A 119,729-nucleotide genomic window follows, 5' to 3' on the forward strand; every position below is an offset into this window, starting at 1 on the left:
GTTCTTAACCTGAAACTGTTCTTAACCTGAAGCTCCACTTTAGCTAATGGGGCCTCCCGCTGTTGCTGCGCTGCAATTTCTGTTCTCATCCTGAAGCAAAGTTCTTAACCCGAGGTACTATTTCTGGGTTAGTGGAGTCTGTAACCTGAAGCGTCTGTAACCCGAGGTACCACTGTACAAACGTACTGCATGTAAAATGCTTAAAGGCAAATGCAAAGGCGCAGGGTAATCCCGCGAACATCCATGAATCCCCCTTAACATCCCATTGGTCACCAACTTTGACTTCCACTAGGAAACTTAAATAAACACAGTTGTGCTCTTCTCCCATAGTACGTTAAGGCCTTGCCATAGAAGGGAAGAGTGATTGCTGCACCCATGGAACTTGGATCGTTGCTCGAGTTGCATTTTAACCCCTCCCTCCCTCTCTCTCTCTCTCAAATGCAGGGCCCCTGCCATATGCTGGAAAGTCTATCCAGCCGTTCAGCAAAGACATGTATGGGTCCATTGGCTCCACACCAAGCCAGAGTAAGTCTCCACTAGGAGGCGGCAGCACTGAGGACCAGACACTGCCTCCAGAAGGCCTGGGGAAAGGGAAAGCCGAACAGACGCACCTGCTGTCCCGGGACAAGAAGAAAAAGGTCAAATATTCAGTAGAGAACCACACAGGTTTAAGGAAGGAGCCCATTCAGGATGCCAAGGGCTTCCCTTCTGAGAGCCGCCAGGAGAGCATTCTCCCCGCCATTAACTTCAGTCAAACAAACCGAATGCACACGGATAGGCTGCAACTGAAAGCAGCCAACAGCATCTCTGCCTACTTCCGGCCCCCTGCCTATTCCCATCGCCAGGGTAGATTGCTGGCAGAAGCTCACCCTTTCAAGAACGCAGGGTCAAGCCCCGGGCAACGTTCTGGAAGTTTGGATCGCCTCCATCGGCCTGGCAAGATCAATCCCTATGACAAGCCCAGCCGTTCGCTCGGAAATGGCACCGATCCCTCCTGGCTCACAAACCGACAGGCATCAAGCTTGCCGTATCACCACAGTGTCTCAAAGAACGGTAAGGAAGCAGGGCTTTGCTGCTCACCTTAAGTCCATTTACAGCTTTAGGCGGCAATCCTAAACCCGCCTGCACTAGTGCCACTGATTTTACAGGCGCCTACTTCCAAATAGGGGACGCGGGTGGCGCTGTGGGTTAAACCACAGAGCCTAGGACTTGCCGATCAGAAGGTCGGTAGTTCAAATCCCCATGACGGGGTGAGCTTCCGTTGCTCGGTCCCTGCTCCTGCCAACCTAGCACTTAGAAAGCACGTCAAAGTGTAAGTAGATCAATAGGTACTGCTCTGGCGGGAAGGTAAACGGCTTTTCCGTGTGCTGCCCTGGTTCGCCAGAAGCGGCTTAGTCATGCTGGCCACATGACCTGGAAGCTGTACGCCGGCTCCCTTGGCCAATAAAGCGAGATGAGCGCCGCAACCCCAGAGTCGGCCACGACTGGACCTAATGGTCAGGGGTCCCTTTACCTTTTTTACTTCCAAATAAGCATATGTACGATCAGGTTTTTAAGTTCAGAAGGTTGTGAGCCTTAATCAGACCCCCCATGTAAAACAGCTCATTCATTTTCAGTTTATTCTATTGGATAATAGCGGCTTCGTTTTCCCTAGCATTTAAATACCATGCACAATATATCCCACTGCAAGTAGTACGTATCATGGTAGCATCCGCCACTCCCAGTAGCAAATGCTGTAGTAAACGCTGATCAAATTAATGCTTTAAAATAGCCAGAGTAGTAAGTATACAAGCCGCTCGCTTCCTGCTTTTCATTTCAAAATAGCTGCGTGAACCCAGTACAGATCCGATCGTTCCCCACATACTTATGCATTTGTCAGCTTAAGGCCCATTTATTTTTGCAGGCCTTCGGAGCATAGCAGGAGCTGTCTATTTGTCTAGGACTCAGCTATCCAGCTGCAAATAAAACATTTTAAGTGTGCCTTAAGTGCAATATACAATGTGACACTAGATGGCAATTTCTGTGCACTCTGGTTTCTGTCATGGTGTCCCATTGTGCTAGAAGCAGTTTAGTCATGCTGGCCACATGACTTGGAAAGCTGTCTGGACAAATGCCTTCTCCCTCGGCCTGAAGAGCGAGATGAGTGCCACAACCCCAGAGTCCCCTTTGAGTGGACTTAACCATCCAGGGGTCCTTTACCTTTTACCTTTATACGATTGCACAGGTAAACCATCAGGAAAACAAAACAGTGAATCTATATATGCAGCTGTGCTTGTTTGCTGTTAGCTTTCTGCCAGACAATGCAAGGCTTGAACACAGCCAACTAAGCTAATGGCTTCGAAAGGTCTGAGAAAGAATGAAATTGGCAAGGCTGACAATGGAGCAAATGAATGAAAAAAACCACAACTAGTTGTTAAATACATGATGACACGGGATTTGCTTCTTGACAAAGGTGTCTTGGCAGGCAACAAGCTTTACAATTACAACAGACAATTGAAAATTCATCTTGTTTTCTAAAACATATATTACCAGGAGAAATGAACTCTGGCTTGAATCCTGATGTTTTTTCTGTTAATGGAACAGAGGCCGTGGTACATAATACATTTCTACCCTCTACAGCCCCCTGCACTGTTTGTATACCTGGTCCCAGGGACCGGGCAACTATTGAGATTGGAGCAAGATGTTCCACAAAGTTCTGTAGGTGGTGGAAATCGCTTCCCTCCTGTGCGAATGGAGGAACAACTTACATTTATGTGAAATTCAATGGATAATTAAGAAGTCGAAAACAAACTTCATTGGGGAAGGGAGGGAAACCAACCAGAATCATGCTGCAATTGTTTAGTTCATATGCAAATTAAACATATGGATTTGGCAATTAATATGTGCTCAAGGTTTAGGAACAAAGTCTACGCTTGGTTTCAGCCTTTTGATAAGTGTTCTGTTAGGCATTTGAAAGTATTGTAAGGGTACAGTATTATATATATATATATTTTCCAAATTTTTTATTAGTTTTCACAGTATTATAAAAAACAAATACACAAAACAAACAAACATAAATCATAGCCTTATTGAAAATTACAGTTATTAACTTTGTTAAGTGACTTCCTCGCCAGTGGCGCAGCGTGGGTTGTCAGCACCCGGGGCAAGGCAAGTAATTTGCGCCCCCTAACCCGTGGATTTGCGCCCCCTAACCTGTGGATTTGCCCTAACCCCAGATGTTGCGCCCGGTGCGGCCGGCCCCCCCTGCACCCCCCACGCTACGCCACTGTTCCTCGCTTCCCCTTGGTTGAATTTCATTGCATGTCCTTTTAACGTTTTCCAAATCCCAATTTTTATGAAGTTTAACTTAAACATTAACATCCTTAGATCTTCACCTTATGGAATTAAACATATTAAGTCATCACTTAACATAAATAAAATCCTAAGCCCATTAAGTATCTGCAAGCTGTTTTCAGTTAGTTTAACTTAGCAAATTTAACTAAATAATCATTAAATTTATTCCACTCTTCCTGATACTCCTCGTCCTGGTCGCGGACTCTTCCTGTTAGGTCGGCTAGCTCCGAAAAATCCATCATCTTCATCTGCCATTCTTCTATTGTTGGTAATTCTTGGGTTTTCCACTTTTTAGCTAACAAAATACGAGCAGCAGTTGTGGCATACAAAAATAATTTAACATCTTTCATGGGCAATTCCAAACCTGTTATTCCAAGAAGAAAGGCCTCTGGTTTCTTTATAAATGTATATTTCAACATTTTTTTCAATTCATTATAAATCTTTTCCCGGAGTTTTCACCTTGGGACAGGTCCACCACATATAATAAAAGGTTCCTTCCTTTTCTTTACATTTCCAACATATATTGTCACAATTATGATATATCTTTGCTAATTTTACAGGAGTCAAATACCATCTATACATTATTTGCATTATGTTTTCCTTTAACAAAGTACATGCGGTGAACTTGACCCCTTTCTTCCACAATCTTTCCCAATCCTCAAACATTATATTATATCCTACATCTCTTGCCCAATCTATCATCACAGATTTAACTTGTTCATCTTTTGTATGCCACTCCAACAATAACTTGTACATTTTAGATAAATTTTTACCTTTAGTATCCAACAACTTAAATTTTTCAAAAGCAAAACCATTTTTCTTACCCAATTTATACAATTCATTGAATTTATACAATTCATTCAGTGATAAAGGGTACAGTATTATAAGCACTGAATAGCCACGGCCCCTGCTCTGGAAAAGCTGAAGCTGAACAAATTACTGCAGTGATTTCTTAATATGTTTTTTAAGCCGGAAAAGCAGCTGAAAATCTTAGTACAGGTTCTACTTCTAGGTTAGCGGAGTCTGTAACCTGAAGTGTTTGTAACCTAAAGCGTTTGTAACCCAAGGTACCATTGTATCACTTTGAAAATGCTCACATACCCCTTAATTTTCTGTGTGTAGTTCGTGTGTAGTCTGTGAAATGACTCAACTGTAGCTATTTAAACACATTCAAAGTTCTGAAGGGATTGTGGAATCATAGAATTGTAGAACTGTAAGGGACCCCAGATATCTAGTCCAACGGATTCTCTTCCTCAGCTTCCCACCCCTCCCTCCATCCCTACAGAATTTCTTACTCACACCCACAGGGGATCTTATCTTTTGCTCCACTGGGGAAAGCCACTGCAGCATCTCCAGATTCTCCAACTCCCCTCTCCCTTTTAAATGAGCCTTCTTTGGCTTCATGGGGAAAGGGGAAGGACGAAGCTCGCAGCTGCCACTCACTTTTTCATCTTTCTCTCCGGGTAAAGACCAGACATGCTGGGAGCCTCAATTATGCTCCTCTGCTGGCTTCAGCCTGGGTAGAAACCCTGGCTAGAAACCTTTAAAGTTCGCTTTTCAACTCAAGTTTCTCTGCTGTGTGAGATCTGTTGCGTTTGGGTCTTCTGAATGCATCTGCACACAAGAGAGATTTTTTTTTGTTCCAATATTTATTTTTTTGAGAGAGAAAAAAATCCAATTAGTGCATCAGGTCAGCATTCTGATATCACAACAGGAGGTACTGGAAGCTTGGTGGCTGCTAGAACACCCTAGGAAAACGAGTGTCTTTAGAGCCATTAACAAACTGGTCTGTTCCACTGCTTAGTTGCTCGGGTAAGACAGGCTTCCATTCCTTCCTGCTACGGAGCTGCTCAGCGTTAACTTTCTGTATATCCATGGGACTCTTGTTCTTGCTCTAGATGCTGACAATACAGAGGTGTGCCTGACAGACTGCAGGAGGGAACATGAAGAGGTGGAGGCGTTCTGCAGCAGCGAATTCGGTAAGATCACCCAGCTCCAACTAAATCGGTCACACTTTGGTTACATACAAGTCTTGGGGCAATTTCAGCAACTGTTTTCTAGTACTCCCCAAAAAGTTTTCTTTCCACCCAAGAGAGTTGTTGTCCCTCTTTCCATAGTCAGGGCTAGCACAAGCCTCCAACTTACTTGGCCACGGCAAATGTTAACGTTCTAGTTTTATCATTGCCATTGATAACATTATTGTCAACCCCCAAAGGGCAGAGTAGAAATATAGAAACACATGGAAATACATTTCAAAGTACTCAGTAGTAGTTTTTTTCTCTGTGCATGTTCTTACAAAGTGCTCCTTGACATGCTTTTACTTTTGACCACCTAAGATACCACGGGAACCCGTGGGTTTCCGTGAAATGCCCCCAGGGGGTCAGGGGCCCCATCTCTTTGCCTTCCCCCAACTAATTTTTTTTGGTCATTTTTGCATGGAAATATCACAAATATTATGGTCTGGTTTTTAGCATACCTAAAACCCTTTGCTTGTTAGGGGCTACCCCACAATTTTGCAACGTTAGGGCTGCTTGGATCTTTATCCAGCATGGGTACTGTAAAATGGCTTCATTTCTTCAGCAGATGGGAAGGTCATATCGAGACAGAAATCTGTTGTATTTGTGGTTTGCAGAGGGTGCAATTTATCAGGCTGTATTTTTGAATACCCACATATTCAAAATACTTTCCCCCCCAGGTTGGCCTCATATTTTACTATGAATAATGTATTCAGTTGTTGAATTAAACTCACCAATTGTAAATTTTTACTATTTTTATTAGTTCTAACTTTGACATTTTAATTAGTTTTTGTGCCGTTTTTTATTGTGGTGAGCACTGTGCAGCGAACTTATATTGAAAAATAGTTTATAGAGTGTTACAAGCAGCTTCAAACAATTGAAAAATTAGTACCGGCTAGCTATCAATTACGTGCTCCTCTCTTTTTTTTAAAGTGGTGAATGGGATTGTTCATGATGTCATCATGGTTCATAAAGGAACGAGTTTGGTGACACTCTTGGTGAGCAGCAATGGACTGTACAAGATAAATCGCCTGTACTTCACCCCTGATGGCTTCTTCTTACGAGTTCATATGATGGTTGTGGATACCTTGAACTGCAGTAAACCCTGTCCGGACTTTAAACTTGGTAATGTACCACAGCCTTTTCTCTTCTAACTCAGCCCAAGTTAGCAGGGCCAGGCAAGGAGAGAGAAAAGAATAAAATGCAGACACAATGTGTTAATTTTTGCTAAAGAAACGTCCCTAGTTCTTTTACAACAGTGTTTTCTGAACTTGGATCTCTAGCTGTTTTCAGACTACAATTCCCATCATCCCTGTTAGCTAGGGATGATGGGAGTTGTAGTCCCAAAACAGCTGGAGACCCAAGTTTGGGAAACCTTGCCAGAAAGACAGGAAGCTGCCTTATACTAACTCTCCAGGGTTTCAGACATATTTCTCTCCTTGATCTACCTGGAAATAGATACCTGCAACCTTCTGCATGCAATGCAGATGTTCTTGCACCGAGCTACTTAACATTCCCGCCACAACATTCAAAAGCCACTCAAGTTGTGTATACAGTATTTTAGATTTTAATTACACCAATAGGTTGTTGTTGTTGTTGTTTTAAAAAAGCGTAAGGTTTCTATTTCCCCAAAGCTTCTTGAGTTAATCAAACTGAGCTTGTTGCATATGGGATTAGGTAATGAACGACAAATGTTCCTTGCAGTTATGGTCCCCTGGCCTCAGCTAATGCCATTTTGGCAAGTTAAACACAAGTGCTATTAATATGGGGTCCCTCAGCTCGGGCTTTAAACAGGAAGATGGAATACTGCTGAAGACTTGGTTGGCGATGCCAACCTCTCCGGCATTAATTAGCCTTATAGTCAAGTTAACTGTAAAATGCAGAACCTCAAAATGTGCCCTGCACCACGTTCACTGCCGAACATCCAGAAGGCACCCATGATGCTTGCTGTTTTGCAGGAAGCAGATACATAACGATGGGTCAGATCTACCACAGGAGAAGACAGCTGCCGGCAGTTCTTCAAGAGCATGTCAGAGGGCACCTGAGGCCAGGAGATGGGCTGCTTTGGAGGGGCAACAGCTACATGAAAAGGTTCAACAGAAGGCGGCATCAGAAAGTTCAACAGGCAGCTCACACCAAATGTGGGTGAGGATGGACAGCTCCTCTGGGACTGAAGCAGGTTTGCAGCTGTTATTAGAAGCAGCTAGGGCTTTTCCAGCTTCTCTGGAAAAAGGCTCCAGACCCTGCCTAAATGGTGGGAGGTTTTTTTGTTTCTTTTGCTGTGGCACCCTAATGACTAACCAGGTTATTGAGACATGAGCTTTCATTGGCTTCAGTAATCTACCAGCCAACACAAAATCCACAACAAACCTGTTTGCATCTCAAGACTGAGCTGCGATTCTGGAATTCGCTACTGTTCATGGTCAACGCATGCTTTGAGTTTCTTACTCCCTTTCCTGTTTATAATGTACTTTCACAGCAGTATTTCTACCTGTCTCTAACCATAGTCCTGCAGTGGATTACATATTTCATCAAAACTGATTATTTTCATCTCCTGGGCAAGTTTCTACAGGTGCAAATCAACATGACAAGAACAGTTCTAAGCTGAAAATGATGAAACGTGATAATATAGGCACACTTGCTTCTTACCAGGCATCTTCCAGGTTGTGGTCCTGAATAATTTCATTCTCAATTCTTAAAATTAAATCAAGTTTAGGCATCTAGCTATTCCAATTAGCTCGCCTGCTATGTACTTTGCTTGATCAAAACTACGGTTTGTTATTATCCAAACTCTGCAATAAACAGCATAGGAAATGCAAGCAGTCTACAAAAACCGCTCGAACGGAAAATCAAATGATGGCCGCAGTTGCCAGCAATATGCATGCTTCCATGAGAAACTGACAGTTTTGGGCATTAATATTGGGGAGTTCACATTTTAAAATATGATACATTCTTTGGCACGATCAGAAATGCATGTGATTAAAAATAAACGTGTAGAATTTTAGCTACAAGTAAACCTGCTTATGGAATTGGGCTTTCCCAATTCCACATCCCCACTATAGTACTTTGGAGAGTGGTTTTTTAGTACAAGCCATGCTATTATTTACTTTCCTTTTTGCTTGTTAACAGAAGTAATTTATGGTGGGAGTTTCTGCTGACCTGAGAGTACACAAAGCTTATGCAGTCATATTCATCCTCAAGTTCAAATTTAATAGCCACGAACTAAGCAGAACATTGGGTGAATGTTGTAGCTGTCAGGCCAGAGGGTAAGTGTCTTCTGTTAATAAATATTTTCCCCCTGGCAATTGTACAAAGAAATTAGGCACATATAAATCATAAGCAAAAATGCAAAGAGTTATCTGCTTTTGGGGCAGTTTCACGACTGACCTCACAAAGGCAACTGCCTTATGTAGAAAACAATGCATTCAAACATTTCGAGGAAACATTGAGTGTTGATAACTGAATGTTTGGAGAAAACTAGGCCTATGTTCTCTACAACAGCAATGTCTCCAAGATGTGGTTACTATTAAGAGAAAGCAATATTGTTATCAGAATGGTCCAATTTAGTAACAGGGCATATGTATGCAATGGAAAAAAATGCAGCTCTTCGGCTCAAGTTTCAGAAGGAAAAAAAAGACTTTGCTTGATGAGAGATGGAAAGGGAATGGAAGGCTTCATAAGCACTCTCTGCCATTGTAGGGTTTCGGTGTTTTTTAAAAAAGCTCTGACTGGAATTACCTAGGAGAGCTGCAACCTTATACCAGCAAAACAATTCAGAAATGTCTCCTCGTTAGATCTGTCATGATTTCATAACAGGTTAATGCATTTTATTAATGGAAGGAAAGGAGTTGGTTCAGATTGTGTGTGGAAATGGCACACTTACAATCAAGATGTCAGAATTGAATTTTTTCCAAGATATCTTGAATGAAGGCATTTTATTTTGTCAAAAGGAGACTTCCTGGCAGCAGCCCAGACCAGTGGGAGAACAGGGGCAGCCTGCATACTATTCCCTACATTTATTCCATTAGACTATTTTCTATAATTAACTCAAATCTAAATGCCTACAATGCCAGTCTTCCATTACCAGCGGAAAGGATGAGCTGTTATAGGACCAGTGTAGTTTTAAAACTTGCTTCCTAGAAAAGACGAATACCTATTTTGATTAGCTATTAATGGACCTGTATTAAACTAATGATAAAAATGATGTTCAGAGACCCTCTTAATTGCTTTGCAGAGCTTGCTGCTTTGGAGAGCTTAGTTCTACTTCCATGGCATTTTATTCTTGTGTGTGAGAGAGAGGTCTTTCCTAAAGCCTCATGACTTCATGACAGAGGTGAGATTTGAACTGGGAATTTCCTGTAATGCAAGCGCTTGGTACAATCCTATAGACTCAAACACTTAGTAAATCCTCTAGGACAGACTTCTGAGTAAACGTGTTTAAGATGTGTCTATCTTTTCCTAACATTCAAACACTCCGATAAGGATTAGTGCTACATATACTGAAGTTTGGTGAAAGCAGACTTGGAGGTGAAGAGAGTAACATTAAAATGCATCAATAGCTGGTGAACTCAACCCCTTGCTTTATCTGAAATGTTTGGCTTTTGTGTGTGTTTATTTTCTTCGGAAATGCAACTCAACAGATTCCTTGTTTACAATGTAAACTTGTAAAAGCATCTGAAACACCAAACATACTTCTCACCAGCAGTTTGAAAATGCTGTTTTGCATGATGTGGTAAGAACAGGTAAACTCCCCTCATTTCTGCCTCTCGATTCCTGTTATGAGTTGGAAAACGAAAGGAGTGACATCTCTGTCCATATCTGCCTATGTAAATTTCTTTGGAGAGTACTATCCCCCCTTTAACAGTATTAGCTAATTTCCTACGTAGTCAGACTAATATGTCTAACGGTACACGTCATAAAAAACTGGTGAAATATAGTTGCTTCTCTTCCTTGCTTTCAGTGTATTGTCACAAGATAAATACTTGAAAACACTGGCTGCATTTCAGCTTAGGTTTGTTCTCGTTCTGTGAAAAAGACAACTCTGGTTGTACTTGCACTTACCTTTTTCCTCCCAGCGGTATCTAGATTGGATTCTTGTCCCCACAGTAACTAGTTCACTTTGGGTGTGTTTACACAGTATGTTCTTCCAAGATGTAACCACTTCTACCTGCTTCGGGACTGTGCACTGAGAAAAGGAGCTAGCATACTATCCACGACACAGTAGTTATATTTATTATGAGTAAAACCCCACCAAATGTCATTAATAAAACTCTGGAAAATGTTCCTGCGGATTTACATGCCAATTACTAAGAAGAGAATTACTTCAAAGTAAAATAAAATTTAGAAGTGCTGTTGATGTGAAATCAAAAGTAAGTCGTACTCCACTAAATGTAACAGAACAATGGCTGGCTTTGGATGTAATGCTAAACCGTGATTTAGCACTAAAAGGACAAGCCTAGCCTCCTCCTGGGCTCTCCTGCCATGCAGCTAAGGTTTTAAATTAAACAAGGCTCCATGTGTTGTCCAAACCAAGGATCATGGTTTAACACTAATTATGTTTTTTTTTTTTTTATAATAAATTTTTATTAGTTTTCCATAGATAAAAAAGAGACAAAACAAAAACATAAACATAAACAAACAAAAACACGACTTCCCCATACCACCCCTTTTCTGCATTCTTGTTTCAAGATTTTTCAGCAACCCTCTGGTCATAACTTAAATATATTTCATGTATTTAACTTCAGTTAGTTATTAATACAACTGTAGTTCTTTATCTCTTATAACTCTGAGCCCCTAATTTTCCAAATTACAACAGTTTTTAAGATAAACTTTAAATTTGTTCCAATCTTCATCCACCGCCTCTTTCCCCCGGTCTCGAATTCTGCCAGTCATCTCTGCCAGTCCCATATAGTCGATCACCTTCGTCTGCCATTCTTCCAACGTGGGTAAATCTTGCGTCTTCCAATACTTTGCTAGAAGAATTCTTGCTGCTGTAGTGGCGTACATAAAAAATGTCCTATCCTTCTTTGGCACCATTTGGCCCACCATACCCAAGAGAAAGGCCTCTGGTTTTTTAACAAACGTTCTCTTCAGAACTTTTTTTATTTCATTATAGATCATTTCCCAGAAAGCCTTGATCTTCGGGCAGGTCCACCAAAGGTGATAAAAGGTTCCCTCCGTTTCACTACACTTCCAACACTTGTTGTTGGGCAAATGATAGATCTTTGCTAACTTAGCAGGAGTCATGTACCACCTGTAGATCATTTTCATAATGTTTTCTTTTAAGGCATTGCATGCCGTAAATTTAACACCAGTGGTCCATAACTGCTCCCAGTCAGCAAGTTCAATGTCATGCCCAATATCCTGTGCCCATTTAATCATATTAGATTTCACCATTTCATCTTGAGTATTCCACTTCAACAGCAAGTTGTACATTCTTGACAAATTTTTAGTATTGGGTTCTAACAGTTCTGTTTCTAATTTTGACTTCTCCACTTGGAAGCCTTTCTTTCTGTCCTGTTTGAATACTTCATTTATCTGTCGATAATGTAACCAATCTCTTACCTTAAACTTCAGTTTCTCAAAACTCTGCAATTTTACATTTTCACCATCTTGTTCTATAATTTCACAATATTTAGGCCAATTAGAACCCATATTCAATTTTTTCACCTCTTTTGCTTCCATTGGTGACAACCACCTGGGGGTTCTACTTTCAAACAGGTCTTTATACTTAATCCAAACATTATACAAAGCTTTCCTCACCATATGGTTCTTAAAACCTTTATGCAATTTTACCTTGTCATACCATATATATGCATGCCAACCAAATCTATTGTCAAATCCTTCAAGATCCAGAATGTCTGTATTCTCGAGGAGCAGCCAATCTTTCAACCAGCAAAACGCTGCTGATTCATAGTAAAGTCTTAAGTCCGGCAGGGCAAAACCCCCTCTATCTTTCGCATCTGTTAATGTCTTAAATTTTATTCTTGGCTTTTTGCCCTGCCAAACAAATTTCGATATGTCTTTCTGCCACCTCTTGAAACAGTCCATCTTGTCTATTATTTGTAATGTCTGAAACAGAAATAACATTCTAGGCAATACATTCATTTTGATAACAGCAATTCTGCCTAACAAGGAAAGTTTCAGCCTTGACCATATGTCTAAATCTTTCTTAACTTCTATCCAACATTTATCATAATTGTCTTTAAAACGATTCACATTTTTCGATGTCAAATTCACCCCCAGGTACTTCACTTTTTTTGCTATCTCCAAGCCTGTTTCATTCTGGAATGTCTCTTTTTCTTCATTTGTTAGGTTTTTTTCCAAGACTTTAGTTTTTTGTTTGTTCAACTTAAATCCTGCAACTTGACCAAATGTCTCGATCAGTTCTAAAACTCTTTTTGTGCTAGTGATTGGCTGTTGCAAAGTCAAAACTAGGTCATCTGCAAATGCCCTTAATTTATACTCTCTCACTCCGACCTGAATTCCTTTAACCAACTGGTCCTTTCTAATCATATTTAGCAAAACCTCCAGAACCAGTATAAAAAGTAGGGGGGAAATAGGGCATCCCTGTCGTGTTCCTTTCTCTATAGCTATCTCTTCCGTTACCACATTATTCACAATTAGCTTTGCCTTCTGCTCAGAATAGATTGCACCTATACCATTTTCAAAACCTTGGCCTACCCCCATCCCTTGGAGATTCTTTTTCATAAAACTCCAACAAATATTGTCAAAGGCTTTCTCCGCGTCCACAAAAACCAAAACCGCTTTTCTGTTAATGTTCATTTCCAACAGTTCCACAATGTCTATTATGTTCCTCACATTGTCAGACATGTGTCTTCCCGGGAGAAAGCCAGATTGATCCTTATGAATCTCACCTGTCAATACTTTCTTCAGTCTTTTTGCTAAAATGTCTGCAAAAATTTTGTAATCCACATTTAATAATGATATCGGGCGGTAGTTCTTAACCTGGTTCTTTTCAGTCTCGGTCTTTGGTATAAGTGAGATAAAGGCCTCTTTCCACGTTTCAGGTGCCTTTTTCCCCTCCAATATTTCATTGCAAACTTCTTTCAGTGGTTGCACTAAACCTTCTCTCAAAGCTTTATAATATCTAGCCGTCAGTCCATCTGGTCCTGGAGACTTTCCCAGTTGTGCCTTTTGAATGGCCTCCTCTATTTCCTGTTCTGTTATTTTCTCATTCAAAATCAACTTGCCCTGTTCTGGAATTTTCGGTAGTCCATAATTTTTAAGAAATTCTTCTATTTCTTGTTCGTTTACTGGCCCTTTAACACTAATTATGCTTACCGTCAAAACTAAGAACTGCATACCGTGGGTTACGAAGTGGGCCTGTTTAACCATAAAGGTAAAGGGACCCCTGACCATTAGGTCTAGTCATGGCTCTGGGGTTGCGGCGCTCATCTCGCTTTACTGGCCGAGGGAGCCGGCATACAGCTTCCGGGTCATGTGGCCAGCATGATTAAGCCGCTTTTGGCGAACCAGAGCAGTGCACGGAAACGCTGTTTGCCTTCCCGCCGGAGCGCTACCTATTTATCTACTTGCACTTTGACGTGCTTTTGAACTGCTAGGTTGGCAGGAGCAGGGCCCGCCATAGTTTGTGTTAAATCATGACCCTCAGGTTAACTGTGATCCAGAGTTAACTATAAGCAGAAGCAAAAGCTTCCAAACTTCTGCTCTCAGCCATGTGGAAGGGTATGTGGTAGCCCAGGAGGCTAGGCTTATTCCCAAAGCTCTAAAACATGATTTAGTGTTATGTCTGAATGCAGTCAACCTTTGAGATTGGTAAAATAAAATGGTTGACTATGCAACTTAAAAACATGTATTTTTGTTTAAAAAAATGTTTAAGAGACCAGTTGCATATGGTCATTGCTTACAGTGATCATTCATTAAAATCCACTAAATGTTGTGTTTTGCCACAGTGGTAGAAATGTTCTGCAGCTGTTCAAAGCCAAACCATTCCAACTTGAGACTCCATAAATAGGCCCTAACCCGTCACAAAACAATTCACCTAATGAGAAGCTTTTGAACTCCATTTAGACATGGAACACCAAATCCTTCAATTTGACTGAGGAGCTGCGATTAAAAAGGGACCTCAGCTGGCTCATTTTACATAATACCCATGTTAAAGAGATATGTCTCAGTAAGTGAACATACATTCTGGAGTTTTAATAATGCACTGAGATGTTCGGAAACAAATCAAATATTCTGCACATTGTTTCATTAAAAAAAACTGAGTAAAGTATAATTTTCTTTATTCCTTTTACAGAAGTGGTATTTAAAATGTACACACATTACACTGGCTCATAAATAAAACTTTTTTCAAAAAAACCCCCAAAAAACTAAAAATTACCATAGTAGTTACAGCTAAGAATTGTCTTCATATATTACAAAGCAGTAGGAAAAATGATGAGGCTTGGTAAAAAGTGTATGAAAGTAGCATTTTCCTCATTTCATAATTATTTATATGAAAAATTCCCCCAAGAATTACCGCACAGTATGGCAATGCCAAGTGCTACATATGTTATTTTAAACAACTGATGTTTCATTAGGAATTCCACCAAATCTGATGTCCAACAACATTCCTTTATTTGTCTAAGATGAAATGCCCTATTATGTACAAAAAAGTTATTCTTCAGTTTGTCACAATTTGTTAAAAACAGTGCTCTATTGCCTACGGGTAAGAAAGTTCATTTCTCAACATGTTTTTTTCTTCAGTGTCAGCCATATGTACGAATAATACAGAAATATTGTGAAGAGACAATATCTGTAGGATTAAGGATGAAAATTCTCCTGTTTTTATAAACATAATGCATACAATATGTAGCATATTTTTTTGTAAAAAGTCCTAAGACAACATAGCCTAAAACACAAATACTCTTTTTTTCCTATCTTCTAAGAAGCATAAATGGATGCTCTTTTCACAATGAACAATTAACTTCCTTTTGATTTCACATTGGTTAAAATGACAGCATCTATATACAAAAGCGAAGGCTTTCGTAGAGAAAATTAACCCCAAAGTATTTGTACACCTGAGCCTGTACTTAGTAAGAAAATTGTGGTTGATCGCAATGTCTAAGAAAGTAACAGAAAAGGTTCTTGCATAGCAGGGTGAAGTTAAACCCAAGGAAAGCTTATCCATAATCAGATAAATTCCAGATCACAGAAGGGCAAAATTGTGAATTAGTGCAAAATCTAGTTAACACAGGTGTAGAGCTACCAAAACCAACTGCTGCTGGTTTATAATATACACATTTAAACTGTCATCAACAGCAGGTGTGATTGGTTGGGAAAGCAATTTTAAAATTTTAAAAAAATCTGCAAAGCCCCTCTTTCTGTTGGCTTTCATCTTTTTACACACCTTTCCGAGTAAAGAAGCCACAAAAATGAAACACAGTTTTGAGACCGTTATTTATCCTGACATGATCATTTGCTCCATGTTATCTCACTTAGCAATGGACAATGACAACTCTTACACAACTCCTTCATCATCAAGGCAAAAGTTGTGGCACCACAGTAGAATTTTATTACATTTGATTAAACATAAGGAAAACCACTCTGAGGGGTTAGTCCACCTTCCTACTTTTCCCTTCCATACTATCTCAGGATTGTTACAGTTCAGAACAAACCTCCGAAACCTCACGAACAGGTTAGCGAACATTCAAAAGACACCTACATCTGTGGAGAGAACAATGATCTCCATTTATTTTGTTTCATATACATCCATATTTTGAATTTTTAATACAAAAAGGAGAAGGGGGGAAAAATTAAAATCTGACAAATGTTTACAAACAAGATACCTTCGAATAGATTTTACTCGTATCAGTCCGGTGCAGAGTAAATGACAAATTGTACTGTTATATTCAAGGCAACAAAGTCTGTAGTACATGACCACTTAGCCCAACTTTTATGCAAGCTTAATTGTTTTCTTCTACCATGAACGATAAACTCATTGTTGATTCCCAGTTTGTTTGTGCACATGTGTACATAGCAGCTCCTTTCATAGAAAGAAAAGACATTTAGAGGTCATCTTGTACTTTTAGCTACAGGAACCATGGTAAGATACAGAAAGGGTTACATTTAACCAGAGCTGGGGCGTATAAGAAAGAAAGAAAAAGCTGACAAATGAGGGCAGCAATAAAAAAGCGTCCTTTTGCAACAATAAATAAATACAGTCAAAACTTCTCTGTGTGGACTTTAAACCAGCTTCTTCACTGAAGAACAGATGTGGCATTTCTATGGGGTTAGGACTTGACCCCATTTTACTGTATCTTGTTTTCTCTCGCTTGTTTTCCTCTCTCGTCCTTTAATAAAAACGTTTTCCTGTTTCTGTCACAATTTGATCTTGACAAGAAAACGATGCTGCTGAATTTCATTCTTTTGTCCTTTGGACAAAATCAAGCCAAGAATATAATCTGATGCGACTGATAAAAATGCAGTTTACATCAAGACTTGTCAGGACGCCCTGACTTAAAAACCTCTGGCTTTTCCAATTAAAAAATAAAAATAAAAATAAAATTCAGACAACCAGATTCTTGCTCTTTGTGTTAGGGTAACACGTGGAACCTTAAGAAGTTGTAGACTGCAGTTTGTTGTTATGAGACCTGCAGAATGCAGAAAAGGGGAACAATTAAGCACCCTTCATTTAAAGAGATCTCAGTTGTTTCAAGTGGATGCCAAGGGCCTGTCACTCAGCTGGAAATGCAGCCATGCTGCTGTTCCCGTTCATCTTTCGTAGGCAAACACCATATACACCATCTACATAACCACTTTCAGTTGTGTATAAAAGCACATGATGTTCAATGGAAATATAAAAATAATAATCCAGAAATGTCACATGATACTCAGAGTGAGGTACATATTAATTAGATGTAGCCAATTTACATTGCTTTGGGAGATGTTTAGATAAAAGTGTATTTATTGGCAGAACATGAATTTAAAATATCACATTTTGGTTAGAATTCATCAAAACCTCTTTTGGAAGTTTTTTTTTTTTTTATTAAAACTGATTATTACATAGCTTCCACTGCTATTACTGGACTTCATTTTGACACAGTATTCAAAGAACGGATCATTTTATTTTCTGACATAGCTGCTAGCCAACGGCAGCTTCCACATTAAAGCGCAGTTTAAAAGCGAACAGCAAGTATGGATTTGTTTTTGTTTTAAAAAAGTGATTTAATGACATGGTACAATGAAAAAGTAAGCCAAACATCCAGTTCTGATTCCAGTTAGAAAGGTCAGACTAAAGTTATCACAATCTGCAAAAAAAGAACATGGGTGGTGTAAATGAAGCAGCAATGGGAGTCACAGCCAAACAGTAAGTGCTGGTAATAAAATAAAGGATGAGACAAAACTAATGACAATATGAATGAATGTCAACTCAACTGCTGCTTTCCGCTCATGTTACTATTGCCTTATTTTGGCCTTCCTGGAAAACTACCGCAAATGAGATGCAAGAGCACCTACAGATACAGTAAGCATCAGGGAGCAACGGTGCTGCGGCACAAGTAGACCTTCTCAACCTTTGCACTACTGATCTTTAAAGCAACAGGGGAAGGGCTGGAGCAGACACAGACAACATCACTGAGAATCACTCTCATTCCCTACTAAAAGTGACTCTCATTCTCCTGAAACCAGGAACTCTCCACTAGAGGGAAACCAAGCGTACAATTAAGTCAACGTTGGGCCCTTAGAGCTCCTTGGTTTATAACCGAAGAGTTCATCAGCAGGTACTTTGTTCTGCTGTATTTGTAATATAAAAGGAAAAATCTTTAGCACTTTCGACAGGAAGCAAGTCCCACCGATTCCTGAGCACACCCCCCGAGACTGATAGACCTTTGGGGGCACAATCTGCCTAGGTAGCCAAAAAGGGTTTTTGCCTGCCACTCCCAATATTCAAAGGCGCTATGCAAATTTTACACCCTCCTCATTATACCATACACCAGTTCTGATTTAAACAAAACAGCTCTGCCATTTCACGAGGATTGCACAATTGGTTTGACAAAACCTTAAGCTAGTCGTGCACTCGTTCTACGTTCACTGCTGAAGGTTTACTTTCACGGCAAAATGTGCGGGGAGAACCAGACATTTAAAAAGTTGAGCATATAAACTGTTAGCAATAAACATGTATGCCATGCACACTTAATAGAAAAGCGTGCTAAGGGGGAGATGGCTACTTACCTGCTTGCTTTGAATCCTTTTAGTTTCTGTACAAAGAATGATTCGAGAACCTCTGCACACTGATAAAAAGGGGAATCACTTGGATTGTAGTAACGACAGTTATCAAAAATTTTGGTCATGTCAGCCACAAACTCGGTCACCTTCTTGTAGTAACGTTTCAGTATTCTTTCTTCCATGGTGGAAAGGTCTTCAAAGTAAACAAAGGTGTTTTTTTAATTAAATAAAAAACAACAACAAGATGTCAGTAACCTATAGAATTCATCTCATACACTGAAAACAAGTAAGAAAAGCAACACTTTATAACAGTTAGTAATAGGAAGGTGGAGTAGAGAACAGGATGGAGAAGGGGAGGGGAATGTATTATCATTAGCTACAAATATGCAGATTTTAAAGAAATCCATGAAGTCACTGTGGAGAATTTAATAAGCTCGCTGACATTCCTAATGGAGATCACTTGGTTTTTATACCCTTAATTTTCAGCTTTGGCTTTCCTCATTTTTTTATCACTCAAAGCAATTAGTGCACATAAACATGCTTAATTTGCAGCTCATCTACTCCTGCTGACTGCTCCCTATTTCAATTAATAACCTTGGTTGACTGCTTCAATTAGTTGTCACTGAAATGCACATGCAATCACACAAAGAGCAGACTGTGATGAAGGACCCAGTTCTGTAACTGCCATAGTAACAACCGAGGACGAAATGAAAGCGGCGAAAAGGAGAAAGAGGGTACGTGTACACCTTCTTGTCACAAGAAAATAGTGATAAATAATAGTCAGGAAATAGAAACATTTCTCAAATTCTATGTAAACAGTATTTCCTCAACATACACTTGCTATCACAAACTATGCAAAGCTTTTCTATTATTATTAAAAATTTGATCTAGTGGAAGGCCTTGCACAGGCTTCTGCTAGTGGGTTTTGTTAGTTGAATCCTGCAGTTTGAGTAGGAAATCAGATTAAAATATGCTTATGTAGGACCAAATTTATTCCTAATTCAGAATATAGAATTAGCACATGAACTTTAGGGCACAACCTGCCAGACATTAGAGCTAGGCCAAGCACAGATATAGATTTATCTATGTAACTAAGACTGCTTTACTCTTTAAGTTAACGGTGCTGTCACACAGATGTCCTGCTAGTGGTCTTTCAATAAGCTTCTGGTTGGCCACCGTGAGACCATGTTGCTGGCCTTTGGCCAGACCCAGCACGACTCTTCTTTTGTTCTTAACGTCAGGATCTCTGTTAGAAGACTTTAAGGCACTGGGGACAGGTTATTTGAAAGACCATGTTCTCTCACATTGTCACCTTTGCTCTTCTGCCTTCACAGACACAGACTGGGCCACCTGATTTGGTGGTGGCATCAGGGATGAGGACATCCCTTCCACTCAAAGTTTGGTTGGCTCCGTGTTTTATAGCAAATACTCCAGACATCCTCATTTTGTCAGGATTTTGGGTTATTCTAACTTTGTACCCTACACTTACAAACGGCTTTCATGTTGCACTGTTTTCTAATTCTTAGTTATGCTTTATTACAATGTCGTTGAAATTTTATTTTGTGTGTGTGTGTGTGTGTATATGTATTTGTTTTCAAACCATATGGTGAGCCACCATAGTGACCCTTGTAGTAGAAAAGTGGGATACAACTCTCTTTTTTAAACAATTTTAATTGGTTTTTAAACAAATACAAATACAATAACCATTAAACACTTATCCAGCAGTACATCGAAGGGTGCATGTTTTATCCATTGTCTCTAGACACGCACTTACACATTCAACACTCAAACATAATCACTTAATATAACCGCTCCACTGAGAATATTGAACCGCTGATATAGGAAAGTCTTGATTTTGTTCATTAACATACTGTATTTTTTGCTCTATAGGACGCACCGGACCATAGGAGGGGGAGAAAGGGAAAAAAAATTCTCCCCCTCTCGGCTCAGCGCCCCCTCAGTGAAGCGGCAGGAGAAACGGAGCCCCTTCCATTTCTCCTCCCGCTTCGCTGAAGGGGCGCTGCGCAGAGAGGGGAAACTGTGCAGTGCCTCTCCAGCGAAGCGAAGCCTGCAGAGCAAGAGGGATCAGTGTGCACCAACCCCTCTTGCTCTCCAGGTTTCAGGCGGCTAACGCAAGCCTTTGGAGCGCAGTGGGAGTTCGCGCTGCACTCAGGGGGCTTCAGCGAAAGCAACGCGAAACCTCCGGAGTGCGGGGGAGCTCTCCCTCTGCGCTTCGGAGGCTTCGCGTTGCTATCGCTGAAGCCAAGTAGCCTGCATTCGCTCCATAGGGCGCACACACATTTCCCCTTAATTTTTGGAGGGGGAAAAGTGCATCCTATAGAGCGAAAAATACAGTAGTTAAAGAAAGGGGTCCACATTTCCTGGAAGGTGTCTCTCTTTGTTGTGCCTTTAACTGCTCTCCTGTGCCTGGTGAGACACTCAGAAATTGCTATATCCCAGGTGTTATTTTTACAAATCTCTTTAAGGAATCTAAATCGGGGTCAGCAAACTTTTTCAGCAGAGGGTCGGTCCACTGTCCCTTAGACCTTGTGGGGGGCTGGACTTTATTTTTTTTGGGGGGTATGAACGAATTCCTATGCCCCACAAATAACCCAGAGATGCATTTTAAATAAAAGGACACATTCTACTCATGTAAAAACACGCTGATTCCTGGAGCGTTCGCAAGCCGGATTTAGAAGGTGATTGGGCTGGATCCGGCCCCCAGGCCTACCCATGATCTAAATAAATACATCATTTTGCTCCGTCATAAACTACGGAGCCATATGAAAATTTCTTTGGCTGCCATTTTTTTGCATTGACTAGGCAGTAAGCCCTATTGAATGAAACGGCACATACTTCCAGGTATACATGAACAGGATTGTTTCTTTGGATTTACCCTTCTGTGTAATGAGCATATCCCAGATAACAGATCTGTCAATGAAAGGCAGCGTATGTAATCAAATCACGTGGGAATACACTTACCCATCGGTTCTTTGATAACACCATAATAATCTGGAGCATCATTGGGATCTACCGGTTCTAGGAATGGCCATGCCATCTTGTGAGCCTGTTAGGAAAAGGAGATATTCAGTTCAAAATTCACTTCATTCATTAATATGAACCCCATCTCAGCCCAAGTCTAGTGGGCTGGATTGACTGTTGGCTGTTCCACAAACAAATAGTCTCCTTCCATTCACAGATGCTACTCAGAACCAGCAGAGGCTCCAGATAAAGAAGAAGGGGGAGGAGAGATTATCTTTGCTGATTCCCTTTATCCTACACTATCTCACATGCTGTTTCTGAGCAGCTTCTTGGGAGCAAAGGGAGATGCAAGAATCTGCAGTAATTGTCTTCCCCTTCCTACAGTGGAGCATCACTAAGCAGAAACCAGGATCCAACTCTGTGTGTCTGAACTGCACGGCGTTGGGAAGGGATGTATAAGGAGATATTTATAATTTTGGGCAATTGCTACCTACTAAGTGGCCTGCTCTGACTTCAGAGGGAGTTTTATGTCCCCAAGAGTGCTTTTCAATTCCATGCATTTAATGAAATTCCATTGCCAAAAGATGTATTAGAACCGAATTTAAATATGCTGGGGGACTAAATTAAAATGAACCAAGTCTGGTCCTTACCTGCAATGACCGTAGCACTCTCTTCAGCCCCTCATAATCTTTATCAGTCAAGGGACTGAGTACTGTCATGGCATCTTCAGTTGACTGACACTGCGGACAGACATACTCATCAATGAGGTCTGCCTCACTTTGCAAAATACCAACGCAACGCCCATGATACCAGTTCTGACATCGGTCACAGCCAATGTAAAATCTGCAAGATCCCAAAAAAACCAGTTAACCTTTTCATGAAAATATTCCACTGGTCAGAAATCTAAACCGAGTAAGAACTTTTGCCTCTCGAATTTGAAATGAAACATGCTATAAATGCTAATCAAGCTACATGTTTACTGAAATAATTGTAACAGCATTCAATTGTGAAGAAAAATTACCAAAAACCACCAGAATGCCTATATTACGCAAATCCAATTGAAAAAACACGTAAACGTAATAGGCCGTATAGTAACAATTGCAAAGCTATTTACTCAAAACTACTTTTCAAAAATTAGATACAGCTTCTTATAATACCATTAAAAGAAGCAGTATCTAATTTCTGAAAAGTAGTTTCGAAGAAAAATTACCAGCATCAACAACATTTAATCTCAAGCAATTGAATTATCTACAGACCATAACAACTTGCAAAGCTGAAAGAAACAAAAGTGAAGCCAGAAATCATACATTTTGCATTTGCAAACAGAGGTGTTACCAAAAGTAAGTTTGCCCAACTATTTTTTAATATATCTATATTCATTTAAAAATGGTAATTCAGAATCCTGCAACACATTAAAGGGGTACTCATAACAGACTTAATACCACTCAGATACCCGTACCATATTCAGTTTAAACAAAGCATAACTTTAATTGCAGTAAGTTAGGAACACCTACTAGCTATTGTATTTTGTAGGAAATGTGTTGTAACAAATCAGTAAAATTTGCCTGCTTTAGAATATTAACTTGTTTTATTAGAAATACTGCAAACCCCACTTTTCCTGAAAGTCAAACATTCATCATTTTGAGCAACATTTCATTTTTTTAAAAAAAAAGTCACATCACTAGATACAACATATGTGGAACAATATTTCTTTTTTGTTCAAGAAACACATTACCAAACTCAGAGCAGTTTGCTACCTATATATTAAATAAGAGGTTCTTGTCAGAACTCACTGTGACTCATCATAAGGTGTTCTGCAGATACAGTATAATTCCTCACTGCTGCCCTCTTGTGCCCGTTTACACTCATTACAGATGTACACATCCATTTTCTTAGCCTCCTTTTCTGTGATGCCAACACATTCTCCATGATACCAGTTAGTACAAAGATCACAGCCAATATAGAACCTAAAAGTATTTACAATGAAAATGACAATGTAATTGTCATTTCAAATGGCATGGCACTTGCTAACCTGATTCCCTGAAACGTTCTGATTTCATTTTCCTAACTACATCAACCTACCCTTCCAAAGCTAACCTCTGAAGCTAATGCGGTGGACATAATTCTTTAGGGCCTGGTTCAATAAACAGTTGTATTTCTTAGATAAACAGGTTGGTTGATATGCACTGAATTCTGAAATATGCGAATGTCTCAACTGTGAATGCACAAAGACAAGGCCAAAGAAAAAGATAAACATTTTCAAAACTGTGCAGCCAAGAAGCCACTTAAATAGAGGCAAATTTTGTAATATTTGAAAATGTTTATCTCCATTTTAAAAAACAAAGCACAGACACAACTGGAAGTTAACAGGTACACTAAAAAGAGCATGCATACCAGCCATGTGTAAAATACATATTGGTATAACATGACATGAAGGAAAATGGGACAAGTGGATGTAAGTTTTAAAATTTCTAAGAAACAGCCTGAAATCGGTGGAACTTGACTCTTTAAAACTGAAAGGCTATTCCTTCAATAATGTAAATTCTCAAGACAACACTGTGTGACAGATCAAGTATGGTATGGGTAAGGCATGAAGTAAAAAAAACACCACACAATTCTGCAAGTATCTCTCTCACACTGGCAATTTTGCAAGTCGATATCATTTGACTGCATCTAAACTCAAATGCGACTACCAAAGTTATGGAGGAAAAAGAGCCACGTCTGTGGCATATCGTGTCAAACCACAGTCTGACGCTCCAATTATTTCCCATTCGTCCTGGTTGGGGGCAAACCATATATCCAAAACTAGGTTGGAGGGGTGGAGTGGAGTGGAGAAGTACTGTGTGCCCCGGAACAAGAAGGGAGGAAAATGCAGCCAGTACGGGAAGAAGGAGCATGCTGATTCTTAAGGGCGATTCTAAGCTCGTTCATGTGCCACCAAAGCTGGTTTGGTGTTACATCTTGAATGAGCTTCTATCTCGAAGCTAATTTGAGTACGTCTTCAGGGCGCCCTCTCCTGGTGCACCATGTTAACATTTTTAGTAACGTTATGGGCTGAATTCCTGCAGACTGATCGGCTCCAACACAAAACATTGCTGCACAGCAATGCTTAGTATATATTCTGTTCCCTATCCCCAGCTCATAAAAAGGTTACCCCCCCCCCAAAAAAATAGCTTGGAATTTATTTACTACAGCTTCAATGCTCTCTTCGTAGCATTGTTGAGGAACTTCTCCACTAAAATAATAATAATAATAATAATAATAATAATAATTTATTTATACCCCATCCCCACTCGAAGCCGGGCTCAGAGCGGCTAACAACAGTAAAATAACACAGCATTCTAAAATCAATTCATTATAAAATCAGTTCAAATCAAATTGATGGCAACCATTGGGCTAGAGTTCTGTGAAGAATTACCAAAGGAGGGGGTCAGGCTGTGCCTTGGCCAAAGGCCTGGTGGAACATCTCTGCCTTGCAGACCCTGCGGAAAGATGTCAAGTCCCGCAGGGCCCTAGTCTCTTGTGACAGAGCGTTCCACCAAATCAGAGCCACAGCCAAAAAAACCCTGGCTCTGGTTGAGGCCAACCTAACCTCCCTGTGGCCCGGGACCTCCAAGATGTTTTTGTTTGAAGACCGTAAGGTCCTCCGTGGGACACACCAGGAGAGGCAGTCCTGTAGGTACGAGGGTCCTAGGCTATATAGGGCTTTAAAGGTTAAAACCAGCACCTTAAACCTGATCCTGTACTCCACCGGGAGCCAGTGCAGCTGGTATAGCACTGGATGAATGTGATCCCGCGGCGAAGACCTCATAAGGAGTCTCGCCACGGCATTCTGCACCCGCTGGAGTTTCTGGGTCAGTCTCAAGGGCAGCCCCACGCAGAGCGAGTTACAATAATCCAGTAATTTTTAAAGCACTATCTCAGTTCACCACCTTTACTCCTGGCTTGCCTTCCACTGCTGCCACAACAGAACATCTACTGAGCCTAAAGAAACAGTTTTGCTACAGGATGGCCAGGCATACACATCACAAGGACTGCTAATACCAATACACTATGGCTTGGATCCAGGCAGCATGAGTGGAACTCTGTTCACACAGTGGGGCTTCTCTACCTTCTCCTCCTCTGAGCACCCCCCCACTCAATTCTGGATAAGTCCCCTCCCCATCAGGAGCAGCAGAGGCAGCAGTAGAAGGAACGCCCCATCACGAGAGCAGAATTCTGCTCACCCTGCTCTGTATGCAAGCCTATGGCTCCTGGTAGATTTGCTTCTCTTACGTTCTGTCAACCTCTGAGAAGACTGAGCACGTTAAGGCTATGGGCTTGAACTGCAAGAAGCCTCATTCCTACGCTTAGCATAATTCTAGCATAAAAACATATACAGAATGTGGTATGAATCGTCAGCTCTCTTCCATGCAATCACTGAAACTTAATTTTTTTAAAAAATAATCCAGAGTAACAAAACAGCGTGACTAAAATTTTAATAACCTGCAACTTGTAAATACCAGTGCTGCTGTTCCATTTGTGCAGAAGGATTCTGCTTGAGCAACAAGACGTGCCACTTCTCTTCCCTGGTGTCCCCTGCACACTCCCAAAACCTGTTCCATAAGGTTGGGAGGTGGCCTCTGGAGCAGGTTTTTGGGGCACGAGGGAAGAGAAGAGAAAGGGAAGTCACGTTGCACGAGGAACTCTGTTCACGCAGTGCTGGATCCAACCCTAGCTGATCTACTCACAAACGGAATAAGTTCAGAGTTGGAGTAGAGAACGAAACACCCTTCTAATTGTTTTGAACTGTAAGGGAGAAACTACCTTATTTGTAGAAATGTATTAAAAATGCTGAACCCATAAATTAAAATCCGACATCTACTCCTAAGAAGTCCCATTAAAATTAGTATCAGATACAAAGGATCCATGTTTGGTGGATCATGCTCAGTCTCAACAAAACAAATGCTTTTTCACACACATGGTGGAATTAATTTCAAATATGCCACCTCAGCCACATGGTTTCACTATGCTGCATTTTACAATACCATACTTTTCCGTCTATAAGACGCCCCCATGTATAAGAACCCCCTATTTTGGGGGACTGAATTTTAAGAAAATGAGGGGAGATGGCCCAAAGTTGTTGAGCTTCTCCCCCCACACAGCTGCACACGGGAAACACCCCCTAGATTGTTTCCCGCGCGCAGCGGCATTGGGGGAAGTTGCGCACACACTGCTTCTCTCCCCCATGCCACTATCCGTGTATTGGACAACTCCAGTTTTTTGACACAATTTTTGAGTCAAAAAACCTCATCTAATACATGGAAAAATACAGTAATAAGTTCTAATAAAGAAACATTAGGCTGCATCATGTTGTTGTGCCACTGCCAGCAGTTCTAACTAAACTGGTTTGTGAAGCTGTTAACTCTTAAATCGCAGTAAAAGGCTCATTTGCTCATTCTGCTATAAAGCACCTGTAATCATTTAATTCCTTTTGCTCACTGTAGTTCAGAGGAAGAAAAAAGAAAAAAAAACCATACAGCTGAAATTCCAGCCTATGTTAAAATGCAGTACTGCACAAGGGCTTGTTTTTAATTGTGTCCCTCTGCTCAGAGAAGGCTCTTTGCTCCAGCAGATCTTTCGAAGAACAAAAGCGGGAGAAGTGATTTTTAAATTAATTTTTGCAAATCCCCCCTTTCTTTTGCAGCCCCTGGTACTACTTCCCACATTGTTCTGGAGGGTTCCTCTGCAGTATCTTGGGGACAGGGCAGGGAGGCAGCATTCAGGTAGCAGAGGGAAGGAGAAATCAGCAAGACACTCTGTACCCCAAGTTCAAGGAACCGTCTGCTGGACTGAAGAGCCTTTCTTGTAAGCGGAGGGACACAACTGGATAAAACGGAACAAGACTCTACCTTAATATGATGATCATTCATAAAGCTTTGCTCTAAAGATGGGAACAAGAAATGGCAGACTGGGGACTTGTGACTCCCACAAATTTAGCACAGCTACAGCAGCTTAGTAAAAAGTCTAAAGTTGGCCTGGCAATGAATACCAGAGACTGGAGCAGGACAAGACTCAGAAATGAATGCTTCACTTTGGTACCATAACCAGAGATGAATTGCCGATTTTGATCTATTTAGTAAAAGTGAATTCTGTGAACAGAGCACAGTTTCACTAAACGGACCTTTTAGGTGGTACTGACTTTTACTGGTTCTCAAACTCTAATGAGCTACAAGTCAAGGCTATTTCTGTCCATCCCACCCTAATGTTTTCTCCATTACAGTTGTACCTTGGTTCTCAAAGCTAATCTGTTCCGGAAGTCTGTTTGACTTCTGAAGCGTTCAAAAACCAAGGCGTGGCTTCTGATGGGCTGCAGGAGCTTCCTGCACTCAAACAGAAGCCGCGTCAGATGTTCAGCTTCCAAAAAACTTTGGAAAGCCGGAACAATTACTGCCGGGTTTTCGGCATTTGGGAGCCAAAATGTACGAGTACCAAGGGTTTGAGAACCAAGGTACGACTGTGTAGAACTCTCCCTTTCCTTGTTTAGTATTATTATTAAGTTGAACATATTTTATATAGAACTGCAGTTTCCATTTTGTTAAGTGCCTTCAGCTTCTAAAATACCAAATCTTAAAAGTCTGAAAAAAGGTATTAAATAATCTAAGAAGAAATAAACACTTAAAAAAATGTACTGCAGCACAGTAACTTGGACTCTATGTAAACTACAGAAGAAATGCTTCTCCCCTGTGCAGAAATACAATCCAGAAATCTCTTTGTGGGATGTCCAGAGCCTGTTGAAGAGAAGAAGACTGGCCTATAATCTCTTGCTTCCAAAGCAGAGGCATAAAGACAAAGGAAAGAATAAAAGCAAAATAAAGGATGTGCAATGTGAGACATCATATAATGGAAACATGCAAATAGATAAAATATGAATCACAAAAACTAACAGACTGGTATTTAGAAATACAATCCTGAGTGCTTACATCTTCAGTACCTTCCCAGTGACCGTATAGACAACTGATATATACATATATACAACCCCATTTCTGGTAATCTCCCACAACTACTAACTAAATGCTAAAACTAAACTAAGTATAACACAAACGCCTTTAAGATCCACTACTCACTTAGATTCATCATAAGGCGTCTTGCAGATGCAGTAAAGCTTGGTGTCCTTCTTGGATTCCTTTGAGGTAGTAGATATCATTTTCTTTTTCTTCGATTTAGAAGACGAGGACTCTTTCTCTTCCTCTCGTTTTCTCTTATGGGATGAAACAGGTGTCGTGACCGTGGTTGTCGATGCAACATTGGTACTGTGTGGTGGTGGTGGAGGAGGAGGTGGTGGTGGAGGTGGTGGTGGAGGAGGTGGTGGTGGTGGTGGTGGTGGAGGTGGTACTGCTGCTGCGGCAGCAGCGGCGGCAGCGGCAGCTGCCTGTGCCTTTTCTTTCTCTCTCTTAATTTTTGCCAGGTCTTTCTTTAGCTCTTCCTAAGTGAAATTAAAAGCAAAGGAACAGCAAACATGGACAATTAATTACAAGGTCAATCTAGATATATGCCATTAAACAAACGGAGCTAGTCGCTCCTGCTGTGTATGCAAGTTTTCTGCATAGCTGTCAACTTTCAGATTTGAAAATAAGGGATCAGCAGCCTCACCTGTCCCGGGGACAGTCTACGGGATATCTAACAATCTGGGATAGCAGCAGAAAATGGCACTAGAATAAGGGAATTTCCCGCAAAAAAGGGGAAGGTTGACAGCTATGGTTTTTTGTATGGGTGGTGAAGATTTCGCACGGGGGTTCTGGTCCTGGCCCCTGTGAGCGTCGGTGGAGCACATATAAGCGTACTCCACCCCCTTCTGCCTTCTTCCAGGTCCAAAAAGACCTGCGCATCAATTGGATGTGCCTAAAATAGTCGCCACATATACTATGATACTGTGAGCTGCCCTGCGTAGAATTTATTGGACCACAGCATTTGTGGACTTGTGCATTTCCATAATGTTGTTTAATGGGTATTTATACTTTGTAAACGGCTTAGAAGTCTGTTCTGGCATTAAGAGGTAAATTAATTAATGATTAGGGGGATGCCAAAGCTCTGTCAAGAAATCAGAAATCAGTTTGCTACCAAAGAAGAGAACAAGGCACACAGATCTAGTTTTATGAGATGCAAAACAACAGGAAAACATGTAAATGGAATTATCTTAATGTAGTATCTGTGCCTAATTTATCAATACACCAACATTTCCTTAATAATAAATAGCTCTGCATAGGCATATTCATGTGTATAACTTTATATCAACTTAGCCTTTGTTTTGGAGGCCTAAGGAAGCAAATCTCACCAAAACCCAAAGGAAAGATTTAAGACTATGATGAACTATACCTAGAAATGTGAATGATTAGCCCTTTGCTGATTGCTATCGCTAATCTTCAGTAAACATACAAATTTATTTTTACTATAACTACTAAAAAAGTAAGAAAACACCCATACGAGGTGTTTTTAAGGATCTGACTTGGGCACTAATAAGCAGTTCTATGAGAGACAAAAATTAGAAATGTATGTGAAGCGGCAACTTAATCCAAGATGACCAAAGGAGTCACAAATTACTCTGCAAGTAGGTGGAAACTAAATATTTTACCTAAATATTGTTCTGCTTTGTGGTAAGACGGCATGGAATTCCCACAGTGCTAAATCTGTCTGGAACGGACCAATTAAGATTTCAGCTAACAGGGGTTCTGGATCATCAGTCAAGAGTGAAGGCCAAGGGAATATAATGGGAGAGAAAGTGCTAAAATGTGGCAAACTGCACTGAGACAGAATGCACTTAAGTTAAAATGCATATATTGAGTGGGAATATCCATGAGTACAAAAAGTCTAGCTCTGAACTTTCTCTTACATTGTCAAATAAATAAGCCCAACAATTCGTTAAGGAGAAAAATTCATTTTACCTGCACTTCAATTTGTAAGTCTTTGTCCAGAAGTGCCCTTTTCTTTAGTATTTCCGCTTTAAGTTGTTCCTTATGTTTGAAGAGCAGAGCCGAGAGTTTAGTTGCATTCTGTTTACTGCGCTTTTGTTCCACACTCTCTTCTCGCTTTCGTTTCTTAGCAGCCTGTTTTTCTTCTTTATCTATCTTATCCAGAATATACTTCATTACTTGGTTGCACACTATCATTCTGGAGAAGAAATAGAAAAAATACTATTATGAAGAGACTAATAAGGGGGCGATGGAGAACCACAAAGATTGCATTTAGTAATCAAATAAAAATAAGAATAGTTTTAAGATAATGACTAAAGCTGAAGAGCATTTTTAGGGAGAAGAAAAAAATATCAATCAGAAACCAAATCTTTTTATAGTACCACAGCCTCTATACTAGATGTTAGTACACATTATGTGAAGCTACAAGGTGTATAAACAGGCACCCCAACCCTCTAAATAATATTCTGTATTCACAGCTTTCCTTTCTTTTCCACCGTTCAAATTTTGCGGAATAGTAAAAATACCAGCAGACATGGGACGATGTCAGGTCATATTGTTGGCATGCAGAAAAAACATGGAGCGGTTTAAGTAAAGGGATGCTTACAAAAACATACTGTTATCCAATTTTGTAGCATTGTGCATTTTATGGTTTCTGTGTAGGATCAGAGGTTCGAAGAAGTTACTTAAAAGAGATCGCAATATTGAGTAGTATGGTCGCAGCAGGAGAAAAGAGACCCCCGGGCTTCTTCTCTGCCTCTTATCCCCCCTCCTCCTCTCCAGCCTCCAATTCTGCTCTCCACCAGACTCTTCCTGCTCACTAAACCCTGTTACCTCTTCACCTTCCAACACCTTCTCCCCCTAGTCTGCTCCCTTTTCTCCCTCTGACCACTCACTGTCATCCCACCACCAATCCCCTGGCTCCAGATCTTCTCCCTTGGGGGTTCCCCGGCTGTTGACTCCCACCACTTCTTTGCACCCAGCCAGTTCATGACACAATGGCTCAAACAAACATGAGCAATCATTTCTATGAGTAAGTTGGTAGTAAACGTTTGCATTAGCACATATTCTTCTACACCGGAAAATACTGAAAGGCACCATACGCCTTGCTTAATGTCTGTCCATCTGCCTTACCGCTGATTCTCTTCCCGTTCAGCAGGGGTCAACGTCTTTTTCTGTTTTAGGTGCTCGATCACAGCGTTGTGCTTCATTACCACCTTCAAGAAAAGGGGGTGGGGGGTGGGAAATCAAAACCTTTGATGGCAAAAAGCGACAAAATGAAACACACTTTTAAAGCTGCAGGTAATTTTAAACCTGAGCGTCACAGAGATTAAACCCATTGCCAGTAAAGTAAAAGCGACCTTCATTTGCTCAGCAGTTGCCTGTGCAATTCTGGTGAAGGGAAATAGGAGCCCTTGACTCCTTCTAAAGCTGAGGAAGAAGCAGATCAGGAGGGGTGGGGTGGGATATTAGCTGCAGAGGAAGATTTGATGGAGAAGTACGTGAGCTCAGAGTGAAGCATTCTCCGAGTTTCAATTAAAGAGGACTACAAAATGCTTTTGAAGCTCTCCTTCAATTCTGTACAGAAGCCTTCAAAGTATTTTAGATGTATGGCACTATAGCAGGGATAGCCAACATGTTGCCCTCCAGATGTTGTTGGACGCCAGCTTCCATCAGCACCAGGCAGAATGACCAATGGTGAAGGATGATGGGAGTTGAAGTTTAACAAGTGGGAGGACGGGGACGTCACCTACTCTAACACTGCAGTATGGCAACAGAATTGACTGTGTATGAATTTTCTTCCCCAGATCCATCACTAGTAGCTTACAACACTAGGCTGCTATCATGCCAAGTCTTCTCTTCTACAGAAAAAATGTAGTGCGGAAATAGTGTGGAAGACTGAGCAATCAGATCCAAGTCTCTTCTCCCCTGAACGCCCTGGCAGCAAACTTTGATGTAGTAAATCATGAGCCAGATGCCACCAAGTACTTAAAAAAACCAATATTAGATACAGAACATGTGTTACATTTACAAAAAAGGGATATGCAATGTATTTTAATAAGGAAAGACCCCTAAGATTTAAACCAAATGCACAGGCCAAAGGAATCACATGCATATAGCTTGACGGCCAAGAACAGGAGTGAAGATGTCTTTGGATAAGTGTACCTGTTTCTGGATAATGTCGCTCTGATTAGAAGCCTGGAGGGAGTGCTCACGTTTAATTTCAATATGCTGCTGTTTTTTCTTCTGCTGCTGCTCTCTGAGCTGCTGAACCCTTTGCAGTTGCTCTTGAACGCTGGCCGCTTGAACAGTTACCACGTTCTGGATCTGATGAGCTTGCACCGGGCCGGCTTGCTGAATCTGAATAGGCAACTGAAGTTTAATTTGCTGAGGCAGACCACCTTGCTGGGCCTGTATCTGAGCCACAACATGGGACTGGAGCTGAGAGAACACCTGGACTTGCTGCTGAAGCTGCGGGACTGTGATCACCTTAGTCTGCGGTGGCTGGATTTGCAGCTGAGGACGTGGAGATTGCACGGTGACTTGATTTACGTTTGGCGCGGGGGGCAGAGTTGGAACCGAAGTTGGAACCTGGGGCTGCGGAGTCTGGATTTGGATCGAAGGATGCGGCTGCATGGGGACGTGCTGTGGCGCTGGAGTCTGGACCTGAGCTGGCTGAATCATTTGAACTTTGGGCGGGGTCTGTGGGTGTACCCCTGACTGGGCCTGGCTTTGAACTGGAGCTGAAGGCTGCCCTTGTGGAAGGCTCTGGGGTGGAGTCTGAGCAGTGGCTGGAGTTATGGTTGGTTGCGATACTGGAGGCTGTGCTTCGGAGATGACTGGGCATGGAAGTGAAGCTGGAGGCTGAGCTTCGGCGGCTGCCTGGGCTTCAGCCCGAGGCGGAGATTGAGTAGGCTGCGTCTGAGCTGGAGGCTGAGGCTGAATACTCTGGGGTTGCCCCTGAGACTGGCCTTGGAGCTGACTCTGAGGCGGCTGGGGTTCAGGAGGAGGAGGAGGAGGAGGAGGAAGCTCTGGCGCTGGCTGTGTTTGGGTCTGTGCTTGAGAAGCTTGCTTCTGTTCTCCTGCAGCTGGGAAGATAAAAAGCAGGACTTACCTTCAGAGGCCTACTAACAACAATCTGAGGAGCAGCTTTCCTTCTCTAAGAAGCCACCACAAGGCTTCAGCATTTCTAAGCCCGAAAAGCATTCCCTAAGGAAAAACTACTTTTCTTTCAAAGCTGAAATGCATTTGCTTCCATTTAATATATATATATATATATATTTTAAAAAACAACCCTACCTGGTGTTGAGGTGGAAACTGTAGTTGTCGTAGTACTAGCTGCAGTAGCTGCTGCTGCTGGTGGAAGTGGGGTGAAAAGAAACCGCTGGATGGTACCATTTGGCATAGCTGCTTGCATTAGCTGTTGTCCTGGTCCTGGTATTACTGTGACACCCTGCGGGATCAACTGCAACTGCCCAGTGGTTTGACCTTGCCCTTGAATCACCACAGTCAAACCTTGACTGCCACCCTAAAAGTGGGGGAAATGTAAACGTCAATACCCACAAAAGATCCCAATGGAGTATATCAAGGGCTTGCACCGTGTAATGAACTTTCCAGCTGGAATGGTTGGTGACACCCAATGTTGGTGCGTCCCCTTCTCCTCCCTGCAATCACCCACCCACAATTTGCTCCCGGAGGCCCCCCAACCTTTCAGACAAAATCTTGATCGAATACTCAGGAGCTGCAGGGAGGAGAGAGAATCCCTTCCATCGCTAGTGGGTAAGATTTCACCCACAAGCTCTGGCATTTGGTTATTAAAAAGAGCAGTCTTTTCTGAAAAATCATTTACCACACCTATAAGTTGTTGCAAATAAAGAGGGGGGAAATTGAAAAGTTTTTCAACAACAAAGCTTACTGGGAAATGAATATATATTGAATTGAAAAAGATGTTTAAAATAACATTTGTTTTAAAAAAACAAACCCCACACAGAAGGCTGGGAATTATAGGGGTAGAACTACCAAAACAGTATAGAAATTTATTCATATATGCGACTACAGCGGCAATGATGTTATTTGCTCCAAAATGGAAAGAAGAAGGCCCGATGAAAGAAGAATGGATACAAAAACTTATGGATTATGCAGAGATGGTGAAATTTACTAGAAAAATAAGAAATCAAGATAATAAACTTTTTATAAATGGATGGAAATGGTTTATTGAATATGTACAAATAATTTGTAAACAGATAAAGACACTGGCAGCATTATTGTAATAACCTGCAGTTTCATAAGAATAAATAATTAAAGTAGATGAATAAAAGAATAACTTAAGTTAATTTAGAATATGCAGGAAATGATACAAATAAATTTAAGGAACCGCAGAAAGAGGTGGAAGGAAGCAAAGTTTTGAAATGTTGTGTGTGTGTGTGTGTGAGAGAGAGAGAGAGAGAGAGAGATTTTCATATACATTTCAATAGTTTTACAGTCATTTTAACATTTCAAAATTGGACTTCCTCCTCTTTCTGCGTGTTGAAATGTTAAAATGACTGTAAAACTGGAAATCATTAAAAAAAGGGGAAAAAAGAAAAGAAAAGTTTTTCAACAATAATGCAACAGAAACTAAACATATCATTTGAGAGCAACCCATTTACCTCACGTGGTAGAGGAACCTTAGCTTACAAAAATGTGGTAGATGCAGTTATTAACTCAGAAGATGCCTGCTTTAAATTGACATTGCACGTGCAAGGAAAGGCAAATCATCGCCACACAACAAACACCACGAAAGCTTACCTGTCCTTGTGTGAGCTGCGTGAGCTGCGCCATTGTAAGTTTCACCTGACCCTGTTGAGGACGAGGTGGGTGTGGTGATGCAACTTGCGGCTGCATGTGCTGCAAAGGGGCTCCTGAAGTTGTCACTACCTTTGGATTTGCAGAAACGGTGGTAGCGCTAGACACTGCTGTGGAAACAGGCTGACCTCTGATTATCTGGGTCACTACTTGCTGGGTCTGGCCTGCATGGACATATCATTTGTATTATTAAGAAGCTGTTCCCAACACAAGAAGCCTCTGCGAAAAAGAATTCCAAGGCTGCTTCTCCCTCCCATCTACCAAGTTCCATTGACCAGTAAAATCACTGGGTCCATTGACCAGTCATGTGCCTCTATGTCTCTTCAAAGCCATGAAAAAAATGCAGCCTAGTATTACCTTTTCCTCATTTTGCAGCTTAGTTATAATATATGCCAACGTGGCTAAGCTTTGGTCCTCTGGATGTTGCTGGGCTTCAATTTCCAACCGCATAGCCAATGGCCAGGGATAATAGGAGTTGTAGCCCAACTGTATCTGAAGGGACGAAGCTTAGCCACTCTTGATAGAAGCCAGGATGTACAGGAACACGTAACTAGTTATGGAAGTCCAAGATGGATTTGGACTCGTGTTTCTGAAAAAGAAGCCTTCAGTGCAGTCTGCAGTGGATCTCAGCTTTTCTAACCACAAAAAAGAAGGCAAAGATTCCTATCGTCTAGCAGAAGCACCTTGTCTGAACCTAAGAACAATCTGAATACCAGCCAGAGTATCGTATTTATGATTCAGAAACAAAAATAAGTAGCATAGTGCTTTCTTTTTAGTATTATTCAGCTGACTGGCCCGAAATGTTTAAGTTTTATCAGTAATTTAAAGCAAAAACCCTAACACAGACATGCCTGAATTAGTGTTGATGATACTTATTTTTCTTTTTTAAATGAAGGGGAAAAAAATCATGGATTTCACATACTGGAGGTTTAAAAATCAAAATTAACCTACTAGTTGGAAGAATACCTTGCTGTACCACGACAGGTGTTCGAATGATGGTCTTTCCTAATGCTGATTGCTGAAGTGGTGTCCTTATGACTGTCATCCCAGGCCGGAGAGGTGTCCCAGCCATTACCTACACAAGTTACAAGGAAAACAGTCAACTTTTTCTTCAACTAAACTTATTTCTATACATATTGTGACTCGTATATGGGGAAAAAAAACACTTTTAAGAAACCATTTTTAAAAAATGGTTTTTCAGGTAAGCTAAAAGTTGAAAAAAGGAAAACATCCCCCAAAGTTAAATATAAAATGTAACAATATATAACAATATACTGTTAAATTTTTACTTTGGGTTCCGCCCCCCAAGCTTTTTATTTATCCGAAACACTTTTCAAAAGCCTTTTTAAGGTGCAAACTACATTACTTTTTCTCTGGTTAATCCACCGCTCTTCAAACATCTCCATTCATATTTCTTTTCATGAAGTTTTATTTATGTAATGCAACCTGAACATTTGCAACAACAATAAAACTCCAGTGCTATGAAAAATGAAATCATGTATGTATTAAGGAAAAACTGGAAGAAACGACAGACGGACCGAGAGAAACACACAAGAGGACTCATAAAACAAAAAATCCCTTGGGGCATTCTTCAATCATGGGTAGCAAGGAGACCTGAACCGGCCCAGAAGCCAGCTGATTTAAAGCAAGTCCCCATGGTAAAGAACTACTGAGAGATAAGTGACAAAGGTAGACAATGTTCTAGTTCGTCCATAATGCTCAGCCAGGCCATAACTTAGCAGAAACATGCAGGTTCCTACAGCAACCATGGCTTAGCTCCAGGTAGTGCCGGAGGAGTAGAAAAGTGCAGCCGACGCAAGCTTTGGTCCAGGATGCTGGCTTAGTGTTATGCGCAAACTGGGACAATGAGTGTCTCTTAAGAAAATCAACAATTGTATGAAACTCTAGGTTTAGGTTTCAGATTTTTAGGTCCGAGTTTTGGCACTGTAAATAGTTTCTAGATTAAACGCCATCTCAAATGGAGTCCAAGAGCAACCTTATTACAAAACTACAAGATCATTAATCTTAAACAACAACAACAACAACAACAATCTTACTTGTGAAGCACTCGTTGTACACACCGTCCCTGTGTTATTTGGCCTAATAGTTACAGTTGCTGTCCTCGGCTGGAATGAAGTAAATGTTTGTTGGTTTGATCCAGTAGTTGATGGAATGATACCCAACACTTTCTGCTGCACTTGAACTACACCTATTTGGGGAAAGTATTCATCAATTTAAAAACATTACTAAGTAAAAGATTAACACCCTCTTGTTTTAGGTGATGTGACTCACTCTGCAGAATATTTATACAGGTCTCTAAAGAATGAATCCACGTTCAGGAGGGTTTGTACTGGGGTGCTGCAGGGAGCATTGACACATGTTCACTTAAATAAGAACCACACTATGCCTCAAACTTGTACATCGCTAAAGAAAATAAGCAATCTTAGTCGCTGAGAATAGTTCTGAATTTTGAAAGTTTACAAGGGAGTTAAAGCAGAAGAGCAGGTCTTAGTTTGGGTTTAAAAATGATTTAACAGACACATCTTGTAGAAAACCTGCGAGCAGAATGACAGCTCCTTCTTCAACTGAGAAATCGGGAACGGCACGAAGGATCACACATATCAATTCTAATCTGGCACAGACATCTTTCGATCTTCCCTACAGAGAAATGGTATTTTGGCAACCAGTATTTTGGCTAACCAGATTCCTTGCTAAATGTATTCCTTTATCATGGTTAAGACAGAAGAAGAAATTCACTCGGTGGAGGGGAAAGGCAGTGCATGATCCCATGGTTCTCTCTTAATCGCTTAACTACCATAAACAAAGTCTACACATTACATCTGTATCTCTCCAGATAGCAAAGACAAAACTCAAACGCATAGCTAAGTCTTTAATTGGTGTCTGAAACTGTAGAAGGGGGGGGGGGGACTGAACTCCCTTGGGGAGAGAATGCTACAAAGGGAGCCTCAATGCAAAGAAAATCCTGTATCTCCTATATCATGCGACTAACCCACATATTCCAGCTGACGGGACCACTAGCTGGGCCTCCCCTGCAGATATGAAAGCACAAGGCATTACTTGTACAAAAGGCATTCCTGTAAGTAATTGGGCCTAAAGCCTTTTAGGGCTTTGTACACCACTAGAACCACTTGAATTGAGCCCACTAGCACACAGGTATAGTGCAGTATTTGGTTGGATTGGCCACTGAAGCTACCTGTGCGCCGAGTGTTATCTTAGAACTGAGAAGTACCCATCCCTTCAGGGTGCTATATCACCCAGAACTGCCTTGCCTTCCAAATTCCTGAACTTGGGAACTAACTTCCCATAGCACCTCCATCTTATCAGGATTCAGTTGGTCAGCCCACATTCAGCCAATCATGTCTCCAGGTACTGGTCCAGCACTTTCACAGCTTCTCCCAATTCAGATGGATTTTTTTTTTTGGGGGGGGGGGGAGAGAAAGTGCAAGCAAGTGAGCCTGCTGGGTGTCTACTGCGTATTTGGCACGCGGTGCTCCAAATCCCCAGCTAACACCTCTGTTCAGTTTCATACTGGTATTAACTAGCATGCCGTCAAAGATAGTCCTGAAAGTAGGTGTGGAACTGCTGCAACACAGTGTACTCAACCAGCAAAGCCTTTCCATGGTCAACGGCAATAAAAGTAAAAGCCTGGGAACTCTCTAATATAACCATTTCCCAACATACTGAAAGGCATATGCAGCCCTTCTATTAAGCTCGAGAGTAGTTTTTTTCACTAAAGTCTTCAAAAGCTGATAATGTGGAACATTATGTAGGTCAGCAAAGGGATATCAAAGATAGATCATTTCAAACAGGAACAAATTCCCACTGGAGAAACTTTAAAAAGCTAGAAATGTGACCACTCAATTTTCCTATGAAAATATGCCTTTGGAACCTTCTTGCATTACATACCAGACAGGCACTGTCTCTATTGTCTTTTTGGCCCCTGCTGAAGACCTCCTTTTTCTAAAAAGTATTTTAAGCGGGTATTTATTTATTTATAATTCCAGTTTGCATTTGCATGCATGTTTTGATGTTTTCATTGTTGAAATCGCTTTGTGATGCTTTATGAAAAAGCGATTCATAAATGGAATGAGCAAGAAAGAAAGAGTTCAAACTGCAACGGCGTTCTCCTACCTCCTTGAGTGGCTGGGACGTTAACAGCAACTATCTTGCTATTTGCTGGTAGAGGCAGCTTTGTTATCACCTTGCCTGCCATAGTCACTGGGCTGCTTGCAATCTGGAAAGTCTGACCACTGCTGGAAATAGTTGTTGCCGATGTAGCAGTTGTGCTTGTGGCTAACAAAACAGGAATGGCGGTCAGTTTCTGTTTTCTCGAGACAGGCCACTAGCAGCAAGTATCATCGCAGCACTGTAGAAACCTATGGCATGGTTTCATTTAAAATGCTGTGTGCTCTAAATAATGTCTCTTCGACAAGGAAAGGTCTTAAGAGCTGGCACTTTCTTATAAAGATTATAAAATCTTGAATGGTCGCAACAGTGGATAAAGAAATGCTTCTTTAAAAAAACAAGCCCCATCTTTACAGTACTTCAGTTCGCCCAGTGAAAATTTTCAGGACAGATGAAACAGAAGGGCTGCTTCACGCAACTCAATTCATTACCACAAGGAATGGTGACATCCTTACATGAATTAAATCTATAAACTGCTGCTAGCCATGACAGCTATTTCAAACCTTTATGACAGAGGCAACATACCTTTCTGAGTATCAGAATATAGGGGTAAGCTTTCCCCATCACGACCATGCATTGCTTTGAGCTTCGCTGGGAAACGTGACTGTTCTCTTGAGGAGACATGAGTGCTAGGCTCAATGAATGAGCCTTGGCCTAAACCAGTTTATGCCCTTATAAAGCAGTTGAGGCACACCCCATACCCCATATTGACAAATGTGTTAACCCACAACTACAGCTTTTAACAGAAAAAAGTCTTTCTTCCCAGTTCAAGGATGTAGCTGAAGAGAGCATCAATTAGGTTTTAAATACTTTGTGTGACTGCTTCCCAGCTGCGAGCTTTTCGGCAGTCCCCTATCCCATTGGAGATCATGGCTAAGAGATGCCTGGGCATATGAACCACCTCTAATAGTACAAGTAAAAATTTGTTTATATGTGTTTTGTTTTTAAAGGGTGAAGATTCTCCGTCTTTTTTTCTTTTTTTTTAAACTAACTCATTTACCTGATGAAGACTGGCCTTGTTTAACCCAGGTAGCAAAAGTCTGGTGAAAGTTCTTGTTCTGCTGGAATGTTACTGTAGCTGGAGATCCCACTTTAGTAGCAAGCACCACTTTGGTTCCACTGGGAATAGAGCGTGGCAATGGGCCAACCATAACTTTCTGAGGAGTGGAGACGGTGGTTGCCGTACCGCTGGTAGTTGTAGCTGTAGCGGCGCCACACACGGCAGGCAACTGCTTCTGTTGCTCCAGTCGCTTCTAAAGAAGTTAAGCAGAGGGGTAAAATGAAGAAAAGCTACCACTAGTCCGCTCTACAATATCAGCCCTCTCACCCTATGTTAAAAAAGCACACTAAGGCTGTTGTGATCTTATGAATGCTCATTGGAAAGGAAGTCACGTTAAACACAGCCGGACTTGCAAGTAGGTGTATGTCTGTACCACGTGCTTCGCGTGAAAGTCATTTCAAAAGCAAGAATTTTCAAAAGTGAGATGCCACCGTATGTGCAGACAGAGCTAGCAATAGGAAGGCTTCCAAAGAACAAGTGTTCACAAGTGCCAAGCTATTATCTGCTGAAAGTCTGACTAGACTGGATCTGGTGTACCGTAGCAGCTATGAGACAGAGCTACCAAGCAGGTTGCCTTTGCTTTGAATCTCTCCTCTTGCTACGACCGCTAGGGGGTGTTCCGCTCTTGTCATTTGTAACCTGTAGGTGGTAATAATACTGATCTGCTTTAGGATTTCACGTAAGAAATCCTGCACCCTGAAAATTGGGGTTGGGTTGGGAGAGCACCCCAGAACAGCATGCAGGGGAAGGTTGTTCCGTATGTGAAGCTGATATGCTTGCACAGACACTGTTTGCCTTAGAATGATGCTGAATTCCACCTTATTTTAAAATGTGTTGTACAGGGTTTGTGTTTAAATTTTTTTTTGGCAGGGGGGAAGGCCAGGTTATATTAACAGAAAACCAACCCATATAAAGCAATGCTTTCAAAACTTCACTTCAAGTAAATAGCCTTTTCTGATTACATTATTTAATGTTTAATAATGTATAGAAAGGTGGTTCATAACTAAACATTAACCAAATCAATTTAAGGAAGACTAAATATCTGAAAGAAATATTATCTTCATTCTCATTATTAAGTGGTTTTTAACAGTCTGAATAGCTGTAATCACTACAGTGGTTGGTTGTATTTCTATTTTGTTACATGCCCCTCATATACACAGTGATTTGCTATAAAAATAACACATTTTTAGAGAAAAGGGGAATTGGTTGGGTTTTCCCCCCTTTTTAACTGGAGCGGCATTGTATCAGCTATCTAAAACAGAAAGAATGGCTTTGTCATTAAGAAATTTTAAGCAGTCACTGAAGAAAGTATTATTTTGGTAGACATTTTTCAGTTGCCTTCCCTCCGTGGGTGCTACCCTTTTCATCTGTCTTATTTTTGTATTAATGTGGGTTTAGTTTTTATTATAACGTCTTTTGTTTTGAAAGTCAAATGTACTAAAATATATCAAGCAAGCAAGCAAAATAAATAAACAAACAGGGTTGCATCTTAATTCATCATTAGCTACCCTGAGTGGACATTTTGTTGAGATAGACATAAGTTTTCCAAAAAATAAATAATGAATGACATGTTTAGAAAGAAGAATAAGTATTGAAAGAACTTTGCAGCGGTGACACCATTCTTTACTGGGCAAACAGGAAAAGTTACAGATTTTTATGACTGCATGCATGTGTCAGAATTAGGAGACTGAAGGTGTATCCACTTTTAAAAATACTGATTTATACAAATTAATAATTTAGTTTTCATTCCAACATGGAAGCGTCTCCGATTCTGTACTTGGCAGGATGTCAAACCTTACTTCCACGAGATCTAGGTTATTTAGGTATCTTAGCAACATCGACCCTGACACTTTTGTAAGACTGAAACACAACCCTGAAGGAGAGAATCAAATTCCCACTGTATGTGTAATATTAAGAGCACATCAAATGATTAATTTTAGTATCGCAATGTAGTTTTTCCGATAGGGATATGGAAATATTTACTCAAATGAAAACATTTGAACAATTCTGTGTAAGAAAGAGACACTTCCATGTTTATTTTAGGATGCACAAATGCAAGCAATGCAAACTTCAACAGGCGGGACTACCAAGAGCTACCCCACCTGCTGGGCAGCCAATCGCTGTTGTTTTAGTTGAGCCTCCATTTGGGCCTTGAATTCCTCAGCCTTCTTCTGTTCACTAACCTTAGCCTGTTGCTCAACTGCTTGTGCCTTTTCCTTCTCCACTCTGTCAAAGAGATGAACAGAAAATCACTACTGGGCATTGCAAATTACTACAAAACATGCATTTTATACCAACAGCCCATTTTATGTGATAGGAACCAATTCTCAGTGTTACTGAAATGCTACATCTAATTTCCAGAAATTTTCTAGTGCCGCCCTGTTGCATATAGGCTTGCTTATGTGCGAACTTTCTTAAATCTGGCTGTCACCTTCTGCCAGTTTAATGACAAGCAGCTCCCATGAACATTCTCACAGTTTATGCACTTTTACAAGAGAAACTCTATGGGTTGGATCCAGAGTTGAAGGCAAGTTTGCAGAAGAGACTGAGAATCAGCAAAGGCTTGCAATGAAGGGGAGAAGAGGGCGATTTTCATTTTATTTCCCCCTTTCCCTGCAGCCACCAGACCACCATCCACAATATTTTCTAGAGGGTCTCCTGAATTGGCAAAAATACCTCCCTCCTCTTTCTCCTGTGGGGCATCCCAGGGAGCTTCAGTGAGAACTGACTGAGCTTAAATCTGAAAGGAGACATAGTTAGAACTGTGTGGATAAGCAAAAAAGGCAAAGGGGTGGTGGCATGGTCCAAAAAGAGTGTGTGTGTGCTGGGGGAGGAGGAAGCCCAGATGGAATATACTGAGCATGCACCGGGTGGCTGGCAGGAATAAATGTTAATAAAGAGGCCTGATGTGAAGAAAACTGGAACCCAAGTTGCAACAGAAACCAGGAAAAACATATAAGGTAAGCACACACAGCACTGTTGCCATAATGAGACAAGAAAGGTTGAAGTTTAAAAAGTTGAGTTTAAAGAGAAATCAGAAAGTAGGTGTACTGATTATGTAGAAAGCTAAAAATATTGAAACTGGACAGAGATGTCATGAAGCTGACGAAAGCAGGGGTAAAAGCAAAAGGAGTAGAGAGGCCAGGGAGGGAATGAGTAGGAAACAGTTTCTCTAGCTGTTTTGCATACTGTTTCCTACTCATTCCCTCCCTGGTCTCTCTACTCCTTTTGCTTTTACCCCTGCTTTCGTCAGCTTCGTGACATCTCTGTCCTGTTTCAATACTTTTGGGGCTGGGGAACAAAAAGAGGACTGCACAGTTTAAAGTGTTGGGAGTCGTATCCGATGTTGCACAAACAGAAGGCAAGTTTGCACAGCACATTTCTCCCTTTTCCTCTGCCCGCACTGCATCACCCAAAATGTCAGGTTCTCCCAAACTCCTAGAGAGGCTTTTTGGGTAGAAAGTCGTGGAGGGGGAGTGGTCTTCCGCTTGCTCAACAATAGATACCACCCTTAAGTGTTTCAAATTCACATACTGATTGCAATTAGCCAACCAAATATTTGGCTTCATATCTCTGGTTTCCCAGTTTTCCATTAACTGACAGCAGGGCATGCCAACGGAAGGTATATCTATTTGATGGTGTCAAGTGTACTTTTGTTTCTACTTACTAGAGAGCACACATAGTTCAAAATAATTTTGCAGCTTTAAACTTGCTATTTTAGATATTAAATCCACACCCAACAGGATATTTACATATCTAAATACGTTCAAAAAGCAAGTCAAAGAACTTGATTTTAAGCTATTAGATTACCTTTCAGAAAATGCTTTTATTTCCCATAGTTCTAATTCCTCCTCCGCTACCCAGGTTTCAATTATAACAGGGCCTGTTTGTTTTGGAGTTTCTGGCCTTTTGGGTCGCAATGCACTTGACCGAAGCCCTTTCCTCTGAGGCGTAGGAGTTTCTGCAGGAACAGAAGGCAAATTAATATTCAGTTTAAGTATCTGATAGTGTCCCCCTAAATTCACATACTCCTCTATAAGTAACTTGGGAATTTTATATTCATGCTTACCTTTGGGGGCCTCTGGAACACCAATCGGACAAATAATTTTCCGTACACAGTACTCCGATCGAATTCCATATGGACCAACATCTCTTCGCTTGATTATTTCAGTTGTTGTTATTTCCGTTTCCGATGTGTCTACAAACAATAATTTCAAAAGTTTCAATTGCAAGTCTAGTAAGAAATGTTTCTCCACAAATTCTGGAACAACTTATTCTCAAATAACATGATGGAAATATTGGCATTTTGTTAAAAAACAGTCCAGATTTATTTTCAGTTATAACTTATTATTCTATAATTAGAAAGAGAAAACTTTCCAGTTTGCTAAACTACAGTGTCTCCATGATGCCTGACACAGGTAGCTGGCTTAAGACTCTTTGTAAATCAGGACTGCAAAACACATTTTGATATTTGTTTGTAGAGAATGCTAAAACACAGTTTCCTAGACCTCAAAGTAACTGTGGTTTAATAAAGCAGGAAGTCTCCCCTGTAATCAGGTACAGATAGAAGGAGCATTTGAGCTTGTGTTCAATGTATCCAATGATGTTGTCCTGACAGTGCAAGGACTGCCACCTGCACAATGCAACATTTTTTACCTCTCGTTGCACACCAGCTGTGCCCCCCAAAATCAGTTTTGGGTTTCCTCCAACCCTTCAGAGCAAACGGGGGGGGGGGGGGGCAAAGAGAGAGGAAGTACTGTTGCAAAGGTGGAAGTCCTTGCACTAACAGGATGACTTCACTGGATACAACCCATAGTTTGGTCAACTGGGAATGTGACACCTGAATCTGGGCTCAATGTGCCTTACATTCCTTGTTCCACTTAACGACACCCATACCACGTGGAATCACAGAATCATGGAATTGTAGAGTTGGAAGGGAATATTGCCAGGAAGGAATGGAACCAGTGAAATACAATGACTCCAGTTCTCATCTCAAATGATTCCAAGGGGATAATCAGCATAGCCAGACCTCACCCTCCCCAAATCTCCTGATGAAGATTGCTTAGGAGGAAGGAAATTTCAGTGCCAAACTGGAAACCAGACTGAGACGGGTCTAGTGAATATGACAGAGGTTATCATGGATCCATCCGTGATAAACTTTCTCAGGAAAAAAACCAAAAAACAAAAACAAACCTTTTTGCTTCAAAAGACTCTAGTTTATAATGCGTACTACAAGTTCTGAAATAATATTTAACCAGCAATGTTTTTATAAATTAGCAAAATTAACTATTCCTAAAATATCTACCTGTACGTGTAGTTCCTCCACCAGGTGGGGGTTTAGCAGCCATGTCATCCCATTTCAGACATGCCCAGAGTAACCTCAACATAAGGCTAACCCCGGCCAAAGATTTTACAGTTTGCAGTCGGTATCTAGAAAAATAACAATAAAGGAAGTCATGTAAATCACTTCTAATTTCACAAAGCAGCTGGTCTAAATGCCATCGTTCTCAGAGATAAGGCAAAGCTTCTCACTTTACAGCTGAAAGTGAAGTGTATTTTCATATAAATTACAAAAATCTGTGGTACTCATTATACAGGCCTGTGCTATCATATATTGGATCTTGCTCTATGCAAGTTTTTAGAATGAACCAAACAGGTCCAAAATATTTCTGAAACAGAGGTCCACATAATAGCTGACTTTTTCCTACAAATATGTAGGTATTGGGTGACATCCAACTTCATGCAATCGGACTTTGCTGTAGTCCCTCCCAACACCCCAACTTGGGGGCCCCATGCGAGGGAAGGAAGGGAAAGTCCCATTGAACCAAACAGAAATGCATTTAACTGCTTTGAGGTTTTATTATAGTCAAGCAGTATAGAAATGCTGCAAAATACATAACTAAATAATAATAATATTTGTTGGCAGATGGATACCACTGGATCTTACCCAAATGTTTTCCTACACCCACATCGATATTATAAAGGAAGGTAACATACAAAATGTGTAGAGGACACTAGCTGACAATTTCAAACAAAGTATGATAAACTACTAGATACTAGTGCTCTTAACCAACTGAAAAAAACTGTACATGAAACAAGGGTGTGCAATTAAAAAATCCTTACTCAAGTAAAGCAAGCTGAATAATCTTGGATGCCTTGATATTTTATTTTATTTTGTTTTGTTAGTTAGTGTTTTCTATTTTAAAACTGCCATTCTGGAAATCACCAAGGTATCGTCAAGCTCCAGACTAGGCCAGTGGAATATTGCTATGGTATGAACCATGGTTGTTCTTTTTGAAAATCCCATCACTAAATACTGACAAAATGAGGGTTAAACAAAAGCCTATTTAATAAAGGCAAAGGTAAAGGACCCCTGGATGGTGAAGTCCAGTCAAAGGTGAGACTATGGGGTGCGGTGCTCATCTCACTTTTCAGGCCGAGGGAGCTGGTGTCTGTCTGCAGACAGCTTTGCGGGTCATGCGGCCAGCATGACTAAACCACTTCGGGCGCAATGGGACACCATGATGTTATAAAAGCGAGAACACCTGAAGTGCCGAATTTTCATGCTGGATTATAACACGCCTACCATTTGTACGAAGACATGTTCTCCCACCCAAATGATTTTAAAGAGCTGTTAGTACTGTACCTCCAAGTGATACCAAACGTTGGTCTCGGGGATGGATATGGCCAAATATCCAAAGCAGGCTTCGCAGTATAGTTGAAACAGGGAACCTCTCTAATCCCTCCTCTTCTTGCTAGCTTCTTCAAGTCGTCATTGGGCAAAACAAATATGCTCTTTTTACTGCTTTTGGTAACAAACTTCCGGTAAGATGGCAAGGCTGTTCCAGAACGAGTTTTTTTCGGCCTTGAAAATTTCATGAGCTTCACTTTGTCCCTTGTGGAATATTCCTTGCTGACTGTCATAGAAGTCACCAAGGTTCCCGCTGCAGTAGTCAAGGAATCAGTCACTGTTGCTGTTACCACAGTTTTGCTGTGCTCCTTTACGGAAATGACATCAGTATTGCTATCTGTAGTGGGAGCGGTAAGTTTTCTTACAGTGGTCGTTGTGGTCGTGGTGGTGGTTACAGTGGATACAGAACAGTTTTCCATGGATGATACCCCACTTTCTCTATCTTCCTTGATGGCTGACAATCCAGATACTTTATAAGTAGTTTTGGATTCTGTAGAAACAGTTGACGTGGTGGTCACTTCCGTAACAACGGCTTTTACTACACTTTCTCCGTTGACGCTTTCGATTTTGTTGCTTATCGGTAATCCATTCTGATCAGCAAAGTCATTACTCAAGCTAGATTCCTCACAGGAAATTACAGGTGATGGAGCAGTTTTCGTAACACAAGGTGGTTCAATCTCCATGCATTCGGTTTCATTATATATATTGTTTTCACTGGAGGAATGGAGAGATGTGATGGATGTGTCATCAACAAGACTAGACCTTTCAGGAGAACACTGCTTTCTTCCAGTACTTTGATTAGACTGAGACATATCATTCTCTCTAGAATCACCACCCACAGAACTCTGTACACCCAACTTACTGACCAAATTATCATTTGCATCTTCCACTGCAATATCACCATTCATAAATGGTTTTAGAGATTCGTTAGAAGAAAATGATTTGACCAGAGGGTTGCTTTTGCTAATATTATTGATTTTCGAGTCAACGCCGCTCTCGGTTTGTGCAAGTGTCTCTCTCTTTAAGCACTCTTCATTAGGTAATACTTTAAAATCAGTGTCTTTTCCATTAATCTGAAATGCTGCTGGCTTCCCCTTTTCCGTTTGTGTATTCAATTCCCCGTTTTTATTATTATTTTTGTCAGCAATACTCTTAATCTGATCAAAACACTTGTTTATGGAACTCGGTGGGACACACTTCTCCTGGTCTTGCTTTTCACCATTTGTTTCAGTGATTTTAGTCTTCACCACCTCATCAATAATATTTTCTCCAATCACGTCAGGAATTTGGGCTTCAAATGCCTTTTCTGAAATTAGCTCAGTATGCAGCGATTTTAGGCCCCCGAGAGTCTGCTTTGGATTTAATGCAATTTTGGGTTCAGACGCATCTGCAATGTTTTTCACAAGACTCTCTTTTGCTTGCAGAGATACCATGCTGGGATGATTTTCTAACCTACGAGCTTCTGCAGAATCACAGTCATGTTTTTCAGATGTTAACGCTTCATTTCCTATCTCAGTTGAAGATGAAGTGTCTCCTTCACAGCTGCTTTCAGTTACCATTGGCCGAATAACATTTCCGCACTGAGACTCAGTATTTGCTTGCTTCAAACATTTTGCGTTGTCCTCTAAGATACCACATGTTGTTGTTTCTTTGTTTTCTACTGGTTTAGAGTCTTCTGTTTTCAAACAGTCAGTGCTTTTCTCCTTACTCTGCACTTGAGGGTTATCCGTATCCATGGATTCAGAAACACTTTCATTACTATCTTTTGCTTTCAAACTTTGAGCATCTGGACACTGAACTGAAGTTGCACCTGCTTCTCCCTCTAAAAGCCTATTCAAGCAAGGCAAAGATTGGACTGATTCACTGGTTTTGGTAAAGTGGCGATTGCTAGGTGACAAGCGGTCTTTAACAGGATCTTCCGTTTGATTTGTGTCTGAAGTATCAATTCTGCTTTGGGATGTCAAATCTACTTGCTTCTCATCTCCTGCTTTAGGTAACTGTAGGTCATCCTCACTCTCCTGTTGTCTCAACAATTTACAACCTGAAGAGTTAGAACCAGATTTGAGCTTTATTCTTTCTAGTCGCTGCTTTTCCTCAAGTGTAAACTGTTTTACTCTCCTTTCAAGCAGTCCATCTAGTTTTGATGATTTTACTTTCCTTTTGTAAAATGTCCTTAAGTGGAAACTCTCGCTGACGTTGATTAAATCCACACTGACTGGGGCTTCCTCATATTTTGTGGAGGTATCCACTTTCACTTCATCAACCTCCATAGATTCTTCCTTGATGTCTTTATCACCTTCACCAATTTCTTTCTTCTCTGTGAAGAACAATTTAAATTCAGTAAGACATTTTGGTAATTACTGGGTCTTTCCGACCTGTTTCACCTAACCCACGTGGTTCCATTCATACATATCACAACTGTGTGTGACCACAGCAACGGGAAGTGGCTTCCATATGTGTGCAGGTGAATGTGTCAATGGGTCTTTAGTGTCTGACATTCACAGTTTCAATTTTTTTTTAATGCGCCCCCCCAATTGTTCTCAGATTTACATAAGCACACATACATTCTGCTAAACAGAATTAATCCGTGTAAACCTAAATACTCACCCACCCACCCATATGCCTTAAATGCTTAATACCTTCATTTGCATGAACTGATTTTTCAAAATGTTTGATTTCAGATTTTTCTTCATGCGGTTCATTTTCTTCCTTGGTTTGAGCTCTCTTTGTGGTCTCGGAATTTTCAGTTTCTTTTTGGTCCTTCTTGTGTGGCTCACGGAAGTATTTTATCTTTTCTTTCGAAGAACCATGCTCGACCTTCACTTTTGCTGGAGTTTTCCTTTTATCCAGTTCACGCTGTTTTTCTGGGATGGTAGTAGTTTCACTTTTTGCTGATTAAAAAAGGACACGTATATTTACTTATAAGATTTCTATGCCACCTTTTCAAACTCTCAGGGTGCATGCATTAAAGAGAGCATTAAGTTATGGTGTATAACAAAAGTATTCAAATGTATTGATTCTTGCACCAAAACACAGAATTTTGAACTCAGAAATATAACTGTAATTAAAAAGGCAAAATTCTTACAATAAAATACTCAAAACTTAGAATGAAGCAATACATGAATGCATTTGCGTATCCCAAAACGTTAAAAAATGGAGCTGTTCGAGAACTGAGGTTTGACTATAGTGCTGTGAAGGCCTGTTTATGATGCAGTAACTAACAGTAAAAATTATTTCAAAGCAAAGATATTTTACACTCACCTGGCAGTAATTTCCTGTAATTGACATTAGTATTTCCTGGTAATCTTGGTACAAATCTATGAACGTGAGTTTTACTAATCCAGATCCATCCACCATACCCTGTTACTCTATATTCTTCTCCTTTTTGTTTCCAAACCTGTAAAGCATTACAGACACATTTTAAAATAATAAATTTACTTTAAAAGCTTATATACAGTTACAAAAATAAAAGATGGCTTTTCAACAAATGCTGCAGGAATGGCTACAACACAGATCTGCAACATAAATGCATGAAAAAGGACTGAGCACACTACTAGAAATAGCCTCTGCTCCCAACAGTAATGCACATAGAAAAGCAACAACATTTTAGGGATGCAGATTTGCCATGACCAGTTGGGTTCCTAGAACCCCGATTTCCACACAAAGAATACTAGGGATGCATCTATGCAGCTACTCGGGCCTTTTTTTTTTTAGAAGGGCTTATCAAAGGGTTCCACATAGACTTCTTAGTGATTGTTATGGATAACTCTTACTACTATATTTTGTTTTTAGGCTTTTTTGTCATGGGGCTAGAAGGAAAAGGAAATCATCTTCATTGAATAGATGGAGTACATGGGATCTTGACCTGTCTCAAATTTCTCTTACACTTGGAACTGGGATATGTAAATCACATCCTATGCACATAAAGTATCAAAGATGTTTGGTGAAATCTCTCTTCTATCACCAGAGTAAGATTACAATCCATCATGGATTATTATTCAATTAAACAATGGCCAAGACACGAATCAGTCTCAAGTTCTCTCTTTTCATCGATCCTATTACTCACCATGTTAAAAAAAAAAAACACCCCCACCCCATACAGCCTTTTAAATTTAATAAAGGAAGAGCAGAAATCTGCTAAAAACATTTACTTAAGATTACTATGCAGAAACTGTACCTGATGTTTGATAGGAAATGTGTATTTCACCCATGTTGCTTGCTGCATGGTTTCTTCTTCCTCTTGTTTTCTTTCCTTCTTTTTCACTTTTTCCTTTTCTTCTCTTTCAATAGCTGTCATTCTGCGCAACCTAATCGCAAGATACACATTCTTTTGGGCCAGTTATACTACAGATACACAAACAGCTGCACGCTGCCGTACAAACACCGAATGCAGTTGAATCAAGAGCATTTAAAGTACACTGTTGTTGAACTTTCAAAGTAGTTTTTCCATTGCTGAGATTAAATGACATGAGTCAACTTCCAGGGGGCGAACATATTGCAAAAACTGTGCCCGTGAATTTTCAGTGTGCCTGACAAGAGGTTTTTTTTTATAATGGTGTTAAATTCCCCAGTACAGTACTTGAACATATTTTAATGTAGACTTATGTTTTTCACTCATTCAGACATCTTACCTGGTGTGTCCCAAGGACTCCCTCCAGATTGGCAGCATGACAACTGGCTTGATTGCACATTCCAATATGGCTAAAGCCAATGCAAATTCTCTAGGTTTACTACACATCTGCACAGCCTTGATCCAATTAGACCTACAGGTGACAAAAATATTATCAGCAATACATTCGCTGCATACAGTAGGATAAATGCTACGTCAATAGCATACTTTAAAACAAAACTGCCCAGAGTGGCAGGGGAAACCCAGCCAGATGGGCAAGGTATAAATTATATATTATATATTATAAAACACTACCTCTCTTCATTAAAATCCCTCCTAATAGTGTTTCTATGGAACGTATGGCACAACACACTACAGTGGTACCTCGGGTTAAGTACTTAATTCGTTCTGGAGGTCCGTACTTAACCTGAAACTGTTCTTAACCTGAAGCACCACTTTAGCTAATGGGGCCTCCTGCTGCTGCCGCACCGCCGGAGCCCGATTTCTGTTCTCATCCTGAAGCAAAGTTCTTAACCTGAAGCACTATTTCTGGGTTAGCGGAGTCTGTAACCTGAAGCGTATGTAACCTGAAGCATATGTAACCCGAGGTACCACTGTAATTCAGCCTGCAACAAAGCCTATGTGCATGCAACTGAGACAACTACATCAATTTCCCTTCTTTTTTTCCATTTCCACCCTGTCAACTTTTACTGTAAACTCATCTTCTTCAGCTACCCTGCAAGTTGATGGTGCTTAACTTATACTAACTTACAAGCTGTATACTAACTTATGCTCAGAAAAAGGGAGCAGGGCATTTATTTATTCTGCAAATTCCAGCTTCTCATGTAGCAACCTGTGCCCCTGAAAAGCCTGCAGACAGCATGGAAAGTGTTCCTGAGGGAAACGAGCAATAGGTAAAAACTATTGTGCCACTCCCCCCACTGCTTCCACCAGCAGGGAAGCTCTTCTGCAGGTTCCTGCACAAATGGTTCATACACAAGCAAGTCTGGATCCAACCTATATAATTTTTAAAACCACTGCATAAAAAATGATGAAAATCACAACTATATTCACCTGTGTGAAGCCCAGTTGGGGTGAAGGAATGAGGATGGGATGTTGTTCTCTAGCTGAATTATTGTTAATCTCAGGGTGGATATCGTGAGAACCTTTGACCCGTGGACAGAGCCATTCCATTTGAACTCTCCAGCAGGACTCAGACAAAATTTGTGAGAGAGGTGTCGCCTCTTGTCATGATCTTCCCGGTGTTGATGCTTGTTCAAAGCAAAAGAATTGGTGGCATATTGATTGTGGTACACACGGTACTTCCCTTCTTGGCCTAGTTTGAAATAATTGCTGATGTTTCCTTTCATCACTATTTCTTTCTTCGTGTTCAGTCGGGAGATTTCTCCTTGGGAATTAACCACAAGGACCTTATTGAAATAAAAAACAAAATGCACACAAATTTTTAAAAATTACAATCTTTGGTCTTAGATTTTAGTGTTAGCCCAATCCCTGTTATCTTTAGGAAATGTAATGGCGAGGATTAGAAAATGTAGCTCTTAATCTATAAATATGTGCACAGGATGAAATAGGCTCAGACTGTAAGAACTTAAGCTAAGGATAAACTTGTCTTCAAAGTTGATTTTCCTAAAGAAACAAACTCTACTTATACCCAGGTGTAGGTTCTGTTAAAATCAATAGAGCTGACTTTTGAATAGCCATGAATAAGATTGTGCTGTTAGTTTTCGCCACCCAGTAGAAGCCACCAGGTGACCACCTTCATTTTGCTTTCCGTGAACAGGAGTATGTCTGCAGTAAAAAGTCTGCAAAATTAACACAAACCTCTTTGCCTTCTTTAAATAGCTTATTTGCTTCATGTGCAGCAGCAGCAACTTGCTGACTTTTCAGCTGGCTGAGTTTGCTATCCGGATTTCGTAACCTGGTGACCATCCGTGTTGAACCCGGCGTGCCTCTTCCAGTGTTTGGAGATTCACTTCGTTCACTGTTAGATCTATCCCCTGTCAAAAACCAAAACAAACCACCCACTTAAACAGGAGACAGAAAGGCCAATTAGTACAGATATTGCTGAAAAGTGTCATTTTAGGAGCAGCAATCAGCTACTCCAGGCATAGGCAAACTCAGCCCTCCAGATGTTTTGGGACTACAACTCCATCTAACCCTTAGCTAACAGGACCAGTGGTCAGGGATGATGGGAACTGTAGTCTCAAAACATCTGGAGGGTCGAGTTTGTCTATGCCTGAGCTAATCTAAAAAGACTGCTTTATTTTTACCTAGCTCCTCTGAGCTCTGGGATCCTCCTTCAATATTTTCCATTTCATCAGAAGCCTTCATTGATTCATCCTGCATGGAATTTAGTACATTGCTACAGCTGTTTTCTGGATCAGACAAAAGTGCTTCAGTGGAAGGACCAACGTTCAGGCTGGGAACCATCTTAGCAGTTTCATCTGTGAAAGATAGGAACTATTTATGTATGTAGTATTACCTGAAGGGGACTTTAAAATGCAAAATGAACATCTTGAAATCAAAAGGTGCTGAAACATCAATAGTATGAGAATATAAATGATAATTTATTTCTGAATTTAAGTCAACAGGTGTTGTATATATTTTAATTACGTGCACCTTCTTCTAAAAAGCCACTATATTTCTTATTTTAGCTCAACAGCTAAGCACATTGTTATTCCTGCATTTAGCAAACATGATTAATAACCAAATTACACATTCTGAAAAATCCCATTGGGGAGTGGGAGAAGAAGAAAGGTTGAATTTGTATGCACACCCACATTAAAAAACCACAACCTTTGAACACTGAAACGATTACATGGGAAGAGGGGTTAGACAACAACTTTTCCCAGATACATGTTTTACATAAAGGGAGCTGTATATTTTGGTTAGGTGGGAGAGCTTACAGAGAGGATTACTGAAGACAGTCTCCAATGCACAAAAGGAATACGTAGGAGACATGAGTAAGAGGACAGGGAGGAATAAACAAAAGTATTTTAATTATGAACAGAACTAAAAGAGGGGCAATTATTTTTGAATTGTTGCTATCAATCTTATCATGAGTCACCTGAAATCAAGGATGAAATATCAAGATGGCCAGCACTGAAGATGATACCACATTATTCAAGGCAGTAAATTCTCAGATCACTGGCAACAAAACAACTCCTAACAGGTTCACAACAAGCTGCTGAGGCTGCTAGTTGGGCAAGAAACATCCATGCAAATAAGCCTGTACATATTGCTGTGGTATTCACAACTTCTGCAGTCGTGGAACAGCACCCTAGAGACATAGTTTCCCAACTGGTCTTTATATCTATCATATAAAAATAATATATTGCCGTCATTTCTATACAATGATACTTCCCCCCTATTTACACATTCTCCAAATCTTTCCAAAAGAGGTTCACATGCATGAGATCGATGACACTGATTCTGATCTATTCACATTCATTTCTGTGAGCATACTCTACAATCTCGGCCATTACACCAAGTATTTTTACTGTGGGATGTCCCCAACATGGCATCCATGGGATCATGCTCTGTCGCCCAAGAGGCTCTCACTCCTTTGCATGCCATACTACAATATGAGCCAATGCATTCTGGGAGTTCTAAAAATAAACACAGTGCAAATCCATGTGAAACGTAATTTCAAATTCCCCTATGAAGAAAAAGTTTGCCCATGTGGAGGTAATGTGCCTGAAGACTTACTCTACTACTTACTGGTATGCCCAATCTATGAGGACTCAAGAGCAAAGATTTAAATCTCCCAATTGGGAGATTGAGATGAGTATGTGATAAACTTTTTATTAGGGAACAAGTCCTCTTACACCTCACAAAAAGTGGCATGTTTTGCCTTTAGAGCGTCAATTTTAAGGAGAAAAGTTTGTGGGGATAAGTTAAATTATTCGGGGGAATCAAACTCTTATCGGGCAGGATGCCTGATTTTAATAATTATTTTAACCATGTCATGCATTTTATTCTGCTTTCATTCTGTCTTATGTATTTTATCTTTCGTAACAGCTTTGGCTGGACAAAATAAATAAATAGTAAAGATAAAGGGACCCCTGACCATTAGGTCCAGTCGTGGCCGACTCTGGGGTTGTGGCGCTCATCTCGATTTTTTGGCCGAGGGAGCCGGCGTACAGCTTCTGGGTCATGTGGCCAGCATGACTAAGCCGCTTCTGGCGAACCAGAGCAGTACACGGAAACGCTGTTTACCTTCCCACCGGAGCAGTACCTATTTATCTACTTGCACTGGTGTGCTTTTGAACTGCTAGGTTGGTAGGAACTGGGACCGAGCAACGGGAGCTCACCCCATCGTGGGGATTTGAACCGCCGACCTTCTGATCGGCAAGTCCTAGGCTCTGTGGTTTAACCCACAGCGTCACCCGCATCCCAAATAAATAGTAGTAATCCCAAATATTTGAAGGCTGCAGCAACACAAGTCTATCCGCATTAAATCTGGGATACTATTAATTCAGTCGAAGACAAACAGAGTGTCAGGGATGGCAGTGAAAACAAGCAGCACAAATAGCATACACTGTAAGTGGTTTTAGGCGATTTCCATTTACATAACTGTTATGCTCCTCTAAATTACAGAGGTATTTTCTGTACCTGAAACATTCTTGAGGGCCTCTGATGTCACCAGCTTCTTGTTCGCCTCATTATCATCCAGGATTTCGGACTCATTTCCGACTGCACTTTTTCCTTCAGAAGCAGTAGACTCTCCAGCAGGAGGATCTATGCTGTTGCCTCCAACAGCTGATGTCACGGAGTTGCTTTTATCTATAGCATCTGTTTGCTCTACAGTAACAAATGAGTAACAAAGTGCAACAGGTGTTTTAAAAACTTGGTTATACAAAGATGCCAAGTTTTACCTACACTGAAATGAAAGTTTGTGAAAACTGCTTGGACTATGTCACTGGGGAATGAGAGCTGATTCTGTGATGAGAAGAATGTCTGTCTGAATCTGAAATTGTTGACAGACCAAAAGATACAATAATAAATGCTATTAAAAAGAAATACACGGGAGTAAACACTACTGCAGAAAATATGTTAATTTCGCAAGTATCGTCTTTACCTTCCTTTCTTCCTTTTTCAGAACTTTCATCTGGTGGCGTTTCTTTGTTTACATCCAGCAGTTGGTTCGAAAGTTCCTCTTTGCCATTATCAGTATCTGTACTGTCTTTATTCTCAACACTAGCCTTTTCCTTTTCCGTTTCATCAGCTATTGAGCTTTTATCTTCTGGTATTTCCCCCTTTCTGGCTCTGATTGCTTCCAGAATCTCTTCTAAAGCAAAAAATGGACAATAGACACCTAGTTCAAAGACTAGGGGCTCCAGAAGTATCCATTTTAACCCCTGACAGACCCATCTAACAATTGGATACATGGTCCACAGTGCAATTGACATTTGTGAAGTACTGTTTGCACATGTAATTTTTAAAAAGTCATTTAACAGGTGGATTACAAGTTGATACAGGCGACTCTCAATTTACATCACGGTTATGTTCCAGGGATAATATGGAACACCAAAATCTTGTATAGTCAAAACACACTGGGTGCAATGGCGGACGGGATTGCCAAAGTTTTCCTTCCCTGGACCCTCAGACCCCTTTTATTTTTTTTTGCCAAGTGTGTAAAGTTGAATACGCACAAGTTAAATGCACGTAAATTGCAAGTTACCTGTATACATAGTCTCAAAAATGGCAGGGATTGCAAATTGACAACATAAACATGGAATTTTGTGTACATCACTCAGTCAATATGGATAATCTACAACTCTACAAGCGATGTCAGAGAACATGCATTAATTGCTATTGATTCTGCAGATTAATTGAAGTTTTGATAACATGCATATATAGTAACCTAACAGATCTACAAATCTGTGGATCCTGGACATTAATCTGGCTCCAAACATGCAAAGACTGAAAAATAAGGCTGAGCAGTGGGATTATGGAAACCTCAAGTTAGCGACTCTTCCAACAAGGATGATAATCAATCTGACCTGCTCCTGCCCTCATTTATTTATCCGCTGCAATATTTTCAGTGCTCTAGAACTAGACTCGGATCCTAGTGCCACCAAGAAATCCATTTGGTTTGAAACAAGTGCAGACTTGAGAAGAAAGCTGCGCTCTTCCAAAAGGCAGGTTTCTCCCAAAGCAAAAGGATGCTCACTGCAAAATAGGGTCCTCAGTTTATGTCTCCAGTTGTTGCCCTGTTTTAAGGCACCCAGCCTAGATGTAGCCAGTAATCCAACCGTTTGCAAAGAAACATAAATTTGCTACGGCTTCTACAAAACAGAACACTGCCAAGGGATGGTTGTGAATAAAAAGTATGGAGCAGGTGGTCTTGCCCATACTGACCCACTTAAGACTGAAGTATTATTTCTTCTATAAAGCAGTGGAAGTTTTGTAAATGCCACTAGGTATTATGATCAACTAACGAAACTGATAATGGACAAACACTATACTGGTGACTATTTTTCAAAGGCACACTACAGCTAGCTATATTTAGGAGTGAAAAAGACAAGCTTAAAGTCATCAGGAAGAGCTCTGTAGACTACAGGTGTTAGAGGAAGAATCACATTTTATCTTTTGCTTAAGAGCAAAAATATACCATTTTATCTTTAAATACACCCCCCCCCACACACACACAGAGAGTTCCACAGCCAACACCATTCAATTTGTTTCCTCCTGAAAAAGAGCAGAAAAGTCACCTTCCGCTCACATCCTTCTGTATATAGATCCCCTGCAGTTTCTCAGGTTTTTTGCACTATTAAACTTTCTACATAGGCTAGCGCTTTTTCTGGAGCAGCAACAAGGGTAGCCCTGGACCAATGCTTTGCCATTTCCCTGAAAAAATCTGTAAGGCCTAACAGGTTTAATATGTACCTAAAGGCTATATGTATTCCGGTGGCACTATAAATGCAGTCCATGGAACTTGGCCTTCCCAATTTTAACAGACATGCCCTTTTCCTCATAAACCTTTCTTCACTAGAATACACGTCAATGAGGTAGAAATTCAAAATGCGCTCGATAATCCATTGTGTGCTGTTAGCAATTCAGGATTAGTTTTGTAGATTCTTACCATTTGCTGCAGCAAGAAAAGATTTGTTGCTACCCCGTGCTTTATTGGTAAGGTCCTCTGTTATATCCATATGCCGATGTATTTCTTCATGCATTTCTTCCAGAGTTTTGCAGATATCAGCTTCCCAGTAATCTTTGTCAAGGCATTCAATTAATTCTGCCAGCTGGACTTTTGTGCTATAGTACCAGATTTTCTTATCTTTCTCACACTCTGAATCTTCCTCTCTGTGACAGTATTAGAATAATTGTTTATGAGACAAATGGCAATGAAACATATGTATATACTGGGAAAGAAACAGGAATGAAAAGAATAACTGAGTTCATATCGTAAGTTCACTGTTGAGCATGTATTTTTAGTTTACCACAAACAGCTATTACCAAACTCTAAAAAATGTTATAACATAATTCAGTTCTTCCATAATTCAACTGCATAATATGAGTTGTCACATTTAAAAATTGTATTATCACAAAGCACAAACCTTTTCTTCCCTTTCCAATACACAAATAATATGCTTCTTTACCATACTGTACAATACTATAAAGTATTATGACATTACAAAAGGAATTTTCAATGATAATTTCAAAAATCAGACACCGAATCATTCGAAGAAATGATTATTTCTTCCAGGATGTTCTGTGGCTTCTCACCTAAGAAAAATCTCAACATAAGTTTTATTCACCATGAAGTTCTGTACAACCAGTTAATCTGGTCCGATTATTGATGACTTGGAACTGTATAGCAAAAATATGGTGACTGTCTATTTCACACAAATCAGAATCCTTAAGTGGAGGGCAAGCACTCTGGGTACAGGCACGATTACTTTACATCACATTTAGCCAATCTTGGTAGCCAGAAGAAATCTGCTGTCATGACTGACCCCGCCTATTCTATTATTTTCAATATCATGGTGAGCTTTGGGGGTGCTCCAAAGCAAGAATTAAAAGAATATGGTCTGAAAAAATAATGCTCTGCCACTTTAACAAATCCACACTATGCATTGCGGAAATAATTCACTTTTAAAATTTAAAAGTATTATATGACCTTTGCTTCTTTTTATAAATCCAAGAAGCAAGTAACAAATGTACGTACAATGAAATGAGAGTAAAGATGAAAGAATATTTTTAAAAGCCCTTAAGGTGGGAAAGAGGATGGAGAAGGCCCAGGAAAAAATATACCACATCCAATGTGGCTGCACATAGGCTCTGTTCACACATCATGATAAGCAACAAACCCCACTTTACTATGAATGACCAATATGTTACTGCACATGGCTCAATCACTCCTGATTTGCTCCACCCTGTCTGAAACTTGGAAGAACAAGCTGTGAAATACCATATGCAATGGCCTTAATCCTAATGTTGCATACAAAATAGTGTTTAAGTTCTGGCACACCTCAGCCTACAATATGTCTTACTGCAAACAATGAAGTCATATGAATTAAAGTGTCTACTTCTTTGTCATGTATCTAGATGTCTGCATGACTGCCTGGTGCAATTGGTATGGAGCCCAGGGGTTCAGTGGCAGAGTGCATGCTTCACATGCAGAGGGTCTCAGGCTCAACTGAATGTTAAAAATGATCAGGCAGCAGGTTTAGATGGGAAAGCCATCTGCCTGAGACTCTGGAGACCCACTGCCCCTCAAAACAGACAATGCTGGGGACAAGATGGACTAATGCTCTGATTTGGTGCAAGGTGGCAGCATATGTTCGACACAAAAAAGTAGTTTTTGCTGAATCATTTGTGATAGCAAGTATGGTAAAGGTAAAGACAAAGGACCCCTGGACGGTTAAGTCGACTATGGGGTACTGCACTCATCTCGCTTTTCAGGTCAAGGGAGCCGGTGTTTGTCTACAGACAGCTTCCCGGGTCATGTGGTCAGCATGACTACATCGCTTCTGGCACAACGGAACACCGTGATGGGAAGCCAGAGTGCACAGAAATGCCATTTACCTTCCCACCACAGTGGTACCTATTTATCTACTTGCACTGGTGTGCTTTCAAACTGCAAGGTTGTCAGGAGCTGGGACAGATCACCAGGAGCTCACCCTGTCATGCAGATTCGAATCGGCAAGCCCAAGAGGCTCAGTGGTTTAGACCACAGCGCCACCTGCATCCCTGTAGCAAGTATGGAGTCAATCCAGGGACTGGAGAGCTGAAACCAGCACAAGGGACCAAGGCTCCTGAGAGGTTGCTTCATCTACATCACAGCATGGTAAAGACCAGGCTGACCTCATTCATTGGCCAGAAAAGAAGCGGCTTCAGAAGCTTACTCCCCACACACTACCTGCCAGAGAAACACAGCAACAACTGCCAGTTGCCCAGGGACTGCAGAAGTAAAGGAAAAGAACACTCTGGCCCTGTCTATCAGACAAAGGAAAAAGAAATGCCCGTTAGTACTCAATAAAAAATACCAGCAAAGGAAACTCAGCCTGCGCTACCCCCTCTTACACCCACTTATAGCTCACCACTGTGTTCTGGTATTAGACAACTGACCTCCCTCTCCTACCTTTCCCATTTCCCTTTCCTTGTGTGTTCCTGCAAGCCTGATGGCAATGTCATCCCTTTTAACTGATGTGAGCAGCTGGGGGGGGGGGGCATTTGTCTGAAAAGTGGAATACAGTACATATAGAAAAATATACAGTAGCAAGTAAATAGTTTGATGACATGCATTTTCCATTCATACTTTGATATGGGAGACCCCCCAGTTCATTTCCCTAGCGTGCACTGCAAATTTATTATGTGTAATTATCTCTTTAAAGATTTATACTGCAGTCTTAATCAAAATATCAAAGAATTCTAACAAGAGAAGTATCAGGAGCACCCGAAGAGTCTGGCCTAAATTTGAAGATGAGGCACTTGAGTTTTACCACTGGGTCACTGAACTGTTACTATGTTTCAGTAAAAAACAACAACAATTTTTTCAACAAGCCCCTCTTACATGGCTTAAGGCAGTATCTTTAGATATTGAGGCTTTACATAGAAAGGGGACTCAGCTACATTACTAAAGATGCAGCGAATTGAATGCGCTACAAACATGCAATGCCAGATGGCATCAGATAGCAGGAAATTTTAAAACATAGTTTTCCATAGTGATTTTTTTCTTTTGCTAAAATGATATAATTTCTGACTTATTTATAGCATTTCCCCCCGTGTTTAGATCCACCCTGGGTCTACTTCAGATTCGTATGTTTCTCCACTGGCACAGATGCGAGGAGGCAATCAGAAGCTTTCGTTTCCATTCTTGATTAGCCAGTGTTCAGCATTACACGTGAACTCTAAACTGCACTTCATCTTTAACTATAGTAATTGAAAATAAGCCAGCTTTGTAAATCAGGGATTGAAATTTACTAGCTATCATATTCTTAAGACTAAATGCAGTTTGTGTTTGGACATCAATGATAGCCATATGCTTGTAGGAAACAAAGTAAAGAGTTGTTCTCTAAAATTTTATTATCTATATTCAACACTATACTGCTATAGCAGACTTATAAACAAGCAATAATGAGCCATGTTCAAGACCAGCCCATTCTGCTATGCTGCTTACAATTTTTTTTAATGGTGTGCCTTTTCTCAAGTACCAGTGTAAGATGTTTGAATAAAAAAAGAAAAGTTTTTCAGTTTCATAAAAAATTCTCTGCCCTGTTGCCTAGAGGCAATTTTTGCTCATCATAGGTGAATAGAACACTGGCTGTTTGCAAGCCAACAATGAATCTGGTAGGAATCAATGGGAGTTTTTTATCTTCATGGTAAAGGAAACTCCTTGAGAAGCAGATACGTCCTCTCAAATGATCAAAATACAAGGGCTTTATCCAGAGTGCCATCTTTTCTTTCTACAGATATTTACTGTACTCATTAGTGGTAAGATCACATGCCTACAAATGGATGTGGGTTTACAGAGAAAGACAGCAACTTTGCACTGAAAAAAGGTCCAACGGTTGATTCATACAAGACTCTTCAAAATATGAAGTACACTGGTACCTTGGTTGTTGAACGGCTTGGCTCCTGAACAAATCGGCTCCCGAACGCCGCAAACCCGGAAGTGAGTGTTCCGGTTTGCAAACATTTTTCAGAAGCCAAATGTTCAACACGGCTTCCAATTGAGTGCAGGAAGCTCCTGCAGCCAATCGAAAGTCGTGCCTTGATTTTCAAACCGTTTTGGGAGTCGAATGGACTCCTGGAATGGATTAAGTTCAAAAACCAAGGTACCACTGTAGTAGGAAATCCTCATACAGGCTGAGATTTCATGCCTGATGATCTCATATATGAGTTTTTACTACATGAAGATGCATTGAGAAAGCTGCCATCTAGTACAGAGTGTCATATAGCACTTTCAAAATGAAGAGAATTTACTACTGCATTAAATACAATTTATATAATAAACTGAAATAACTTTTTGTGTTTTGGCAAATTATAAATACCAGTCAGTTAAATTCAGGACTATATGCCACTGAAAAAACACTGAACTTGGTAGTGGGCACAAAATTCACCTTCCTGAGAAGGAAGCTTCTGATTTCTTTCTTTTTTAAAGTGATGTTTCCACATGTATAAGACTTTCTTGAAAGTATAAAATCAATGGTGCTGAAATCGCAGAAGCCAGAAAAGGCAGAGTAAGATTTTTCAAAGATTGCGGGGGGGGGGGGACTTCAGATTCCTTACCCATCCCCAACTGGCAAAATTAGCATAGATTTTATAAAATAGCAAGCCAATGCAGTATAAATTAATTTAACCTAAAAGGAAATCATACAAACTCAGTCCATTTGCATAATATATACATTTTACAGAATCTAGATTTTCTTGGAGAATAATTTGGATGGCCTGCACAGAATTTAGTTTTGTGCAGCCATGGAGTACATAAAACTTACTGCTATATTAGGAAGCAAAAACATTTCCTCATAGCCACACCGGAGGGAGGGAAAGAGGAAGAGGAGCAAGAGAGCCCCAGAGCCTGGGTTCATTCACATTACACTAAACTGTGATTTAGCACAGGGATGGGGACCTCCAGTTCATGGGTCAGTTCATTTGGTAATGAGGGAAAAACCCGCACTCAACAAAGCATTTTTACAATGCCTTGAAGTGCCTACCATCACCTCAGAAAAATATATTAATGACTCTACAGACAGGATGGAATCACCACCCATGGTAGCCTGACACCATTTGCAGAAAGAAGCACAGGTGGCAGGCAGGGTTTCTTACTCATTTTATTTGACTTCTATGTACTTCCAATTGCCGTTTTATGAGATCAGGTGTGAGGTGTGAGAATTGCATTGCTCCAAAAGCTGCTTAGTTGCCTGATAATGGTGTCAGCAGAGTTGCAATTTCTTTTTCCAACTGAGACTCTTAAAATAAACGGTATTTAAAATTTTATTCTTAGAAGAATCAGTGATGTGGCCCTTGGGCTTTTGCTGATATTCAGCAATTTGTAATGCCTTCTGAATCTCAGGGTTCTGCAATCATGCCTCTACAAAAAATGACTTTGCACACTAAGGTCTACTACTTGGGTCATCACAACATAGCAGCTATGTTGCATTTGGATTTAAATGAAGTCACTGCCTAGGCTTGAACTTGTAAGTTATGAGCAAGATAAGAAGGAAAGAATGGATTCACAAAATACTAAAAATTCAGCAGTACTCTCAGGGTTAGTAAAATTGTCACTTTGGAGAAAAAGAAAGTAATACTGCTGTTAAGCTTGTTCATTCAAAAAACATTAAATACAAACACTAACAAAATAATGCAAGTTTTCTGTTGCCAGACCAGATCTTATGTTTATAAACCCTAACTTTTGTTTTGATACCAGGAGCCTGGTATTTTTCAGTGATGGCCACTTCAATTCGCCATTGGCCCCTCACCCCCCGGAGTGTAATTTCTCTAATATTGCATTGAGATATAAAACACATTTTTGGCCCAATATAAAAGAAAATCCCATCTTCTTGAAAATCCACCGTGCACCAATATTGTTACTGTGCTTAGAACATTTACTTACATAACAAGCCTCCTGTTCAGGAACCAGTATTTCCGCCTGTTTCTGTCGTATCCAATAGGTTCATGTCGAATGTATGGTTTATTTTTTTGGATTTCAGCAATACAGTCCGTTACACCAGGCACCTTATGTGCTACACAAACTTCACACTGCCATTCATCCTCAGGTACCTCTTCAAGAGGTGGTTTCACACACTCCAAGTGGTACACAGCTGAGCAAGTTTCACAGCAAAGCAAATCCCCCAGTTTGTGACAAACTCTACAATGGTCATCGTATTGTATCACACCTTCCGACATTAATTCCTCGCGTGCAATGTTTGTTGTAAGAAACTGATCCACTAAAAACTGCAGGACTTCAATTTTATTCTCAACGGGTCCATAGGGGTAGTCATCTGCCTCTTGGAAAGGAAGAACATGATGATATTCCTTGTCACTCTCACAATAAACCCGCAGAACCTCGGGCCACGTCATCCCGTCTATGAAATACAATGTGGAATTAACGCTATCTTTGAGGTCAGCAGGTCCAAAGGTAGTATTTGAAGTGTCTTCTTCACGTAAAACAGCTTTTAAAAGCACTATATGCATCTCTGCCATAAGTGTACACTGCTCCTGGCTTACCAGAGCAGCACAAAAGTCCTCAAAACGAAAAGGGGACAGTCGCAAGACAGTGCCAAAGTTCCGCAGTACCTCATAGATGGCAATAACATTCATTATATGCTCATTAGGCACCATTAAGTCCTCTGAGGATTTAGGCAAGTCAAGAGAAGGGACATCTTTTTCTTCCAGTATTGGAGAACGTGGACGATGTACTCTTTGTCTCCTCCTACCTGTAAGTAGAAAGGAACAATAAAAGATTAACAGGAAACAGAAGTAGATATAAGTTCACTTATCATACAATGAATGTGATGTGAAATAAGAACCATGTTCGAAGTTTCTCGCATACTCGCAATGGTCTTACACAGTTGTATTTTAAAATTCTCCCCTTGAAGTCTTGAACTTGCACTTCAACATAGGCAGTTATTCTTCTACCTTAAATTGAAACTAACATACCATGCGTGTTGCACTTTTACCAATGACTTTCCTTTGATAAAAACATCTGCCATTTACAAGGGTTAGAACAAAACTTGCCCCTCTGCAAAGGGAAGGGCTCTTTCCATTTCTCAAAGGAACCATTTTATATTGTAATCTGCCCTGTGATCCTCAGATGAAGGGCAATATAGATATTTAATTAAGAACCATCACCACCACAAGGTAACCATTTTATCTGATTCTCTCTTCCCCATGTAGTCTCCAACACCACTAATCCTCAACTTTTCAGGGGAAAAGAGGAATCAACCAAAAGTGCCTTTCCACCTCCTTTTCTCTACCTCAAGCAGAACTTAGCTGAGCACAATCCAAGCCAAAATCTTGTTTCCTCTCCTAAATTTCAATTACGTGAGAGACATGTTCATTTTTCTTGTTTAAGATATTGGTAGGAGTGAAAGAGATCTACAGAGCCATTGTGCCGCCTGTTTAAGTTTGCTGAATCTGTGGGCTTTCAATAGCTCAACAAAAACATTACAGAAATATATTGCTTTCCCAGATGTTGTAGGGTTTCAGTCCAGGCGGTATGACATGCATATATGCCATGACTGCATGGCAGCTTGAGCTGTACTTTCTGGTTTTCACTGCACATTCCTCACTGCCTACAAATCAACCTGCTCTTTAAAGTGAAGAGGCAATGTGAACAGCTGCAGTAAAATCTGAAACAAATTTCCCTTTATTTGTCTACAAATTCAAAACACTTCTTTCTTCCTAACTCTGTAATTCAGTTGCAAAAGCTGGAAATGTTCCGTTTTCTCTTCAGTGATGAACAAAAACATATTACTAACTGCAAATGGGAGAAATCACAGCACTCTAGGAACACTTTACTAAATAATAATTGCAGCAGTTTGCATTCTGATACACTCAAATCTAGAAAACAGTTTACCCTGGATTATGGTTTCCTTTAAATTATATCTTTCTTTTGCTGAAGCTACTCATCCATATTTTATACAATGTTTCTCTGATCACAAAAAAAGCAATAAGCTGTCTAATTCAGAGTGGTTCTGAATTCTTCTTTAGACTTCACAGCAGTAGCGTAACAACTAGAGATGCGAAACACTTAAACATATTCAAGGTACTGTAGTGGTAAATAGGTAAAGGTATAAAGGTAATGTAAACAGAGTTTCCGTGTGCTCTGGTACTTGCCATGGTGTTCTGTTGTGCCAGAAGCCATTTAGTCATGCTGGCCACATGACCCGGAAAAGCTGTCTGCAGACAGCTCCCTTGGTCTGAAAGCAAGATGAGTGCCACAACTCATAGACGCCTTTGACTGGACTTAACCGTCCGGGGGTCCTTTACTTTTACCTAGTTGCAAATGCTGTGGGATCCAAAGCCTTTCTAAAGAAAATTAAAAGTGAGTAGAAACCCTATATCTATCTATCTATTTATTTATTTTTGTTTTTAAACTCAAAAGTTTTGGACAATTTGACACAAACCAAGTTTTCTAGGTACAGAAGTTATTTTTTTCCTTTTAAAATCTCTCATGACCAATTCCCACAGACTCTTCCTCTCCTCTAGTTGCAACCTGTTACCACTAGATAGAAGCACTTAAGCATCAGATTTACTCTACAAAATGTCTTTATATAAAGCAAGCACATCGTGACACAATAAACCTGAGAGGCTCCCTTTTTATTTTTGCTATTGGATGCTGGTCGTTGTTTATGTAATTTTGTTATATTTATAGTACCAAAATGTTATTTTTTGTATGTAGTTATATTTGCTACTGTGTCGGTTTGCTGGGCTATTATGAAATTATTTTTGCACTGTTTGGTTTTGAAATGTTTTCCTGTTTCCTTTGTTGTAAACCACTTTGAGAATGAATTTTATGTGGGAAAGCAGCATACAAATAAAATGAATGAATGACTTGCTGAGTGAATCACTTGGCCCAGATTGATTTCCAATCTTTCACTGGACTCCTGTCAATAACAAATGGTTGTCATGTCAAGGTCCCTATGAGGACAAAATGGTAAAAAGAGGCTACTGACTTCTTAAAGAACTCTTGAAATCCATATAATGTATGTGTCTATTAAAAGTGCACAGGAAGGGGGAAATGCCATTGGCGGTGCTGTTATGAAACTACCCATATTATTTATTTAGATGGTTCAAGGTTCACTCAACAATTACTTCTGATTATTCTGGAGCATCAGGCATAGTCCATGCTTCCAATGAGGGGGCAACACAAAAATGGGCGGTTTCAGTGGCGGCTTCCTGACTGTGGAATGCTCTCCCCAAGGAGGCTCCCCTGGTGCCATTTTTATTGATCCTTAGGAGCCAAGCAGTGTTAGAAACTCGGATATATAAGTTAGGTGCCAAATGGCACCTGGGCTCTAGGTTACGGTTGCCACAACGGAGTATCTATTCGCCAGAAGGTTTGACTAGATGGCCCTCAGCATCCCTTCCAACACTACAATTATATGATTCTATGATCTCAACTACATTGCTTGATTGTAGCTTGCTCTTACAACAATCCACTGGTCCCCAGTATGCAAGAAGAAGTAACACACAGGGGAAACGGAAATAGTATTAACTATGAACTAAGGCAGAGGTTTTTTAAACAGTGGTTGCCAACCTGGCACCCAAAAATCTCCATAGTCTCAACTGGACCCGCACCAGTAGCAAAACGTGCCTGGCACCTGGGGAATTTCAAACATTGGAGCCAAGCAAATAATATATATTTTTTAAAAACCCAGGGCTTTTGGTCTTTAATTTGAAGGGCTTCAAGTAATTGTGGCCTATTTTAGTGCAGCAGGATCTGTAAGACCAGTCCTTTATTTGTAGAGATGCGTTGTTTAGGTTTTCATTGGTTGTGCTTTTAAAATTTGGTTTTAGTGTTTATGATGTGTAAGTTGCTTTAGTTCACTTTTGTGAGAAAAGCAAATCATCATCATCCAGTTCAACTGCCTCAAATGATATTTAGTAGTTTTCCATTTTAAATAAAGTCTGGTTAAGATATCAAATGCTGGCCTAAGAGACATAATAAGCCTGGTGGCTTTCACCATTTTCCTAAACCTTAGTATCCATCACAGCCCTTGTTTAGGAGGACACCCCACGTCTATGGCGCCATATACTTTTCCAAAGTTAATATTCTGACCTTCTTAGCTTTTGGTCGGTGGGGGAAGACGATTCCAAATAACTCCAATACAATAATTCTTTAAAAACCATCACTTTCTTGAAGTGATAATGAACTTTTTCATGAGGAGGCAACTACATTCATTTTGCACTTGTAATGTGCCTGTGAGTTATTCAAGGTATTGATTTGTCAATAAATTACTGCAAAATTTGGGACAGACTACAGTGGGGAATCTTGTGTTTCAATTCTATCAATCCCCCACAAAAATAAAGCTCCCTGGGCATGGAAGACAATCATGTGAGAAAGCAATAATAGCTCTTAATTGGTCAGTGATGTCCTATTCACATGTGCACGTTCTGTAGTACTGGAACGTTTGCACAGTTAGAAATCAGGAGGTCAAACTTAGAGCTGGTGCATGTTCAGAACTTAGCAACTGCCAAGTTTACAAGTGTGAGTGGCCCAGCAAAAACAACCCTACAGAGTTTATATTTTGTGTCTCATTGCCTCAGACACAATGATTTTTAATAGACTCAACTCAGTTCATACATTCAGCTGTCAGCCATGAAATATTCAATAATTTAAAAATCATCGACAGCTAAGTGTGTGAACCAGGTCTTTTGAGAGTTCACATACCATGTGCTTTATACTACACATACATACAACAATGTGATTTATACTACACATACATACAACAATTTAAAATTCATAACTAACAATCATTAAAACAAATGTCAGTCACAAGAATAGGGTGGATCCTGAAAACACACATCTTAGACCAGGATAAAGAGGTGCATCTTCGGCATTTGCCAAAAGCTATACAGTGAAGTTGCCAGATGCAATTCTGTGCAGAGGGAATTCTACAGTTAACCTGGAAAACGGATGCATCCTGATTTAAACCTGATAACTGCATATATCTTGTTGGGGGGGAGAACAGATACTTAGCATAACATACACTCAACATAGCTATGACTCTGCACTTTAAATTCTGCTACAGCTGACTATAGAAATTCGGATAGAGCCAACAGCTGCCCTACTGGTTCACGAAACAAAGCTCTGAAAAGAAGCACTCCCAAGTTATTATTTAATTCACGTTATGAGGCTAGTTTGGTTGTGGGTCTTTAGTGTAATGGACTTCAGCACATCACAGGGTTATCAGGGTTCCAAATTTGAGAACTGTTAGCAACAGGGTTGTCTGCCATATAAAGCTTAATAAAAACAATATAATCATGGCCAACTTCATAAGTTTGATGGGAGGCTAAAGACTGTAAAAATCTTTCAATTAACTGGGATACTTGATTTGATGAGGCTTTAGTTACACGAAAGTCCTAAATGAGAATGCACATTCCCTGATATACATAGAGATATACCCAGCCAGTTTAACAAGATGCAGATGTTCAAAGGGAAATGTGTACCCAGGCACACACCTGCATGAGTACTGTATGCAAAATTTCCTTGTAGGACTTGGGCAATTAAACTTCAGATCTAATGCCAAGTTTAGGCAATATAAATGTGAACTTATATAAATATGTATTTGCTTCTTGCACTTTTAAGTTCTGCCTCCTCTTGTATGACCTTCTGTAATCTTTATCATCACAAACAGCCATCAAGTGCAACATATATACAAAGGGGAATGCCTATTGGTTTTCCCATAGCTCTGCACTCCTCTTTCCTGGAGAATCATCAAATCTGCATTTTAGATATCGTTCAGAAATTCTGCAAGAAGTTTAAAACTTCTGCATTTTGACAGCTAAATCTGCAATGAATGAATGAGATTTCATTCTGTGCACTTCAGCTTGTTTTACATGCTTTTATTTACTTTTGGTACATCACCAGTTATCCACTTTCAGTCTTTGGACAGGATTAGCAGCAGGTTTAAACAAAATGTTATCTTAATATACACTGAAGACATGCTATTTCAAAGCCTCATGTGCACATCAGAATACCAAGCCACTCATAGTTTGAGGATCAGTCCTAGAATGATTAGCAGACTAAGATTTCTGGTCACCAACAAAGAATGGTAATCTTAAAATCTCTTTAACGGAACACACACAAGGAATGAAAGCTCACAAATGCTAAAAATATACAGAACATGCATTATTTACAAAGAAACCATGCTAAATGACATGAACAAGCCACAGTGAACCTAAGGTTTACAAACGCACATCTTCCTCCTGGGTTGTCATTAAGAAATTGTGAAGCTTTCAGTGTGGAAAAATGTGGTTTGTCAAGATATCTAGAACAATGAACTGTGAGTAACATTAACTACTGTTAGTTTAAGACACTGATTATGCACCCCTCCCCCCACATGTTCAGAAAAGGTGCTGATTTTCTGATCTGTACCCACTTTTCAGTCGCCTTTCACAAATTACCCAGATTACAAGTATTCTTAAATTGCCAACCTACATTTAAAAATAAACTTTCTAGTGCTCTTGTTGTGAAGCAACTCTTAAGGTATTTACAAACCACAAGCCATGCAAGATTTGCTTGGATCAAGGGTACCTTATGGGCTGCCTTCTCCTGCATTAATGTAACTACCGAATGAGGCCTTGCTTCATCTCCTGCCACCATCTGAGGTGCGGTTTATTTTAATTCATTCATACCAAAATACAAAAATTTATACTCTGTTTTTCCTTTCCAAAAGAAGTTGCTCAAAGCGGCTGACAAAAGTATTTAAAAAGCACAAAAATAAAATAATAATCCACCTTTTAAAAAAACTAACCATTGCACAAACCATTACTAAAAGCAACATTGAAGAACAAAAAGGAGGAAGAGCTGGAGCTTGCAACAAACAAATTACATAAAGCAGCAGCAGACACAAAGGCTTGTTTAAAAAGAAATGTCCTCAATTCCTGGCAAAATACAAAGAGGGAGGAAGATAAGCAGGGAGTTCCACATCTAAGGTACTGTCACAGAGAATGGCCCAATAAGCATATAACTAATGCACAAAGGGATGTGGCCAGACAGCGACTGTAAGAGGAATGGAAAAGCTGATGCACCAGCCAAAGCTGGGTGAAAGCACTTCTGGTGGCACTTTTGGTCCAGGAGTACTTCGAAACTATGAATTTGATTTTGTAAGGGGAGTGCAATCAAGGCCAAAATGGGCTGGAGTCCTATTCTAATAAACTGTTATTTAATCCAAGCCTTTTTTTTGAATGAAAGCTTTAATTACAAGCCTACCGATTTATGTCATGTGACAGTTAAGTTGGGTGTTCTCGTAAACCTAACCAACTCATGGATTGTGAAGAGCGTTTTCACTTCTGCAATGAAAATTCTCGGGGAGGTTCAATGGACCTCAGAAGAGTGCATACAACGTAAACAGAGAAGCACCCCTAACCTTAGCTCAGCACAGAGTGATATATATTGCAATTGACATGCCACGTGTGCAAAAGGTAATCAAATAATGGAAGGCATCCCTGCCCACTTTTGGCAGAAGCCCTACTAATTCTGTGTGATGTGGCCGTAGGACATGCAACCGTTGGTGGAGTTTTTCAGTCAAAGTGAGTGAAGTTTAATCAACAATCGACATAACCAGGCCCGCTGTGATCCGGAATGACAACTGCAACTTATCAGTGTGAATAGAGCACCAGTTGATAAAGTGTAACTTTTAAACAGCTCTCTTCTTCCACCCCCAGCCTTTACACCATTTTCCAAGGAGTGCATTGTTGAGGCCACAACATGGATTTCTAAAGCTTTGTAATGTTGCAAAAAAATATTAATCCTTACCCTAACTGTGGGTAAGAGATTGGAATCACCTACAAGCTTGCACATTAATCCCCTGCTCTGCTTACCAAGATGTGCTATTTCTCCATCGACATTTACACTTACCATGGTTAGCTTGAATAGCACTTTGAAAAGCTGCCTTCTAACAAACTCTAGTTTGAAGGAGTCTTAACACTGCCTGTGAAAAGCAAACGGAGGGAGAACTTGTATGCAAAGCGGGGAAGGAAAGAGCTTGCAAGTCTATAAGGCACCTATTACCACAACACTGGGCCACTGATGTACAGTGCTCACTGGCATAATGTAAATCAGGCATAGGCAAACTCCGGCCCTCCAGATGTTTGGGACTACAACTCCCACCATCCCTAGCTAACAAGACCAGTGGTCAGGGATGGTGGAAATTGTAGTCCCAAACATCTGGAGGGCCGGAGTTTGCCTATGCCTGATGTAAATTTTACAAAATGAAACATCCGCTGCTCTGAATTATTAGTCACTCCACTTTACTCAGAATTATTTTCCAGAAACATCAAATTCTCAGTAAAGGTAAAGGGACCCCTGACTGTTAGGTCCAGTAGTGAACGACTCTGGGGTTGTGGCGTTCATCTCACTTTACTGGCCGAGGGAGCCAGCGTACAGCATGTGGCCAGCATGACTAAGCTACTTCTGATGAACCAGAGCAGCACACGGAAACTCCGTTTACCTTCCCTCCAGAGTGGTACCTATTTATCTACTTGCACTTTGACATGCTTTCGAACTGCTAGGTTGGCAGGAGCAGGGACTGAGCAATGTGAGCTCACCCCGTCGCGGGGATTCAAACCACCAACCTTCTGATCGGCAAGCCCTAGGCTCTGTGGTTTAGACCACAGCGCCACCCGCGTCCCTTCACATTCTCAGTAGTGTTCGAAATTAGCTTTCGACCACTTGTGACCAAGTGAAGATGCCTGGGATGGCGCCTGACATCTCCACCATCTGAGGATTACTGGATCTGGACTGTTTTCACACACTAATACCCCATCCTGTAGAACTCTATCCGTTATATTTTATCTGAACAATTGGAATGCATTTCTGGAACCAAATTCCCTTTTCTGTGCAGCCTGAGCAGGAGCGGTCACCATTAAGACATTAGAATAGGCCAAAATATACATGGACTGTCTCTGACAGTCTTTTCTTCTATAAGCTCTTAACCTAGCTCAAGGTTGTCTTCTTGAACTAGCCATGTGTTTAACTGAGAATTAATCACTCAGTCCATCATTTGAAAAACAAGACTTTAGAGCTGTCTTGCCCCAAAATGGCAACTAGAAATTCCATTTTGGCAACTGCAAACTTGGTTTAAGGAGCCATTTGGCGCCTAGCTTATACACCTAAGTTTCTAACACTGATTCTATAGCACTTTAACAACACACATTCTAGGGTGTGTTTGTGTGTGTGGGTGTGCATGCACCAAGTAGGTCAACAGGTGGACGCAGTATTTGCCATCCAGTACACCATCACAACCAAAAGATTATGGTAGGGCCAAACAAACCATGTCATACCAGAAGCCAGCAGAATGCAGGTGCACACTGTTCAAATTCACCTGCCCTACTCTTCAGTTGTTCCCCATGAGGAGGAAACGAACTATAGCAGTGGATTAGCATTATGTTGCTTCTTGTTATCTCTAGGCCAGTGCTCTGGTTTGGTTCCTCCTTGTTCAGCAAAGAGGGGAGCAGCAGGGCAGGCATGATTTGACACGTGTATACCACCTCGCTGCTGATGAACCAGGACAACAAAAACAAAAGTAGCTACTGAACCTGATTGATGGACCATCATTGGCCATTGTAAAAACAAGGAAAGCCTGACACCAACTGTCAGAAAGAAGCAGCAGCCACAAGAAATACCTGTAAGGTAAATCTGGCTGTTTTGATTTAAGGGTCATTCCGTGTCAAGTGATCAAATTTTTTTAATTTATTTTTTACCTTATGTCATCCAATTTCCTTAATATTTTGTACACGTTGAATTATCAAAACTAAGTTAAAATCTAAAATTTTAATTTTTTATCTCATCCCGTTTTTGAGCTATGAGGGTTGGAAATTAAAAATAATAATACATTGAAAATTTTGGCCTTGCCGGGCAAAAAACTAAGAACTCAGCTCAGAATTGAGATAGATCATGAAATGAAGTACAAACAAGAATTCTTTCAAAGTGTTAATTCGATCAAGCAATAGCAAGCTATCACTCCACTTTTAAAACACATTTTTAAAGGAAAAGCCCGACTAGCTTTTCAGATGCCTGAAAAATAACTGATATTATATTTTGAAGCCTAGTTTATTCTGTTATATCTTACTCCAAGAAGACCCATTTATCCTAAATAGAACCCAGTAAGGAAGACATGTATATACTATATATATATATTGATCTCACTGAGATCCCAAGATGAAATTTTGCAGGTAGCGCTTAGAAATATTAAATAATCAATACATTTTTGGATTTTTTTGAACATATTATTTTTAATCACTTTTTAAAATTTTGCAACTTAACTTTAAAATTTAAAGTAAGGTGATCATGTGACATATCATATTAAAGCCAATGACATTTTGAAGAGATTGGTATCTTTAGTCTTGACATATCTCAGTTCTAGGTTGAGACTGTAAGGTTTTTGTGTAGACCAAAACTGCCAATTTTTTGAAATTTCAAACCATCATAACTCAAAAACAGGATGGGATAAAAAATTTAAAACTGAAATCTGGGACCCTCTCTTATACTACTTTTAGGAAACTGAAAGTGGAAGCAATATAAAATGGTAAAGTAAATGTGATTGGATCACTTGATATGGAATGACCCTTAACACCAACTCTTAACGCTTTTAAAAACAGTTAGAATAATCACTGTGTGTGTGTGTGTGTGTGTGTGTGTGTGTGTGTGTGTGAAAAAGTCATCTCCACTGCAAGACATCAAATATCTATCAATGGCACAATGTTAGCATACAACTCAAATTAGATACAAAACAATACATATTTTAATTTGGGTATGATTCAGTTTCTGAACTGATCTGATTAACATTAACACTTAACATTTTAGAACTGTGTTAAGAATTTATTCAAATCCATTCAGAAACTGAATCATATCCAAATTAAAATATACACTTTAGAAGCACACTAAACAGCACTAACATTTGCTTTTCTACAGGTGAACAATTATGAAGGTCTTCTTGGATCAAAATTCAGTTCCTATGTTGTCGATATAGAAAAATATTATTAGTACTATGAAATAATCCCTTGCCATTGAAAAGCAACAGTGAAGGGAAAAACCACAGCTAGGAACCATTACAACTAAACAAAACTTTAAACTTGTTCATGCAGTGTTCACTCTCATATTGTGAATTAGGAAAGCTTGCCTTTATAAAAGCACCTTAACAAGAAACAAAATTAACCGCCTCTTGGAAAACTCAAAATCCATTTTAATATAGAGAACTGCATCTTTTGATGTTGTGATACAGATGAAAAATGGGTCCGATTTCACCCCATAACTTTCACACAGCCACTGTACTATACAGGCATATTTAGTAAAATGTAAGCTATTTCAATATTCCACACTGGGGTTGTCCTTGTCAAACTGTAAAAGCACAGAACTGTCATATCAATCATATCTACCAATATATAGGTCCCAATCCTGATTGTTTACACACTTGATAAAACACATGCAAGTATATAAAAATAGTTGCCACCAAGTAAGGAAAGTTAAGCGTGTAAGATTTTATGCAATAATATTTTGCTGGATTAAATCTACCTTTTTTAATAAAAACCCCAAAACATTCTTAAAATGCCAGAAGTTCAGCATGATCCATACTACAATCAAACTCTTAAAACTTGTTATAAAAAGTTGAATATAATTTCTTCCAATGGTTGAACTGGCAAGGTCACCGTAAAATTAAAAACCACAAGCTCTCTTTAAAACAAGCTGGAAGCAAACACTGCTGCATAACAAAAATTGGTAAATGAAAAGAAAGAAAGAAAGAAAGAAAGAAAGAAAGAAAGAAAGAGAAAGATATCCATTTGAATGTTTTCAATTACTACAAATACATGTGATGGGCTTGCACGCTATGATTTAAACCATACTGCGCTTCCGCCAATAATTTGATCTCTATTCCCAACGCACCGCTTTCCTTTGTAAACAAAAACACCACCCCCTAGTTTTGCACAAAGTCAAGAGTCTGCAAGATACTCCCCCACCTTCCTCAAGCATCACATGCATGCTCCCTTTCCCCTGCTATTTCCCTCAGCCCCAATTGATTCTTCCAAGACAGTGGTTCCCAATTAGCTGATTACTGAGGACCCCCTATTTTTCAAGAGCCACGGACACCCCAGCCCACCCTCGCTTTGCAACATGTTGATAACTGCATGGTAGATGCCTTTGCAAAGCAATTCCGTGCACAAATTGTGGAGCAGCCCCTAATAAGCAAAGGAGTTTTGGTATGTACTAAAAACAGCAACAAACAACAACAGCAGGCCATAAAATATGTGATATTACCATGCAAAAAATACAAAAAAATAGTTGGGGGGTAGGGCAAGGGATGGGGCTGTGGATCCCGTGGATCCCCATTCTAATGACCCCCTATTTTTCAAGAGCCACGGACCCCCCCCCCCCGCTTTGCAACATGTTGATAACTCCATGGTGGCTGCCTCTGCAAAACAATTCCCTGCACAAAATGTAGGGTAGTCCCTAAGAAGCAAAGGAGTTTTGGTATGCACTAAAAACAGCAACAAACAAAAACAGCAGGCCATAAAATGTGTGATATTACCATGCACAAAAATGACAAAAAAAATTAGAGAGAAGGGAGGCAACGAATGGGGCCCCTAACTGGGAACCCCTGTTCTCAGACCATGTTTGCCATCTCTTCCTGCGAACAAGTAGCCCAGGATTGCTATTTATTTTCTCTCTCTCTCAAGTTCTGCCACTGTGGCTTCCCTCACCTTGCCCTCTTCCTGCAGGAGCCCCTCGCTTCCCTTCTCCCCACATCTGCCCCCCTTGCCGCGCGCATCCCCGTGACGGAGGGGGGGTGTTCAGCACCACCCCATTAACCCCCCCCCCTAAAACAAAAACCCGTCCACCACCCCTTCCCTAAGGCGATGGGCTCCGGGGTGGAACAAGTGGGGAGCGACCCCCCACCCCGGGCCCTAGACCCCCCCCCGCTCGCCGTACCCGGGGTGCTGCTGTAGGTGCTGTGGCTCTTGAAGCTGCTCTCCGTGCAGTAGCTGGCGTCGTCGTCCTCGTCCTCCTCCATCTCTTCGGGGTAATCCGAGTCGTCGTCGTCGTTCTCCTCCTCCTCTTCTTCCGCCACGGCCTCGTCTTCCCCGGAGTCGGGCTTCTCCCCGGACTCGCCTTCCTCGTCGTCGGACACGGCGCTCTCGTCCTCGTCGCTCTCATGGTCGTCGTAAACCACTTGGCTGCTGCGGCCGCTCCTCTTGGGAGCGGAGGAAGAAGCACCACCACCTGAGGCGGCGGCGGGCGCCCTGCTTTGGCTGCCTCCTCCTCCTCCTCCTCCCGCCGCCGCCGCTCCAGCAGTAGCAGACCTGCCCCTGCCCCGGCCGCTATTGCCTCCCCCGCCAGGGGTGCTGCTGCTGCTGCCGCTGCCGCCCTTCCTCCTGCCGCCTCCCCTGACTGAGGGGGAGGCCTGGGCAGCGGCCCCCCTCGGCTTGGGCCCTGCAGCCCCGGCAGCCTGGGCCGAGGCCGCCCACCTGCCCCGGCTGCTGCCCCTCAGGCGGGAGCGGAGTCCCCCGATAGGGCCCGGCGGCGGGGCTGCTGGAGCCGGGGTGCTCGCCCGAGCCGGGGCCGCCGCAGGCTGCTGGTGCTTGGGCGGCCTGCCTCGCCGGCCCCGCATCGCTGGGCGCTGGCCGAGAGCGCTGAGGGGGGAGGTGGTGTGTGCGCGCGCGAGGGCCTTCGGGTGGCTTTTCCGAGCGGGCGGTTGCGCTCTTTCTCCCCCACCCCCCCCCTCCCTCGCCGGGGAAGGAGGGCCTCCGGCGAGCCGCTCGGGCCGAGGGGCTTCAATGCGAAGGGCCGGCGTCCCGCTCGGGATCGCCGCCGGCCGCCATCTTGTTTCTTCGCCTGCTTGCCTCGGATCGCTCCGCTCCGACAGGGGGGAGGGAGGGAGGGAAGCGGCGGCAGGGCCGGAGCGGGTCACGTGGCCGGGCCTTGCCTGCGCTTCGCCGGGAGAGGCGGAAGGGGGCGCGCGAGAGGGGAGCTCGTTCGGGGATGCTGCGGATGCTGCCGCCTGAGCTAGATCTTTGCACCCGGGAAAAGCCGCGTCCAGAAAACACACGGGGCGCGATCGCTTTCGCAGATAAGAGTTAAGCCGCGGCTGCTCATTTGTACACGCGATTTAAATGCAGCACGCATTGCAAACGGTCCCCTTCGCTTGTGTGTCCGAAAAAGGCCGCGTGTGTCTGAAACAGTCAGATGGTTACCGGGGTTGCCAGATTGTTTCACCAGGGCACCCCGAAAGTTATTGTTAAAGGAAATTGCTGAGCTTTTTTTAAAAAAAACCAAGTTCAATACCTTGCTACGCAAGCTTTTTTTAAAAGACAACCCCCCAAGTTAAAAGAATCCCATGTTGTTGTTTTTTAAGGAAGATGCCAAAATTCTTGAGCTATTTTTTTTTAAAGAACATTCTTGAGCAATTTTTTTTAGACAACGCCCCACCCAAGTTGTTCAGCTTTTTGTTTTTATTTTTTTGAGCCCCCAAAAATCCTGCAAGTTTTCAATTGACTTGACTCAGAGCCAGGACAAAGTGCCACCCTTTCGGAAATCCCCACCCCCGGACATCAATTCCACCTTTGAAATCCCGTTGATGTCCGGGAAAATGTCCGGACGCATGGCTGCCCTATAATATTCATCTTGTACATGGGCAGAGCTTTCCTACATCCTTGGACTCAGCCATAGGGCTGCAAATAAAATATTTGAAGTGTGTTTTAAGTGCAATATGCAATGCGACACTTGATGGCGATGGCAAACCTTACGGGAAATTTAATGTACTGTACATGTATTTTTAAAAACAAAACAAAAAAGCATTTTCAGAATGGTTTGTACATGTGTGTAGATTCCACCCTTGTTGAGCCTGATCTGCTCCTCAGTGGGCATCTCTTTCTCAGTTCATCTAAGAAACTATATTGAGCTTTAGAAGTGACTCTCTTAAGTCCAGGTATGGTATGGTGTGTCCCATTTTCTTTCCAACTATTGCCCTTATTGCGGATGGGGAACCTGTAGCCTTCCAGAAGTTCTTCTATTCCACAATGCCTGTCATCCCTGGCCATACTGATTGGGGCAGATGGGAGCTGGAGGGCACCACTTTGGCCCACCAACATCTGGAGAGCCACAGGCTCCTCATTTCCGTCCTATAGCCTCACAGTCCAGGAACGAGGAACCCGTGGCTCTCTAGATGTTGGTGGGCCAAAGTGGTGCCCTCCAGATATTGTGGAATTCGGCGTCTATTGTCCCTGACGGTGTTAGCAAAGGATGTTGGAAACAATGGGAAGGAAAGGGAAAGGATAGGTTTAGATACACTCAGAAATGTGTCTAAATTCCACCCCTGGTCTGGGAGAAGAAGAGGAGGAGTCTGGATTTGATATCCCGCTTTATCACTACCTGAACGAGTCTCAAAGCGGCTAACATTCTCTTTTCCCTTCCTCCCCCACAACAAACAACTCTGTGAGGTGAGTGGGGCTGAGAGACTTCAAAGAAGTGTGACTAGCCCAAGGTCACCCAGCAGCTGCATGTGGAGGAGCGGAGACGCAAACCCGGTTCCCCAGATTACGAATCTACTGCTCTTATCCACTACACCACTGTGGGAGGATGCCAGAGATCAAAGTCTCGGCCTGGCACACTGACATCAGAGCTACGTTTGCTGAACAAGGATGCTAAGGGAGGTGATACCTTTAGAGAGGGAAGCTTGGATCTCCCACTCGGACCTCAGAGTAACATTGAGAGAGTAGATCGAATCTATCTCATGGCTCACTGGACTCCCTCCAATAGACCCTAGAATTACACTCTGAATGTACCCTCATAATATTTAGTTTGTAATATTTGGCACCAATAGAGAATGTCTTTCCAATGCAAATAGGAAATTCAGAGGGGCTGTTTCCCCGTCTCCTCCAGCCAACGCACATCTAGTTGGGACCTTAGCAGAAGAAAAGAGCTAATTTGAGTCAAATGGCTAATGTGTATAGCAACAAGCCACTGGACACACTCACCACATCTCATGGAGAACATAGGGACCAAGGCCCCTTGCCCCCTCCCAGTGAGAGCCAGTGTGGTGTAGTGGTTAAGAGCGGTAGTCTCGTAATCTGGGGAACCGGGTTCGAGTCTCCGCTCCTCCACATGCAGCTGCTGGGTGACCTTGGGCCAGTCACACTTCTTTGAAGTCTCTCAGCCCCACTCACCTCACAGAGTGTTTGTTGTGGGGGAGGAAGGGAAAGGAGATTGTTAGCCGCTTTGAGACTCCTTAAAGGGAGTGAAAGGCGGGATATCAAATCCAAACTCTTCTTCTCCTTCCCATTAAAATATTTGAGGTGGCTGCCCACCACCAAAGTTACTGGGCGTTGCCATTCAAATGCTGTCTGTGCCTTCCCTTCCCTCCCCCCCTTCATTCAAGTTGGTAGTCCTGATGGATAATGTGTGCATCATCAGTCCAGGGAACTGAACACCTTTCCTAGTCACGATACAGTGGTTGCACTGGGTACCATGCTGCAAGCAGGGGGTGCCACAACAATGCTGTAGAACGGAGCACGAGAGGTCAGGGGCACTGAATTTTAGCATTGCACAGGGTGCTGCTGAAATTTGAGAGTCCTCTCCAACAAGCCTTTGAGAATGTGCGTGTCTCTGCGAGATTTTGCACCATCTCTGCCGTTTTGCATCATCTCCAATAAATGCACAAAAGCATGGCTACATATGCGCATTCCCCAAGGCGCGTTAGAGAACTCGCACTACCCCTAACATAAACAAAATGATATGATAAATCAGCAAAATGATCAACAGCTTATTCCGCTTAACATATTGCTTATACAAACTGGCAAACAGATGTGTGATGACGAGCGAGCCTTTTAAATCTATAATTGACTCCAGTTGAGTTAAAGGGCTGATAAACCACCGTGTCTTCGGTATTTCACAGGCGTTTTGCCTTTTTATATATGCAATTTAATGAACGTCGGTTATAAAATCTTCTGGGCAGAGCAGTCCTATGGAGGAGGCGGTGAGGAAGACTCTATGGGGATGACCTGCACTGTTAGGCTTGTTCTGACCAGATCAGACACTGCTCTCCCATTTGTCTGGGAGGAGCAGCTTATTCTCCACCCCCTTCCCCTTTTGTGAGCTTCCTTCCCATTGAGTGTGCCCTCTCCAGGATTGGCAGTTTCGTAGCCGGGTTGGGGGCATGTGCAGGGAACTGGATGGCTTGGGACCCTGCAGACCCAAATCTTCAGGGATGTGCTCTTTTTCATCTAGTGCTGCCACTGAAGGCAGAGAGATGGTACCCTACAGACTCCTTGGGCTCAGCCAGCGACATTTCTAAAGCTCTCTCAGAGGTCTGCTACCTTGATGTATTTAGGTCATTAATGCTTTATATTTCCACCCGTTTCGGTTTTAAAATGATTCTGCTTGTTACTTTTAAAAATGTGCCTTTTATCCCCCTGCTACCCTCTGCTTTTCGCTGTCCACTTTACTACCAACATCTTTTATGTAAGGGAGTTGGTAGCAATTTGTCCCCTAACTTTCTCTCTCGGTGCAGTACTCCTACATTAGGTGGATGTGGGAGAATTTAGGTGATTTCAACCAATGCTCTTAAAAAGTAAATATAGAGACTGGCTCGAATCCATCCCTTCCACAGATTATGTTCATTTTCATTTTTATAGTAACCCATACAGGCTTCTCAGTCAGAATTGCTATCTGAAAACCAAAAGTGGACTAGAAGCTCGTTAGCCGTGCAAAGTCTTTGCGGATAGCCCTTATCCAAAGATCAGCAGGTTAGAATAAAAACAAACACAAAATAAAATGTTGGACCTCCCTTTTTAGTCAATTGCATCTAGATGTGTAGCTTGCACTATACAGTGTTATTTCGGGTTACAGACGCTTCAGGTTACAGACTCTGCTAACCCAGAAATAGTGCTTCAGGTTAAGAACTTTGCTTCAGGATAAGAACAGACATCGCACAGCGTTAGTGGCAGGTCCCATTAGCTAAAGTGGTGCTTCAGGTTAAGAACAGTTTCAGGTTAAGAACGGACCTCCGGAACAAATTAAGTTATTAACCTGAGGTACCACTGTATAGCACAAATAATTTGCCTCTCTCATTCAAGTGTTGGAACAGTAAATACATTTAGTGGTAGTATTCCACTAAGTTTTACTCAGGGTAGACCCACTGACATTAATTGGTGGCATTCAGTGTAGTGTTAAGTGAGGTTAACTGTTAACCCAACAAGACTAGCTCCTAACCCTCCAGAGCAATTTTATGTGGCACAGCAAGGCAGGGAGAAGCTGGGAAAGTCCTTTCACATGAGCAGACCTCAAGCACACAAGAACTTAGCTGAATTTCACCCAATGACCCTAGTCTGGTTATACAGTGGTACCTCGCAAGACGAATGCCTCGCAAGACAAAAAACTCGCTAGACGAAAGGGTTTTTTGTTTTTTGAGCTGCTTCGCAAGACGATTTTCCCTATGGGCTTGCTTCGCAAGACGGAAACGTCTTGCAAGTTTGTTTCCTTTTTCTTAACACCGTTAATACAGTTACGACTTGACTTCGAGGAGCAACTCAGAACGCGGTGCGGTAGCCTTTTTGAGGTTTTTGAAGACTTTGGTGATTTTTGAAGCTTTTCCAAAACTTTCCCGACACCGTGCTTCGCAAGACGGAAAAAATCGCAAGACGACAAAACTTGCGGAACGAACTAATTTCGTCTTGCGAGGCACCACTGTATTAATGAATTTAAATGGGTCTACTCAGAGCAAAACACAGCACATTTTCAAAATACAGTTTTTGAAAACAGGTCAGATTTTGAATGGTTACCCCCTCCGCCTGCCACACCCCATATGGCCTTGGATCCCATCTGCACCCTTCAATTCCAGAACTGCCATAATCAATGACAGGACATTAGATCTGGAAAAGAGACATGTTAAATTGTCTTCAGGGTTAACTGTAGATCTTTTGATCACACAGATCAGATTGTTAATCATTTTTGGAGGCAGGAATATTTTGCCCCCTGAATAGCTTAAAATATGTGAGATTACGTTTCCATTTCACAGAACGTTATCATTAGACTCACCTGTGCAAGTCATCACAGTTTATTCTGCAAGTATCTTCTTGAGGCCTGCTGTCTGCTTGCTCTACACTTGCAGCCTTGTGAAGATCAGGAATCCCTATATTCTGTCGTAGACCACTGTTCTGGTTAACTTGCAGTTCTACCACAACATGGCCACCAGATGGGAAGGGTATTATTAAAGGTGATTCACTTAACAAATTTTCAAGGGAGACAAGATGCACAAACCTTGCATTCTACCTGCTCCTGAGTTGCACTTTCCCCTAGTCTTCCTGCAAAGGTGTACAAAAGTTGAATTCCAATTATTAATATAGCAACTGATTACCTGCAGATGCTGTCCTTTATAGCTTTGTTGGTAAAGGCTACTGCAGAGCTTTCCAAACTTTTCGTGTTGGTGATGCACTCTTTACATGTGTAATTTTGCGACGTGGTAATTCAGTTTTACTAGCAAACCAAAGGTTAAACAAACCCCTTTCCAGCCCCGGGAGGAACTTGGGGAGCATTTGTATGACACACCTACACACTGCAGCCAAGCTCTGGGCTACTGGGTAAACCTCACAATGATACAACCCACTCCAAGGGAGTTTGACATTTAACAATAGCATCAGGGTTCAGCTACAATGAGTTAGAAAGATCCACAGGTACCCTTATGGTTTTAGAAGGGTGTTTTGATCTGACAAGAGACCGCCCACAAACTTAAGGCAGGCAAGTCATTTTCAATATACTCAAATGTCAGAAAATAGTATTTCCCTTTCCCCCTCCCTTCCCTGAAAAATCTGCTTGGGAGGGATGAGGGGCTCCTCAGAATAGTTCAAGAATAGTACAAGTGGCCTGGTGGAAAAATCACTGGCAAAAGTCATCTCGCAGCCTTCTACTTGTAGCAGCATTCACCAGAGTGAAAGCCCGTGCATTTTTAAATGGACTCCCTAAGTGAATGATAGGACATTTTTGGATCCAACCCAATGTGATTACAACAAATTGTTGATGGTTGAGTAAAGCTATACAGCTTTAATGTTTATAGCCACTTTCTTTTGTGTGGACAGTCAAGAATGACAATTTGTCATTCTGTCTGGACGCCAGAGTATTGGTTTGTGTGAAGTATATGAACCAAAACTTTGTTATCCACTCCTTTCAGGAAAAGGCATAGCATTTTAGTATAATATTGAGGCCAATCCTTTTGTTCTACCTATCACCAAATTCATTCTGGTGTTGCTATCTTTTCTAAGTGCTTCAACTTGATGCAATGCCTGGGGAAATGGCTAAGCTAAAGGACTTTCCATGTTCCAGTCTGCTGTTAAGCTCAGATCCTCACTACTAGAAGATAGCCACCACTCAAAGGAAAGTTTAAGCAGCTCTTCAGAGATCTGAGGTGGTGTCTGTATGGAACATAGGTGTTCTAAATGATATATGAATCACCAAGATCTTCACACTCAACCTCCTTTGGTAATTTATGCAACAATCAAAGCTTATCAGGTGGAAAATCAGGGACACTTGAAATGCAGAATAAGGCCTCCAGCAGAATACAATCTGCAAATTTTGCAGCATTAAAAGCAGGCTGTAAGTTTTATGATGATTATCTGACAGCTGTACAAGGCTTTTGCAGCCTATCAGACTTGCTTTTGTAAGACTGACATTTCCCGATAGCTCTGTTAAGGTACAAACAGTGCTTTTTCTAACTACAGCCATATCTTCTATTGCAAGCTGCAAATGACAAAGCTCATCTGATTTCCATTTTAATTATGAAGCGACTAATTCATGAGTAAACAAGAGGCCACAAATCTAATCTGTTTTTCTTTGTAGCACCACATTTTAACTCTGATTTGTCGATAAATGCATTTTTAAAGTCGCTAAGGTTTGCTGCGATGAACCATTGCCTCTAGGCTTTACCACATCATAAACAGAACATTGTTGTTGTTGTTGTTGTTTAGTTGTTTAGTCGTGTCCGACTCTTCGTGACCCCATGGACCAGAGCACGCCAGGCACTTCTGTCTTCCAACATTACAGCTCTCCTAACCCTAGAGAATGGTTACCATAATGCCTGAAGATAACAAAAAGGCACAGAGCACCACAGAACCTTCATCAGCAGCGAGTGGCAGGGAGTTGCAGGCAGGGTACACCTGGCTTCCCAATGTCAATGCCACTGAGAGGGGGAAGGACAAAGGATGGGTGTGTGAAAGATGGCAAGAGCCAATCCAATGCTTCTGCAGCAGGTTTATAAGCAAAAGGACCAGCGGTTGTCTACTGGCATATGGTATTCCCGTTGGGTTGACCCAGTTGATGGAATGCCGAAGACTTAAGTCAAAGCTGTCTTAACACAGCAAACTATTGGAACTTGATAATTTACTAAAATTACAGCGTTTTGACCTAGTGCTGCATGTGGCTTCTGTATCATCTTCTATTCCCTCGTGCAGGCAGAAAAATAACACCATAGCTAGACGCTTAGCTTGTGTGCTTTTTGTTCCCAAGTAATTCACAATACCAGTTCTGGTGTACAGAGCTGAAAATTATGTTTTCAGGAGCATCTTTCCCCTGAGATGCCCAAAGCTCTTTCCTGGTTTGTTAGGCATGCCCTATTGAACAATGTTATCAGCATGGAAGCTTGACCAATTAAGGCATGGACTGAAACTTTTTTTGTAATACTTCTTTCAATTTAGTTTTCCTTGTGGGAGACTCTACCTAAAGTATGAAGTTTCACGGTTTACAAGACTTTCTTTAGCAGGTTTTAGGAGCTAGTTATCCCTAAACTGTATTGTGTGTATTATGTATTATGCATGCAGTACAGTGATACCTCAGGTTACATATGCTTCAGGTTACAGACTCCGCTAACCCAGAAATATTACCTCGGGTTACGAACTTTGCTTCAGGATGAGAACAGAAATCGTGCAGCAGCAGCAGGAGGCCCCATTAGCTAAACTGGTGCTTCAGGTTAAGAACAGTTTCAGGTTAAGAACAGACCTCCGGAACAAATTAAGTTCTTAACCCAAGGTACCACTGTACATTCAAGCTACTGACACCATTGACCTACAACGTTTATACTAGGTCTGAACTTTGCTGTTGTAATTTACTTTTCCCGTGTTAGATAGCTTGCAAACAAGTCTACAAGATTAAGTGTAAACAAGCTAAGACCTCTTTTAAGAAATGCATGTTGCTTTCCTAATGACACCCTCTTGTCTTTAGTGGATCTTAAAGTGGATCTGAGCTATGGTGTGTGTGTGTGTGTGTGTGTGTGTGTGTGTGTGTGTGTACGTACACACACACACACACACACACACACACACACAATATTCAGGTCAGATGTTGTAGTCATAATGTAACTTACAGCAGCCTCTGCCATCCTGGTGCCCTCCAGATGTCAAAGGCTTCAAATCCCATCTGCCTCAGTCGAAAACATCTGGAAGGCACCAAGTTAGAAAAGACGGCCTTGAAGGGGTCTCAGTACAGATCACCAATGAGAAATTTGGTATTAATAAGCTTTTACAAGGTAGAACAGGTGAGCCAGAATGCAAAGAGGGAGAAAAATGTCCACAGTAGATTCGTAACAATAATTTTATGAGAAACATGTGCCTTATTCATACAAGTTTCAGAACTTCAATGGAATATAAGCCCACATCATCTGGGTTCTGTATCCTTTGCAAATGCCTCAGGCTTCCTTCAATCTTGTTGAGTTCTGAGTAAAAACGTACCTAAAAGAGGGGGAAACAAATAAGACTTGTTCGTGTTTCCTGCCAGCCATTTATAAACATTGCTTTTATTCCCACAAGTGACACTACTGTTGCCTTCATGCAAAAGGGCAGAGCGTGATAGCAAACAAAGGATAACATTTGTGGTTTTCAAAAGGAAGCTTGGTTTGGTATCACCACCTACAACGTTCAACCTGTGCTTCTGGTGCTGCAATTTCAAAAGGAAGGGAAACTTACTTGAGCTCTAACAAACTTGTGCAGCTTAGAAAGTAATTCTCTTGCTTCTGGCAACATCACAATAACTGTAAAGTGAGCATCTAGGAGAAGGCATATCCAGTCCATGATCTGAAAATTAAACCAGTGATAGATAGGCGTAAGCTAGTGATACCTCAACCTTCAGCACATGCATGAGAAAGTCAGCACCAATTATTAGACAGCATTCCACTGCCTTATAATTTTATTGAGTGACATGTGCTCATCCGTGAGCAGAACCGATTTCCTTTTGTGCAATGGGGCTTCTGATTTTAATTTAGCCCTCCATTCCTCCCCACTCAAGTTTTCTAAGAAGATTTGGGGGACCCTCTAAAGCTCCTGCACATTTAGGGAGTACGGAAGTTGGTGGGAAGAGAAGCAGGGAAATTCTGTTCATGCAGCCTTCAGATGCAACTCTCTGCACTGAAATGGAAAATAACAATATTCCACAGAAGATAGTCATTTCTGTACAATCATGCATATGATGAAATGGGTTGTAGTCTACAAAAGCTTATGCCATTATAGATTTCTTGAAATTGGATTCAATGATGGTCCTACCCAAAATTAATTTCAATAGGGCTAATGGGTAGGACTTAGCTGAGCACAACCCAATGTTTTAAAGGTACCACAAGACTTGCTTAGTTTTTATGCAAGAGACTAACGCTCAGGAAATAATTTCTTTATAATATAAAAGCTTCCTTGCCACACTTTTGGCAAGAAATGTACATGTAGCACATTTAAATTTAAAACAATCTTGGCTGCCGAGTGGGAGGGAGTTGAAACTGTCATATTTCAACAATGATTCTGTAAATAACAGTGTGTAATGCAGGCATAGCTAAGCAACTGCTTATAGGAGCAGAATCTCCAAGGCAATCATGAAAGTCACAGACCAGCAAGTACTTCCCTGTCTCACTGTATGATTCTATCCCATTGTAAGGGATCCTATCCATGCTATCTTATAAACTTTCAGATCTGTTTCCCAAACCAAGTTAGCTAGGGCAATAACATCATTCAAAATTGGGAAACAGATCAATACCACATCATGTGTGTTAACAATCCTTCGGTCACTGCACCATGAGCAACTGGAGGAGGCAAGCATATTTTTCTTTAACCATGAAAAAAGGAACCAAGGATCCTATAAAACAATTTCTGCCATAAAAGCCCAATGCTCACTTTTAGAATAAACATTAATTGAAGACAGTTATGTCTACCATTGGGCTGAAACGGACTCTGAATACACAGAGGAGTGCACATGCAGATCAAGTCCTTTCAATGAAGCAGACATCTTGAGTTGACACAGATGCTGATAACTCACAAGAACAATGATGAATTTAATTCCCACCTGTCCCTTACCTGGTTTATGGACAGACAAAATATTACAGGAAGGTCTGTAGCAGCCTCTTCATTGCACTTCATGTACAGATACTGCAGATACCGGAGAAATAACTAGGAAGAAAAATATATCATTTAAAAGTAGTAGTTCAAATTTAAGTATATACAGTACAGAATTTTTTATATACTTGCAAACGAGTATTCATTAAAAAAAAAAAAACTTTTCTCAATTTTCTTTCTACAACTCAATTCAGGGATCTCACTATATTACCAATCTATGCTGACTTTTTCCATGCAGAAACAAATATAAAACACAAAGCAAGCCTGCCTTCCTATATTGATTTCAGATTCAGACATAACAAATCTACACCAGGCCTGTAGCAACTTGCATAGAAGTGAAACTTCTGAAGGTCCTCAGTCTAATCTGACCATGCAGTAATTCTACCCTCCCTTTCTAATTTATATAATATATAATAATCTGCATAAGTGCAACAAATTTAATCATAAACACATCCTGAAGCTTACACTAACATTATACCTGAAGTTTAAAACGATCACTACCAGAGGCCGAGAAGGTTCTACAGAACCAGTGTGGGATGAAATATCTTTCAGTGGATACTTATCTATTTATCACAGTAATAATCAACATGGATTTACCGTATTTTTCGCCCTATAGGACGCACCTTTTCCCCTCCAAAAATGAAGGGAAAATGTGTGTGCGTCCTATGGGGCGAATACAGGCTTTCGCTGAAGCCTGGAGAGCGAGAGGGGTCGGTGCGCACAGGCTTCAGGAAGCTCTGCGCAACCCTAGGGAGCCCAAGGGTTGCGCAGAGCTGCCTGCACTCCCGGGCTCCGCGCAGCTCCGCACAACCCCCTGGAGCCCAGCGCGAAGCCGCGCCAGGCTCCCGAAGGTTGCGCAGAGCTGCCTGCGCTCCCGGGACCCGTTCTGGGGGCTGGGGTCGGGGGAAGTTCGGGCTTCCCCCACCCCCAGAGCGATGCCGAAGCTGCGCGCTTCGGCATCGCTCTGGCTCCCGTTCTGGGGGCTGGGGTCATATAAAAATTTTTTCCTTTATTTCTCTCTCCCCCCCCCCAAAAAAATCTAGGTGCGTCCTATGGGCCGGTGCGTCCTATAGGGCGAAAAATACGGTAGATATGTGATATTTAGATATGGATTTCATAACTGAAAAAGTTAATTGATAATTTCTCTAAAAGCCATAAGATGCTCAAAGAACAAATATGTAATCAACAATAATATCTAGAAACAATCAAGAGAGGAGTCGCTACTTACAATGACTTGCTCAGCTGAGAGATCTTTCAGATGAGGCAAAAGAAATGTCTCACTGTATGCTGAACGAAGAATAGTGTTTCTGTACAAGATTCAGGTAATAGGGTCAAGGACCAATGTTACATTAAGATTTTTATTGTATCCCAGCCTACCCCCCAAATTTTTAAAGAGCAACATCTTTGAAAAAGAAAGCATTTTTTAAAAGGCTAACAAAATAGGTTAGAACTGCAGTCTTCTTTCTGCAAGTTGAAGGGATCCTTCTGCCAAGGAAGGGACCAAGGTTCAACAGAAGCTCTCGGTGAAGGAAGGAGTGGAGGAGGCAGCAAACTGCTGATTCCCCATACAGCCCCCCACCTTACCTTGTTCTCTGGAGCAGTTCTTCAGGGTGTACTGGGGATGGTGCAGCAAAATACCACCTTCACCGTTCCTTCACAATTGTTAAATCTCCAAGAAATGAGGTTCCAACATAGTGGAACAATACGCCACAGGTGCCACATAACCGTTCCGCATCTGTTAAGAACAACTATATTTATTGTGCAAAGGATACAGCAATGTTGCCTTCTGTGGTCCAACAGGGCATATTTCTCCTGTGTATGTCATGTAAGATTTCTGAGTTAACGGTGTGTCGCAGATGTCTTCTTCCGGGAGCTCAGAATTGAAGCCGTTCTGTAGAACTTTAGACTGCTTTCCCATTCTGTTGTTGTGCGCAATATCAACACAACCTGCTACAGAATCTAAATTCACATTCATTTCTTCAAGGCGGTCATCACCAATGCTAGGAAGAAAAAGAAAAGTCCCCAGATGCTGATATTAGTTTAAAACGGCATTTTATAAGACATTTCTGAAATTGACATTTCATAACAACATCAATAACTACTATCTGGGATTAAGATGGACAGAAGAACATGCCTTTCCATGCATGTCTAGAGAAGTCTCTACATTCAATTTGTGTTGGTTGATTAATAATAATAATAATAATAATAATAATAATAATAATAATAATAATATTTATAGCCCGCCCATCTGGCTGGGCTTCCCCAGCCACTCTGGGTGGCTTCCAACAAAGTATTAAAATACAGTGGTCTGTTAAACATTAAAAGCTTCCCTAAACAGGGCTGCCTTCAGCCTCCCATAACACAACATCCCATAACACACAAAATTGCATTTTAGAGATGACTGCGCATTTGGAGAATGCTTAAAGTCATCAGGTAGTTAATTTACTCCCCCTGATTTCATATACTAACCTTTTCTGACTGCAGTCAATTAAACAAGAAGAAGATTCAGAATTTTCTAAATGAAAATGTCTCTAAAACAATGGAAATCTCATCTGATAACTGCAATGGAGTTCATTATGAACAGCTCTCTCACACAAGGGAATTAAATAGGGTAAAATACATGTCATTTCTACTTCTTGCCAAAGTGGTAGGCTAGTGTCCATACACCATGGTGTCTCTGAAGTTCCTTTATTACCCACAAAGTAATTTGATGAGAAAAAATAGTACTTCAAAGCAAACAATTGCAAGCATTATCAATAAAAATGTAGGATAAATTGCTTGATACTGACCTCAGGAAAGTCCTCAGGCAAGCACAGGTAATTGCTTCAGGGATGTCAGGAAACTGCTGGAGACATAGTTGTAACAAGTGTACATCTGTTTTCTCCAAGGCAACTGCCATTAGATCTGGGCACATACTTGAACAAAAGGGTAAACAGTTACATCTCCGGATATAATTGCAATTAGTTAAATATTAACTTTTATCCACAAAAATATTTCAGGTTTCTGGGAGCACCACAGGTTCACAAGAAATCAGTTTCTGATAAGCCACTATTCTCAAAGTTCCTGAAGGATTCCAGTTCCTTAAATTTCATTATAAAATAAGAGAGATGCGGGTGGAACTGTGGTCCAAACCACCGAGCCTCTTGGGCTTGCCGATCGGAAGGTCAGTGGTTCAAATCCCCACAATGGGGTGAACCTCCATTGCTCTGTCCCAGCTTCTGCCAACCTAGCAGTTTGAAAGCATGCCAGTGCAAGTAGATAAATAGGTACCACTTTGGTGGAAAGGTAAATGGCATTTCTGTGCGCTCTGGCTCCCGTCATGGTGTTTCCGTTGCACCAGAAGCAGTTTAGTCATGTTGGCCACATGAGCCAGAAAGCTGTCTGTGGGCAAACGCCAGCTCCCTTGGCCTGAAGCAAGATGAGTGCCGCACCCCATTGACTGGACTTAACCGTCCAGGGTTCCTTTACCTTTTTACCTTATTATAAAATAAATACTAGCTCACCTGTAAGAGAGGCCTTGTGTCTGGATAATTTGCACCAGGCAATTCTGAGGGTAAAATGAGGACTCTCTTTTACACCTGTTCACAAGAGCAGATAGTACACATCCAACTGATGCTTGAAAGTCTGGTATCTGAGTACTGGAGAAAAATGTCTTCAGCTTTTCTTCAATTATATTCTGAGAAGAATCCTGAAAGAGAGTATTTTGTTCAACAGTCCCAGAAAACCAGCTTTAACTAGCCAAAGTAATTAAAAGTAATCTTGGTCGCCCTATGAGTTTTAATCCATTAACTGTGCAATCCTATGCATAACTACTCAGAAGTCGATCCCGTTAAGTTCAATGAGTCTTACTCTCATGTGAATGCATAAGATTGCAGCCGAAACCTACATGAGAATGTTTTGTAAGAAACAAAAGCACTGCCTTTAGATGCCTGGATGTGTCACAGGAGTTCTTTCTGGTGATGATGGCAAGGAATGCCATGGTATATGGGTGGAGGAGGGGATGGGAAAACCTCCCTACATGAGCCTTCCCCTCCCCTTACAGTACTCAGGCTCTAAATCATAAGATTTTTCAGCAATACTGTCTTAACATGAATGAAAAGGCTACTAGAACATTGGATTCAATAGCAAACATTTGCATCTGCTTTAATTTTTAAATGGAAACTTTTTGATAAGCATTGCCCCCTAGGTAGAAAGGTGATTTAGAACAGTTGCTCATTACTTGCAAAAAAATCTGTCACCCAGCACAACTGTGCTGGTTGTGAGAACTACCAGGAACATAGGAGCCAACTCCTAGGGGCCGTGGGGGCTTCGGCCCCCACAATATTAGGGGGGGCTGGGCCTCAACAAAGTTGATGAGCATTTCCTTTCAAATGGTATGTGTGCTCTGCATCATGTGATCAATTATGCAGGGCGGGGCTTACCTGGGCCCCCACAATATTTATTCAAGTTGGCACCCCTGACCAGGAACTCTGAAGGGCACCATGTTGTTGGGTCAAGGTTTCAGTTGTTATTTCAGTTTAGCAAAGAGGAATGAAAAATTGCTGATCTAGTTCAGTCACATATTTACATTGCTAAAAAGCACAGCAAACCAGGTTTAGTTTTGCTAAAGTTGAAAGGTGGGAGTATAAACCATGGTTTATTAAATCACTGTCTGATTGAAACCCTGCCCAACAGCTTAACTATAGTTTGTTTACTGCCAACAAACCATGCTCTGAAGGTATGGTTTGCTGCTGGTTTATGAACTGTGGTTTGTTTCAACTGCGGCATGGAGTTATATGATTTGTTTGGTACCCCAGCCCTGATGCTCATCAAGCTACAAAAGGCATGAGGGAAGAGGAGGTGGAAAACAAACTATTGTTTGTTTGATCAGCGGTGAGACGATTCATTGGTTTGGTCTGCACATGTTACACCGACATATGGCTTAATGTGAATGAGCAGCCATGTGGGTACTTGGAGCAAACAATAGTAGCTGCCTCCCTCTTCTCCCATTCCTGCTGCTGCATTCCTGTCCTACAGAAATGAAGTTATATAAGCAAGCTAATGGAAGCAGCGGCAGAGCAAGCCAATCGGGCGCCTGGGACGGCGTGCATGTCCTGCACCTGTGGAGCAGGACCAGCTGCCCATGGGGCGGGACCAGCCAGGGCAGGATGCTCCACGGGGCCTCCGAGGAGTCTGCCTGTCTCCTGCCACTCAGCCAGCCTACAGCTAAGGGGGAGGTGGCAGGTGGACCGTTTGGGGCAGCGCGGAGCCTGTGGGTGCCCAAGCCACCACATCACTCCCAGGAGAGACACGTGGCTCGGGCGTGCTGCAGACGCAAGGTGAGTGTTGCCCGGCATTATCACCCCCCCCCCCAGTGTTGACACCTGGAGCACGCCCCCTCCTCCACCCCTGAATGTAAGCTCTGTTAGAATAAATTTTATGCAAAATCTCCCAGCTCTATATTTCAATGGGATTCTAGCTTTGCCAAATAATTACTTGGCTGATAAAACCCCACAAAGGTGTCCAATTGCTCTCACAATATCAATCAACGGTTACCGTAAAACTTGAAGGACCAATCAATATTTTAAATTTGGTTTAATCACAGTGATCTGAGCTGTGACAAGAGACCCAATTTGGTAAGACTTAAAACAAGTTCAAACTAAAAGTCAGAGTTGAATTTAAAAGTCTGATGGAAAAAAGAAATTTACCAATTCTTTTTTAATAAGTTAGTATACATATTTTTTAATATTGTGCATCTGTATACCATATTTCCTGATACCATTTTTTCTGGTTAAAGCATCAATGTGTATAGAAAGAAATATTGCCAGTAAATGATATCTTGTTCTCTACTCAACCACTCCAACTTTCCTAAGTGTTTTTCTTATGGGCAGGGTATAAATAATAAATTATTATATTTACCTTGATAATTAAAAGCAGCTGTTCCATTGTCAGAGTCTCCAGTTGAGTTTTTGCATCCATGCTCTTTCTTGACCTCAACTGCAAGTATTTAAACATGCATAGTAAGATTCTTTGAGAATTAAAGTTCCACGACAGTTAAAGAAAAAGAACAGCCAATGGTAACATGTATCCAGGACCAATTACAACTAGTTTTAGAAATTCTGCCAGCAGAGTCAATTCACCGGTAGTTATATTCTCTTTTGATCATCAAAACAAAACTGTTTTAAGAACAAAATAGGTTAATAATTTAATAAAGGAAAGAGATATGCAAGCATCAGTTTTGATCATTTTAGAAGATATAGAGAGAGAAATCCAAGATTATGAAAAATATTTCATTATGCAGATGTTAGCACATGATCTTTGTTCCTGCCGAGAGCCGCAATTTCTAAAGGACAATTTGTCTAGGGTCACATGCTAGCAGTGGGTGGAGGTAGAAATAAAAAAATGTTCTGGATTAACTAATCCAGAATAAAGAGCACCCTGTTTCAGTAGTGAATTAGATTTCCCAATCCTATGCAAGTCTACCTTGAAGTTCACGCAAACTTGAGTAAGAAAGTTTTTTTTTTTAGTACAATGGTCCAATACAACTAATTTTCTGGAAAGCATGTACAAGTAATTCCTTTTTTACTTTAGTATGATATACATGCCTACCAATTTGTTTGCTGGCAGCTAGGATTATTTTTTCTCAAGTCATAAATCCACAGATGTTTTTAATAAAATATTTTCTATCAAAATAAATAGGGATGGGTATGCAACTTGATGACCCACTGTCAAACCACCATGTTTGTAAAATTGGGGGGCGGGGGAGGAAGGAAGTGGAAGAGGAATTTTTTGCTGATTCTTCCTGTGGAGCCCTGTGGAGCTGCCTGAAAAGCTGTTCCACAGGGTTGGAGGATGCTCTGGAAGTGTAGTGAGTTTAGAGGAACGTTGGGCAAAATATTCCTGCATTGAAGGGGTTTGGACTAGAAGATGACCCTCATGGTCTCTTGCAACTCTACATTCTATGATTCTATGGCATCGAGGGAAGGGGGAAATAGGTGCACCCTGCTAGAGCTTGTACTAGAGCTAGTACAATTTAGCAAATGCTTTCAGGACTAATATTTTGTGCTCCCCTCCCCCCCCCCAGAAACAAGGTAACCATTTAAGAAGATCAATTTGTAATCAAGTGATGTGAAAAGTTATTCATGACTATAAAATCAAACTGCAAAAGCTTAATCTGGATTAAACCCCAAGTATTCAAGTGAAAATCTTCCAAAAACCAAAGCAAAAGAGTGGGCTGACATTTCCCAATTTCAACTGTAACCATTATGCAGATGAGAGAGGTTAAACTTCATCATTAAAAGCTGGACTACAATTCCCTTAAATTCAACAGCTGAGTTACTTTTTGTAATGATTGAAACTCCCTGCTTTGCATTGCCTATTAACATTCTGGCTGTATTGCACAGAAACCAAGGATACTTAAGGAATTTTGGTATCTTGTACGGATTCCTTAAAATGGTGTGCCTTTTTGTTGAAAATGCTATTTTATCCATCTATCTAAAGAGTTTAATAAATAGTGAAATGGCTATAGCAAAAGGAAGATTGAATAGTGACTATGAAACCAACATACCAGCCTATTAGATTCACACTTAGCAGGCTGATCTGGCTTTGCACCTATCAGATCATCTTCTTGAAGCATGTTCCAATCTGCAGGTATAATCTTCATTTCTGGAAAAAGTAATATAGACTATCACATTAGAGAGTGAAACCTATTATTGTTATGCACAAATGACCAAAAAAAGATTTCTATAAAAATTATACCAGACAAGAACTTGGCTTTTGTAATGCGTGGGTTTGGATGTCAAAATAAGCTATTGTTATGAGTTTACCATATTGAATGTCTAACTGAATTTAATCATAATAAATTAAGGTAAAGCAAAAACACTAAATATACTTTTCAACATACCATCTAAAATCCACAGAGAATTGGACAATACAAATGAGAGTATTCGTGAATATTAAAATCCAATTTGTAAACTGAAAAATCTTAGTACACTGTCTTCTAATAGGATAAGCAGCTTAAGATGGGCATTTTTTACATGTAGCTTTCTAAAGGCATTTCCAAAAGAGGATTATGTGAATGTAAATATAAGCTTTATAATTAAGCCCTACCTGATGTTTGTGTATCCTTAACTTTCCCAACAGCAGCAGCCAAGGAAGATGTTTCACACTTATACAATATTACTGTTAATTCGTTACCATGTGTTATGAAGAGTTTGTCTCCGTAACACCAACACTAGAAAACATTAAATACAAATAATTAGCAAGTAAAAAGTGAATTAACACAGTATACTCACAACACAAACACTCCCTTAAATGCCACAGATCTTTTGAGCTTTCTAATTTCTTTTGAAAGGTAACAGTTTTGTCATCTATATATACCTGCAGCCCTGCAATAACTGAGCAATGGGGCACACTTACAAAGATTTTCAATTATTGCTAGATCTGTAGAAGATTAATTGCAGACTATTGATCAATTTAGGGACGTGGGTAGCACTGTGGTCTAAACCACTGAGCCTCTTTGCTGATCAGAAGGTTGGCAGTTGGAATCCCAACAACCGTTGCTCAGTCCCAGCTCCTGCCAACCTAGCAGTTCAAAAACATGCCAAAAAGTGCAAGTAGATAAATAGGTACCGCTCTGGCGGGATGGTAAACTGCATTTCCATGCGCTGCTCCGGTTTCGGTGTTCCGTTGCACCAGAAGCAGCTTAGTCATGCTGGCCACATGACCCAGAAAAAATTGTCTGTGGACAAACGCCGGCTCCCTCGGCCAGTAAAGCGAGATGAGCACTGCAACCCCAGAGTTGTCTGCGACTGGACTTAACTGTCAGTGGTGCTTTACCTTTACTGATCAATTTACACAACCAACACCCTTCAAAGAGATCTGTGATGAGCTTAGAAATATCCAGTGATCTGGATCAGTCAGTCTCCAATTCAAAAAGTGACAATGGCTCTTGAAGGAGTTTTGCACATGCACTGAAGCAGCTGTGCTTGCACTGCACTCACATATATGCTCTTCAAAGATTGTTGCACCCCTTATGCACCCAATCGATCAGTGCACTCTGCAGGACATCTAATATGTGCACTGAAAAACGGAATGTTTTAAAATCTGACTAATACCTTTTTTCAGCATTCTTTTTTTCATATTTCATATGTTCTGTTCAAGGTTTTCCATTGTAAACTAGCTACAAGTGTATTAAAATGAAAATGGATAGATCACATTGATCACAACTTACTTGTCCAGTGGTTCCCCGTGGTAATTCCTTTAAAGCCTGTAATGTTTGAAATTTTATATTCCATATGGAAAAGCAATCTACAAATAGGAAAAACAAGAGTACCACTTGTAAAGCTTTCAGTTATGAATGCTGCCTGCAAATTGAGTAAGACAACTTTGGCAATGTGCCCTACAAAGTAATTAACATACCCAAAACCTTCCAGTCAAACATTGCTGAAGTAAGACTCAATTTATAATCAGAGTCATTACTATTCTCTTACAAAAACAGTTCAACAAATCTATTTTTGATAAAGTGAAGCTTCAGTTGTGTAATTAATCACTCTACCATGTATAGTTTAACAGATCAATAACAATCAACTGTACAGGCAACTCCCATTTTGCTCGTGTTCCATGAATATTTGCACCATTTTCAGACCCAGAAGAGGGCATAACCGGGTGGGCTTATGCACATGATGATCCAGAACGCAACCCCCATGCAAATTGGGAGTTGCCTGTATATCTTTCTCTGCTGTCTTTCCTTGCACTTCTTTCTTATGCATCTGCATATTTAGATTAGCTGCCTGCAGACCAGACACTTGTTGCTTTTTATTCTACATTTTATATTGCATGATAGTCCTCCAGATGTTGTTGGATTTCAACTCCTATTAATCCCAGGCAGCACAAGCAACGGGAGTTGCAGTCAGTAAGTATCTGGCAGGCACCAGGCTGTTGTACAGCATCTTGACTTTAGGTGCTCAATATTTGTTTAATGTTTATTTAAGAGTGCTTCTTGGATGTTTCCTTCCTGTTTACAGTCAACAAATTAAGCAGAATAGATTTAGTCCAGCTGCTGCATTTTGAAGCGATTTACGTTACCTTTAATGCGGCCATCTGGGGAATCCAAACATCCTGTTATGGCAATATGATCTTTATCGAGAATAGCAATTGAAGTGCTTTTTAAAATGCTGCCAGATACCAGAAGTCTGATCAGAAGAGACTTTTGTAAAAATTGCTCTTCTTCAGAGCCACTCTGTTGCAGGGGCACCAGAACCTTATACACACATCCGTTGGAATCTGTAAGAATAGAATTCAGTTACGTAATAGTTAAGAATAAATAAATACTAGTCGACATACACAAATCATCACCGTAAAAGACAGGACATCACTTAAGAGGAGGCATGGTTCGGAATGGTTCCATTTGTCAGCTGCTTCCATGGAGGTCCTGTGTAGCCCATGCATACCAGCCACAATTGCCAAAAATCCCCCAAGGAGTTAATGCGTGCACATTGCCTGTCAGATAATTTTAATGCGTTGGGGAAGCCTCCTTCCCTGCGACTTCTGTTCACAGCTACATACTCTGTTATCAATGGACTACAGTCTGTCCAGTTTCTACATACCATCTCCAACTAAAGGCTTTATGATTACATAGGTACCCCAAACTAAGAAACGGTCTTACAACAGCACCATATGGTTTGACAATTACAAGTGTGCAAAGGCTTAGCAATTCTGACAAGTGGTTAAAACAGCAAAAATGTTATCATAAATACTGTAACCTTATAACCCCCTCCCATTTAGTGGGAGAAGGCAGCATTTGGCCCCGAGTTCATGTTTGTACATTACATCTGAATGCAGTCTCAGTGTACTGAATTTGTAAATATGCATAGATGTCTATGCTCCTCACAGAAGTATACAATTACACTGTTAAGAACTATTAACTACTATGCCTGTTTATGCAACATTTAATTGCAAAAGACTGATTGGAAATAACATGATGCTTGCTCTTCTGCGCTTTATCAAGGCAGGGTTCCCCTCCTGTACCATTAGAATATACCTTAATACTTACACAAGCAAAGCAACGTGACAACTTTGTTTTTCAAGTATGCTGCAAAACCCAGCGGTGTGGCTGACTCGCCACCTTGTTCCAGTTTAAACTTCTGAAGGATGCATGGATTACACTGCTGAACATATATGAAGCAATTCCCATCCTGAAGAAAAAGAGTGGCCTTCTTTCATTTCCCAGACAACCAGGTTCATTAAAAAGACATTGCAGCTAGACAGAAGAAATTAACTATATCATATACCTAAGAGATATTTGGGCCCCCAAAAAACATTTGCAATGGTAATTCCCCACAAATCATTATGTAGCTATGATTTAAGCGAAAAAGCAAAGATTGTGTAATACCAGCAGGTTACAGTGAACAAATGCCTGTCCAATAGTATGCTTGCACCATTAAGTTGGAGGATTCCTCTTATAAGAAAGTATTCCCCATTCCCTACAAAGCAGGACTTTCTAAAGCACAATGAAATAGGAGTTTCTTGTTGTTCATTCTGGACAACCTATTGTACTACAATATTGAAATTAAAATAAGGTGTTTTTTTCCTGAGTTTGAGAATGATTCATTGCTCATCCTGTCCAAACCATCCCAAGAACTGCAAATACAGTGGTGCCTCGCAAGACGAAATTAATTCGTTCCGCAAGTCTCTTCGTCTTGCGAGTTTTTCGTCTTGCGATGCACGGTTTCCCATAGGAATGCACTGAAAATCAATTAATGCGTTCCTAGGGAAACCGCCTTCTGAAGGCTGGAGGGGGGGGGACAAGGGCTTTTCTTCCCACCCCCAGCATTTTAAAAAACCCCGGGACAGCGGAGGACTTCTCCGCTGTCCGGGGCGATTTAAAAGCCCCTGGGAAGGCAGGCAGGGGGGACAAAGATTTTCGCCCCCCGCCCGCCTTCAGAAGAGGTCCTGGACCTCTTCTGAAGGTGGGCGGGGGCGAAAGTCTTTGCTCCCCCCTGCCTGCCTTCCCGGTAGAGCGGAGAAAGGCAGCGCGTTTCTCCGCTGTCCCGGACGGCTTTTGAAGGCAGGCGGGGGGGGAGCAAAGATTTTCGCCCCCCGCCCGCCTTCAGAACAGGTCCTTGACCTCTTCTGAAGGCGGACGGGGGCGAAAGTCTTTGCTCCCCCCTGCCTGCCTTCCCGGGAGAGCGGAGAAAGGCAGCGCGTTTCTCCGCTGTCCCGGACGGCTTTTGAAGGCAGGCGGGGGGGAGCAAAGATTTTCGCCCCCCGCCCGCCTTCAGAACAGGTCCTTGACCTCTTCTGAAGGCGGACGGGGGCGAAAGTCTTTGCTCCCCCCTGCCTGCCTTCCCGGGAGAGCGGAGAAAGGCAGCGCGTTTCTCCGCTGTCCCGGATGGCTTTTGAAGGCAGGCAGGGGGGAGCAAAGACTTTCGCCCCCCGCCCGCCTTCAGAAGAGGTCCTGGACCTCTTCTGAAGGCGGGCGGGGGGCGAAAGTCTTTGCTTCCCCCCCTTCAAAAGCTGTCCTGGACAGGCTTCGCGGACCTCTCCGCAAGCAGCGGGAGCGCTCCCGCTGCTTGCGGAGAGTTGCCAGCATGCCGAAGCCTGCGCGCGCTGAGATCAGCGCGCCCAGGCTTCGCAGCCCCGCCGCCCGGCATCGGAGCTTCGTTCCGATGCCGGGCGGCGGGAGGAGGTCCGAGGACAGTGGGGAAGACGCGCTGCGCTTCCCCGCTGTCCCGGAGATTTCCCTATGGGCTTTCGTCTTGTGAAGCAAGCCCATAGGGAAATTCGTTTTGCGAAGCGCCTCCAAAACGGAAAACCCTTTCGTCTAGCGGGTTTTCCGACTTGCGAGGCGTTCGTCTTGCGGGGTACCACTGTAAAAACAGCACCACAGAAGTGTTGCATCTGTATTAATCTTCTACTGCATAGTAACATTTCCACAGTGGATCATATGAAGAGACTTAATTCTTAGTAGTAGTAGTAGAAGAAGAAGAAGAAAAGAATTTGGATTTGATGTCCCACTTTATCACTATCCGAAGGAGTCTCAAAGTGGCTAACATTCTCCTTTCCCTTCCTCCCCCACAACAAACACTCTGTGAGGTGAGTGGGGCTGAGAGACTTCAGAGAAGTGTGACTAGCCCAAGGTCACCCAGCAGCTGCATGTGCAGAAGCGGAGACGTGAACCTGGTTCCCCCAGATTACGTGACTACCGCTCTTAACCACTACACCACACTGGCTCTCAGTAGGCCTGAGCAATCTTTCCATTAGTCACTGTATGATTTTATTATTATTATTTCTGTGGAGTACATATGCACAATGCACATATTTCAGAATTCAGTTATGTGTGACCATTGCTAATACAAGCTCGTTCAACTTAAATAACTTTAAAATGCTTATCATGGAAAATAAATCTAAATATTTACATTTCAGTTTCCAAGGCTGGAAATATCTGTTAGAGCACCTTTATTGGGGAGACAGAGGTACCCAAATTAAAGCATGTAAGTAGCCCCCTGCAGTAGAGGATTCTTATTCAAGTGTTAAGACTGATTCTGCATCAACAAATAAGATAGTAAACAAAATGCCACACCTGTGACTTAAACACGGAAATATTGCATCACTTTAAAACCTTATAATATTTATCACTTACCTGCTCAGTAATAAATATAAGAACAGGATGTCCAACGTCCAAGAAAGCATCACTCCATCTAAAAATAAGTTACATTATTATTGCAGGGCAATCAAAACTAAAAACATGGCCACAAAGAATACTTAATACAATGGCCTACTTTGCACACTACGGTAAGACAAACTATGGCTTACTAGGACCATGCAGATATGCTTCTGCTTCTCTGTGGCTTCTTTAGGTGTCATGTGACATCTAAGCGAAACCAAGGATTGTGGTTGAGCTCTCTTCTCCTTAAATCACCATCTGTAGCAAAGATCAAAAATTGGCTACCGCTTGTTATCAGAGAGAGATCTTAACCACAATCCTGGGTTCAGACTGCACACTAACCCAAGAATAGCTTCTGCACCAGAGAGAGCTTATAAGAACCAGGGAGGAGCAAAGCAGGTGTGAACATCTCCCTCGCAGTCCGTACATTCATGCTAAGCCATGGTTTGGTCTAGCATTGCATGCTAACATGTTTATTATTTGAAATAAGGTTCACAGCCAATACAACACAACTATGAGTGTAAAGTATGATGCAAATTTGAATGTATGAAGTTATCCGTCATGCTTCACACTATCCCCTTTTTGGGGAGTAAATAGAGCGCCTTTATTCACCATCTTCCTTAGTTTCCAAGCCTACTTAAGAAACTTTAATTGTTCACCTGCTGGAAGAATGAACTGAATAAGGCATTACAAAGAAACAAGGTGATGGGTAGCTCTGGTACCAGAGTGAGGTTAAGGATCTAGAGAGACCCAGCACCAAATCTATAGCCTAATCTTTGAATTGGAAAGCTTGCATTAACTGTGGCACTCACCTAATAACTTCGTCTGAAACAATACTTTCAATTTCTTGCTGAGGGGCTGTGAGTAAAGCATCTAAACTCTTGACAGCACCACCTTTGAACAGGACCAGGGGTTCGGTATTAGGCAGAGAATGTATCCGATACACATCTGCTGACAACTGCAAAATAAACTCTTAACTTTAGTCTTGAATATAAATGTGCAATATAAACGGTAACAAAAGTGCAGGTATCTTTGTAATACCATACTTTTCAGTCTATAAGACTATTTTGGGGGACTGAAATTACAGAAAATGGGGGGAGATGGCAAAAAGCCATTGAGCTTTTTTTACGGAGGATTGCCCAGGGTTGTTTTAGGGGAAATGCCGAAAAATTCTCACCCACACGCATGGAATATTCCACCTCCCGTCTGTCCCCTCACCAGCTGAAGCTGCCAATCGCCCACCCAATTGCAGCAGCAGCCAATCAACACCACCCACTGACACAGCAACCAATAACATGCACAATAGTTGCTGACAGCCGCGGCAGCAACCAATCAAACATCCACCCTATGCACTACCCATGTATAAGATGACACCCACTTTTTAGCATGATTTTTAAGGGGGGAAAGCTAGTCTTATGCACGGTAAAGTATGGTAAATGTTAATAAATATTGCAATGTTCAGCAAAAAATTATATTCACTCTGGCTGGCCTTAAAAAGTTGATTGCTCCAGGTACTGGTATGAGCAATGGAATGAGTTGCAACTGAATTACAGATCTAAATATTACTAGGTATGCTTGTCTGGGGTTTTCCTGACAATTCACAGCAGAGATGGGAGAAGAATTGGAGCAGGGTAGGTCCACTGTGCTAGCAGAAACTCTTGTGCTAGCTTCCACAAGGGTGCTGAGTTAGTTGAATCTGGGCTCTTGTCATTTGTTATTTACACCTTTGAAGAAGGGTACGGTACAGTAAAAACAGCTGGACAATTCTGCAGCAACTCAGTGATAGCATCTGCATTACTATTCTGACTGACACCGAAATATAACTCTTTCAGCAAAACAAAATTGGTTATGCCCAAAGAGAAAAGAAAACCCCAAAAGGTCATTACTCAGTTGAATATTTTGATGATTCACAAAAATCCAAGTCTAGATATTGAAAGCACAGATACTAACTAAAGTGACTACATAGCTTCTACTGTGCAATAGTAGTTATTAGCCCTAGGTGGAAGGACTTTCAACAATTTGCAAAGGTCCTCTATCTTACTAAGGCGGGAAGGAGAAAGGACAGGTGAAATATAGTGTTCTAGAAAGACACAATTATTTTATTTTTCAGTGCAATCCAGACTTCAGATGGGCAGAGTTCTGCTCACAGGGCATTTTCCTACAATAAGAGGGCGACAATATTCACCTGCAGCCCCAACATCATCTGCCATGCCGTTCCAGGTTCTCTCCTGAACCTGTGGAATAGCTTGTCCAGAGATGCTTATCAGTGAAAATCTCCTTCCCTGCTCCACTTGGTACCCCTGCTAGATCACAGATAGTGAAGGAACACTTTGGTTTACAGAATAACCTTTCTGGAGCCAACCCATAATTTGCAAGGCTGATGTTAACATATAGAGAACTCATGCCATCAACTGATTGCACAAGGTAATTGCCATGCTCTAAAACAACTTTATTACAAGTTATCAGCACTTACCGTTGCTTTAAAGGCTTTATCCAAGTTACTGTCATCTTCCTTCCATATCTGTAAAACCTTTTGAAAAAACCATCATTTTAAAAAGGCGTAATATCTATTTGCAAAGTATTACCTCAAAGCTCGACTAGACACAAGCAATTCAAGTTAGGATATTTAAGATACACTAGTTTTTATGGTCTGTGATATACACACAGCCAGGATTTCCAAAATAGATGAGTTGTGCACTCAGGTATGTGTGTGCATGCTGCACAGAGGACAACTATGACAGACCCATGCCAACAGTCTCTTGATATGTGCAGAATTTTCAAATGTAAACCTACAAAATCCCATTGGCTTCTGCAATGTACATTTAATGCATTTTTGTTTCTATGGAAATAAATCCTACTGGTTTTGACTGAAGTATTTTTAGGACAGCAGTCTTTGTGAGGCTCAGTTCCCTATCAGAAATCAGTTATTGTACACTCTAAAAATATGAACAAGTTTTCATCCACACTAGCATGCAGTTTCCAAACAGACTGATTAAACATGAATTGTTTTGCCTACTACAACTTCTATAAAGGAAGTTTTTTAAAAGACCACCATGGCTTCAATAAAACTATACCAAATGTAAGAGTTTCCCAAGTAACTATAGTCAAATGCTTGCCTTAATAAGAAATCATACCTTATCATCATGGACAATAATGAACTCTCCTGTTTCAGCATTGCACACAGCAGGACATGTGATTGTTTGACCTTGTTTGACTGACCAGCAACCCAGTGGTTTTTGATCTGAAACCTAAAAAAAGTCCAACTTATCAACTGTTAAGACACTAAATCATTAGCATAAGTTACTAAGATGTACACAAGAAAATCTCAATTTGCTATTGCACTGTGTATTTAAAAGAGCTGAAACCCCACAAGCACATGCCCTATAAGTTTTATAAACAATTATAGAAAAAGATAAATCCTTCTACAGAACTATACAACAGGGTGCTTTTTGCAACTATGATTTATGGGAGTTCTTCCAATCTGGTGTGCACACTCGTCCATATGCTTGTATGCACTTTCTCAAATTGCGAGAAAGTGCATACAAACATGAGGAGGAGTGCGCACACCAGCTTGGGAGAACCCCTATAAATCATAGTTGCAAGAACCCTGCTGTACAGTGATACGCTTCAGGTTACAGACTCCGTTAACCCAGAAATAGTGCTTCAGGTTAAGAACTTTGCTTCAGGATGAGAACAGAAATCGTGCTCCGGCGGCATGGCGGCAGCAGGAGGCCCCATTAGCTAAAGTTGTGCTTCAGGTTAAGAACACTTTCAGGTTAAGAACGGACCTCCGGAACAAATTAAGTACTTAACCCGAGGTACCACTGTATAAAGATGGATCTTTTCCTATACTGTAATTGTTTATAAAACTGTAGGTCAGGCATTTAAAAGAGCTGAACCCCCACAAGCACATGCCCTACAGCAGGCATAGGCAAACTCGGCCCTTCAGATGTTTTGGGACTACCACTCCCATCATCCCTGACCACTGGTCCTGTTAGCTAGGGGTGATGGATATTATAGTCCTGAAACATCTGGAGGGCCAAGTTTGCCTATGCCTGCTGTAGGGCATGTGCTTGTGGGGGTTCAGCTCTTTTAAATACACAGGAGCCATCGCGAATTGAGATTTTCTTGAGAGAGAATTCTACGGATTGCAGAAAGAGACCCAAGTCTTTTCCTCTGTCATCTTGTTAATATCCGTCTGTCCTGGGGAACAAGGGAGGAGGGCGCCTTTGGGGGTGAAGGCGAAACTGCAGGAAGGTTGTCCTCGCTTTTGCCATCGTTCCTGCCATCCAATACTGCGGGGGATGCCGGGGACTCGAACGCGGGACCTTCCGCGCGCAAAATAAATGCTGCCACCGCTGAGCGGGTGCGCAGGGGGTGCTCGCCACTAGCCCCTCTCTTTTGCTACTATTCCTAGGGATCGTGCCTGAGGGACTTGAAACAAGACACGGGGAAAGCGGCCATGGGCTCGCTTCCCCCCCGACCGCCCCCCGTTTCTCCTTCTCCTCAAGGAGTCGTTACCTTATACAGCGTCACCGTCCGGCCTCGGTCCGTGAGCAGCACCCGGTCCGCATCCTGCTCCAGGCCCAGCGGCCCCTGAGAGGGGACCCCGGCTCCCGCCAAAGGGCACAGCGCGAACTCCTCACAGAAGGCCGCCATCTTGAGGGCCACGCGAGACGAGAAGGGCGGGAGTGCGCCTGCGCCCACAGGACGGCGGCGGCGGCCTCCAGCTCCTGGTTTAAAAGGAAGGGGCGGGAATGAAATCGACGGGGGCCAACCAACCGGGCTCGGCGTAGAACCAGAGGCGCGCAGGCGCAGTGAGCTTCCGCAGCGGGAACAGTGCAAAGCGCCATCTGTTGGGGAAAGAGAAGACGGCGAGGAATTGGGGCGAGCTGGGCGAACGCCGGTCAGATGGGGGTTCCCATTCGTCCGGGATTCCCCGGAACTGCGTGCGCCACGAAAATCCGGACGCATGACAGCTTTCCCATGAGAAACGCGACAACTTTGCTAACAAAACAAAATAACTTCTCTGTCTAGATTCTCACTGTTTCAAATATGGTAACACTACACCCAGAGGCAGTCATTTTAACAGCACCCTAACCGGGCCCTGCCATGAAGCGCTTGCGTTCTATGCCCTTTAAAATATGGCTTCTTGGGTTGTTTTTATTTTGATTATATATTTTGTGGTTTTTATATTTTTGATTGTGTTCCGTGAACCACCCTGAGACCTCCAGGTATAGGGCGGTATATTGTTGTAAACAAAAATTACCCTTTCCCCTTATGGGGTATCCAAGAGCCCATATAGAGTCCATATATAGGTTCCCTATTGGTAGGAGAGAATAACAGAGGCCAACCAGAGAATATTGAGAAGCAAAGCAGCTAGTAAGCTTGATCTTTATTGATCTGTTGCAACAGGGTGCTCCCCTCACCCGCAGGAGAGGAGGAGGAACCCAGAAAAATGGCCTGCAAGGCCTTATAAAGAGTTTTGAAATTGCCACCCTGTAGATCAAGACACCCCCCCCCCCCCCCAGATACATCATACCTACATCACAGAAAAGGCGGTCTAAACATAAATTTGAATGTTGTTTTTCTCCTGTCCTTGTTTATCTCCTGTCTGGCAGGTTACTTGATTGGATTGCCTGGGGAGCCTGGCCAATCTTTTTTAATGATAAATACTTAGTTCCTGGGCCATGTCACAGGCTCACACCCTATTCAAACAGACATACCCTTAAGACAGGATTTGTGAAGGAAAAGACAATGGGGAGACTTTCCCACTTTGACCTTGCAGAGAAAACATTTGCTCAGTTTAGGAATCAAAATGGCTTCAGGTCGGTCTTCCTGTGCTGATCTATGTACGTGCGGTTATGAACATTACCATATATCTAAGACCTCCAAATTCCTATCACAATATAAAGTTTAATAATAATAATAACAATAATAGAGAAAAGGGTGAGTTGGCGCCCTCACCAAACTCCCGTTATTTGTAAAAAATCCAAATGGACTGGTGGCTGTGTTCACGGTGCTGAGACCCCACAGGCGATACACGGCAGGGAGTGGCAGGAGCTCATGAAAAGTACAACATTGGCTCACTGATAAGAGTTACCTGACTTTTTTTTTTTTTTTTTTGTATCCTTGCAGCAACACTAAAATCTGTTAGGCCAGGGGATGAGTGATTGTGGCCCACTGAGCTTCAGGGTGATACGGAAGGAACAGGGGGGGGTACCCATCCTTCCCCACCGCTCCCTGAAGGGGTTCGAGGCCGGCTGGGCACTGCAGGGGCCCCCGCACCATTGCATAGGCACCACACTGTACCCCTGCCTTGTAAATAAAAGGCTCTCTTTCCTGTCTTCACGCGGGCGGAATAAGCCCCATCTTTCCTATGCCTTTCTCCCGCCCTATTCCTAACGTGAGTGTATCCATTCTTGCTACAATGTGTCCATTTTGTTTCGCTTTTGATCACCAATACGGAATAGGTCAGAAAGCATAGAAAACCTTTGGAAATTGATATAAAATCAACCATAACTCCGATTTCCTAGCTCTTGGTGTCATTCAACTCAGCTCCCTTTGGACTCCATGATGCCACCCCGACCTCCATAATCCCTGAAGCGACAGGTCACGTACACAGGAACTTCTTAATCCTGTCAGATCGTCCTGCCAAACCCTTCCTCCCGGCAATGCCAGGTGGCAGACGATGCATATCACTGTCCCATTGTCATGCCACCACCGGTACTCAAGAAATGTTTATTTATGTATATCCCTCACTCTGCACATTCCCCCTCCCTTATCTCAAATGTAAATCAATGTAACCCCACCTCTCTGTAAACATATTCATGACGTGTGTAATATATTCATGATGCAACCCGTGAAACCCAACCTTCTCATTATGTATTCATGACGTTTCTTGCACTGTATTCTGGGACATGGAGGGAGTTTCAAAAGTTTAGGTCGCCCCATTCTCGGGGTTCAATCTCGCCTTGAACCTGTTGCGCAATAAACTTGGATCTTCTGCTGCTTGCTCCTGTCTCCGGCTGAGCTCATTTTCCTCCGCAGGGACCCACGGACTTAGTCCGATGAGCTGGGTGGCAGAGCAGCCTCGCACCCAGATTTTGCCGTAACAGATGGCGCCCGAACGTGGGGCTTGCGGTTCTCCCGAGCTGCTGACTGGGGGCCCCGAAATCTTCAGCCGGCTCCGGGCCATTTTGCCTGGGAAGATCCTTTTGGACCCCCAGCCATCTCCCGGGCGGTAATCAAAAGCCCTAGGAGTTCAGCCGGGGAGCAAAGAGGGATCCAGCCGGCTTATTCATCGATCCCGGGATCATCATAGAAGACACGTGAGTATAAGGAAAAGGAAAATCCAGTGCACTGGTGGGAAGGGGGTGGAAGTCTCCTGGCAACTGAATTCTCTGCCCTCCTCTCTATCGCTCCTTCTTGCCTGTCTCTTGGTCCAATTGGTGAGAGAGACCGTGGACTGCTGCTCGACCCAAAAGGGGGGTTCTGAGCTCTATCTCTTTCTCCTCTCAAACCCTCCAGTCAGCTGCACCAATTGAGAGTCCGAAAGTAAGACGGAGAGACCCGGCTTGGAAAGACAGCCGACTCTCCGCAACGGGCATCTCAGTTGAAAGCAAGGGGTTGGAGTTCTCTTTCCGAACTTCCCGAGCGCCCTTACGGAGGGGGCAGGAAGGGGTCTTGCTTTCTATCCCAATCCCAGCCGCACTGGTCGGAGCCACGTAACACGTGTATCGTGCGTGAGCCCGCTTCCAAAAGCAAGGGGGATTTTCAGTTCGAAGTTCTATCCAGGGATCACCCGATCTGGCACCGCACGGCACGGGCGTCCAGTAGGGCCCCTTTTCCTGAGATTGGGACGATAGATAAGGAGGTTGCCAGGAGGGATAGCCCAGGAGGAATTGGGCAGGATTTGGCAGAGTGGAAAGGAACCCCAGGATTTGGAATAGGAAATAAGGAAAGGAATAGAGGAAACTAGATAGATAGAGCTCGCTAAAACCCATTAGGAAGTTGCCAAGCAACAAGAGATAGGAAACCCTAAATAAACCCCTGTACAAGTTACCCAAATCCAAATCAACCCCTCTCTTTCTCCCTTCTCTATCCCCCCCCCCAAAAAAAGCAACAACAACGCATGCATATATAAAGGGGTACCCAGTCAACTAAGCATTGTGAGCCCTGCCAGTTTGGTTAACTGGTTGTGTTTGAAGAGGCAAGGAGGCTCTTAAAACCATGTGGGACCTTCCTACTAATTTCACTTAATGAAGCTAAAGGAAGCGGCCCAACTCCTTGCAATAACCAACTGAAGGATGAGAATATATATGTTTACATGTTGTCTGTTATGTGTGTTGTCTGTTAATACATATATGTAGAATATGTATGTTTACATGTTGTCTGTTATGTGTGTTGTCTGTTCCTTCTGTCTTTGACAGACTGCCTTTCTTAAGTGTGCATAGTTTAAACTGCAAGCTTGCTTCAAAATTTTAAATCTAAGGAAGCCATGCTGGACCTTATCAGTCCTAAATAATACAAAATGAGAATGAGGGGTGCAAATGTTTACCCCACCTCTTGCTTTGCCGCAACTTTTGAGATTGTGAGTCTACAGTCTATTTTGGAATGTGAAGTTAACCTAATGTTTCTGCTGCGAAAGCCTAGTTGAGCACAATTGCTCTCAAGCTAAAATGCAGTATTTCATTAAGCATATGACTGACAATATGGTGTTCTTTCTAAGAAAATATCTGAGTCCATTTTAACTTTGATTTGGTTGGACATAAGAGTTGGACAGAAGAGTTATTGTAAGGCTCCTGATATCAGTCTCTATAAGATTTCCTAGCCTCTTTTCTTAGAAAATGCCCCCCCCCCTGTTTCATTCTGTCTCTTTCAGGTTTTTTCTTCTTCTTTTCTTCTCCTTCTTACTTCTGTGCCAGGTAAATTTACTCCCGAGTAAGCTTCCTTTAAAGGAAACTGCAAGGGGGGGGCATAGATTAGGTTTACTATTCCTCTGCAAATTCAGATTAGGCTTACTATTCCTCTGCAAATTCAGGAAAAATTGTCACTTTTGTATTCCCTTTAAATCAAATCTATGGCTGTTTTAACTATGCTTTATAAGAGATCCTCTCCCTATCTTAAGAAAATGTTCACTTCAATCTTTCTTTAAAGATAATTTGTCTAGGAACTTGCACTCTAAGGAACTTGCACGTCTAAGGAAGTAAACTCAAACTAATCTAAGGAAGTAAACTCAAACTAATCTCAAGATCTGCTAAAGGGTTCTGTATAAAGTTGGGAATTTTTATTTTCCTCTTCCTTAGTACATGATAGGAGCACTGATTGTGCTCTCTTCCCCAGTAGTGCCTGTGTACATAAGTATGTGTGTGTAGTACAAATCTTGCTGTGAAATCTTGCTGTGAACCCTTTATTTTGGAGGGTTGGACTAGATGACCCCAGGGTCCCTTTCAACTCTCCCAATTTGTGGCTGTGTGGAAGGACATGTGTCTGCAAGCATTGCAGGGTAATTCTTAAATTCTGGTGTGGTGATGGAGTTGAAATTCAGCCTAGCTTTGCTCTTTAGTTTTAAAAAGGTGAGAGGTGAAGCTGTGATGTTTTGAAGCACAACTGGTAGTACCAAGCATTTGAGTGATTACAGTGTTTATCATTTTGTTTATCATTTTGTCTACTATTTGAAAATCAGACAAATACATATGGGCCTTGACCAATCCTGTAAATAAAGGGGCAGGAAAATTTTTGTCTGCAAATGGTAAGGCCGAAAACTTAGAATGTTAAAAAAAATAAAAATAAAAATTAAAAATTAAAAATCCTATGAATTCTGATTCTCTGGCCATTTTTTCCCCATATATAAGGGCGCGGCATTGTTCCACGAATGGCCAGAGGGATATTAGCCCTTTCCTGTACATAAAGGAAGCAGTCGCTTTGCTTGGGCTGAAATTGCTAGCTTTTGTTGGTGAATACTTCAATTGCTGAGTTTCTCTCTTTTGTTTAAATCTAACCCTCTTTTAAAATCTACTCCTTACCCTTCCCTTATTCAAATTCTAATTTTGCCAAAAGATGCAACATTTCAATAGTATAAAAGGTTTGCTGAGACATGAACTCCACACATGCACAGAGACTAGATCAGCAAAAAAAAAAAAAAAAAAAAAAAAGGATAGGAAAAGAAATGAGAGAGAGAGAGAGAGGAAGGAGGGGGAACTGTGGGGGGGGGGGGGGAAGGAGGTTTATGTAAAACTTAGAACCATTGAGAGAAATCACCCTTAATGTGTCCCAAGTTTGAAATCTTAAACATGCCAAATTCTTTTCACAGGTAAATATCAAAGAATTCCACCCCTCAATGGGATTTAAATCACAGACTTTGTTTGTGTGCATTTTAGGAACAGCATTTCCTGACAGGCTTCTCACATGAAATAATTTTCCCTTTTAACAGGATATGTGAACCCCGATAACAAAGTGTTTGTCCCTTTTTCTCCCACAACAACTTTCTTTCTGTTCTGTGAAATCCCTGCTGTATTAACTTTCTTTCTGTTCTGTGAAATCCCTACTATATTAGTGACTTCCATCTCTTCGTGGCTTTGACACTTTTAAAGTTACAAATAATCTGTTTCCATTTATTTAATCCGTTTTTCCATGATGTCTATGAAATTAACCGAAGCATAACCAAACATTGTTTGTGGAATGGTATTTGTTTACCTTTTGCCTGAGCATTCCTTATTAATTCTGTCATTTTGGCTAGTTCAAGGTACTTGCACAACTTTAAATTGCCATTAATTCATTTTCCAGTATTTTGCTATTAACATTCTAGCCGATGTTGTCACATCAAGAAACACTCTTTTATTTTCATTGTTACTTCAGATTTCTTAAAATTCTGTGTCTTAGCATTTATTTATTTTGGTTCCTCATAGGTCAATGTGTGTGTGTGTGTGTGTGTGTGTGTTTTATTATTATTTTAACTGTGTCTTTTAAGTCCACCCTGCCCTTACAGGATATCACTTCTACAAGTGTGTTATTACAGATCCAATGAAAAGCTTCGCCACCACAACAGAAGACACCAAAGTTTCAAAGTGGCCACAGCTATCTCTTTCAAAGGATATAGACTGCCGGAGGAGTGGGGCTGACAAACAGGGGAGGAGTTGAATTGCAAGGACATTTTTTTGACTTTTATATTCAACTGATATTTAATTAGTTTGTTGTGTATTATGTGTTATTATGTAGGAATGTTGAAGTGTGTCTGATTATGTGTTATCTCCACAAAAGAAAAATTTCTGTGTAATGTAACATACATAACTATGAACAGCAGAAGGATATGGCTTACACCCCAAGTCTTCATGGAGGACTCCCATATATTACAATGCTTTCCAATAGAGCAGACTATACTTAGATCAAGTCAACTGACGATCATATTTCCTTGTCCCACCTGGCACTCTGAAGAGTGCCAACCTTCCCTACCCATTTATTTACGCATTCAATGTTTTTCTAGATATGAAGTTCCCAGATTTTACTATTTCTTTCTTTCTGTTCCAGAAAACTATTTCAAATCTTTTCTATGATTTCCCTGCATCTCTTGCAGATTCAGTACTGTCTTCAAGTAGCAATTGTTCTGCATTTATTTACTTATTAATCTTGGTTTTCATCTACAGCTGCGAAATTAATCTATCAGATAGATTTGAAGCAACACTCCTTATTATTATTTGAGATGTTTTGATTAGGATGCCAGATGAAATTGTGTGTAGATCATGTCCCAAATTTTATTTATTTATTTGAGGACACGACTACCATACGTAATATTATTATTGATAACAAGAAAATTGTATATGCCTTGATGTAGCAAGAATGGTCCCTTATAGAGTTAAATTGACTCATTTGGACAAATGACCCCTTAGGAATGGCTTTGGTTTTAACATATTGGTTTTGAAAAGTTGAGAACCATGGGGCAAGATAAATTCAAATTGGACTCTACCGGAATTGGGCACGTGTATCCAGGCTGCAACTAGTTTTTGGTCCTTTAAGAGCAAGTGGACAACTTTCCATGAGGGTGAGACCAGAGCCTGCAATAATGAAAACCCCATAGAAAGACCAAGGCGAAGACATATCTCTCATGATGTGTCCAAGCCTGGTCAGCTATGGTGGTTGCCAGGCGACATGGTTAAATGAAAGCCCTGAGGGGATTCAGCAGGATGTGTTACTGTACCACTATGCCGGTGTGAGACCACAGAAGAGCTAGCTTGGCACCTGAAAACACAAAAACGGTGGGGCTAAAAAAGCAAACTGCATTTTTTTTCAGTCAGTAGTGGACCTTCCTGCTAAATGTAAAGCATACACCACTATTGAAAGTGTTTGAAAGAGCTAGGGTGCCACAAGTAATTTTATTCGTCCGTGTTGTTCCCTCTTTTGCTGCCCACCCTCCTCCTTTTCCATTAGAGCCTATTCCCACTCACAGGGCACCCCTACATTCACCGAGATTTAGGGTGCGGAGAAAAGATTTGCAAGTTCTTGCAGAACTTTAATGCAAATCTATCTCCGAATGGGGGACTGATACGGAAGGAACAGGGGGGGGTACCCATCCTTCCCCACCGCTCCCTGAAGGGGTTCGAGGCCGGCTGGGCACTGCAGGGGCCCCCGCACCATTGCATAGGCACCACACTGTACCCCTGCCTTGTAAATAAAAGGCTCTCTTTCCTGTCTTCACGCGGGCGGAATAAGCCCCATCTTTCCTATGCCTTTCTCCCGCCCTATTCCTAACGTGAGTGTATCCATTCTTGCTACAATGTGTCCATTTTGTTTCGCTTTTGATCACCAATACGGAATAGGTCAGAAAGCATAGAAAACCTTTGGAAATTGATATAAAATCAACCATAACTCCGATTTCCTAGCTCTTGGTGTCATTCAACTCAGCTCCCTTTGGACTCCATGATGCCACCCCGACCTCCATAATCCCTGAAGCGACAGGTCACGTACACAGGAACTTCTTAATCCTGTCAGATCGTCCTGCCAAACCCTTCCTCCCGGCAATGCCAGGTGGCAGACGATGCATATCACTGTCCCATTGTCATGCCACCACCGGTACTCAAGAAATGTTTATTTATGTATATCCCTCACTCTGCACATTCCCCCTCCCTTATCTCAAATGTAAATCAATGTAACCCCACCTCTCTGTAAACATATTCATGACGTGTGTAATATATTCATGATGCAACCCGTGAAACCCAACCTTCTCATTATGTATTCATGACGTTTCTTGCACTGTATTCTGGGACATGGAGGGAGTTTCAAAAGTTTAGGTCGCCCCATTCTCGGGGTTCAATCTCGCCTTGAACCTGTTGCGCAATAAACTTGGATCTTCTGCTGCTTGCTCCTGTCTCCGGCTGAGCTCATTTTCCTCCGCAGGGACCCACGGACTTAGTCCGATGAGCTGGGTGGCAGAGCAGCCTCGCACCCAGATTTTGCCGTAACAAGGGTTAGGGAGATTTTTTTGTGGGCCATTCTGCAGAAATTCTGGTCTTTCTGCAAAAATTAACTTTCACCAAAATGACATGCTCTGATGGTATACAGTGGTACCTCGGGTTAAGAACTTAATTCGTTCCAGAGGTCCGTTCTTAACCTGAAACTGTTCTTAACCTGAGGTACCACTTTAGCTAATGTGGCCTCCTGCCACTGCCGTGTGATTTCTGTTCTTATCCTGAAGCAAAATTCTTAACCCGAGGTACTATTTCTGGGTTAGCAGGGTCTGTAACCTGAAGCATCCGTAACCTGAAGTGTCTGTAATTCAAGGTACCACTGTATAAGTGAAAGTTTATCCCATGATAAATTTTTAAAGACTTTTAAATAAATAAATAAATAAATGTTGCCATATTATGAAGAGCAAAAAAGACTCACTCCTGGTTTCTTTTGATCTCCTTCCTCTTGTTGGCACTCTGAGGCTTCCTAGCAGGCAAGGCGCATTGTGTTAACGTCATTTTACTTCACAAACTTAAGGACTTCTGCAAACCTAGGGCATCCCCTGGGTATGTGGAAGCAGCTACCTTTTGGGTTGGCGCCATTTCTCTTGAAACCTGATAGGTACTCAACCACCTGTGTTTCCTGTTCATTGTATCCTCCTTCCTAAGGGTTGCAGCAAACCCTTCCCTGCTCTGATTAGGGGAATTTTATAATTATAATTATACCACTCTTCCAATTTTATTTTCCTGATGTCTTTTGTATTCTCTGTGGGGAGGGGAGGAGTTTTACCCTCCTTTAAGTTTTTCTCCTACAAACCTCCCTTAAACATCCCGATACCTGCTGCTGCTCAGTTCTGTTTCTGCAATATTCCTGTCGGAAGATGTTTGAAGGAGCGGTGACACTTGGGATTTGTACAGCAGAGTTTTGAGTGTTCACAAGTTTCACGTATGTCATCTTATAATCCTTACGGCAGCTTTGCAAATTAGGTCAGGATCGCCACCATATTGTAGATGGGGGACTGAGAGACCTGGTGCCATCTAGAGAGCGGGGCAAAGGTAGGATTCAAACTGTGAACCTCTTGATTTGTAGGCAGCCATTCTGTGACTGCGGCTCACCACGACTTGCATGTCAATAGAAATCCCCCAATCTCTTTGGAGGGTTTGGATAGATTACACACAGTGCAAAGTATGTTGCTTTGCAACCCAGTCCCTAAAGAGCATTATTGATTACTGTATTGAGATTTAGTTGAATAGATGGGAGTGGTTGTAATTGAACAGTTTTGAGAACTGCAGCTTTGCAAGCTCTACTTGGGCAAGTTTGCTTAGGAATTTCACGGTAAAGGATCGCATTCAAGTAAGCGTACATAGAATGTCAGCCTTAATAGAATTGCTTTCAGTGTGCCATGTGTAAAACGACAAAATTTCTGGACTTCCAGCTTTCCAGGAAGTCACACCCTATCTCATGCATGCTCTTCTTAAGCCAAGCTACTGCACTATGGTTATGGTTCCTTAGCAGCAAGATGACACAACACTGGTACATGCCCAAAGGCATGTTTTCCTTTACTGCATCATATCTTGCGCACTGAGCTCTGGCTTTAGCAACAGGTGTAGGGATAAGCCCTGGCTCAGATTAAGCTCTGAATAGGTTTGCGGCTAACCTTTCTAAATTACAAGTTATAACTCTGTTTTTTAAAAACCTGCTATTGTTATTTTTAATAATGTTGTTTTATAATTATTATTTACAGCAATGAGCGCAGATTTTGTTGCTCTGCTGTGCCTTGAGCACCGGTAATAAGCTGCACAGAAAAATCAAAAAACAAATACAACACTGAGCCGGTCTGTAAAAATGTTTTCAGAAGCTATTAGTCTGAAGTGATGGGGCAGAGATTTGCATTCTATCTACATATAGATTTTGAACTGAAAATACTATTTTCATATACAAAATAATACAAAAAAAGGAGAGTAACACTTTTTCACCCTTCAGTTGAGATCAAAACCTGCCACCCAGGGTGGCTGCTTCATTTTTCCACATGGTGCTTCCCAAGCTAGGTATGTTGAGACTTCAAATGTTCTTTCGTGATGGTATCCATTATGTATATCCCTATGTGTATTAATGAGGCCTTCCCCACAGCCCTTCAAGCAGTCATATGGATGGTTGATCATGCCAGCGAGGTTTCATTTAAATGTAGATGAGTTCTACCGCATCTGATAAAAGAAAATGATTCAGAAATGAACAGCCCACACAAAAGCATGCATTTTTGCTATTTCATAAATGTTTTACACATTGCTTCTTCGCCAGATAAAACTGGCTGTAGGGGGAGTTGCGTTAAAAATGTATTGTCACTTGTTATTTGCAAGAACACAACAGCTTTAGTTTCGAAGGTACCCCCCCTGCCCGTATGGGCCAGTCTTGACAGACTCTAGGCTTGTGCGCCCATCTCACTCAAGAGGCCGGGGGCCAGCGCTGTCCGGAGACACTTCCAGGTCACGTGGCCAGCGTGACATCGCTGCTCTGGCAAGCCAGAGCCGCACACGGAAACGCCGTTTACCTTCCCGCTAGTAAGCGGTCCCTATTTATCTACTTGCATCCGGGAGTGCTTTCGAACTGCTAGGTTGGCAGGCGCTGGGACCGAACAACGGGAGCGCACCCCGCCGCAGGGATTCAAACCGCCGACCTTTCGATCGGCAAGCCCTAGGCACTGAGGCTTTTACCCACAGCGCCACCCGCGTCCCTAGTTTCGAAGTTTCGAAGGTAGTTTCGAAGGAACCACCAAAGATTCAGGCAGACAAGTCCTAAAATGGTGGTACAGATTCTGGGGTGGAGATACCGCAGCCATGCCGGCCAGGGCAGAAGGTGGGGTGAGGCAGATTTTCAGGACCCCATTTTGTATTTAAAAAAGGTTGCCTCTCATTGAAACCAATGGAAGGTAAAGTAAGTCCAGGTCCGGCATATGTTTTCAGCCTATCTAGGGGCAAGTTAGGGATACAAAGAGGCTTTTTGATGCAACTGATCCAAGGCTTCCCCTGAACCAACGGCTTCAGGTCACAAGACAGGAGATTCTGACTAAAGATCAGGAAGAATTTTCTGACTGTAAGAGCTGTTCAACAGTGGAACGGTCTCCGTCGGGAGGTTGTGGACTCTCCTTCCTTGGAGGTTCTTAAGCAGAGGTTGGATGGCCATCTCTCGTGTATGATCTAGTCGAGATTCTTCCAT

General features: G+C 41.6%; 3 protein-coding genes across 15 annotated transcripts in view; 1 reads left to right on the plus strand and 2 right to left on the minus strand.

Moving 5' to 3' along the window:
- Positions 1-10,284, plus strand: part of C2H17orf58 (chromosome 2 C17orf58 homolog) — a 17,084-nt gene extending 6,800 nt beyond the window's left edge. Inside the window, exons 2-5 of the mRNA XM_028721097.2 lie at positions 445-1,053; positions 5,232-5,312; positions 6,282-6,473; positions 7,307-10,284. Of these exons, the coding sequence (XP_028576930.2) occupies positions 445-1,053; positions 5,232-5,312; positions 6,282-6,473; positions 7,307-7,497 (1,073 nt within the window). The 3' untranslated portion in view covers positions 7,498-10,284. The remainder of the gene's footprint in view (positions 1-444; positions 1,054-5,231; positions 5,313-6,281; positions 6,474-7,306) is intronic.
- A 4,316-nt stretch (positions 10,285-14,600) lies between these two features.
- On the minus strand, positions 14,601-78,931 carry BPTF (bromodomain PHD finger transcription factor). Of its 12 annotated transcripts, none has more exons than XM_028712931.2 (32): positions 78,009-78,931; positions 64,968-65,790; positions 58,989-59,212; positions 56,982-57,191; positions 56,516-56,704; positions 54,172-54,345; positions 53,723-53,898; positions 52,955-53,310; positions 51,903-52,034; positions 51,449-51,578; positions 50,533-50,668; positions 49,911-50,162; positions 47,227-49,588; positions 45,886-46,010; positions 44,650-44,778; positions 44,391-44,541; positions 42,764-42,806; positions 40,521-40,773; positions 39,467-39,628; positions 37,372-37,523; positions 36,266-36,389; positions 35,258-35,478; positions 33,770-33,998; positions 32,636-33,558; positions 31,604-31,686; positions 30,443-30,668; positions 28,628-28,986; positions 23,315-23,488; positions 22,172-22,364; positions 21,522-21,606; positions 18,546-18,732; positions 14,601-16,966 (listed from the first exon to the last, which is right to left on the minus strand). In XM_028712931.2, the coding sequence occupies exons 1-32, from the start codon at positions 78,685-78,687 to the stop codon at positions 16,930-16,932; spliced, it is 9,699 nt and encodes a 3,232-aa protein (XP_028568764.2). In that variant the 5' UTR covers positions 78,688-78,931; the 3' UTR covers positions 14,601-16,929. The 12 variants fall into 12 exon arrangements, with proteins under 12 accessions (XP_028568764.2, XP_028568742.2, XP_077780148.1 ...); XM_028712909.2 differs by having other exon boundaries at positions 42,683-42,806; XM_077924022.1 differs by having other exon boundaries at positions 36,281-36,389; positions 53,723-53,925.
- Positions 78,932-87,632: 8,701 nt separating this feature from the next.
- NOL11 (nucleolar protein 11) lies at positions 87,633-107,795 on the minus strand. 2 transcript variants are annotated; one of them, XM_028712979.2, is made up of 18 exons: positions 107,595-107,795; positions 106,208-106,321; positions 105,547-105,603; positions 103,886-104,031; positions 103,050-103,107; positions 100,461-100,602; positions 99,494-99,691; positions 98,640-98,716; positions 97,517-97,640; positions 96,975-97,072; positions 95,327-95,404; positions 92,932-93,116; positions 92,218-92,343; positions 91,201-91,428; positions 90,657-90,735; positions 89,390-89,482; positions 88,022-88,129; positions 87,633-87,787 (listed from the first exon to the last, which is right to left on the minus strand). In XM_028712979.2, the coding sequence occupies exons 1-18, from the start codon at positions 107,730-107,732 to the stop codon at positions 87,674-87,676; spliced, it is 2,163 nt and encodes a 720-aa protein (XP_028568812.2). In that variant the 5' UTR covers positions 107,733-107,795; the 3' UTR covers positions 87,633-87,673. The 2 variants fall into 2 exon arrangements, with proteins under 2 accessions (XP_028568812.2, XP_028568818.2); XM_028712985.2 differs by lacking the exons at positions 103,886-104,031; positions 107,595-107,795 and having other exon boundaries at positions 106,208-106,230.
- Positions 107,796-119,729: the final 11,934 nt, after the last annotated feature.

This window comes from Podarcis muralis, chromosome 2, assembly GCF_964188315.1.
Source record: "Podarcis muralis chromosome 2, rPodMur119.hap1.1, whole genome shotgun sequence".
Lineage (NCBI taxonomy): Eukaryota > Metazoa > Chordata > Lepidosauria > Squamata > Lacertidae > Podarcis > Podarcis muralis.

What these genes read in the sequence shown, in the direction of transcription:
- NOL11 (XM_028712979.2), bottom strand. Translation starts at nt 107,732, where the DNA reads ATGGCGGCCTTCTGTGAGGAGTTCGCGCTGTGCCCTTTGGCGGGAGCC. An exon ending in GGACGGTGACGCTGTATAAG is followed by an intron (nt 106,322 to 107,594) that starts GTAACGACTCCT and finishes GACTTTTTTTAG; the next exon opens with GTTTCAGATCAAAAACCACT. An exon ending in TGCCTGAGGACTTTCCTGAG is followed by an intron (nt 91,429 to 92,217) that starts GTCAGTATCAAG and finishes TTTTCTTCCTAG; the next exon opens with CATTGGTGATGACCGCCTTG.
- BPTF (XM_028712895.2), bottom strand. Translation starts at nt 78,687, where the DNA reads ATGCGGGGCCGGCGAGGCAGGCCGCCCAAGCACCAGCAGCCTGCGGCG. An exon ending in TTTTCTTGCTGCAGCAAATG is followed by an intron (nt 57,192 to 58,988) that starts GTAAGAATCTAC and finishes TTTTTGCTTTAG; the next exon opens with AAGAGATTCTGGAAGCAATC. An exon ending in AGTTTCCACCTCAACACCAG is followed by an intron (nt 33,559 to 33,769) that starts GTAGGGTTGTTT and finishes TTATCTTCCCAG; the next exon opens with CTGCAGGAGAACAGAAGCAA.